The sequence below is a fragment of the Micrasema longulum genome, unplaced genomic scaffold (assembly GCF_059751315.1).
Source record: "Micrasema longulum isolate JH-2025_06_02 unplaced genomic scaffold, ASM5975131v1 h1tg000772l, whole genome shotgun sequence".
Classification (NCBI taxonomy): domain Eukaryota; kingdom Metazoa; phylum Arthropoda; class Insecta; order Trichoptera; family Brachycentridae; genus Micrasema; species Micrasema longulum.
In genome coordinates this window covers 105,378-249,556 of record NW_028277966.1, presented here as the reverse complement: position 1 = coordinate 249,556, position 144,179 = coordinate 105,378, and the positions used below count along the sequence as shown (strand labels likewise).

Sequence of the window (144,179 nt, the reverse complement as noted above, 5' to 3'; positions counted from 1 at the left end):
TTCTCAAAAATGTTTTCCCTCTCTGTTGAAATAGATTTAAATATATTTACTATATTATTTACATGCTCGTTGTATGTCAGTATATAGTCTAAAACAACTCCCAAATCTCTGATGCACGTAACTACATAAATTTTTGAATTTTCTATTAAGTACTCAAAAGTAATCTGTGGTTTTGTTCTATGAAATGTCATTATTTTGCATTTTTTAATATTTAGTTCTATTTTTCTAACTTTACACCTTTTACACTTAGTTGTGTCGAAAAGTTCAAAGGATGTGTTGACCTTTTTTACTTAGTCCTTTTATTACTGCATTTGAAAGATTTTTAAAGTGTAATAATTCATTACTCTTGGACTGGCGTCACCTGAAACCTTAGTCTGATTTCCTTACCTCAATGTAACAGATGATCAAAATAAGCTGCATTTGGTTAGCAAATAAGTGTACTGTTTTCAATAAATAATATCGGAATTAACATAAATAATGATACAATATTAGTTTGAGCGAGAAGCAACATAATAATTACAATCCTCACTAGCCGTGTTAACATAATTCGATACATTGTAAGATTTTCCGATACGAATTCCTGCGATTCTATACAAATGTAGCGATTCTAGCTTGTGCGATAAACGCAAGATATGTTTCACAACACAACACTGTATTAATTAATTTACCAACGATTTGTGAGATTATGTAAAATAATTACTAGTTTTGTAATATTATAAAAATATATCACCATAAAATTAAATCTATTCATACAATTATTATTTCATTCATACAGAAATGTATTCATTTTTTACAGTTTTCTATAAACTGTTTTTTAATAAACGACCATTTGTACTTCCAAAATCAAAACATCTCCATCTCAGAACAGACTGAGCCATGTTGGATGGTGACTTACTTATCTGCTCTAGTGTCTAGTGTGTTCTTTGGTAATAAATATGCAATAAATTAAAAAATATCAGTAAAGATAAGGAAATCAAATTTATATAAAAGTAATTCAAACGAACATGTGTACAAACCATAGAATTATAAAAGTCCAGAAACCCCGTACGAGCATCAATCTGAAGCCGACCAAACTACTCATAAATAAGTAGTTTTACGTTTCGGCTATTAGTTACTCTGTAGACGTGGCTTAGTACGCAACTGCCAATTTCAATTTAATTATGCCGACACAACTGTGCCGTTTGTAAGTGTCAAAATACTGCTGTGATTAAAAGGGAATATGGTGGAATCACATATCATGTGTAAGTAGCGAATTCACAAATAATATTAATTAAGAAAAGTCTGTCAGATTATTCAATAAAACAAGGTAAGACATTTTGTTAGTATTGCCAGGGTAGTCGGTATTTTTACCCGGCTTTCTATTAATAAACCTGAATATTAAACAGTATTAGTTACAGAATTACCAAATGATTATGTAATGTTTTTTTTTACATTTGCCTAATAAAAGTATATGTTTTTTTTACAGTCCAGTCGGTTAATATTTTTTGCGGTAAACATAAAATAACATTACACCAAATAATGTTATTCGCGCGATATTATTATTATTGTTCGCGGTCTGGTAACATTACGCGGCCACTTCACGCATGCGCACAGGCGGGATTTCAGACTTTTGGACACAGTGTGATGTATGCAAACATGATTCTACGCGCCTTCTGGTATGCGAGTATAATAATTCTATGGTACAAAAAGAACCATCACTTTAAATAAATATCAACTTTAAATAGGATGCAGATTTCCAACCACCAATCCGCTCTGTTACCACGGGACATGTTTAAAGTAATCTAGATTCTATCTATAATCATTTACTTTTTAATAAAAACACTTTTGTTATTTTGGTAAAACCTAAATGGGATCTAGATTGTTAACTCAGTAGCTGCAAGATATGTTTGAATCTGGATTCTATATGTGATTAAAATAAAAATAAATGTATTGGAAACAGGGAACTAAAATCCCAACCGCCAATGCGATCTTTAGCTGCAAGACGAATTGAGATGTTTATTGTACAGCGCCCTTGAGACTTTATTTACAAAAATGGTGCCATACGGAATAAATAAATCTGGAATAAATAAATATCGCCGTTTTTTCGTAGGGATAAGTAGAGAAGAAAACTTTACCCTTTATGCAACAATTATCAAAATACGCTGCAATTGGAGGACCAATTCGGTGCTCTATGCACCACTGGGTGTGAATATAGAAATAGATGATGATTCAAACCCTTAATTTTATTTTATTAGTTGCAAATACACTAATATACATTACACATACATGTAAGTAAAATTACAAATAAAAGGTAGCATTTGAAATAAATTAATAATAAACAGTTATTTACAAACAAAGAAGTCTGAAAATAAAACAGTATAAAATTATATTAACCGTTATAAAAATATTGACTTAATAAAATAATTTGGTAATGGAAATATTTTGAACCTGTAAAAAAACTAATAAAAAATACGTATTCATAAATAAATTTTAAAAAATTTGAATAACACTGAACGATAAAAAATATATATAAATATATACTGATATAAAAAATTGATAAAGCGAGAAAAAAAAACATTAATAAAGAAATTTAAACAATTTTAAAAAAATATTTGTGTTCTTATGATTTACCCAAATGTTTAATTTTGAGGGCAATTTTTAACGAGTTGTAAATAACTCACTGTTAGAAAATGGGAATCGAGTTGCGGTAGACTGGGATTCGAACCACTGACCTTTGAGCCCTGAGTCCGAGACACTTGCCACGGGACCACAACCCAAAATTAAAATTTCGATTTCGAGCAATACTGAATGATATGTATAATCTATATTTTTAATTGTTATCTGGAACTATTAGCTACTAACTAATGGTTTATAATGTGTGTAAATAAATAAACGAACACTCTAGATTCTCAGCTTTCCAGCAATTTTTTCACCTGGGCAGTCGATATATAATTAATTATAATAATATTTATGATCTTGGATTCTCTACGACATAATCAAGATTGCAAATTCCATAGTAATCAATATGCTTATCGTAGTTAATACTCTATCGAAATATAATTTCCCGAACTAGTATTACGAGTACACGACAACTTAATTAGAAATTATCACTACGTAAATGTTATTCCAGACTCTAGTTCCTTGTGCCTGACCATAATAACAATAATTTTAATATCCACAGTGAGTTCATACAATTACGAAATACTCTAAGTACCTGTTTTCACTGTTTTTAAAATATACTTGTACGAGAATACACCATCATCATCATTGGGACTTCAACTAAAGCGTATCTGAATCTTCTTCTTCGGTTTCAGTCCTGGGGATTGGTTGGCAAAGCCCTGCATCTCTTCCTCCACTCTGTCCAGTCTGCATCGACCCTCTTCTGCTCTGAATAGGACGTACAGTCCATATCGTAGCATATTTGCTCTAGATACTATCGGCGAGGACGCCCTCTACCAATCAATTCCTGGATCATTCCCTGCAGTATATATTTCGCAAGAGATTTTTCATGTCACAGCATATGATCTATCCATTCTGCACGTCCTCCCGATATGGTATTTGACAGGTGCTTGGTTTTTTCGATCCTGCAGAGAAACTCAAAATAAGATTTCTCCAGAAAATGTATTATTCTTAGGATTCGTGTATAGGTTCACATCTCAAAGGCATTAAGTATTTTTCTATCTTTTTCGTTTATGCACCATGGTCGCGATTATGAACGGCTATCTTCATCATATATTATCAATAAAGTGACGGCGGACTTCAAAAATATTAATACCATCAAAACTATTGCTCACTAGTTCGACTTCATCTAGAATATGCTTCTCCTATTTGGTCTCCATTCTACAGGACTCATATTGACTATATCGAGTCTGTCCAACACAGTTTTCTAAGAAAAGTGGCATGGTTACTCGGATTACAAAGGGGTAATTATTCCTATTTTGAAATAGAGCAATCTCTCAATCTGTCTTCATTGGAGAGACGTATAACTGAGATGGACTTTATATGCATTTTCAAAATACTTAATGCTTTAAGTGATGTCCCATCTCTATTGTAATCAATTTCTTTTCATGTTCCCAACCGTGTCACCAGAAGTCAAAATCTGCTATTTATAAAATCTTCTAAGAGCAACTTTGGTTTTAATGCCCCAATGTCCAGAATGTGTAGATTAGTCAATTCATCATACGACTCAGAATTCTTTGGGATAGATCTTCCGGCTTTTCGTAGATCTCTTCGCGACTAAACAGTGTGGTATGAAGTTGGATTGGCATGGTTTAGCTCGAAGTCTTAGGTCTTTCGTTTTTATGAATACATTGTATTTCAATGTTCTTTATTCGTTAGATTATTACGTAACACTTTTTAATTATTTGTTCTTTTTTATTAATTTTGCATTTCTGTGTTTATTTAACCTTCATAAATATAAAAAAATATATTATTGAAATAAAAAATCCCAGAAACATAATTTATAGTTATAAAATAAAATAAAACACTTCCTTCCTCAATGAAGGAAACAAAAATGATTATCTGCAAAATTTCATGACAAATTTTACAGGTAAAATTGACTAAGTTTTTCTTTTTTTTTAATATAAAAGAGATAATGTTTTTTATATCCGTTTATACTTCACATTAAAGTTGAAAATACCGTACATGTAACGTAAAATAACTAACATCCTACTTGAAAAATCTGATCTTTGAGAAGCAATTGAACACTAGAAAAACACAAAAAAATCAATAATGTTCAGGGGAGCCATCCCCTGAACATTATTGATTTTGTCACTTGGTCAATTTCTCTTGTATGCCCACGATATGTAAGTCTTGATAAATCTCTAGATAAAATCCGGTATTTTGTCCACAAAAATTTGGACATACTCAAAATATTGTTAATAAAAAATATTGTTTTAGCGTTTTTTTAATAAACATTTCTGGATTTCTTGCACTTAAACGCACAAGAGTCGTGGTATTTATGTGCTGAAGTTGTGAAGGCTGTATTTGAAATGCGTGGGGCGACTACTGTTATCGCCAATGGACTTACATAAGGTCAAAGCTGTTTTACTACATTTATTTATTTCCCTCGATGTATACAGTTAATTTAATGTCATGTTCAGTCGTCCACCGACAGTTAACGTAAACAAATAAACAAGAATCTCAACAACGAAACGAATAAACACCTACGATTAGTACATAAAAGAGTAAAAGGCATTTCAAATCATATCCTCTCTGAAAGGTTAATGAAGGCAACGAGTCTACAATATACTATCATAAAAGCTTCGATGTGGTTCCCTGGTCACCTGTCCCTGTTAAGAGCTCACAGATCGGAGGACCGAGGTTCGAACCCCGTTACATCACAACTCAATTCCAACAATAGGTAATTTGTTAAAATAAAAAGTTTTTTTTGTATCTAATAAAATACTTTTTTTTTAAATTTCCCAATACGCCCAAGGAGCATTTACGAAAATAACGCAGCGACGTACCTACAAACAAAGTTAGTGTATTTTTTTTAAACAATACACTTTTTTTTAATACGTGTTGAAACTAAAAAAGCATGCTGCAATACAAATAAAAAGAAAAAACGAAAATGAGGAAAAAGTAAATAAATGCATATTACACATGTACAAAAAACAAACAAATTATGGTAATTTAAAAAAAATGATAAGGTAAGAAATAAAAAATAAATCTCAAATAAATAAATAAAAAATTACACATGTAAAAAAATAAAAACAAATTAGTAAATACACATAAAAAATACCAAAAAAACATACCAAAGAAAGAAAAAATTCTATAGACTTTCAATTGTTTTAAAAATATGATCGACGGAGTGTATGTCTATAGTAATAATTCATGTTATGTACATATTTAGATACGAAATTCAATCCGCTTATGATTTCATCAATTTATTTTAATGAAAGTTTTTTGTTATTTGTAATGAAATTTAACGCTATTTGTAAAATAATGTAATTTGACAAAACTGTTAATTCATAAAGCCTTGTCTGTTTATTTCAATCTATGAGTGAATTACGAGTTAAGTCTGGTCATGTCAAAAGCAGGCAGAACCGAAGGGCATGTATGCCAAGATGTATGAATGTGGAAGAAGCTAGAAATGTATGCCAGGATAGACGTGTGTGGCGGTCCATTCCCTCTGCCTATCCCTACGGGGAAACGGCGTGATGATAGTAGTAGTTGATTGTGAATAACGGTATCGATGGTCTAAATATATGGAACTCTACGGTTAAAAACTATAGGACTAAACCGATAATATTAAAATGAATTCTTGGCTTTGGTAAGAAGTGCATATTATTTGACTAAAAAAACATAGGTTAACCAAATGTTGCGTGGATGTTCAAACATGGGCAGAATGGTGAATGTTTCACAGTGTATAAAGTGGCCACTTAAACCAGCCAATGACCGGTCATAAGCCCTGTAAATGCCTAGACTTCCATATTCCCTTCTCAAAAATATTTTCCCTCTCTGTTGAAATAGATTAAAATATGAATAACTCCCTAGGGAGGAAATCCAGCCAGTCTGCAAGCATTTGGACATACTCAAACATTGTAGTAAATAAATCACTGAAAGTACTTGGCTTCAGTAACAGAACATCCTCTGATTTTACGCAACGCCTGAAAACAATTTTCCAATTTTTATACTTCTTCTTATACCAGGTCGTTAATTCAACAATGTTTGAGTGTGCCAAATGCTTGCAGACTAGCTGACAGCCACAGTCTGCAAGCATTTGGACATACTCAAACATAGTTAAATACTAAAGTTAGTTTACTTCACCGGATATCAATCCGAGCAACTGAGAATGCCGACAAAATTCTTGACATAGTTTCGCTTCACAATGTAAACGAAATTTCATTGTATTCGGTTTTCCAGCAAACAAAAACAAAGTGATCGGTTAAGAAGCTTTTTTATATAATCGTATAAATTTTCTCCGTTCGAGCAATTTTTTGCTTCATAAATATTTCCTTCCAAGTACCTTTAGGCTTGAGGCTTCACGGAAAACAGAGTAGATGCCTTCAATTTATTTCATAAGTCTTCAATAACTTACCGCTTCCATATATGGGACGATTCCAATTTATTAAATAACGATATTAATTATTACTAAATGATGAATGGAAGTACCAATTACGGCCTTAAAACACGAGTATAGAATTGTCGCTTTAACAGTTTTTAGACAGTATTTATTTTTAATGTTCTCTTCATTTCCTTCATTGTATTTTTAGTTTATTAATAAATTATTGTTAGCCTTGAGGATAACCATTTTATATTGTTTCATTTTACGTGTTGAATACAATTTAAATTCAACAATGTTTGAGAGTGTCAAAATGCTTGCAGACTGGCTGAATTTCCTCCCCATATTTAAATTTATTTCAACAGAGAGGGAAAACACTTTTGAGAAGGCAATATGGAAGTCTAGGCATTTACAGGGCTTATGTCTCTCTGGATTATAGCACTAGAGCAATAGTTTTATTGTACAATATAGATATTTACCATTGGAGTGTCCCTATTGTTTTGTTATTTTGTATTGTTTTTTTTAATAAACCAGTCTTGATTTAATCGATAACTAGTTGTCTTCTTTCAAACGTTTACTGATTCAAATTCAATTATAAACGCTTCCACTCCCCCCAAGTCTATTATATACCATTGTGTTTTTCTACTTTCCTATATAAAATTTTTTTCTATGAATGAATATGTCCTTAAAATGCCCATTGGGCGTGTATATAAATAAATCAATTAATAAATAGAGAACCATCCAAAAACCTATAAAATAACCCAGTTTTATCTGCTGTTTTTGGAAAACCCAAAAAGGAAAAATTATATAGTTAATACATGTATGTAAATACTATTGTAACGGAGCTGCTAAGGTGTAGTTTGTGTAACTTTAATTAATTTAATTCAAATTTATTAAAATTTTAGGTGGAAGTTGTTTGTAATTTATAATGGACAAATGTGTATTTAAAATAAAAATAAAAATAAATATATTTAGTTTTTCTACTGACATTTCTTGGTGGAACTGCATTTTAATTATAATAATAAAAAAAAAGTATATAGTTTTATCCCACTTTTATTTATAAATTTTTACCAGTGACCGGGTTTTGTCGTGACCGACATCGTCAGACTGGTGGGAGACTAACAAATTTATATGTTGTATACAAGTGCAAGTTGAGAAGCAATTTATAAATAAAAGTGGAATAAAACTATTTACGTATTTTTATTATTAAAATAAAAATAAATGGTAAAAAGTTAAGAGTAAAATAATAAATAAATTGAAACATTATTAAAAGTCAGCAGAAAATATATATGATTGGTGTTGAAACTACTTTGCTACTGACATAAATAATGAAAAATTAAAAAAATATTTGAAATGTCACATTTTACTGGTAAATATAAACATTTTCTGAATCTTTATAAGGTTTTTTGTGCTTCTAAAGCTCCCGTGTGTATTTTCCAACAATTTCAGCACTTTTAATGAGACGATTTAAGCTCCCAACGCTGTTAACATTCTTCTTTACTCCGGATGTACACAATAAAATAATTAAAGTTAGCTGCAGCCATATATAAAAATTGCCAAGCTCTGTTACAAGGCGCATTTTAACAAGAATTTTAAAATTCCGTGTTCTAAAAATGCTAAAAGAAGTATAAAATGGCGCACGTTTAATTAATAAACTTTTACGACCATGTTGCTACATATAAAAGGTATTTTAATTATCGATTAGAAGGATGCTGTTAATGTAACTTTCATATCTATAGATGTTTCATTCATGATAGGAATAATAAAACCTTTCTTTCGATCGATCTCCGATTCGGATTTTTTGCTATCACCTTCGTACGTTGTATATATTTTATTTGCTGAATCAAGCGAATGTTTTGAGATCCAATACTTCATTTCAAATATAAAAAGAACAGGATGTTCTTCAATAAATAAATAATTTATTGGAAACGTTTTTTTTTATATGAAAACGGGCAAAGAATTATCTAGCCATGGGAAGCCCATTATCCGCAATATTTGCTGATTTTTACATGGACTACTTAGAACCAAAATTAAGTCAATCAAAATTATTTGAAAATGTACAATTTTATTACAGATTTGTTGATGACGTCATATGTCTTTGGAAAGGAACAAGAAGGCAGTTAGATGCATTTTCAATTAATTAAATTAAACTTGAGTGATTCAATTAAATTTACGATGAAATATGGAGGAAATAAAATTAACTTTTTAGATTTGAGCATACAAATAATTGACAGTAAATTTGACTTTTGTATTTATAGAAAACCTACATTTATCGATAATATTGTACATGGCCATTCACGCCATAAATTATCTCACAAATCGTTAGTTTTTCATTCAATGATACATAGATTAGTTAATATACCAATGTATAATGATAATTAAAAAAATAAAAAAAAAACTACTTTTTATACTATTTAATAACGGTTATGAAAAAAATCTTATTGACAAATTATTACTTAAAAAACAAAAAAGAAATTCAGTCAAAACAATAGGTAATGATTTATTACCAATAGATGATACAAATAAGTTAAGTTATTGGGTAAAATTTAATTATATCGGTAACACAAGTGACAAAATTAAAAATATATACAGTAAAAATAAAATAAATGTGACTATTTGTAATAAAAAAACAATTGGACAATATCTTGTTAATATTAAAGATAAGATCTTAACCTTAGATAAGAATGAAGTATAGTTTAAAGTGCAATGATTGTGAAGGTACATAATATATAGGTCTAAGTGGTAGATCAATTAAAACTAGACTTACAGAATATATTGCCTCCTTTGATTAAAAAATGATAAAACTAATCTTGCAACCCACATAAACTCTCTTAACCATACTTTTGACAGAAAAAACAATATTAAATTACTGCATTTTGAAAACAAAGGGAAAAAATTCGATAAAGTAGAATCATTCATAACAAACAAAATTAAACTAATGCAGTAATAATTAACCAGTAGTTGGAATTATCGAACTCTCCTTTACTTAAACCATTAATTTAATATATAACTACGCTCCGTTTCATTTAATTATTTATTACTGAAATAATATAAATAACATAAAATAACTATCAAAATGAATTACTTCATTCCATAAACAAATGTATCGGTAACACTGCATTGGATTCAGTTACTGAGATGCGGGATTTGGGTGTGATTTTTGATCAGAAATTGTATTTTATCAGTCACATTAATGATATTAGTAGTAGATCTTTAAAGACGCTTGGGTTTATTTTGCGCTTCACTAAGGACTTTAAAAATATAAACACTTTAAAAATTTTATACACCTCCTTGGTGAGAAGCATCTTGGAGTATAATTATACAATATGGAGCCCTTATTATGCCTCTCACCAAATTACCATAGAAAGAGTTCAGAATAAGTTTTTGAGATATGTTAATTTTAAATTGGGAATACGTAATGAATTTCGTAACTATGATTATTTATTAAATTTGATTTAATTAAGGGACAGGAGAACTATTAATGATTTATTAGTTCTATTTAAAATCGTTAATTCAGTATTGGACGGCCCTGAAATTTTGGCCCTCATTGGTTTTAAAGTACCAGTTAGAGTGACTAGGCTAGTTCAATTTTATCAATGCAACAATCATATCTCAATATATTCTAGCAATTCAGTGCTGAATCGTCTACATGCGCTGGGTAATAAACATTCGGATTTAGGTGACATATTTTTATTTAAATTTCCAGCTTATAAACAATTACTTGTAAAACATTTTAGTGTGGAATCAATATTTTAATTATGTTCTTTCTAAGTAAGCATTGAAAAAGTTGTTACTGTATATACTTCACTGTAAATACTTATGTATGTATGTAATGTAAAAGGTGCTCGTACCGTTAATTCTTGAAAAAAATAAGTATTATCTAAAAAATGAAAGTATTGTGCGAACTTAACCTGTTCAAGTGTGTATTTCCCACTCTGTTGTATTTCGCCGTGTGTTTTTTTCCTGCTTTTTAAATAATAAATGCTTAATTTCAAATAATAAATGCAATTTCGGTCCAATAACTCGAAAAAATTAACTGTTTAGCAAACTAGTTGTAAATATTTATGTTTTCTGTTCCCTGTTGAAATACTGATTTGATCTTCTTATCTCCAACATATGTTAGAAATAGTATAAAAGCTGTAAACGTTGTTAACAATTCACCAGTCTTGAAGATGCCTACTTAGGCGAAAGCGCTCGTTGATCAAAATAATAAAAAAGTCAAACTAAACCAAGAAGTTTTATTGATAACTTTATTTATAATTTTATCAAAATCATTGAAGATTGAAGTTTAAATGTGACAGAAGAGCCATAGATTTTTTTATTTTTTTACAATATACATAAGAGGTATAACACAGTATTAAAAAAATAAAAGATAATTACATAGCAATGATATACATATTCATAGTAAATAAAGTAAACAAAAAAATCCCACAGAAGCATGGCCGGTTGGTGAGTATACAAGAAAATATCGACGATTTTTTGCTCCTATAATAAATAGACAGTTATAATATTTTTGTGTAACATAAGAAAGAGAAAATAAAATATTCTTTTTAAATGATTTTTTTTTATAGTCATTAAAATAAGAAATAAAAAATATTTTTTGAAAAACATAAAAATAATCCTTATTATTAAAGGGCAACAAAATATATAATATAAAAGAGTTCATATTTTTAGTTTGAATCCAGTATAGTGCGTGTTTAATAAATACGTGTCTCTTCGTGCTGCCATGTTTTCATTCGTCTTTGTAGATAATTAAATAGTGTAGAAGAGTTTCCAAGAATAGCAATTTGTCATAGCAATCGAGATAACCACTCGATTTTAATTCATAAAGAAAATTATTTTTTAATTTTTGTTATCTTATTACTTATACCTTATACCATACTTAATTCTTTGAAAATGTAAATTTAAATATATTAAGTCAGCGAGCGTTATACGACGATAAGTTACCGCGTCACACGATTCCACATGATAAATAACTCCTTAAACTTTTATAACATTCGTCATCAATATATTCGCATTAGATTGTCCAGAGGTGATGATTTATGTTAAGCTGTATTGGCTAATAATCTTACAACCATACAACAGCCATATTTCACTTGCGTAAATTTGATATTTATCATCATGAGTCGTTTAATAAACGCAGAATTATTACATTCACACTTGGCCTTCACTTAAAACCCCTTGCCCCTTATTAATGATGTAACAAAAGATTCGAGGGAGCATTTTGTTCTTGTTTGATGAAAAGGTAAAATTTGTTGGTCATAATTAAACTTGAATTAGAGACAGAAAGGAATCCACGGTTCAAAATGCCTTCGAAATACCTGAATGAATTTATTTTTTTGGCTTTCCGGAAATCAGGTGTGGATACTCTCTCCTTCTATATTTTTTATTATTAGATAAACAATACACTTTTTTTAAATTGTCTCTAGTATTGTTAACACAATACTTTCAAAATAACACAATAGAATACTTTCACATTTTCAGTCAAGAATTCAGAGGGGTTAATATTATTGCACAAAATAATATCTAATTATATATGTCTATGATATCCTTGCTCAGATTAACCTTAATGTACCTCACCGTAACATGCGTACCAATGCTGTCTTTGCTGTGGGAAATTCTAGAACCAACGTCGGATTATTTTCCCCTCTGCCAATGATTCTCAGAACAGTTAACAAAATCTCACTCAACAGTACTGTCGATATGTTCTTACAGCAAAGACAAGCATTCAAAAAGCAAGCGGCGTTATCACTCCTGACTGGAGATGGCACACTTGCCACGTCTGCCTAGACCATGCCATGACTATACCTATTGTACATTTAAATACATTTTATGATTGTTCATGTTAAGTTAATTCAAAATTATACATCATTAATGACAATCTATTAGCGCTTTCATAAGCCTGTTGATTGGCTTAAAGTAATAAAAAAAGGCATTTATTTTTGTGTAATAGCTGAACAAATACCCAATAAAATAAATTACTTCCACTCCAACCCCAACCCCAAACAGTTTTCTATATTACATTCGCTGTATGGTTCTTAGGAGAGTTACGCAGCAGATCATTATCATGTTTTACTGTCTACACGCGCACAAAAAGCCTTTTAATTGTTAATATGATTACTATTTTAACCTCTTAAAATAGTATATATGTATGTTACTAAAACAGTTTATTCTATATTTTTTCCTCCAAACCTTTGTAATTATGTAACCCATGTACCTAATACATTGTGTACTTTCTTAGACCATATGTTTATTATTGGAATATTCACAAGTGAATTTTTCGTTAATATGCATTGTAAATAAAATACATAGTACAAAAAGTTATCAATAATATTGTGGCATATGTAATTTAACACACCGCAATATTTTATTAAATAAGTGCTTTCTTGTGGGCTTTTTTGCAACTACGTTACTAATGCTAATTATATCCCTTGTGCCAATCCGAAATATTAGAATAGGCATTGCGAGTATTGATAATATTACGTCGTTATCTAAAAGAACATCACTATTTTATTGATATTAGTTTAGTTTCTATTAGTTTAAACAGTTGCTAATAATTTATTTTTTTCATTATTGCTTTATCAAGTTAGTTTATGAAATTTTGAGAACTAATACAAACCTTTAATAACATTTTTTTCAAATAGATTGTACATAGTGTTTAAACTGACTGAATACTTTGTTAATTATCTCTGTAGTCTTTTTTGTATATTCTCAAATGTAAATTTTTATTTGTTCAATATATTATTGTTAAGTGTCCTCGGCACGGGTAATCCCAGTGAGGTCACATTATTTTTATTGTAATCATTGTTTATTATGTGAAAAATATTCAGGTAACTCCTCGTACATTTAAACCCTTGTCCAATGAGTTTTGAGATCCTGTTTTTCTCGTCATTGGTTAATTTCTCTTTTTTATCTATAGTTTCATATGTGTGACATTGTTGGTTAAATTTTATTAAGTATTTTGATTTAGTTACTTAAGTATTGTACAAATGAAAATTGCAACATTATGTAGTACAATGTTCGAGTATGTCCAAATGCTTGCAAACTGGCTAGATTTCCTCCCTAGGGAGTTATTCATATTTAAATTTATTTCAACAAAGAGGGAAAATATTTTGAGAAGGGAATATGAAAGTCTAGACATTTACAGGGCTTATGACCTGCCATTGGCTGGTTTAAGTGGCCACTTTACACACTGTGTAACATTCACCATTCTGCCCGTGTTTCAACATCCACATTTCCTCAACTCTTCCATCTGTTGACCCTTGTAAAGTCAAAAAGCTAAATGGTGAATGTTAAATAGTGTGTAAATTGGCAACTTAAACCAGCCAATGACAGGTCATAAGCCCTGTAAATGCCTAGACTTCCATATTCCTTTCTCAAAAATGTTTTCCCTCTCCGTTGAAATAAATTTAAACATATTATTGTATTTGTTGTTTTACTTTTTATCTATTTATTTTCATTTTACTACACATTTTTTTATACATAAGTCCCAACTCCACGGGACCTAAAGTCCTGTGTTGAGTTAGGACGATTTTACTGTGAGAAAGCCAATTAGAATATTTTACAGACGATGCTAAAATGTACACTTAATCTGAAAACAATGGGTGATGTAATTCTGTGGTAATAAATCTGTTAACATTGTAGATAAGAAAATGTTGAAATGTACCTTAATACTTGATAAAATATAATAGCGTCAGTCGGCTACAAAATATTACTAATTTACAAATACAAATAATTTATTCTCTGGCAGAACATTATGTATCTACTCATTAGTACCTACTCATATATATACATACTTAACGCATTGCCATTATTGGTTACAGTACTTACGTAACATGAGTCGCCTATAACCCTAATGACCCATACGTGTTTCGAAATAACATTGGTAAAACTATTGTAGTTAATATTTCATCTTTTGTACTTAATTTTGCATTCCATTGTATTGAATAATTGAATTGATAGTGGAACTGCCGTAATCAACCGAAGCACTTCGTATTTTTGGTGTCCAACTGTATGCTTTAACTCACCTGTTTTGGTTGCCTGTTTTATCGGGGATATAAAAATTATGATGTGTTCTTTTGCGATCTATTTCTAGGTTGTTGTGCCGTATATTGTTTCTAGCGATGAAACGTATAGTGATTTGGCCGGACATTTGGCACATTGTTTTTTTTTTCACGCAAATATATACATTGATAGATATTTAAATTTCATAAAACATACTCAATATGTCACAAAAAAAAATCATTTATTGGAAGATTGTAAGAGAAGGAATGTAATAGATTTAAAAAGTAGTATTCTTAAATATAAAACAATAATATGTCCACGCATAAATTACTATTTTTCCATTATTTTTTACATAATGAAGGAGAAATTAAAAATATACAAATTCATCAAAATAAGGCAATGAGGATTATACTAAAAAAAATATATATATTCTAATGTAGAAATAATGCACGAAGAAATTGGCTTGCTTACAGTAAAGCAATAAATTAAATATAATGTAGCAATTTTTATACATAAAATAATTAAGGGGATGAATAAAATAAAAACAATAATAAAATTTAACTAACAATGTCATACATATGAAACAAGGGGTAAAAAAAAAGATAATATTACCAAGAAGGAGAAAAAAATAATCTCAAATCTCATTGTTCAAGGGATTGAAGCTGTACAATGAGTTACCTGAAGAAATAAAGGAAATATTTCAAATTAATTTGATAAAATATGTTATTGAGAAATTTTGATAAAAAAATTGCAATATTATTAAAAGTTTATATTAGTTCTTAAGATGTTATGAACTAACTTAATAAAGCATAAATAATTTTTTTTTATAAAAGCATTTTTTATTTGCAGGTTGAACTATTTTTCTTGGGTGTATACTTAACACTAATGAACGTTTTTATTTTTTTAAAAAATAGGTTTTTCAAACAATGAGGGTTACTATCTTTTTCCCAAACAGTGCGTTGGTTTCACGAATTATTTGCAGTTAAATGAATATTGGTATCCGCCAGATTTTAGCTACTATCCGGTATCCGGCCGGATAGTAAAATTTGGCAGAATAGGCCGGATACAGGATAGTTACCGGATATTCGTTTCATCTCCAATTGTTTCCCATCTTTGCCAACGTTTTAAGCAGCGTTACAGTGTCCATAATCAGAGATTGCATATGAATTTTACTTAGCTCGGTCCTTCAGGCCTACAAATACATAATTTATTAAAAAAAAAAATTTAATTAAAAAAAATAAATTATAAAAGTATATCTACATACATGTAATAATATACCCCCCCCCATCTACCTCATGCTAACTAAAATTAAAAAACATCAGTCATCATCATTATTCCTTTTCCACACCTAATGGTGCATAGGGCACAGCATTGGTACACCAATCGTAGCGAATCTTGATCATTTTTGTTACATGAATGTGAGATGATCAGTCTTACGCTTCAAGTGCCAGTCCAGGGGATGATGAAATATTTTTGTGTAAAAACACCTTTTTAAATAAATATCTCATGTCAACCGTGTCGGGAATTGAGCCCCAGACATCTTGCATGGTAGGCAAACGCGCTGACCATTACACCACAAAGCCGGCTGACTTATGTAAGAAACACATTTTTTTTTTTGTCTTAATTTGTTTTCGTACAGAAACCCATATCATTTATAATGGACACCCAGATATATTAAATTATTAATATTTAAAGCATTAACTTTGTGGTCAAACATTTTACTTATTAAACCTATTAAGCTCACCCCCTCCCTCCATCCCCTCTACCTTTTTTTCAACTATTTCTCAAATAAATTTTTCATAATTTAATCAGTGCATGTGCTTATTAAAATGCACGTCTTGTTGGTTTTTAATTTTTCTGCAACTATGGTGAAGGTGTATAGTAGGTTTCGAAAGTTGGTTTGCATGTTGGTTTAATGTGTGTCCTGACGAAGAGACGGGTACGTCTCGAAACCGGCAGACATAGAAATGTCGGTAAGCGATTATATACAAATATTCAATAACATTTAGTATTATAATGTAGATTAGACACATCTCGTGTTTAAAATGGTTTCATTCGGTTTTAAAATTCGTAAATAATTACGATATCTCTTCAAACAAACATTATTACTACTTTTCTGTCTGTTTTTTGGTTGGCTGGAAGATTGCTTTTAGCAATAAGTCCACCAAAGAACTTATTCTTTGTAATTGAAGTTTCAAATAAAAATATTAATAATTATTATTTTCTCGCGGTTCCCAGTTAAAAAAATATTTTCTCATGAAATTACTCGACATTTTCCTATTCTCCTTACAAGTACTAGCTGCTATCTATATTGTATAAGTTCTTTTTTTGTTGTTATTTTGACGTAGATTTATTACAACCATGTAAAGTAATTTACTTCTACAAATATACCCTTTTCTCACTATCCACTTGTAGTTGAGCGCCAACTTCACTACTCAGGTCCAGAGATAGAAGGAAATGAGCCATATAAACATCGCTTGATGCATTTGTAATTAGCATCGCACCAATTAGCTCACTATAACGATGTTGCAACTGCCATACATATAGCACAAAGAAGCAGTAACTCGTACGCAGCGTTTTTTAGTTATTATGATAAAGGAATTTTATTAGTAACAACAAGCATTTTAATACCAAACGTATATATTTATGACAAGTCCTTTTATAAACTAAAACCTGGTGTGTCATGCTCGCGGTGATGAAAGCGGGTGATAGAAAGGAATGAAGAGGTTTGGAAGAGGCCTTTGTCCAGCAGTGGAGAGAATAAGGCTAAACAAGAAGAAGAAGAACATATTATACTTACATAGGACGGAAGCTTTTCAATAATTTACCACAAAATCTACGTCAAGAAATAAATTACGGAAAATTTAAGGATAAATTAAAGAAAAGCTTCTTGACATAATTAACATTAACTATATTTTGAAAATAAAGATGTACGTTAAATATGTGTCTATGTTTATACATTTATAAAATTTTTGTTTATATTAAAAAAAAATTACTGTTTTATTTTCTCAATTTTTAAAATTGTTTAATTTTTTATTATTTTGTTTTGCATTTTTTGTTTCTTTTTTATGTTATTTTGTAAACTTGCCAAACACAAGAGCCAGACTCTTTTTTGGCGAGTCCATTTGCAAAGCATTGTTTATTTATTTTTTTAAATAAAAAAAATGTTGACGTGTATCTTAAAATCATAAATTCATTGTTTTTGCATTCCTTAAAATAAGACATTCCGTATTCAGCTAAGTTACATACTTCGTCAAATAGGAACTTTTTTCATAACGTATCAGACGGTTGATATAAATCAATAACTTGTGATGTAGTAGCCAGCGAGTTTGCCTACCATACACGTGGTCTCAGGTTCGATTACCGAATTGTTTGACGTAAATTATTTATATTAAAATGGTTTTACACACTAAAATATTACATAGTCCCTGGACAGGCACCTGAAGCGTAAGACTAATCATCTTACCTTCATATAGCAAAAAATGATCAAGATACGCTGCGAATGCAGTGCCTTATGCACTATAGGGTGTGGAAGTGGAATGATGATGATGAGCTGTAGGCATTAAATGACTGAATTTTAATTGAACAAATTTAATGTTGTATTCATCATGAATCATGATATGAATTTTATTTAAAAAGATAAATAAAATTATCAATTGAGTTATATTATAAGGCCCAAAATTATTTTAAAGATTGCATTCCTATACAGAACAATTTTATAGATAAAGTTTTTAAAAAAAATATTTACGATGAATAAGTCACTCAGATACCAAAATAATATTAAAACCCCTATATTTCACACAAGTCATGGTCAAAATAGCTTCGGCATCAAAGGGAAAAAAAATTACAATAACCTCCCTAATGAACTAAAAACCATTAAAACTAATATATCAATAAATCAATTCAAAGTAAATTTAAAGAAAAATTTTTAACCCGTGTAAAAGCTGCATTATATTTTAATTAGTATTAATGTATTAAATTTTTTTTATATCTACTTTATACTTTATTTTATTTTATTTGGGAAATCGACAGTTCTACATACATATTTAAAGTAAACAAACAGATATAGTGAATAAACTCAGAACTAATAACAGATTTCCACAAAGTATACAAAGTTAGTAAAGAAAATATATTACATATTAAATAAATACCTGTAATTTTATACATATAAAAATGTTATTTTCATGTACTCGTAAATATTTTACAATAATCAAAGATTTTTTAAATATTTTTTTAAAAACTTTAAGTTATTGTAAATTGGGCGGGGTCAGGACAAGAATGCTTGAAGAGAGGATAAGGAGGGGAAGGGAGATGTACATATTTATTATTATAATGTCTACTAAGTTACATAATGCATTTTTAGTGTAAATTTTAAATCTGACAGAGTTACTTTTGTGTAATCTATATCTTTATATTTTGTACTGTACACTGAAAAAGTCCTACGAAAAAAAGCATTTTTAACATACGATGTTTTACTTATTGGTACATGGAACGGGTGATACCGTCTATAAATCCTGGCTGGCGCATGTATTGTTATTTAACTAAGTAGTTCTGTAAAGTCAACTATTCCTGTCATAATTTTGTAAAGCAGTAGTTGGTCCGCACACACTCTGCGGTATTGTAGATAAGTGATTCCATGGAAAATGGAGGCAGTGAGAGTTGATACATAAGAAATACCGGTTTTGTATTTTAGGTACTTTATAAATTTGTTTTGAATATACTTACTCGTATATTCAAAATTATATACATTTTAATAAATAAATAACTATAACAGTGTACGTCACTCTTCAAGCACAATAGCTAGTCTTTGAGCGTTACAGTTATAACATTTACTAGATGTATAAAACTAGATTTGTATTAGAATAAAAAAAACATGTACCATTTATAAAAATATATTGATTAATCAAATAAAAAAATGTAAAAAAAAAACATGCAGAATGAATTTATTCATGAAATTCAAACTATATTTTTGCTGCCGCAAATCTAAGGGTTGTTTGCGGTGCTGCTTTGCATTTAGTTAATTATTTGTTTTACAAAAGATTGATTTTCTGAAATAATATTTAATATATTAAAAATATAAATCAGGCATAGTTTCGTGAAGAATTGACGAGTCTAGGTAATCTATTTAGAAATAAAAATTCACTTACCTAATTACTCACGTAATTATAAGTTACATTAAGAGCAATTTTAAGCAATAAAACTAGCATTTCTTAAATTTTTCACATTCGTAAGTTACGAGGTGTGGTTTTTGTACAAGTGGAAAATAGCTTGAGATGGTCTGTACTCTCTACTCGTTTTCTCGTGTAATGTATGATAGTAATTACACAATATTGGCTCCATTCATCATGGCTTTTGCAAATATGCTTAGTGCAGTCGGAGACGGTGCAGCTTTGTGCTGGTTATAAGTTATGGTCGTCATAAATTACAGTGCGGTGATACTCCGCGAAGGTTTGGCGTTCTTTGGATTGAGGGCGATAATGGTCCATTTAAAATATATAGTTTAAATAATGTATTTGTTGCACAAAAATCAATAATTGAAATAATACTCAGAGTCCCGATACAGACATCTACTGAAGAAATATTCCACAAATCACAATGTATGACACCAAAGCAATTATACGCTAAAACAATACTCACAGGTTAAAAAGCTACTCTTACTCAAATGAAAGACATAATCTCTACAATACATCACATACAAATAATATAATCACTAGATCCTCAACACAAAGACAACTTATACAATTACAAACTAATACCACTTTCGGACAAAGGGATTTTGAGTATTATTAAATTAAAATCTATAACCCACTTCCACTATCTATTAAAACAGTTAGTAACCAGAAAATGTTCAAAAAGACTATAAAAAAGTGGAAAGTGGAGCTAGGTAGAAGTAAAATGGATTGTCCCATTCGCCCAAACCAATATTGAATCAACTGCTCCACAAGTGTATACCTTATGTTATGATTTTGTTTTTTCTTCGTGCGTTTTGTAATACAAATAATATAGATGTACATAAATTAATTATTAACAAAAATATCTAGAGTTGAAAAGTGTCTGAACATTTTTTTAAATTATCTCTGTTTATTAAGTTAGTCTTTTTTGTTTATTCTCAAATGTAAAAATATTTTTACAAAAAGTATACTATTAAGTGTCCTCGGCACGGGTAGCCGGTTACATTATTTTTGTTATTAAATATAAGTTATAATGAAAAAAATATGAATAAAAGAACCGAAAGATTACCGAAAGCTCATTTGAATAGCTTTTTGAGGTGGGATTATCTCCACTCTATTTCCTCTTTAGGATTTTAACTAAGAGTAGCTATCGAGTCGAAAACACTCCTCCAGGGTTCTGGTTCTATTTCACACAAATAACTGTATTCATCCAACAGCAAATGTTTGACTTATTAAGGTTAATTTAAGAAAAGCTATGGATTTTTGTTCATTCGTATAAGCAGCACATTTCTGAATGAAACTATAAATATTTTTAATATTTAAAGCATTTACTTTATAGTCAAACATTTTACTAAATATTATAAAATTGTGTTTAACCACTTGCCGACTTTTTTATGTCTACGGGTTACATAAAATATTTTCATAACCTAATCAGTTCATGTAAGGGTTGCTTACTTAAATGCATGGCATCTTGGTTTTATGCTATTTTTTTTTTTTTTCATTATAAACAAAGATTAATAATGAAAATCATGTGACCTCACTGGGGTAACCCGTGCCGAGGACACTTAACAATATACTTTTTTCAAATATTTTTACATGTGAGAATAAACAAATAAAACTTAATATATAGAGATAATTAACAAAATGTTCAGACAGTTTTAAGCTCTACGTATTTAAGTTTGTATTTAATTTATGTATTTATGTACACCTGTGTTATTTATATTTAAAAACGCACAATAAAAGAACAAAAACACAACATAAACTATTCATTTGTGTAGCAGTTGATTCAATGTTGGTTCTGGCAAATGAGATTATCTATTTTCTTCTACCCAACTCCACTATACATTTTTTTATAGCCTTTTCGAACATTTTCTCATTTTTAATTGTTTTAATAGACAGTGGAAGTAGGTTATAGATTGTATTTGCATAATACTCAAAATCCTATTGTCCGAAAGTGGGATTAGTTTAAATTTGTTTTTGTGTTGTGGATCTACTGATTATATTATTTGTCATATTGTAGAAGTTATGTCTTTCGTTTAAGTTAGAATAGTTAATAGTCTTATTTCTGTGTAGTTTCCTAGGACCATGTTCAGTAAAGAAAAAGGTAAAAAGCACTATTCATTATTTTTTTGCATTTTTGAACACTTTCTCATTTCTAATAGTTTTCATAGACAGTAGAAGTAGGTTATAGACATTTATTTAATATTTACCAATACTTTAAAAAGGTTATTTACTATTTGATAATTCTAATGCCCGTCATTGACAGAAATGCTTCACTTATGTTCTTTAGTATTTTACAAGTCCCCGTAATCGCTGGTTCATCCCAAAACCAATGATCATAATAACCCTTGTCCCAAAGTGTCCCAGTGACTAGATTGGAATAAAGAGAGCATAAAAATCACAAATACGAATATTATTTAACAATATTTTCAAATCCATTCGACCAGATGGTAGAAAGGCCCCCAAAACACATCACATCACAAGAATACACTCCCAGTTGCAATGCAGTTTCAATCCAGCATTGATACTCCTACCAGCATAATTCTAAAAAAAGTTTATAATTAAAATTTAAAGGGCAAAATCCGACATTTACTCGTAATCGACAACAAACTATTTATCAATAGCAGTATCTGTATATGTAACGTAATCGATCATAATTATATGGCAAAACTTTCCAAATTATTTCACTTGTTTATTCCATACCATTATTTTAATTATAACAATTTTCTTTTATCTCTGCGATTCCATAAATCTACGAACATTAAAAGCTTTTAGAAACAAATCACTGAAATTTAATAAAATGATGCAATAACAAAGTCAACTTTCCTTAACAGAATAATGTAGGGGCAATCAGTATCAGCGTTGCACGCATTATGGTATAAAGATTGACGAATCAGTTGATGAATAGTGGATTCCATATCAATTTGATTTGAATAAATTTCAAGCCATATAAGAAAACGTTGATAACGATGATTATTGGTTACAATATAGTAAACCATGTTTATAACGGGACATAAAAAGCTATGAAAATTCAATCATTATTAACATACGAGCGTTTCTTAAACTAGACATTAGGGAATATTCACGTTTTTTTATTATTTTCATTTTACGTCGAATAATTTTTTGCTTCTTTCTTTTTCTTTATTATTTTAATTTTATAGTATATAAGGTGACTGGAACTGAACCCGCAAAAAATCACAAACAGAGAAGGTCATTTGCTAATTATTGCACCTTACTTTCCTTCACTAAAGTTTTATAGTTTGGGAGATGTGTCAATTTTTATACTTTATTGCGATTTTCCAAAATTCGACCTTCAAGCATTCAAAACATAATATTTTTTCATTATTTCAGTATTTTTAAAATTATTTGTTGACAGTCATAAACATTTGTGATTAAAATACATCGGAACTTCCCTCAAACTAGGGTTAAAAAAAAGATATTACGCTTTTTAAAAAACAGTAACGAACTATAGAACTAACTTAAAATATAATAAATTTTTGAAACACTAGTTTTTTTTAAATTTCAGGTTTAATTTGATGGTAGAGTTTTTTTTTTAGCAGTTTTTTAAAGCCTAATGTCTACTTTTTTAACCCTAGTTTGAGGGAAGTTCCAACGTATTTTAACCATCAATGTTTATGACTACTATCAATTCATTTAAAAAAAAAAAAAAATAATGAAAAAACTTATAGATCTAAATGCTTGAAGGTCAAATTTTGTAAAAATCTCAATAAAGTATAAAAATTGACATATGTTCCAAACTATTAAACTTTAGTTAGAGAAAGTCATATCCAATAATAAGCAAATGTCCTCAATGTGCGAATTAGCAATGGCGGGTTCAGTTCCAGTCACCCTGTATATTATACATTACCAGGGCGCGATTATGAATGGCTATCATCATTGATATATACTGAGACGGAATAAACTAATATCAATATTTATGTACGAAAGTGTGTATATTTGTATAAAATTTCAGAATTTCAGAGTCGGTAAAAGGTCATGGAACACGTTTAGAAAAAAAAAAAACATATTCTATTTTCATCGAGAAAACTTTATTTTACTTTGTAGATAAAATTGAAGATAAACTTTAACTTCTAATCAGAATACGTACCCAGGGCTATTATGACTCATTATGGCTATTATGACTCATCTCGCAGGGGTAGAGAAAAAATAAATTTGGGGATTTTTTTGCTTTCGATTGTACTTTGCTTCATATATGGCCACACTGGTGAATAAACGTCAAAATAACGTCAATTATAATACTGTTAAAAATCGGAAAAAAAGTAATACGGTTTGGTCAATTCAACCTAGTTCAGTGATTTGATTAATGCTTAAGGTCACAGTAATGTTCTTAATTAAAATCATCATGTTTGGCTTTACGTGCTCGCATTTTTAGACGTTTAATTATAGTGTGGCCCTTTATACAGCAAAGTGTTGTCACTTGCCAAAAATAAAAATCAAAAAAAAAGTTATAATTTTACCCCTGGTAAAATACGCATATTTTGAATGACCTGATTACAAGATATCTTGCGCCCTTGAAAAAAACTGCACGTATTAAGTTACCGCGCCATACTAGTACGCAATGTTTTTTAGAAGCGCGCTCAGCGGGCATGACGTGTGACGTCAAAGTGGCGTGACGCCGTTTTGTATGTACTCGTTTTTAAACCCAAAAAGTATGAATGAAAACTTGTTTTCTATACAATACGTAATTCATAGTCACATAATTAGAAGTATAAAAATCCAACGGGTAAATTCAAAGGTATTTTCAACGTTATATGGCACAAATAATATACATTTATTTATAACATTTTTTGGTTCGTGTACCTGCACACAAATCTGGATTTTCTCTCAAGACGGGAGTAGGTATATATTTTTTTTATTTATATCCCTACAGAGATGAGGTAGAATTTTTTCAAATTCTCTACCTCATCTCTGTAGGGGTATAAATACAAAAATATATACCTACTCCCGTCTTGGGAGAAAATTCAGATTTGTGTGCAGGTACACGAACCAAAAAATGTTATAAAAAATCGGGTAAAAATATAAGTAAAAATAAATTGCAGAGTCATCTGCAGGCGTTTACTAGTACTTAATTTAACTCGGCTGATGAGTCTTAACTACATAAAATAAAGTAATCAGCTAATTAAATACTTAACTTCAATATCAATGCATAGATGGCGCTTCCAACTCGCTTGTGGATGGGTTCTTGATTCGTAGCATAAATACAAAAACCAAAAATGTTACCTGGTGTGGATATTCGCTAAATAAGCGTAATGGGGAATGTTGTAGTACCTACATAAAGTGGCCCCTTAACCCAGCCAATGACAGGGCATAAGCCCTGTAAACGCTTGAATATCCATAATCCTGAACCTTGAATTTGAAAAAATTCTACCTCATCTCTGTAGTGATATAAATAAAAAAAAATACATTTATTTATTTAGGATTTCTGAAAAGATTTATATACCTATAACAAATCCAGAAAATCCTGATCACTTTTAATATGATGACAAGCTGATCGATCTTTTGCTGCAAAGGCCACTCCAAAAAAACTTCATCTTATGAATCGCTGATGTAAAAGAACACCTTTAAATATATTAATATTTCATGTCGCTTTGCAGTCCTTTGTCCACCGAGCAAAAAGAAGTTTCAAACCTTTTCGATTTAACAGAAAAAATAGACCTTAAAGCTTTAAATACTTGTGATTATTACTAATGACTACCGACACCATCTACATTTAATCCACGTATTTAATTATTGTTATCGAAATATTATTACTTTTTTTTAAATTATCGTACCCATACATAAATAGTGTAGCTAGAGATTTATTAAGGAAAAATACGTTCTACTAATAAATGCATGATTATCCACGAAAAAACTGTTTGACTTTATACGCATAAATTTACTTATATTTTTTTATGAATATATAAAAATGTAAGTATGTAGGTATATATTTTTTTAAATATATTTTATATTTTTATATACTCACACATATTTTTGATCTGGTCATTGATAGGTATGTCTACAAAATTATATAGTCGTGAAAAACTTTAATTAGACTCACAAATTATATTATAATATGAATTGTTTATAATTTTCATGTTGTTTTTCCAAATAAATAAAAATATATAATTGCTACACATATAAATATTATTTTTATATTATAGATTTCAGTTTTTTTATATTTCTAAATAATATCAAATACTTTTACAAGTAGTGTACGATTAGTTATTTTACATTATGTATTATATTTATGTGACGATTGTTTATGTTACCGATATTAAGATGAAGCCTCTAATTGGACTTTTTAAATTTTATTTCTAAACGAAAATATGAAACTAATTATTCATAGATGGCGCTTTTAATTTTTTATTGAAAAATTCAATTTTTATAATTATGTTAGCTATTTTAAATGGAGTCTAACCCAATCAGAGGATACTCTATTTTCATGTAAAATGCTCTAAAGGTATCAGGTTTAACATAAGTTGTGTCCGTTTTTTTCCAAATATAAAAATAAGCACCAAATGTTTAAAAAAGGATAAAAGTTATACATCATAAAAATAATAAAATTCTGGTCTACAAGATATTTTGTTTATTTTTGCGTTGAATTCATTTTTTTATCTGATTACAAGCGTTCAGAATGGAATGTCAACTAGATGAAAGTGAGCATTTTTGACACCTCATTGTGTTTGCGTTCAATCGAGGAATACAGCTGCCAACGTTGATCGCGATATTTGCGCAGTGTACGGTGAAAATGCTTTGAATTATTGACTTATCTGTTGTAATATTTTTGTTTTTGTGTTCTCTTGTTTTCTTCATTTGGAAAAAAAATCAGACGCAACTTTGCTAGCACCAATACGACGATGTCGACGATGTCGCGAGAGCAATGAAACCTGTTAGTCTATCAAACTAAATGGATAATTCATTAAAAAAATTATTGCATAAATTACAATGAACTTTGACCGACAAATTCGACTAGTTTAAATGTTTTCAAAAAACGATTAGGGACAACGCTAAACATCTTATAGATTTCCTTGCATAACAATGACCTAACAAGGCTAGTAAGACGGTTTGAGGAGATCACTATTTCTCTCAAACTGCCTCGAGGTATACAATTGAATATCCATATTAGAAACGTCTTCAAGCGGCCAAATCTTCAATCAAAGCTCCTGAAGAGCCCCTTATTTGGAAATATTCAATAACAAATTAAATTACATTCAATAATTCATGGTCGTCCATACAAAGTCTGTGATTATTTTCATCTATTACACGCTCTTTACCAAACGTATTATTAGCATTTTGGTGCTATTAGTAAGCTGTTTGGAATTAAACAAGACTACAACACATATCTACCTATAAGTCAGTATACTTGCATAGTTGTTTTTTTCAACAAAAACAGTTTATTACGTCGCGTCTGTATATTGATAAAACTATCTGAAAACAAGTTGAGAATGCAGTTATATATCATTTTTAGAGCTTTATAAACTGTTAAAATACTTTAATGAGCTACTTCTTGATATAAAAAATGCCCTTTCTCTAGCCATTTTCAAGAAACTTCTGAAACATTAATATATATCGTCAAAATTCTGAACTCCCTGTATTTTACTAATTTTTTAAATATATTTTTCTATAGCTATTATTTACCTCAGTTTTCCTGAAGTCACAGTTACCTGTGACGGATTCCGTAGATTAATTTTCGACCTTCAAGCCTGGGGCATGAAGAGCCGGGCTCTGATTGTATTGCTAAATCTCCTCCTCCAAGTCTTTAAAGTATCGGGCTATTACTTCGGGGGCAAATACTCTCGGGTCCTCTTGTTCCTAAGGGTCCACCGAAGATGCGGTGTATTTTGTGGGACACTGGGTAACTGGGTTCATATTATCGATGGTCTAGAAAAAAATGTGAATGTTACAGAGTGGGTAAAGTAGCCACTTAAACAAACCAATGACAGATCATAAGCACTGAAAATGTCTAGACTTCCATGTTCCCTTCTCAAAAATGTGTTCCCCCCTGTTGAAACAAATTTATATCTAATTAACTCCCTAGGGAGGAAATCCAGCATATCTGCAAATATTTATACATACTCAAAACGGTGTTTAGTTGGTTTGGACATTTTTACTTTAAATATATCAAAATGAGTATTTTGCATCATTTGGACTCACTAGAATACTCAATTTTCATCTCTCCCTAAATCGTAGTACCATCAACAAAATTTTGAGTTTGTCCAAATTTTTGTTGACAAGGACTGAATTCAACTCCCTGGGGAGCTGTTCATATTAACATATTACAACAGAGATGAAGAACATTTAAGAGAGTCCACCTGGTCCATGAAGAAGAATAGAAATTGAATAAATAAGATTTTCAGGCGTTGCCTAGTATGTAGGTGAAATAATTCAATTAGATGAATCTCACCCGCATAAATAATGGTTTCAGCTCTTTTACTTCACAAACATCAACGGATGAAAGAATTGAAGGAATATAGATGTTCAAATATGGGCAGAATGGTGAATGTTGCACAGTGTGTAAAGTTAGCACTTAAACCAGCTATTGACATGTCATAAGCCCTGTGGATGCCTAGACTTCTATATTACCTTCTCTTAAATGTTCTTCATCTCTGTTGTAATATGCTAATCGTAGTACCATATTTATAATAAGTGACATGAAAATAAAGGCAAAAAACAACTTGTCAAACTGTTCTCCTGAAAAATGTTCAATTCTGTAATAATAACGTTTGTCTTCTAGCCCATCTTTATATTCATTTATTATTAAATGTTCTTAATAAAAATATAAATTATTTTTAAAAAATTAATAATAATAAGGTTTCAAATAATGTAAAACATAAATATTCATAAATTTCAGACGTTTCTTGGTAAGTAGTACCCATATATTATTCTTGGAAGTTTTCACTTTTTTTTATCGACTTTATTTATTCGGATAACCAACAGCTTCATTTATGATATAAATAAAAAACTAAATAAACAAGCCAATTGCAAGTTTTCAAAAGTAGCACCATCGTAAGTTAAGACATATTCTCAAACATAAAATAAACAGTAAAATAAATCCGAATGAAAAAAAAACTAATAATCATTTGGAAAGCAAACACCGCACGTTATTATGACTTTTCGCAAATAAATTTATGTTTCATGTTTTTGTTATTACATCACAATTATTGAAAGACCGCCATTGCATTGCATCCTGTATAATTTTTTTTCTTTTAAATATGTATTATAACTTAATATATGAATCTACTTTGTGTAATTCTATAATTGAAGATATATATGCATGTAAAATTGTTTCGACGAATGCTTTCAAATTGTATGTTTCTAGTATGTATCTTTGTTGAATTACCTAATAAAATAAAATAAATATAAACTCTTCCTATAATTAGATGAAACAAGAAGAGTATGACTTAGAATTGTTAATTTTCTTCTCACTCGTGTTGATTCTTATTTTATTTTGAACAGCATCATCTTACAACGACACGTCAAGAAGGTTTAAGCATCCGACATTAGCATAATCACCAGTTTAACGTTCATACCGAGTTCTCCCTTGATCGGCGATAGGTGTGATATGTGATTGACCAAATCTTCTGGTAAAGTAACAATGACACAATGGTAGGCTCCTCACCTCTCCCTATCACCGGAAACAGCGGACAGGAGGGCAGGCAGGAGTCAGGAGACAGCGGACAGTAGACGGAGCGGCCTTACACATTATACACAACGTACTAAGGTTTGGTGCGCACGCGCTCTACGGAAGCCATGAATCATGTTGACAAGATGGCGGCGCGGCTGGGCTGAGACCTGTCACGCAGTCACGACGCCCCTGACAAGATTTATGTGATTGGTAATATGCAAACATATCGATACAACGATTCTACTACAATGGTGTATATTGATACACCTGTCTCTCAATACGATGATGTTCTTCATTTATTTTATTGTTTCTGCACAAAATAGATACATACCTACGTACATACGAGTAGGTAGGGTTAGGTTTATCAATATCGTTCCCTTTCCACTACACCACGAGAGCGAGAAGGTTAGGTTACTATAAAACCTATTTATAGTAACCTAACCTAACCTATTTTTATACCTATCTATCGTTTTATCCTTTCCCGCCAGTGGTGTAGTCCTAAATAAAAAAGTACTGGAGCGCACCGCCGCCCCTTTGGTGAAGTGGGAGGAGGAAGGGGGTACTCATGTTTAGACTTTTGCCAATTATTGGCAATAAATACGTTTGTTGTTATTTCTAATTATTTGAAGATACTTAAGTAGATATATTTTTGAAACGTAATATTTGTTCCTGACCAGAGCCGGAGCGCCACTCTGCTCAGATAAAAAGTGCCGGAGCGCCACTCCGGTGCGCTCCGGCCCGACTACACTACTGTTTCTCGCGTCCGGGGTGAATAAAAAATCATAATAATACTGTAGTTATGTGTATAAAATTGTATTTATGTATTTTATTTTGTTTTATTTTTTCATTTATTTATTTTTCAAAATTGTTTTTTTAAATAATTATTATTTATTTATTTACTTATAAGTAGTTTATTACACATTTTGTGAGACATAAGTCCCAACTCCATGGGACCAAAAGTCCTGTGTTGAATTAGGACTTGTAATTAGTTGACACAGACATACAAGTAACAAGAAACTTTTTTTTAAAAATAATATATGGCACATCAATGTGGTTAACAGTATTCGGAAAATAATCAAGGAGTTTCTCACTCAAATCCCTCCCTTTAAGGAAAATCCGGTCCTTAACTCCTCTCTGGAAAATAGTTTTTGTCCTTAAGAGCTTAATACGCTCTTCCGAAATATTAAATATTCTCGGTGCGATAAAGGAGAGATGTTTCTGAGCAAAGTTCCATGGAAAGACAGATGCTTGGTGTTTGTCTAAAAGACATAATAAGAAGTAGTAGATATCATGGATCGTGTAGCAAAATTAAAATGGCAGTGGGCAGGGCATTTGGCGACACGAATGATGGATTTTGTCACATGAAGGTAAAATGATCAGTCTTACGCTTCAGGTACGAGTTCAGTGAGTCTAGGGACTATGAAATATTTAGGTGTAAAAACACATTTTAAAATAAATAATTCATGACCACTACACAAAAATTTTAGTGTGTTTTTTTTTTAAATATCTTATATTTTATTTGCTTCTATTTTAATTATTTTGAGAATCCCGTTAATTTTTATGATTATTGTTGATATTGAAAAATGATTATTTTAATAATTATTTCATTTATATTGTCAATTGAATTATTATTGATATTTAGACATGTTTTATTATTTTTTATTCCATTCGTAAATTTGTTTTATCTATTAATTGTAAAAATTCACTTAAAAAACGTTTTTTTTCTGTGTATTTGTAAATATCTACTTAAGAATATTTTTATAATGATAACAAAATCGTAAATTGGAAAATATTATGAATTAATTTATTTTCATAATTCTACTTTATGAAGTAAATCTCTGTTCAATACGTGTTTTACCTAAAGAACTGAATGCACTCAAACCAATGATTTTTTCTTATTATTATTTTAAAATAAATTGTTCACTTATATTATTTACAAAAAGGGAAATCGATATTTAGTAACTAGGAATATAAGAAAAGTTTTTGGCGAAAAACCAGAAGCTTTTTTGCGCTTTTGTTGATTTGCAAAAAGCATTTGATCGAGTTGATAGGAAAAAATTATGGATGGTTCTATCGAAGTATGGAGTGAGTGACAACCTTGTCCGCGCTATTGCTTCCTTGTACAAAGATAGTGTAGCGTGTGTAAGGGTAAATGGGTCATTAACTTCCTGGTTTGACATCCCTAAAGGAGTCAAACAGGGATGTGTAATGTCACCGTGGTTATTCAACATATACATGGATAAATGTATGAGAGAATTGAAAAGTATGGATGTGGGAGCGAAAATGAGTAATCTTACTGTCAGTTGCCTTCTGTACGCCGATGACGCAGTCCTCCTAGCTGACAGCGAAGAGGAACTGCAATCCTTGGTTACAAAGGTTTACGAAGTGTGCAAGGAGAGTGATTTGCTAATGAATGTGCAAAAGTCGAACGTCATGGTCTTTGAAAGAAATGTAACTATGACTGAATGTAAGATTGTAGTAAATGGAGATAGTTTGAAACAGGTCGAAGAATTTGTATATCTGGGTAGTATGTTTACTAGAGATGGAAATATGGACAAGGATATTGAAAGGAGGGTTAGTGCCGGTAACAGAGTTAATGGTGCCTTAAAGTCTGTCGTAGCAAATAAGTGTCTATCGCAAGAGGCTAAATTAGCAGTTCATAATGGAGTTCTGGTACCAACCCTAATGTATGGAAGCGAAGCATGGAGTTGGAAAAAAAGGGACGAAAGTAGACTGAATGCTGTTGAAATGCGATCCCTCAGGCGAATGTGCGGAAAAACAATGTATGATAGGTGCCCTAATGTCGAAATTAGAGCAGAATGCAAGGCTGAGTTAAGCATTATCGACAAAATTAAGAAAGGTCTTTTGCGATGGTTCGGTCATGTGGAGCGAATGAATGATGAAAGAACGGCTAAAAAGATTTATGATGCGAATGTGTCTGGTTGTAGAAGTCGAGGAAGGCCGAGAAAGACATGGCATGATCAAGTACAACAAATTCTTGAAAGTGGTCATGTGAAAAGTCGGAATAATCGACGTGCGTGCATGAGAAGATGTATGAATGTGAAGGAAGCAAAGGAAGTGTGCCAGGACAGAGTGGTGTGGCGTTCTATCCTCTCTGCCTACCCCTCTGGGGAAATGGCGTGATGGTTAGTTAGTTAGTTAGTTAGTTAGTTAGGAATATGGGCAAAAGTTTTTTAAAAAGTCAACAAAAAAATATTCATATGTATTGTAATTTCATGGAACAATTATTAACAGAAAGCTGATCTTCAAAAACATGTGTAACAAGCGCAACCAAAATAAATGTGTGTACCTTCGCGTATTGAAATCAAATACTTATACCTAATATCCTAGTTTCAACAACATTTTCTCAGCAATCTTCAGAAGAGGCCGAAGGTCATTCAACAATATCTACCGCCATAATCAATTCTTTGCATTTCCAGGATATTGAATTCCGCCACATGACAGATACAAGATGCATGTTACATGCAACGCATTGGAAATTCTCAGCCGAGTTGCAAGTTGCAGGTTGCAGGTGGGTGTGACGTCACGGACACAGCCAGAGACAGTGGCTGTGATTGAACTGCCAAAGCTCTGTTATGTATTTTATTTATTTATTTTATTTTATTTTATTTGAACCAATCAAAGGGTTTTTAAATAAACCATTATGGATTGGCATATAAACAAGTACATAAACAGTTCATCAAAAGTATGATCAAAACAACGTAAGTTACATATTATAAGTAACATACTATAAGAAAAATATTCGAATTGGTTACGCCACTTTTACTCCATGTGTACACACATTATCCATAAGGACAATTAGTAAGTTCTCACAATATAAAATTGCTATTAAGAAATGGATAGTGGAGGTAGGTTGCACACGGATCGATGAGTGGATCAAGCCAAATAGGTAAAATGTGTGCACTGTTTATGAAATTTGTTCTATTGGTCTATGTTTTTTTATGATTATTTTAGTTTTTTATTGTTTATTATGTTAATGATAATTATGTTAATTGGATTAATTACGTTTTTTTGTTGTTGTTATTATTATGTTAACTTTGTTAAATAGCTAATTTAAGGCATGTTTCACATTGTAAAATGTTTCCCTCGGCACGGGACACCCCACCCCAGTGAGGGAACACTATTCTGTATAAAAAAAAAAAAACAAACAATTTAAAAGTATAAATAAATAAATATATATAAATATACATATCGCATTTACTAGGATAAAACGATCAAATTAATTTGCTACCTACTGGGCCCTAGTTTAGATGTTGCAACGCCTACTGTGGGTACCGATATTATCCCGGCCCCATAATAATAACTGAACTGTTTGCGTGTTCATGTGTTTATGATATTCTCATTGCGATCGCGAATAAGTTTTTTTTTTGCGATAAATAACCCATTAAATCCACTGTGTCGTGTAATCATCAAGTGCCCCTCCTTCCTGACCACAAGATGTGATGTGATTTGATGTGATCCTGACTGCCGCGACAGAAGTTCCAGACAATAAAGGTGCCAGAACCCAATACAGGGTAGGTAATTGCATTCATTGTATTAGGGTTCCGTGGCAAAGTAAATAAGAATAACGCATCCCGCGAACCAGACCATTTCGAGCGTTCATCTGCCAACAGGCAAGTGGCGTGATCACAAAGAAGTGGTTATTATCTATTATAGTAGAGAGATAAGAGACAAGACATTATTGACCTGTCGGTAAGTTTCATCTTTAGAAAAGTGATCTTATTATTTCTCTTTTTTATAACTCTCTTTGCTGTAGGAATACATCAACCGAGCTGTCTTTGGTCACTTCATTGTTAAGCCTAAGCATTATTGGCATTGTTGCTGAAAAGTTGGTTCTGCAATTTCTCACAGCAAATAGTGTTAGTACGAGTGGCGCGATTTGGAGCATTGACATTAATTTGAGATAAAATATCTTGAAGCAGATAACATTTTATGTAAAACTAATAACGAAGCTAAAGTTCTCCTGAATTCCACGCTAAAAATATGAAAATATTCCAGTCTGTCTAAGTAATTATCTAAAGTATTTATTAAATTGTTTCGATGGGTTATTCTGAAGTGCCTACCTATTTCAGGTGTAACAATAGACTAATTGAACTAAAGATAACGGTTTTGGCATACGTTCATTATTTTTGAGATGATGTATATAAAAAACGATAAGTTTACTCAAAGCGAAAATATTTTAAAGTATTATAATACCAACACAGTTTGAGTATGTCCAAATGCTTGCAGACTGGCTGGATTTCCTCCCTGGGGAGTTATTCATATTTAAATTTATTTCAACAGAGAGGGAAAACATTTTTGAGAAGGGAATATGGAAGTCTAGCCATTTACAGGGGTTATGACCTGAGGCGGACTATATTTAGGATTAAAATAAAGAGTACACGTGTACCCTTTGTTAATCCTTCATCATTGAATTTGATACATAAATTATGCAATTGTCCAAAATTGTCCACAATTGTACAATTTAGTGTCGTTGTAAAACAGTGACTTCAGAACAAATAGACTTTCTCTGTTTTGATTTGTGGCTTTGACCATGCAGTCCGCAAATAAATTAATGGTGCCGAGATACGGAGAAAACTAGCACTTAGTTATTGTCATAACACTTGGAAACATGATCACCATAACCTCAAGTGTGAAATCGCATGACCGTAGGAAATTGATAGGACCCAAATTATTTCATAACTAAGGTTTTCATTACCTACTCACAAATAAAGTTTTCTAGTTGGCGGTCCATTCTGGTTACTATTCTGTTTTTTTCATATTTTTAGCGTAACTTTTAAAAACAACAACTTTTTCCGATTCTTGGGCGTATATAAGTACTCGTATACATTTCATTAATTATATATTTTATGTTTTATTTTTATAGTTTATTTAATTTTATTACCATCATTTGATATTTTTATAAAGATCGTATAGATCGTAAAAAAGATAGTATAGACCAAACCGATAGATTTATCTTTAAATCATGTTTTGAGTTTGTCCAAATGTTTGTTGATAAACCAGCCAATGACAGGTCATAAGCTCTGTGGATGCCTAGAGTTCTATATTCCTTTCTGTAAAATGTTCTTCGTGACTGTTGTAACATGTTAAATATTAACAGCTACCTAGGGGGTTGAATCCCGTCCTTGTCTAGAAAAATTGTGAAATAGTATGTACGTGAAATAATTCAATAAACAAATTTATATCTAATTAACTCCCTAGGGAGGAAATCCAGCATATCTGCAAATATTTATACATACTCAAAACGCTGTTAAGTTAGTTTGGACATTTTTACTTTAAATATATCAAAATGAGTATTTCGCACCATTTAGACTCACTAGGCCACAGAAAAGATGGGTCGACGACATTGCCTCTATTGCCGGTAAAACGTGAATGATGAAAGCGGGTGATAGGAAGGAATGGAGACGTTTGGAAGAGGCCTTTATCCAGCAGTGGAGAGAATAAGGCTGCAGAAGAAGAAGAAGAAGGACTCACTAAAACACTCATTTTTCATCTCTCCCTAAATCGTAGTACCATCAACAGTATTTTGGGTTTGAACAAATTTTTGCAGACAAGGACTGAATTCAACTCCCTGGGGAGCTGTTTATATTAACATATTACAACAGAGATGTAGAACATTTAAGAGAGTTAACCTGGTCCATGAAGAAGTATAGAAATTGAAAAAATAAGATTTAGAGGCGTTGCCTAGTATGAAGGTGAAATAATTCAATTAGATGAAACCCGCAACAATAAAGGTTTCCGCTCTTTAACTTCACAAACATTAATAGATAGAAGAGTCGAAAGAATGTAGATGTTCATTTGAACATATATTTATAGGCAGAATGGTGAATGTTACACAGTGTGTAAAGTGACCACGTAAACCAGCCAATGACAGGTTGTAAGCCCTGTGGATGCCTAGACTTCTGTATTCCATTCTGTAAAATATTATTCGTGTCTTTTGTAATATGTTTATCTTAAAATTTCGCTTCTTTACAAAATATGAGCTTTGGTTTTAACACTTTGAGCACCGGCCGAATACACACAGAATTTACCCTGAGCCCGGCCCATTTTTGTGAAATTTCATGCTTTGTGAAGGGTTTCTTAAAAGTGTCATAATTATGAAAATACAGGGTTAAACCAATTCAAACTTCCCATATTTATTTGAAACAATTAAATAAGTCATTTTTGTATGATAGTTTTGCCAACATTGGCCTTTATGGAGAGCCACATTGCGCATTGCAATGTTCACACATTTACTGGGCCTCACACCTTGTTTGAGCTTTCTATCCCGGAGCTGTGTAAAAACGTGATTATAATAACCATGCATTGTGTCCCGGTCCCGTGTTTTCACGTGGTTACCAGCAGCGAAAAAGTACTAATAAAAAACACTAGATTTCAATAAAATGAACTTTTTAGACAGCTGGTAACCACGTGAAAACTCGGGACTGGGACACAATGCATGGTTATATAATCACGTGTTTACACGGCTTCGGGATACAAAGTTAAAAGCTATAAAAAAAGGCTTTATACATGAAAGCATCCTCGCGGATGCCGACGTTGAGGTCGACTGTTTAAAAAATTCGTATTAACCACTTCAATATAAAATTGTCAAAGTGTCATGGCACAAAGTGAATAACGTTTTTGATATGAAAAAAAATACATATTTTGATTTGAGTCCGAGAGGAATCTTCTTTAAAATCTGATCTTTTTTCAGAAACGACAATGCCGTCCAATGTATTATTATATTAGCATTGCAACATACATCACCAGTTTCCGTTGCCAAGAAGTTTGACAAAACACGGCATAACAACCCAGAAGAACAGGTAGTATCATACATGGAGGTAGTAAATAATAAATCAACTCCTATATTTTAAAAAAATGTAAAAAAAACCCAGAAGAACACGATTACTACACATGTTGAAAAAAATGAATTATTTATTTAGTGTAAAACATTTCCACCGTTACCTTTTTAAATTTAAAGATTGAGATCAGAAAATTGTCCGTAAAATGTCTCTGCCAAGACACCTAGTCGACCATTATAAAATCGGTCCATTAGAGCAAAAAATTAAACGCTTATTAAACTTTCCACGTAAAGTTCAATTGCTATCTTTTTTGTATATCCAAGCTAGGGTCAGTTATTACAGCGTATTTATAAACTTTTTTAATGTTGCGAACCAAACGATGCTTTTTATTTTTGAATTTGACATAATTTAAAAAAAAACCCTGTTCAAATTCACAAAAATACAAAAATATAACTAATAGTATGAAAACTGACTATATAAATAAATTATTTTCGATTCTAGTGTTCAATTAGAAAAGGGAAACAAAGGGAAAGGAAATTAGAAGAGATTAAGGAAGAGAAAGGAAGAGAAAGGAAGAAGGAGAAGAGAAAGGTAGAAACATCCTTGATAGCGGATGGAAGATTATCCCAAAGTCGAGCCGCATGGACAGTATAATATGAGCTTGAAAAGCAAATATGAATTGGATTTAGAGAATGTGAACGAAGGTGTAAGCCATGAATTGATAAGCGGAAAAAAAAACTTGTCTAAGAAGTATGTCCAAAAACAGAAGTAAGAGGGTGTGATAATTTTTGCGCTAAGCTGTCTAATTTTGAGCCATTTTAGTTGTCATAATATCTACTGACCATCGAGATTTTCCATAATAAATATTAAAGCATTTTTTTTAACAAATCTAAACATAAATGAAACATCGGCATTTATTTAAAGGGTGAATTTTTTTTTATTAAAAGCTTAAGAATCGGGTTGTGGTCCCGTTGCCTAGTGTTGAAGACTCGTGGATCAGGGGTCCAAGGTTCGAACCCACCCCACGAAATTTAAATATTTGGGTAAATTATAATTGCTAAAAATAAAAAATACATGGCTTTAAGAAAATGTGTTTATTTCATTTTTCGGCTCTCCTGGAAATTCTGCTTTTTTTAGTTATGTCTCTATTTCATCAGATGTGCAAAATAATCTGCGTTTAGTGACTTTTTGTCGGCCTCGTGGTGTGGTCAGCGTGTTTGTCTACCCGCGTCTCGGGTTCGATTCCCGACATGTTTGACATGAAATATTTATTTAAAACGGTATTTTACACCAAAATATTTCATAGTCCCTTGACTGGCACCTGAAGCGTTAGACTGGTCATCTTACATTCATGTAACAAAAATGTTCAAGATACGCTGCGATTGGTGTACTAATTCAGTGCCCTATGAACCATTAGTTGCAGAAATTGAATAACGATGATTTGTGAGTTTTTTTTTTAGTTTTCATTTCTTAGGCGTGATTTTAAAATCGTGGCCGCTATCGTTAAATGTCAAAAGTTTGTCATCTTGTATGAGATGCTCGCCATGATAGATTTTGAAATCGGTTAACGTCAATCATATTATCAGATGGGACGTGTTCCACAAGTTAACATGATGAACGAGACCAAATAATCATATTTAATAAGGATTTAATCCAGATTGGGCCCAATTAGGAATAAATGATTGACAGATATGCTAAAGAACTGTTTTTATATTTAATGTAACTTTCTGTGTACATACATACTTTTACATCACTGATATTATATGTAGTATGTAAATATGTGCTTATCTAAATTTAATATAATCAATGAATGCAAGTTCTTGCATAAAAATAGGTGTTTTAATTGGATGGGGTTTATGCAAAAATGTGTCGAGCCACAAAATCGAAAAAAAAAGTTAGCGTTAGAATAATTTATTTTTTAATACACGCGGCACGTAGTGTCTTTTACCACCAAAAAATACATAGGGCCTTAAACTTAGTATAAAGTTACGTTTATGGAAATATCATCCTTATTCTACTACTATAATAAGGATGATATTTATTTATTTATTTAACTTTTTGTACATAATGTTATTTGTACATTGGCGGGCTTATTGCCAAATGGCAATTTCTTCCAACCAACCAATAAAATAAAAGTTTAATTTTTATAATTCAAGTTACAGAACATATTAAATAGAAAAAAAAAAGATTAAAAAGTTAAAAATATATAAAAATAGAAATAAACGTATTTGTTTATAAATTACCTTAAATCAAAACTATTACTCAATGGGAAAAGGGAAAAAAGAGGAAAGAGGAAAAAGGAAAGGAGTAGAGATTAGGGAAGAGAAAGGAGATGTTTCTTCAGACGTGATTTAAACAGAGATAATGTAGTAACATCTTTGATGGTGGATGGGAGATGATTCTACAGTTGAGTCGCATGGACGCTATATGAGTTAGAGAAGAAAGAGGAATTGTGTATGGGTATTAAGAGAGTGCCTTGAGAATGAGAACGAAGAGGTAAACCATGAACTGATAAGTGTTGAAATTTTTCACACAGGTATATAGGAGCGTTAGGACTATGAAGTACATTGAACAGAAGTGAGAGGGAGTGATAGTCTCTCCGCTGTCTAATTTTGAGCCATTTCAGTTGCCTACGATAATCAGAAATGTGGTCATATTTCCTAAGACCAAAAATGTACCTTATGCATGTATTCTGAAGTCGTTCAAGTTAATCGAGTTGCTCACAGCTTAAATCAGTTATGGAAACATCAGAGTAATCTAGAATGGGTAGTAGTAATGCTTGTACAAGAGTGCATTCTAAGTGAGTGTACACTGAAAAATATTTTGCGGCTTAATTCATTAGTATGAGCTCGCCAGCAGAGATGTTCATCCATTAGTACTCCTAGATATTCCCATGTGTATTCTACCACTATGCGTAGGCGTAACTTTACATAAGGCCCAATGTGTGTAGAAATAAAAACTTCAAATAATATACAGTAGATAAACGAAAAAAAAGTATAAAAAGTTCATATGTACATATTATTCATAATAGTGGTTCAATATTATTAATATGCTTACATTGAAAAAAATAGTTTGATGAGTTAAAACTTTCGAATTCTCTGTAATACCTCGATGTGTTAACAAATAATCATGCAACTGGACTTAAAACAATTTAACACTGCTTTAAGACCCTTAAAGTATTGTTGCAAATTAAGATCAATATGTGGCTAACATGATAACAATTCTACAAAAATGTTTAACCTCGCAAAAAACGCTTTCCTTGCCAAAATTGCTGTAATTTTTTTAACATTAACTCATGTGTGGCTGTGATGTCACACTAGTCGACATAGGACACAAGACTTGATATATCTCTCTTATTTATTTACTTATTTTCTTTAAATGATGAATTCGTATTTTTTGTAATCTTCAAATGGACATTTTCACACCGGATTTGGAAAGTGAATTTTGTATAACTATGCTGGATGTTAATACAAAAAAATATTTATCCTCGCTACGCGAAAAAAGAGTGTCTAGCGGAATTCAGCAACACATATGTATAAGAAAGAGCACGAAGATAGAACTCATCACAGGGAAGACAAAAACGCTGTTCTATGGCAGGTGTTAGTGTGAAAGAGACAAAAAGAAAAGTAAGTAAAGTGTAAAATAGATTCAGATTTCAGCCGGTTGATAACAGTGATGGGAAACGCACGCGCGTAATCTGAGCGGCGTATTTATGATTATTAATTTATTTTACTATAACAAGGCTAAATTATATGTTTATTTGCATAAATAATGGAAAAGGGATTATTAAACAGTATGTATCCATGTTTTTTTTTTTTTCAATTTTTGAACTTTAAATTATTCCATCTTTTACTAGTGGTAACACGATGTTACATCACCGCGCGCAAAGGGATTATTTACCACAGTCTTTTAAGAGTTAAAAACGGCAACTAACTTTTTGTAATTTGGGGATTCATATTGCATGTAAATCACTAGGCATTTACAACATCTGGATTGAAACTTAAAGCTTTTATTTATTATTTACTCAAAAATTTCCATCGCAATAAAATACAGGTACTATTAATAATTTTACATTAAGAAAATATAGATTTATGTTTTTTCTTTTTTTAGGAAGTTACATTGTTTGGAACATTTTTGAGTTGTTGTTGTTACAAATGTTCTTAAAGTAAAAATTTGTGAATTCCACTTTTTCGTTAAATTTTTATATTAAAAAATAATAAATATAACAATCTCACTGCCATCTTTTGTTCTGTCTTACACACCGTTAACCACGTGGGCGCGCCCCTCTCGCTTCTCCCCTGCAGAAGTAAGCAACCATTTGTTCTTTTTAATATTTTATTTTTACAAATTTTCTTCGTTCTAATTTTTTTTTTAATATGTCTTCTTGCCTATACTGATCATTGTGGTTTCGGATGTGACAGAATTTAAAGAACATCCTGTACAACAAAAAAAAACATTAGAAAATTCATTTCTGGGAAGATTACGAAATGTATTAGTTATAAAGAGTAGTGTTCTTATCTATAAAACAATCATATGTCCACACATAAATTACTGTTCTTCCATTACTTTTTTATGTAATGAAGGGGAAATTAAAAATATACAAATTCTTCAAAATAAGACGATGAGAATTATGCTCAAAGGAAATATCTGTTCTAATGTAAAAAAAATTCACAAAGAAATTGGCTTACTCACAGTAGAGCAGCAAATAAAATATAATGTATCAATACATAAAATAAATAAGGAGATGAATAATTTATTTTTTTTAATTAACCAACATAGTCCTACATATGAAACAAGATAAAAAAAAATAAGATTACCAATGAGGAGAAAAAAGGAATCTCAAAACTCATTGTACAAGGAATTGAAGCTGTACAATGAGTTACCTCAAAAGATAAAAGAAATAGAAGGAATATAATTATTTAAATTTAATTTTTAAAATATGTTCTTGAGAAATTTGAGAATAAAATAGTAATGTTAAGAAAAGTTTATTCATATTAGTTCTTAAGATGTTATGAACTAACTTAATAAAGCGTAAATAAATAAATAAGGTCACTGTGTTTTAATTATTGTTTTTTTTGTGTTAATGTTCACTTATGACTCACAAAATTTTAGTGCTCCAATAAAAAAATATTTTTGGCAAAAAATTTCCACTCTTCTGCTATTTCATTTTAAGTTTTGTGTCCCGTACAAAAATATATTATAATAAAGAAGTTCAGTGCTACGGGAAATTGAAAACGTCACAAATTCAGGCGAACAATAACCAATCAATCAAAGCGTTGTTATGTGTTGTGGTAGATTTCCGGTCTCCGGGTAGCCATATTTTTTAACGTCTAATGTGTTTTGATGGGCACGGGTTTCTCCTTTTAAATGTCAGGAAAACTCACCGGGCGGTCTAATTTCAAAATAACTACACTTTAAAAAATCATAGCGATGATAATACGATACTTTAAAAAAAGGAATGGCTTAGTTTGATAGTCTAAACAAATATTTTAAAAAGCACTAAGCTTTCTTATTCATAGTATGGGATACGAGAACGAAATGTGGTTTTAACACAGCGATATGCTTCCTGATTCCTCACCAGACCCCCCCCCCCACCCCGGCACCCGGCCGTGGTCCGGTGTGGTAACAATGAATGCTCTCTTCTCTCCTGTCTCCGAGATGATTTACATAGCGCAGCCTCCCATGTGGTGCACACACATACACTCACACTCACACACCCGCCGACCCGGAGGCCAAACTCTAGAAAATGACCGATACCCACTACCCATTGCAGGACCGAATTTGTTTTAAAAGAAAAAAAACATTGATTGATGTTTTAAGAGAGCTAGAAACCTCTTTGAAATTTTTATGTTGTGTCCTACGTTTACTTTCGAGAACATTAAATAGATTCAATTTTCAAATTTCTCCCTGTAATATTGATCACTTATCCGTGATAATGAGGAAATTCAATTGTTTATTTCATTTTTTTATTTGAAAGCGAATAAACATCCTATGGGTCATTCTCAGTGTCATGTAAGGTTTTGTCACGACCAATATTTGTGTACTTTCGAGGGTCTTGTGTGCAAAAACTATATAAATTACAAAATATCTAAAATTGTGACTAGATAGCCCATTTTGTCGACTATTGGAAATGGTGTGTTGTAAGCGGAAAAGGGGTTGCGAGGTGACGTCACAGCGCTGCGCGTGGTGTCAAAATTCGTTTTTTTTTGTTTGTGTAGGCACGGCGCGCGCTCAGTTCAGTTGTGTCTCCGAAACGAGTTGGTCGATTTCGATGAATAAAACGCTCTTGTGTGGCTGTGATGTCACACCAGACTTCATATATCTCTTTTATTTTTAAAAATGATGAACTCGTAATTTTCGTAATCTTCACAGGACATTTTCACACCGGATTCGGAAAGTAAAACTTGTATAACTATGCTGGATGTTAATACAAAAAATATTTATCCTTGCTACACGAAGAATGAATCTCCGCTAATTCAACAACACATCTGCATAAGAGCGAGCACAAAGTTAGAACTCATAACAAGGAAGACAGAGACGCTTTTCAGAAGCGGGTGTTGGGTAAAACAGATTCAGTCTTTAGTCGGTTTATGACATTGATGGGGGACGCACGCGCGTAATATCGGGTAATAATCGGGTTGTGGTCCGGTGGCTAGTGTCTCGGACTCACGGATCGATGGTCCGTGGTTCGAATCCCACTCTACCCCAACTTGATTCCCATTTTCTAATAGTGAGTTATTTACAACTCGTTGAAAATGGCCCTCAAAATTAAATATTTGCGTAAATTATAAAAATGCAAATATTTCTTTTAAAAAAAAAAAAAATTTAAGCGGCGATTTTTTATTTATTTTGCTACAACAGGGCTAAATTATATGTTTATTTGCATAAATTATGGAAATGGAGTTATTAAACAGTATGTCTCCATGTTTTTGTATGTATTACAGTATGTCTCAATGTCTGAACTTTAGAATATTCCATATTTTATTAGTGGTAACACGATGTTACATCACCGCACGCAAAGATATTATTTACCACAGTATTTTAAGAGTTAACGTTATTTTCTTTCTTTCGTTTCAACTATCTTACTGACAAACAAAACGAATGAATCTCCCGATAACGTGAGTAACGTATGTAATTTCGCGTTCGCGAAATAAAGCTCCGACGGGAATATCAAAAATACTCCCTGTTTATTTTTTTATTTGTTAATTGAGTATCAAACTAAGACAATTTTTTTTATGTATCGTATTATCCGCGCTATGATTTTTTTGAGTTTTCTGATTTTAGAATTACTCCGCCTGTGAGGTCTCAAGTTCTCTACGGTGAGATATTCTGGATTGGTGGGTTGGCTTCCCGGTAATCGAAAATGTATCATAACACTCCATCATTAGTCGGTTTTGGATAACTAGTGACGTTATTCAAAGTACGTAGTTCGTTTTTATCAAAATATTTTTTTAACTTTTCCATACATTTTCGGAAAACTTCGTCGTACCTACAACTAAATGCTCTAATTTTTTTTTTTTAATTTTCATTATCAAATTTCCCGTTGCACTGAACTTCCTCATTTGACATACCTATTACTATTATTATTGGTATGTGCCGTCATTACTTAATGAAATTGCCCTTAAGTAATACGAAACATTTTATAGACAGAAAGTTCGCCCTCCAGTGATACAATTTTGGCTCCCATTTAACGTATCATCTTCATAATTTCCCTAGCCGTACCTAGTGATGCATAGGGCACTACATGGGAACTCCAATTGCAGAGTATCTAGATCATTTTTGTTACATGGTAGGCAAAGTTATCAGTCTTACTCTTCAGGATCCACGCTAGGAATATTAAAATATTGCAGTGTAGAACCACCTACAGAAACAAAACCAATAGTTCACGTTCATCCAGCCAGGAATCGAACCCAGGACCTCAAAAATAGAAAATAAAAACAGTTATCTTAAAATGTAAAAGCATTTACAGGCCTTATAACCGGTCACTGGCTGGTTTAAGTATCCACTTTCCACAATGTGTAACATCCACCATTCTGCCTATGCTTGAACGTAGGCATTTCTTTAACTTTACCATCTGTTGACATTGAAGGTGAGGTTCATTTGATAACTTTTAAAAAACAATTATCTATATTTATACTTATTTTTCTACCAGGTAGTTTAATCAAAAAATTTTGAGTTCTCCATCTCTGTTGTAAAATGTTCATCATCATTCCCTTTCCGCACCTAATGGTGCATAGGCTACTGCATTAGTACACCAATCGCAGCGGATCTTGATCATTTTGTTACAAGAATGTAAGGTGATCAGTCTTACGCTTCAGGTACCAGTCTAGGTACTATGAAAAGTTCTAGTGTAAAAACACAATTTTAAACAATATTTCATATCAACCACGTCGGGAATCGAACCTGAGACCTCTTGCATGGTAGGTATATGCGCAGACCATTACACCACGAGGTCGACCAAATATGTTAGTGAGAGATTAATTTTTCATTCGCTTCTCACTGCAGCCCTGCGTTTTCCCGCGCGCGGCAAGTATTGTTTGCCGTCCGAATGTTGCCGCACTGATAAAGTTGCGATCTTATCTCCTCCTCTGGTGTGCCGCCCGTGTAAACGTACCCTTACGATTTACAATGGCAGTACCTACCTGTAGATGGTATTCGGCCGTTGCGCATCTCCGCCCTATACTTAAATAATGTAACGGAGGTGGAAGAGGAGCTAAATGTCACCCCTCCCCTCGCATAAACGATCATTATTCGCGCTTCAAAAGCGATCTTTAATTAATTTATTGGTTGTATGCTATATTGTGCAAGCGCATTTAAGAACCTAATTTAAATTAAAACATTAAATAATCACTCCCTCTCTCTGCCGTACCTGGGCTAGTATTCTAAACGAAATTATAGCGCGGTATAGCGCGTTTTTACGTACTAAATACGCATTATAGCGCGCTGTAAACGCGTTCGGAATACCAGCCCTGGTATTTTCCGATTTACTTTGAAATCGAATACCTACAGTGCTCCATTAGCTAGGTACCTACGTCGTTTGTTTACTCTCAAGCTGTCAAATGTAATCTTTACAACATATAGCACTTAAAAAAGTGCAAAGTGACATTATGCTATTTACTTTTGTTTTTTATTTATTCGAAATAACATAATTTTATATGATATTCCTAAGGAGTTGTGGGAAAAACCAATTAATTTAGGGACAGTAAAACAATATTTATTTATAGCCGTGTTTGTACTTTTACTTCTAACAATTTTGTTCAAAAGCAGAATAAAAATAATGATGTTATATTATAAATTAACAACTCAATCCCTGATATAAGCCCGAATATAACGCGGCCTCAAATGTAACGTGACTACGTGACCTACATATTTAACGCAGGAATAAAAGGAAAGATTCACTCTCCTTTAACACTGAATATATCGGAAATATATACAAGTAGGTATATTCTTTCAATATTTTGAGTAAAAAACATTGTGTTATAGTCGAGCTAATACCGTTTATCAGCCGAAAACAATTTACACATATTTACATACATACGAGTATTATTACAATGATAATATTATAAACAACAAAACCAGAAAGGATAATTATTAAAGTATGTAAATAAACGCAAAAAACCATGCAAATATACAAAAATACCACAAAATAATAGTTGTAACAGTAAATACATAACCAAACCGAGAAAAAAATTAACAAGGAAATGAAATTCTTGTAGCAAAATATAATATAAATAGGAAAATATTTAAAAGATCACAAAATAATATAACATATAAAGATAATCTTATAATAATTATAAATTTTGGGAACAATCGTTATAATCAATTATATTGTCTTGTATAAAACAAGAAAAAATAATTTAATAAAATATAGAAATAATCAAATCATATTATTTCAATGAAACAAATATAACAAATCATAATAAATTCAAACCTAAAATGTATCACAAATAACATAATATACCATAAAAACCACTTCAAATTAGGTAGGCACTTATTTAAAAAATATATTTAAAAAATCGTCCGTCTTGTTCTTGTACTGTAGGCTGTATTTCAAGAATCAGGTACCAAACTTCGTTGACTTTAAAGGTCATATTTGAATATTGTTTTGTAATCACCAACAAACTGTTTTAATTAAATTAAATAAAAATTGAAAAGTTTGCGAATTTTATTAATCCAAAAACATATATGTTCAAAGCGAAATAATAAAAAATACATAAAAATAATTAATGACAAAAAGCTTCTTAATTAAATGAAAAAAAAATAACTATTTTAATTTCATATGAATACACTATTTTTATTTATTAAATACATATTAGACTGGTAATAATTCTTCTTTTTACAATAATATAAAACTTCTTTTTAGAAAAACATGAATCATATTCATGTTCATGTTAATACATAAATAATTGTATTTTTTGTCTTGCTTGTTTTGTTTTGTCTCAAATTTGCATCTTACTTATCCAAAATATTTTTACGTAATATTGCAATAACAGTACCTACCTTAATAAAATTAGTATTAATTCTACAGCCTTTAAAAACATTCGTTCGTTTAATTATTCAAAAATTTGAGATACCTCATTGGTCGCCAATAAGATCTTGATTTACATAAAGTGGCTTCTGATTGGATGCGTCCCGTGATCTGATTTGTCTAATTTACAAAATGTAGCTCATATTAGTTTTAGGTTTCCCGCGGGCTCAATTATTATTTAAGATTAATTTTATTACGTGTTAGATTTTAGTTCCTATGATGATTAAAAATGTTAATTTTATTTTCAATTTTATATATAAGTGCAGTTTTATCCCTAAATGTAAGTATTTGTTTAAGTACATAAGTTTGAAAAGCCATTACGAAATGGATTAAATGTTTGCGTAAAAAAAAATAGTATTGTTACATCTACCAATTCCTAAAACTTTTTTTTGGTTTAAATAATCAAATAAATTAAAAACCTAATTAATTACTATTTTTGGTAAAGTGATCTTCCAAAAGTATTCGAAATGCAAAAAGCAATGACAGTTTCAATTAAGTATGGCATTTCGCTCCGTGGGTAATTGCCTTCCTTCTTCCTTGTCTCCATTCTCACGGACTTTCGTCATGATTAGTCGTAACCATAGAATTAAGAATAGTCCGGAAACCGCATACCGCGTTTTGTGTCCTTTTAAAGTGCAGAAATACATGCTAGGATTTTAAAGAAACGAAATGGGATCATATTTCATGTGTAATCAGCAAATAAACGTGAAAGTAGCAAATACATTACTTAAAAATTGAATTATTTTTCCATCTGTCAGATTGTTGAAAAAATCAAAATTTCGTTAGTGTTGCCAGGGTTTTAATTTGTTTTACCCTACTTTGTTCATCTATTGAGAAAACTAATGAAAATCGGACCTCGGATTAAACAACTCTGTGTTGGACATTTGATCGACATTATCTTTAAAACATAAAATATTATTTAACATGTTATAAAAATATCCGGTTTATGTCAAATAAAATTTGTTTTATATTTTAAGTTCAAAGTTCATTAATTCAATTACTCTTATTAATTGACCCTTTACTTATCTGTTGTGTCAATCAATATTTTAAAATTTTAGAGAAATTAACAGATTGCTTTTTTTTACCTTACATTTGCAACATTACGCGGCGACATCACGAATGCGCGCGGTGAAAGTGGTTCATAGTGGGGGGATTTTTGTACACAGTCTGATGTGGTCTAGCGGCCTCCGTGGTGTAGTGGTCAAGACGCTTGACTCACACACGAAAGGTTCCGGGTTCGATTCCCGGTGAGAACACAAACATTAAAATGTGATTTTTCTCAAGCCTGGGTGTTCTGTGATGTAATTCATCACTGTAATTGGGCCTCCTGGCCTGTTGTGGTGCAAAAATAAATAAAAATAAATAAATAAATGTGTTCAAATATGATTTTACGCTCCTTCTGGACTACTGGACTACTCTTAATTCTATGGTTGGTACATAAAAAATAATGACAGCTTAAGTTACAGAAAAAAATTGATCTAAGGAAATATGCAGGTATATATTTTTCTCGTATTAATGTTTGCTTTGCATGTGTATCGCGATTTGAATCTCTTTGTTTGTCGAATATTGTTGAGGGCAACGTAAGATTCACTAAAAATGAGATGCAGTTCGTAAGGCAACAATGTGTCTTTTTGTTAGGTATACGAGTATGTCAGTGGATATTGATGTATAATTCATTATAACAACAATGACGTAAAAGTACGTCAGTTAACGTATAACAATTTTTTTTACGGATACTCTGTAGATAATATCTTTTTCTCAGAGGCATCTCTCATTTATCGCACCGAGTGTGTTCAATATTTTGTAAGAGCATATTAACCTCTCAAGGATAAAAACTATTTTCAAGAAAGTAGTTAAGGACTGGATTTTTCTTAGTGGGAGGAATTTGAGTAGGAAACTCCTTGATGATTTTTCCAATGTTTGAGTTTACTGTTTACCATATTGATGTGCATATATATGTATTTAAAAAAAAAAAATATGTTTCTGATCCTATATTTGTGGTGATATACTCATGTGTCTGTGTCAACTAATTGCTCGTCCCATCTCAACACAGGACTTCTAGTCGCATAGAGTTGGGACTTATGTCTCAAATAATGTACAATAAACTTATGTATGTAAATAAATAAATGAATATAATATAATATAACTTCTGTAATTTTTTTTGTCAGAATTGTAGAACTATAAATTAATATTTTATACTATATAAAGTTAAGTACAGTAAAACTATAGCTCTGCATTATCTCTAAGTAGAACTCCATTTATCTGAACTTCAGTCATCCGGATTGCCAAATATTCGGATCGTTATCAGGAAATAAAAAATAAAAGATATGTTAAAACAACAAATAAATGCTCGTCTATGTATTATATGTCGATGGATCTTTTTCCAAAACTCTGTGTTTTTTGGAGTTAATAATTTCATACACAAATATCGTGGTATTGTAAAATATGATTTATCTACGTGTTAGTATTTTTAATTCATTTAACATCGACTTTACCCTCGAGTATCTGCTTTTTTACAAATACAGTCAAATTGTCTTGGATGGATAAAAATAATATGCTGCTACAGTAGTTAGTTAATGTGCGGTTCAAAAATTGTATTGTAAATATTTTTTCATGAATCCATGTCGACGAATCTACCAATTCTTCCAAATTTGTATTTTTATTGAAAACTTTTTGCTATGCAAGAATTGTAAGAACAACATTCATTTATTTTTCATAATATTATTTATCTCCTAATTATAATAAATTACCTATAACTTCCACTGATGTATTCAATGATAACTTAAAATAACTTTTTTTTAAAGAAATTTGGGAGAAAAAAAAAGCGCTTTATTTGTGGAATGAAACTAGAATTTTTAGATTTATGAATATTATATTATTGTTATCAAAGTCACATTATTTTGCCAGCTTGACTCAATGTTCTAGAATTGTTCAATAATATTACTTACAGGTAAATGGAATAAATAAATGTCTCTAGTGATATCAGTAATAGAAACATAAATCATGTTATGATATTCATTATTTATTGTTATTGTTTTTTTTTTTTTTAAGATTCCAGAGCCGAATATTGCCAATGACTCGTCAGCATCAGATTCCGATAGCAGCAGCAGCGATAGCAGTGCTTCTGTGGAATTTGCCGTTCAACCTGCACCAGAAAATTTGAGGAGACGATTTCCTCGAATAGAAAATGGCCCCTACTCCTCATCTACTGAGAGCGTTCAAGAATCAGATGATAGTGATTCTTCTTCAATCACATCAACCAGCAGTCAGAGCTCAGGATCGTATGTCAACTTTTCGTCATTCTCCGTTGATGAAGTTTCTAATTCGCCTCCTTCGGATAGACCTGTCGAGAATGTGGAGGAATGGTCGTCTGACTCATTAGAACATCTTTTAAATATATCCGATCTATCTTCTTTGGAGACAAATATTTCAGGAAATGCAAATGATCCCAGTAGTCATTCTCCTAACAGAAATGATGAACCAGGGTCACCAAATCCTAATCAGAGCTATCCTACATTTAACTTCGAAGTACAATATGAACAAAATATCGTATCGAAGAACGTTGGATACAAAAATATTTCTTCTGTTTTCAGTGAGACTAATATTCCACATAATACAGAAGAAACATTTGAAAAACCTAAGTCGGCACCTACCAAAATGAATAGTGAAAGTTTTCCCAAAAATAATATTTTACATACCCAATCAAAAAATTATTCAAATGGGAATAAACTAACCCCACAAACGCCTGAGCTATCAAAATGGCAAAAAATTAGAAATGAGAAGATAAAATGGTCTGCCAAAGATGTTAAACGTATGATTAGAGAGACCAAAGCAATTTTAAAACACTTGGAAAAACCTGACAGAATCAGAAGAAATAGTGATGTTCAACAGCCAAAAGATTCAGATGATATAAAATCAGTGGTAGAAAAAAATTATACACCTGAATCAGTAAAAACAAAAATTAATTTTGAACCAAGCCAAGTGAAACAATATTATGAAAATTATTTTCATGATGTCAATGATGTTAATCATTATTATAACAACAAAGATTCGAGTGATGTGAATGCTAATCAAGATGTAAATTATTTGAAAAAACAATGTCCTTCTATGGAAGAAACAATCAATCGATTAGATCGGTTCAATATAGATTCAGACCAACATTTATGGCATCCGTACACCTTCAACACAGGTGTGTATAACAGAGAAAAGTTGAGAGTAGTAGAAGTGGTTGCAGAGAAGTCATTTGTACTGGACCGTCAGATCATAGAATGGGTGACCTTCGGATATCACGCTGTGGGAAGGGGGAACCATGGACTAACGTTGGTCACTTCAGATACTGATGGAATTCATATTGAGAACTTAGGTAAACATCTTCTATTTTGCTCCTCATTGAAATTGCCTCTCCTAAACTACAATGAGCAAGTTCAGTGTCTTTTTTGAATTAATAGAATATTAAACTAAGCCAAAAAAAATATTTTTATTTTTATAAATCGTATTACCAGCGCTATGATTTTTTTAAATTTTGTTTTTCTGAAATAACTTCGCGTGTGACGTCAGAGGTTCTTCTCTGTCAGTTCTTTTGATTGGTTCGTTTACGGTAAGCAAACCGGATATCCTTCACAACTCTCATACCATTGGTTGGTTCATATGAACCAGGGACGTCGTCGTTCAAAGTAGGGCGTTTTTATTTTTCCTTTTAATATAATAATAATAATAATAAATGTAATACATACAATTTAATGATCTAATTTTAACCGCGCACAAGAAAACATTTTTTGTATCCAATAGCCCGTAGGGCTAAAGTTCTTCACTATGCATATTTGACACCCTTTTTTTTATTTTCAATCTTGAAATAAGGCACACATAAACATATTCTTATGTGTGCTAGAGCACATTAATTAGAAATAAAAATATTGCATATATATTATATTTCATTTGTAAAAAGTTCAACGCATTGTGTTTGAATTTTGTTTTTTTTTTCTACATATTTTTTTTTTCTCATATCATAATATTATTTTACTGCCTTATATAAAATTAAATTTAATAACTGCCTTTTTTTCCAAATGGGAGACTGATTTTTACCTTTTTTATGAAATTAAGATCATGTTCAAGTTTGCTTTTATAATTTTTTCGCACAGATAACAGTGGCATCAGAAGGTTATTAGTGAGTACCTGCCTTCAATTTTAACCATAGATGTTAATTTCGTATCGTTAAGCTAGAAATTTTAGAAATATACCTTTGAAGCACTCCAATGCGTTTTAAAAAAAATAGTGAATCTCCTTCAAAATATGTTGGAGACTGAATTTGATATATTTCAGCGAATATGGGACTAGCGTCCAGGTGCAGTTTTTATTTAAATAATTTTTTTTATTGTTTCAGAGTTTGATGAATACATTTCAACAATGAGTATGTTTGAGTGGTGGAATCCAGAAGAACGTAATATGAACACCGCTCTGATTACTGCTCAAGATTCTAGTGTGCGGTGGTACAGTGTACAAGGTATGTTTTGAGGATGACTGCATATTTTTCTAACCTTGGTAACTCTTTAATAATATGCAGATAAGTACCACTTTAATCCGAAAAAATATCTGTTTTTACTTTTTTTTGCTCCACTCAGATCTTACATCCAAGTATATTTCAACTTATCAAAACCCACTATTATAAATCCATCATCATCAACACAAACCCTAATTCGCAGCCGATGAAGCATAGGGCACTGCATTTTTAAATCAAATGCAGCGTATTTCGATAATCTGTTACAGGAAGGTAAGGTGATCAGTCCTACGCTTCAGTGCTTATTCTGTAACTGCATTATTTATCCGCCGAGACACAAACTTAAAATCTACTGTCTTTCAATTCTTTGCATTCAAATTAATTTAAGCTTTAAGAAGCCACTGATTTAGGTGGATTTTATGAAAAAAATATTGTTACGCTAATAGTTTAACCGCAATGACATAAACTAGATTATTATTTTATTTTATTACAATAATTAAATTGAATGTTGAATAATATGACGTGCTTTAATATAGCAATTTTATAATGTTAAATTCTGAAGTAATTTAGCCAAATTAAAATATTAATAAGTTTTATTGTTTTAACAATGTTTTGAGTATGTCCAAATGCTTGCAGACTTGCTGGATTTCCTCCCTAGGGAATCATTCAAATTTGATATCATTTTAAGTTGCTAAAATTATCTCTCGTCCTTGCGCTTTGTAGCTGCACAACGATTGGCTAGCTTCCATATGTAAATGTTGTCAATTATAAAATACATGAACGAAGACGTGATATTATCTTACTCCGTTTTATAAATATTATTTACTTTTTAAAAATTTCATTACGACACTAAATTTCTTTGTTAATTTTTAAAATGTGTAAATGGGGGCAAGATTTCTTACAGTCCATGCACTCTGTAGCTGCAAGACGTGCTGTAACCAAGCTCCCATCTGTTATAATTTACATTGATCTTAATTTGAAACTAGGAACTAGAATCCCAACCGTCCATGCGCTCTGTAGCTGCAAGACATGCTGGGATATTTATTTATTGTACAGCGCTCTTGAGGTGATATTCACAAAAATGGGACATAATAAATTATCCAACTATAATAATAACAATAATTCAGATCTAAATTTGCTGCAACAGAGGGAAAACATTTTTGAGAAGGGAATTGGAAGTCGAGGCATTTACAGGGCTTATGACCTGTTGTTGGCTGGTTTAAGTGGCCACTTTACAGACTGTGTAACATTCACCATTCTGAGTATGTTTAAACATCCACATTGCCTCAACTCTTCCATTTGTTGACTTTTGTGAGATTCATCCGGCTGAACCAATTCACCAACTAGGCAATGCCTGAAACTAATTTTCCAATTTTTATACTTCTTCTTTTACCGGTTTGTTGATTCAACAATGTTTCGAGTATGTCCAAATGCTTGCAGACTGGCTGGATTTCTTTCCTAAGGCATCATTCAGATCTCAATTTATTTATTAAATGATTTTTTATTGTCCTTATGTGTATTTATGTTTTGCAGAAAACAACCAAATAACACAACTCTGGACTTGGGAATTATATAGTCAGATAAAACATATTAGTTTGTTTCAACATAATGGACAGTTTAAAATTGCTGTTACATTTCAAGACGACATTGTCTGTGAGTACTGAAATTTACTTGTTCATTTATAATGATAAAAAACATGCCACTAGAAAACTTGTATTGATAATTTGTTTGGACATTATGATAGCTTATGTAGTAGTCATTGATTTATGCAGCAGCATATAATAATTATAATAGAGGAATGAGATGTTTTGTTCTTCCATCTTATGTTCCATTGTTTGCTGTAGCTAACGCACTACCGGCGCTGTGTTTTGGCTCCGCTGCAGTCACTAAAGCACACGTCTCGGTCCACTGGTCGTAAGGCAGTGGAGGCTAGGTGACCCAATTAACTCGTCAAGGCCGGAAATGTACTCAGAAGGGCCTCTGACTTGAAGTTGGAGTTTCCAATTCGCCGTGGTCAGGAACCCGTAGGGATAAGTCCAAAATCCAAGTCCAGGGTGAAGCGAAGGTGTCACGCGAAGTAAAGTGAAGTCGAGCAGAAAGCCGGGTCGGGGGGTAGAGAGTAGAGATGAGTAAAAGCCAAACGTCAGAAAAGAAGTGATGTTTATTTTTAAATGCACACGTTATATACCATTAGCGCTGCATGCCCCACCATTCACCCAGCCGAGCGGGCCTAGCCGTCGCATGCCGCACAGAAAGAGCGGTAGAGAAGGCCGCCCGCCTGCTCCAACCATCTCCCTCCCTCTGCGTATATAGGCATTACCTCCTCCAATTCTCACGGCTGTCTAGCGGCGGCAGCGCAACGTGAAACAATGATTATTTAAAAATATTTCATAAAATATCTAATTTATAAAACTAAATATCTATTTTAAAGGCCTCAGTATGGAAAAATCCACCCTCGAAAGTAACAAATACTAGTCTTTATTGGAGGGGGCACATTTTCTTACACCTACCGAGGTCCCTAATTCTAGTACATAATCTAGCGCGATGGCGGTCCCTATAAGGACCACTTTCTTGTATTGACGTCCGTAACAGTTTACCTACTGATTAAGTTGGAAAAAAACATTTTAATAAGAAGTGTTTTGGAATACACAGTCAACTAAGATTTATATTTGTTAGTGGTTTTGCAACATTGTGGTTTATTGATTTTATTACTTTGGATGTAATCTTATCTGGGCCCATAGATTTACTCTGTTTTAGGTAGTCAATGGTTTTTATTATTTGTCAGTCGTTGTTTTAGTATGATCTTGTTTGTGTGGTAGTGTAGTAGAAGGTATATTATTGTGGAGTATTTTCATCAGATTTTGTTTCATTAACCCATTTCTTGGTAATGTATCTAATAGGCTACATATGCTCTCATTTTTTCTCATGAACTAAATTACGAGGAAAACAGAATTCAGTTATAACTGCTTTACCATATTTTCATTCTCAACTGCATTATCACAATAATTCATAGTAAACTTTGATTTAACCAAAAAAAAAATGTTTCAGGGATTTTTATCTGAGAGCAGCCATCGAGTTGAAAACACTCGGCCAGGGTTGTGGTTCTATTTCACATATAGAACTGTATTCTTCATCCGCCTGGAAACAGAGCTTCCCATCAAGCCTTTTTTATTAATTTTTCAGGAACACCCCCCATGTGGAAGCTATAAATATACCACCGTTTACTTTAAGTATAGAGTAATTAAGATGTGATCTAGATTTGTTTAGTTCTTCATACATAACACTCTGAGGACACGCAACTGCAACTCCATTCCCAAAACCGCGAATGCATGGCAACCAATGTGTGATCTGTAATGATTTGTATTTTATTCCAGCAATATATGGGTTAGACTTATGGAAAACCTGGTGGTATGATCAGCGGTTCAATGGAAGTAGTAAGCCGCTGGTAATTAATAATGGAGAATTTATAGCTGTCATACAAAGCGATATGTCGACAGTTTCAGTACTCAAATATAACACAAACACAAGGCTGTACGCATATTTTGAGGTAAACTTAAACATTTTTTAACACATTTAAATTTGTTAATAGTTTTATAACTTCCTTTTTTATTTTAGAATTTAACTAGTCCCGGTATTGCAGAAATATCTGCCTTCACTGCTGGTCCTTACAATTTCCTAGCCATTGGAGGAGATAATTCTGCTATTTATCAAATCAACGCAGACGGCTTACAAGAAAAGACGTTGCGAGATTATCGCCTGCAACATGTCGAGTTATGGTTACCTATCAAACTGGGATACTATCGGTAAGATGTGACATAATCCGAATTAACTTATTCAATCATGTTATTATTTGAGAAAAAATAAAAACATGCAAATGATTGTCTTCTGTTCATTATAAGGGAAAAAATGTGTAGGTATTAAATTTTTGCATTTAGTTCGGACATTTATTTCTGAAATAAAATTTTGATATTCTTCATTAAAACTTGCCTCCTGAAAATGAAATGAAATACATACCTATTACCTTTGTGTATTTCAAAACATCAATAAAACATTTATCGTTCGGTCACATGTCAAAAACTGGATGTAATAATTATATTAAAAATAATATAAATCAACATGAAACATAAATATAAAGAGATTATTAAAAATAAGAATATTCAACTAAAAGTCAGTCAAATATTGATCTTTCTTTTTTTTTTAAAGTAATATTTGCTTTCTTTTGATTTACCCAAATATTAAATGTTGATGGCCATTTTCAACAAATTGTAAAAACTCACTATTAGAAAATGGGAATCAAGTTGGGGTAGAGTGGGATTCGAACCACGGGCCTTTGAGCCGTGAATCCGGGACACTAGCCACGGGACCACAATCTGATTATTTGTCATTATTTTTAAATGTCGATTAAACACAATTTTACCTTTCATACTTTTCCTTTTATTTTATTGTTAATTTTACAATGTCTGTTGTGGTACAGTGAAATAAGTGGTTATTATTGCAGAAATGATATACTGCTGTTATTCCAACATCGCCTGGAACATTCTAGTCATTCGAGCACAGTTCTAGAAGCCTTGCAGTGGAATGGAGAAAGCTTCACGTTACTGGAACACTCGCCGTGCATATTCCACGATGTGAAACTATTTGGCTTTTCCTGTATTCTGGATGCAGATGGAGAAATGGGACTGAGAGGAGCTTCAGTATTCCATACTACGCAGGGAGGCGTGAACATACTCACAGCCAGTGAGGAATTTACTCCGATCATGTTTCAAGTAAAAACAGAATTAGTGGAATGCGTGGATCCGGTTCAACAAGAAATAAAAAGCATTTTAGCGTTTAAGAAATCCCTTCAAGATAAATATCTGTCTCAACAGCGAATCTTAGAAAATGCAAAGAAGATGATGCATCGTGATTTCCACAAAAACATTGAAATAGTAGCGGCAGGTTGGTGGGAACTTTTAAATAGTATATTTTAAACAAAAAATGTTTTACTGAACACTACGTCGAGATGATATTTTATATTTTGACGATTCAAAAAAATCAATGGAGATTTATTTACAGATAATTGGAAAATCAAAGAATTGCGAACTCCCTCAGTACGTGTCAAGGGAAAGCTTAAAGATTATCTCCAACAAAGTGATACAATTAATATTGCTGGCCGTAATGTTAAAAATATAGATTTCGATGTAGACATGTCTCAACTATTTGACAAAATCAAAAATAATCACTTGCGAATTCAAGCTTTGGTTCATAAACTTAAGAATGCTGTCACGAAAAATGAAGGCCTTGGTAATACACTTCGGCATGTCAAAATTAAAGGGAGAATCAATGTCAAAGGAAACACGTACATTAAAAATTCTCAAATACATATACTAAACGGTGGGAATGTAAATAATATTTTAAGTAATTCGATTAAGAAGCCGAAAAATAGAAATATCGTGATTAAAGGTAAAAAGCTTCTTAAGAACTTAAAAATAAATAATCTAGACATAGAAACTATCAACGGCTTAAATATAATCGATCCTTCCAAAACTTCACAACCGATTATCGTCAAAGGAGATCTTGAAATATTGAATCACGTCAATGTTTTGAATAATATAAATCTGGGAGAGAAGGGCACCTTCAATGGAATCAATTTAAAAAGTGACATATTCACAGCTAAAACAGTACATTTAGAAGATGAAATAGCACCCATTAATTTTGATAGTATTAAAGTTGATGATAAACTGATAGTTAAGAATAAAATCAATGGTTACGAGTTTACGGCTCGAGGACTCGGAAAAGCAATAGAAGAAATGTTTAACAATAATACTAATGAGAAAATTCAAGGAGATAATGAATTGAATCTGCAAACATTGTTTGTTGGGAAACATCTTAATTTTAACTATATAAATGGGAGACCATGGAAAGATTTTATCGACAGAATAATTTTCAAAAGTAAAAATTCTAATATCAATTTACTTCGAGTGGATGGGGTAAGTATTTTTTTATAGATTTAAAAATTAAATAACCTTACCTACTTTGCTTTTGGAAATACAAATTAAAAATATTTAGATTTTTTTTGTAAATAAACAAAAAATACCTAATTTAATTTAATTACTGAATTTACTAATATGCTTATATTAATTTCCTTGGCAAAACATTTTCCTTCATATTAGTAAAATGTTGTTCTTTCATCGACATTTTTAATGCTATTTTGCAGCCCATATTTTATTCATTCTAAGTTAAATTCCAGTCTCCATCAATGGAATTAGAGATTACATATTTTATTTTTAGAAAATCACTGTGGAAAAATTGATAATGAGTGATCTCAACAGTCTCCAGTTTCCTCAAGACTTTTTCCTCCAGAATGAGGCATCTTCAGCGATTATTTCAGCTCCTAAAACCTTCACTACTCCAGTTCACATCAGCGCTCTTGACTGTGATGGTAAAGTGAGTGGTGTTGTACCACAGAATATAGTTACACTGGAGTTGCCGCAGAATCTCAATAATTTCACATTTTACGATTTGACAGTCACTGAACGATTAGATGTAGGTATTTTAATAAGTGATACTGTTTTAATTATCAAACATCTGTTACTGTAAATACTTTTGAGTAATATCACATTTATTTTGAATATCCATACAATGAGGAAGTTCAGCCCTACAGAAATTGGATACAAAAAATGGTTTCTTATGTGCAGTAAAAATTAAGTGTACTGTTAAGTTTCTTGAAAATGTATGAAAAAAATAATAAAAACGAACTACTTCGAACGACGTCACTAGTTCATATGAATCAACCAATGATAAGAGAGTTGTGAAAGATTTCCAGTTTACGGTAAGCTAACAGACCAATCGGCAGAACTGACCAAGAAGAAGCAAAAAAGAACTTCGAGACATCACACGTAGAGTAATTTCAGAAATACAAAACCTTAAAAAATAAATAATATAAAAGTAACAAATGGGAAGTATTCTGATTATGTACAAACTGTAAATTCTGATTCAATTGTAAAAGGAAACCATATATTCAACGGAACACATTTCCTCAACTCTTTCATTTGTTGACGTTTGTGAAGTAAAAGAGCTGAAACCTTTATCACGTGGGTGAGATTCATCCGGCTGAACCAAATCACCTACTAGGCAACGCCTGAAAACAATTTTCCAATTTTTATACTTCTTCTTTTACCAGGTAGTAATTCAACAATGTTTGAGGTGGATGTTCAAACTTGGGCAGAATGGTGAATGTTACACAGTGTGTAAAGTGGCCACTTAAACCAGCCAATGACAGGTCATAAGCCCTGCAAATGCCTAGACCTCCATATCCTCTTATCAAAAACGTTTTCCCTCTCTGTTGAAATAAATTTAAATATGAACAACTCCCTAGGGAGAAAATCCAGCCAGTCTGCAAGCATTTGGACACACTCAAACATTGATGACAATCTAAATATTTTAAATATTCTAATTATACAGTAAAATTTCTTGGAGGAAATTCACAAATATGGATTTTTACATATTAGTACCAATGTGATAATTTGTTTGTGTATTTTACAGGTAAAAGGTGAAATAACAGGAAAAGAGTTAGATGCCTTCTTATCCAATCCTCCGATAACAGAAACTTCCAATATAAAATCCAATGTCATATTCAAAAATTTAACAATAAAAGGAAATGTTGTTGTACAAAACAAAATAAATGGTTCAAATTGGAAGAATATTTTTGAAGATGTGATAGTGAAATCTAAAAAGGCTTTAGCTATCAACTCGCAAAAAACTTTTGAAGGAAACATGTTTGTAAATAATGGGATCAATGTGCAATCAGGATTTATTAACAATCACAGGATCAAGGACTTCATGACAGTCGATACGGAACAAGACATTAAAATAGGAGAACTTAGCGGGGATATTGCCTTTAAAAACCTACAAGTTGATGGGCTGTTTGACGGTGTAAATATAACCGATCTTATTGACAACACTGTCAAGTTATCCGGCGATCAGACGGTGATGGGAGACTTAATATTTGAAGATGATTTTGATAACCCTGAGAATGTCATCATTGATGATAGAGCCATCAACGTTGAAGTTAAAAGTTTAGAAATTACACATTCCTGCAATGATTGGATGGTGTCTGACGCAATAAATGTAAATAATGATCACATTACTTTGCAAGCTCCTAAATTCAACAATTTGGTCACAGATGAACTGATCATTGACGGCAACCTTCTAACTTCATTTACCATATCAGGAGAAAATTTGGATGATTTTAATAGTGTTAGACTAAGTAAAACAATGCATCGAGAAGTTACCGCCCCGTATGATATAGTCCGAGGAAAAATTAAGAACCTCGATTTCAAAAACTTAAACGGTAAAACCAAATCAGACATAAGCGACTTCGTAAGAACAATAAACAATATAGATAATGAAATTATAACAGGAAATGTGAAAATAAGAAATTTGCATGTGCGTGGCAAGTTGGACATTTCTAAAATAAATAATATTGACATTCATCAACTGGCGGAAGAAGCTGTGTGGTTAAAGAAAGACAATTATATCCCGGGACCAATTACGTTTGTAGACACCGTTAATATGAAAGATATTCAAGTATTTGGAAATGTATGCGAACAAAATTTTGAAAATTTTATTTGGGACATTGTAAGAACAACTGATGACTCGATCATATTCACCGGTAAGAAAACATACGCTAATGGTTTAGATATAACGGGTAAAGTGACGACAAATGCCATAAATAGTATCCCGATGTCAAACTTGATGAACACTAAAACAGAACAGACGCTCGAAGGAACCGCTTACCTGAATGGAAATATCATTATCTACGAAAATATCCAAACAGATGGAATGATAAATGGAGTAAAGAACATTATGCAATTTGTTACATACGCGGCAGATAATGAATACCACCTTCAAGGAGACGTTTCACTTGCAGAAGGCACAATAATTGGGAACATGTTTGTTGATGGCTTGATAAATAATTTACATAATCCTGATGACATTCTTAATTCAATTGTATCTGTATATGAAAACAATTATTTCGAAAACAACCTAATATTTTCCAAACCTGTAACTTTCATGAATAACTTGAATATAATGGATGACTATAATGGAATCATTGCCAAAGACTTTTTACAAAATACTGTGTTTATAAATAAATATGATGTCATAAGATCACCGATTCAGTTCAATGAACCTCTCACAGTACATGGTTTATTAAACATTCAAAATAATTTACGAGTGGACACAATTCAAAAATGTTCTATAGAGGAATGGAAATCAGGTGCAATTTTCCTCGATCAACGGCAGTACATTTCTGGCCACAAGCACTTTCATAAAGCAATTATAATGAATAACATTACTGTTAAATCTGTTAATAATTTATCGGCTGAAGACTTAGTTAAAGCGAATAATTATTACTCTTCTGGAAAATTTGACAATGTATTTGCAGATGAAATTGTGACTAAAGGAAATGTGAATTTTGTAAACTTGGGAGATGAAATTCAAAACCGTTTGATGAAAAATAATGAACAAACTGTAGAATCACCAATATACTTTCATTCAAATGTATTTATCACCAACAATGCTAGTATAAAAGCAATAAATGGGAAATATTTTGATAATATACAAACTGTAAATTCTGATTCAATTCTAAAAGGAAACTATATATTCTACGGAAATACGACTTTTGAACACAATCTAAATATATCTGGTACAGTTAATAATCTTGAACTTGATAATTGGATGAATAATGCTGTGTTTGCTAATGATATGGGTGAAATGCATATCAAAGGGAAATGGAATACCTCGGGTGATGTTTACTTTCAAAAAGATGTCTCGGGTGGAGGTATTATAAACGGACATGAAATTCGGGAAATCGTTGAATATTTATCAAACAGAAATAGTAAAGCGGCAGCGAGTGAAAAACAGTTCTCGGAACAATATACAAAATTGTGTAACTATCTTAACAACGTGGTGAATATTTTAAACGGGCAGGAATATTTATATAAGAGCATCGAAAAGAAACAGTCTTTATCCTTTTCCGGTGAATTTTTAGCCCATAATTTTAAACACAGCACAGAGAGTTTTATGATTATTAGCAAGATTGCTTTTTGTGCCAGCGATTTATGGAAGTGGAGTGAAGATGGTGAGGTTTTTGAGAAACAAGAAGAAATAGAGACAGGCAATGTGATTTTGTGGCTAACAGTCAAGAAAGATATTCACACATATCTCATCAGTTTGTCGGCACAAACGTTTGACTGTGCATATACAGCAATGGAACTTTGGAGTTTTGATGGCATGACTCTTCAGGTATGTACGAATTTCGACAACATAACAAAAATCACAAATTTTCCTAAATGTTCTTATAATTAAATTAAATTGACGACATAACTTGGTACTAATCTCAATGCGGGACCCAGATTTCAACATGTGTAGTTGGGTTCAACCCTCTAGGGAGCTGTTCATATTAACACATTACAACAGAGATGAAGATCATTTTTACTGTTGTCATTGGTGGGTTTAAGTGGCCACTTTATACACTGTGTAACATTCACCATTCTGTTTATATTTTCTTTTCCATCTGTTGATGTTTGTAAAGTTAAATAGCTAAAACCTCTATTGATGCGGGCAAGATTCATCTGATTGAATTATTTCACCTACACCCTATGGCGGACCAGGCGGATTTATCGACAATATTTAGAAATCGTTCAAAAGACAGGTCATAAGCCCTGTATGCCTAGACTTCTATATTCCCTTCACTAAAAATGTTCTTTTGTATCACTATACAGTTGGATATATGTTGTTACTTACTCAATTCCAATTTAACCTAACCAAACCTTTTACAGCATATCAACAGTTTCCCTCTTGCCAAATATGTGAAGGCAGCTATAAACCAAGAAGGATCTTTCTTTTCCCTTCATGAAAATTATCTATGCAAATATGAAATTCTTAATAACAATGGTGAGATTCGACTCCACAAATATGCAGAATGGTCTATCAATAATGGACTAATGGAATTCTTCCCATACGCTTCTAGTAACGTGTTCTTGACAGATAGAAAAAATATAATATACAAATATTTTAACAAAAATGAAACCAACAGTATAGCAAATACGGACATGAAAATTTCAATAGCATTCAAAGAAAAAAGACTATTAGATGTTACTGAGCTCATTGAGTTTACAGTGGGCATAAGACATGAAACTATGTTTGCAGCAGTTTGGTCCAATTTATTGGAGAATGTTGATGATGCAATAACTGTGAGTTATATTTACACAACTTATAAAGTATTGTTAGCTAAGATATTAAAATATTTAAACCTCACTTCGAACTTAAAATGGTTATTCTTAACTTTGAAAACTTATAAACATTGTAATTATATATATTTTTATATTCATGTTTCAGATCTATGAAGATCCATTTGAAGGAAGAATATTTCAAAAAATATTGTCATCCAACCCGTCATCATTGCAAATTATTCAGCTGGATAGCTTCCAGACACTTCTCATGTTTATAGAAAATTTTCAAACTATCAAAATATATTCTTACCGTGGATTCCAAGGTTTTAAATATTTGCATAGTTTAGATTTTAGAGCAAGTAAATTAGAATTATTTAGTCCCAAAAGATTTAAAATAGCCCCTTGCATTATTTTAAATGAAAGTAAACTTTTATCGGTTCATTGTATTAATTATTTGAGTCAATTTGAGAGAATTTGCAATTAGGTAATTTGTTATTTTTGAAAAATCTTTTTATTGTATTCCATTGCAGGTGCAAAAATTCTCTTTTAAGAATTTAAAACATTTACGTTTTATAATATTTATTGTAGATTTTCTTATTTTCCGTGTTATGTAGATTTTACGATTATTTACTTGTATTTCGCATGCATGTGTATTATTAATTTACTATTATGAAATCTTGTATTAAATAATATTGTATATTGTGTATATAATAAAATTATTATTTTAATAAATTAGATAGATATTATGGTATCTAAAACATTGCTGTGCAAAACCGGTTATTGCACAGCAAATTATTGAAGTGTCAAACAAAATACATAATATTAATAATTGAAATATACATAATTTTTTACTGTTTAAAAAAAAATGTTTAAAACTTGTAATTTTTTGTATTATTTGTCCTACAACACCAATCATTCTCCTCATATCCAATCTAATTATGCATAAAGCCCCGCACTAGCACTCTATTTCACAAAATCCTTAATTATATTTCATTACACAATTAACAAACACGAAGGTTATGATTATGCATATTTTTAATTATCGCATTTTAGGTAGGTACCAACCAAAATTACATATTAAAAAAATCCTAATTTATGGTCTCCAGGCCGAAACCTCAGCATCTCTCCTGGCATGAACACGGAATCGCAAGACTGTACCGTCCAGTTCTTTTTAGTATGTAGAGTTTTATGCTGTATCTGTGCCTCCTAGTCTTAATGAATTGTCGGAATCTCAGACAACCGCATCAGAGCCATGCTTTCATCTAAAGACAGCTCTTTTGCTGGGTAAGAGTCAACCATTTGAATATTGAAATAATCAATGTCTTTTTTTATTTTCACCAAGGTGACATTTTCTGCACTGTTCTCCAATATGAAGTTCAGGTATCTGAATATAATTAGGAATCGGTTCCTGCTCATTGACTCCCTTAATATGGGAATATTCAATAGATGACTTGTCTTCCAATAATCTTCTATTCTGCTAAGCTGAATGGTTTCCATGTGTAGAAGTGTTGAAAATATTTTCAGTTCTGCAACAGTAAGTTGTCACACCCTTAGACTGGACTAATTTCTCAGGATATAGATCTCTCCTCTCTGCATAGCATAGTGTGAATTTTTTGTTAGTTTTGGTTTTAAATTTTGTATTAAATTATAAGATTCTGTAAATTATCTAGAATATGTCCATGTACTTGTAATTTTCTCAAACTGAATGGTTTGGGTAGGTAGGAAGAAATTGCCCCAAGGCAATATGCCCACCCTTATATATGTATATGAAGTGTTAAATAAACAAATATAGATAAGTTTTAGTGCAAATAAATGACAGGAAATGTTCATCAACTAAGTGCATGAAGTAATTTATAGGAGTTGGCCCAACTACCCCACAAAACTCTTGAACTCAGGGATATAATTTTTTCCCAACTCACTCTCTAGTTGACCATTCAGAATTATTTTGATATTACCGAAGAAAGCGGAAACCAGAAAATAAAACTTCATCAGATAATTCAACATCAGCGTTAGGAGTCTCGGCTGTCTGTGAATTGATATTGGAAACACCCATGAACAGTAACTGTTGATTATATTCCTGTCCCTCCTCTTCGTCAGTCAGAGTCGCTATCATTCGTCAGGTACTCGTCCTCGCTATGTTCATCATGCAATTAATTTTCAATATCACTTTCCATCAAATTATGAGAACACCTACTTTTCGTCCTAGATGTTCACATACTTTGTCAAATTTCAACACGTCGTAACTTGTAAACTAGATCAGTAAATCATAAACTGCCAATGAATAGCTTATTTTAAAAACATTAAATAACAGCGTCAGCATAAAACCAACTAGTCGCAACGGTTTTTTGACAAACACAGCATTATAAGCTATATTTGGCGGAGTTCCTCGTGACACGTCCACTCCTCCAATTGGCGGAGTCAACAAAGAATCTGTTAAACATGTTCAATTACAGGTTACCGAAGAAGATACTTAAAATTTCCATAGATACACACATTTTCATATAGAAAATTTGATATTACCTTATAGACAATTGAACATATTAATAACTGAAGAGTACACGGAAAAATCGGGCTAATTTTTGAGAATAGAATGAAATATTAAAAACTAACAAAATGTGGCTCCTTGCCTGATAAATTGTAGAAAAAGGGCATGGCGTCACGGCTAGCAAAAGTCACCTAGTTGAGCTAGTGGTATTTTCAAGGAAGGAGTTTTTTTTTTTAATGTAGATGTTTTTACTAGTTTTTTGCTGTGATTGTAGGTAAAAATATATTTTACCTTAATTGGAAACCTATTTTTATTAAATATGAACAGAGTGACCCACCCACAAATAAAGTTTTTATTCTTACTTTTGGTCCTGTAAAATTAATTATTGGTTAATAACCTTTTTTGCCATGTACCCTTCAACTGTGTTAACTTCCCAGTTTAATTGGCGCTACGGGCTGGTATCTGAAGTGTAGGGCTGATCAATTGCCTTCGTGTAAAAAATAATTCGTTTTTTGTTTACAGTTATCATTTCCTTATCAGCACCCAGTGGGTGCACAGAAAACTGCGTTGGTATTCCAATGGCAGCGCGAATCCTTATAATTAAATACATGAAGGCAAGATGATTACAGTCTTACCCCCGATCCAGTCCAGGGACTGCGAAATACTGCAGTGAAAAATTACCCATTAAATAAATATCTTGTACGGATCCTGTCGAGAATTATAATCATCATAATTAACGCTAATTATTCATTTGGGGAGTATAAAAGCTATTTTATTAAGAATTGAAATACTGAAAATTTTATGACTGCTTTTATTGACATTGAAATTGAGTTTATGGCCTGATGATAAATCAGAAATGAACATTTATATATATTTTCCACTAAGCACCTATTCATCAATTGGCATATTTATTAAACATGAAGTGAATGATCATTTCTTGTCTAAAGTACAGTAAGAAACATTGTAAAATATATTGATCATTTTTCTAAAAAAAAATATGTAAATATAAAATTTTAAACATCACATCAACTGAGACAAAGTCGCCATGCACAATTTGGAATTATATAATTTGCTATGAACGATTGAGATGGCTATTAATCCGAATTATAAAATTAGATTGACAAAAGTTTACATCAATTCTTAGATGAGAAATGTTCATAGAACATAATACGGTGGTTATGGTCGGTCGACAGGCGTAGTTCCATTACATTGAACAGTCTTTGGGACGCCATTGTTTAAACTTTGTTAAAGGCAGCAATGTCTACACTTTGAACCTGTGAAATAAATAAATATTTTTTATCAGCACTCGCATACGTATCACAATGATTACAAAATATATATTGTGGACGAAAATTTGAAAAACTGTTAGGTAAGTTCAAGATGTTCAACAGAGAAAAGAAAATTAGAAAAGTGGTGATTTTGTTCATACATTAATAGTTGTAATGAAACAAACACTGCAAATATGGGTTTTTATTTATTAAGATACACAATTTTTTTTTTTTTTTTTCTTTCCCCTCTTAATCAATTCACACTTTTTCCCTTACAGGATTTCAAATTTCTACCAGTGATTATTATCTCGTATATAAAAACAAAACAATCTTGACGTTTATTTTTTGTTGAATTATGTGATACTATGCATTATAAATCGGATAAAAATTAAAAGTCCTCTTGAAAATTGTGTGATAAAAGTTTTCACGTGCAACAAATAATAAATAGTTTAAATAATAATTTCCATAAATTTGTAGTTTACAATGTCCTTCGTAAGACTTTTCCAACATTTTTATTTGTTTTCTTCAGAATTAAAAATAAATTACTTACGTAATCTTCATTCTTTTCAATTTCTTCTTGTAGCCAATCTATTGAAACTTTGTCATCTTCGACAACACAGGAGATCTGTAGTTTTTGGATTCCATAGGCAAGGACAACCAACTTGGAAGCACCCCAGAGTAAACCATCGGTGGTGATTCCACGGACCAATTCTTCCATCTTCTTCATGTCGGTCTCATCATCCCACGGCTTTACATCGAGGATGATGTTGGACTTGGCGATCAACACAGGTTCTAAACAGAAAATTAATCATTTTGTTAAGCATGTGTGAAACGATGAGCTGTAGTGACCGATAAACATTATTTAAATAAATTCAAAGCTTACTCTGCGATTTCTTAGCAGCATAGTTGGCAAGCCTCTCCTCGCGGATCTTGGCGGCAGCTGCATCATCCTCGCCCTCGGAGTCTGAGGCAAATAGGTCGACTCCATCATCGGAATCATCTTTGGGAGCAGCTGCCTTGGGGGCCGCCGCCTTTGTGGGCATAGGACATACGGCAGGGGTGGGGCGTGACTAATGAATACAACACAATCAAAATAAACATCTATTCTACTTGCATAAAATCATACAAGATTTCAGCAGAATTCCACAGCATAAGCACTTCAATTAATAAAAAATACTTTTATTTAGGAAACATAAATTTAAATATAATGTTCCCAGAAGTTTTTGGGGAAAAACTCATTTAGGGAATAACGCTTATTAAAAGATGTATTTACACTTTTACTTTTGACAATTATGTAGAAAAACAGAATAAAAATTATAATATACGAGGGTTGACTGAAATGTTTCCAACCTAACAATGAAACAAGTCATATTCACTCAAATTTGTTTTTTTATTTTTCTACTTAGTCTCCTTTTACTTATCTATACACTTCTCCCAGCGATGCTCCCATCTCTTCACAACCCAGCCGAATAGTAGTTAGCGTCTTTCCCTGTAAAATGGTAGTTTACCAAGGTGATGGCTTCCTCATTAAATGAGAATCTCTGTCCCCCGAGAGCGACTTTTAGCTTAGGGAACAAAATGAAGTCGCTCAGGGCTAGATTTGGGGTAAGGAGGGTGGTCAAGCAGTTCAAACCATAATTCGTGGATTTTCACCATGGCAACCGCTGAGGTGTGAGAAGGTATCTTGGTGAAACAATTTTTTTTCTTTTTCAAATGTGGGCGTATTTCCGTGATATCTGTCTTCAACTTATCAATTAATGATGCGTAGTATGCTCCCGTAATAGTTTTTCCTTGTTTTAGGTAGTTGATGAACATTACTCCATGACTATCCCAGAAAACAGTCGCCATCACTTTCCCAACTAAAGGAACAGTTTTTGCCTTTTTTGGGGCCGATTCCCCCTTTGCAGTCTGCTGTTTGGACTGATTTTTTGTTTCTGGAGTAGCATGGTAAATCCAAGTTTCGTCTACTGTAATTAATCAGCGCCAAAAGTCTGATTTATTGCCCCTTAACTGCGCCAACAGAGCGGTGAAAATGTTAATTCAACAACACGTTTTTTGTCTGGAGTGAGCAAACGCGGCACCTAGCGTGCGGTTAGCTTTCTCGTGCTTAAATCTTGTTTTAATACGCAACAAACACGCCCTTTGGACATGTTGTAGTCCAGCACCAATTGGTGAACTTGAGCGATGTTATTTTCAGTGGTTGCAGATTTTGGCCATCCCAAACGTTCATTGTCATCCAAGCTGGCATGTCCACGTTTAAATTCAGCTGCCCAAAATTTTACTGTGGTATACGATGGAGCAGAGTCCCCGTTCGTTGGCAAGTGCTGCCATCTTTATGTTGAGGCAGGAAACATTTCGGACAACCCTCGTACATATATATAAATAAAAAGGTATGAAAAATGGGGATTTCAATTGAAACGCAAATGTTAAAAGAAACGTCACAGCTACCGTTCGACCTTATGCTATGATTCTGCAAGAAAGGAAGCACCAATCAAAGCAAATGAAATTGGATGCTTTTTAAAAAAAAGTGTGAGAATTAAATTTAGCACAGACAAACTGGTGAGTTAGTATTTATTGTAAAAAAATTCATTATTTATATCAAGAGATTATTATTTATTTTGTAAACGAGATTAAACTGTATTTATTAAATGCATTCATAATTTATTTTGAATATATATAGGATATGAAATGTATTAAATAAACATGTTAGATTGTTCTTAGAATTTTGACACGGAACCTAACCTTATATCTTCTATTATACTTGTGTTTATATTATGCTGATTTTTTTACACCGGTGTCTCTCGGAACAGAACCCCGGCGTAAAACGACATTTACCTGTACTTACAAACATACCACTTTCTAAATTTCAAATACAGATAAATCAACATATTTTTTTCCACAATATTGACTCTGTGAATAAGATTTTTAACACACTTCAAGATTTTTCACGCCACATTCTATTTTACAAATAATTGACACTTTTTCACGAATTGAGACACTTCCTCTTGTTAGTACACAAGTTTAAAATCCAAGGATTAGTTTTCAACTGATCTAACATTACCCACTCGTAATGTTTATTATGCATTGACCATAGGATATTTAAAAAAATGAAAAGTGTTGTGAAAACCCCCGAAATACTGGTGCCATTCATAAACTACCAAAGAAGTAATAAATTGTAATGTGGTGCCGAGCCAGTACTTAGTCCACAAAGCTTGGATTTTTTACAAGCAATTTCAACCATGTGTGCGATATTTGTTTAATGTTGGCGAAAACACCAATTGGTGCTTAGGCACTTACATAGTGTCATAAAAGTCATCCCATCCCGATGCCCATCAGTCCGTTAACATTTTATTACTTGGATTCTTACTTCGAAAGTTATGTTTTTAAACAATTTAAGAGTTTTTGCCCCACTGTTGACAATATTTTTATTCGGTATGTCCGAAAAATAGCTTGTTAAAAAAGTGAATAAATGTATGGAGAAAACCATAAACTAAAATGTCAACTAATGTTTTCTCATTACATTCGAGATCTCGCTATTTCCATGATCGTTATAACCAAGTTTGACTGTATTATATCAAATAGAAGCATAATTTAAGATTATTTAAATGAGCAACATATTATTAATTCTACTTGGTTATTTTTATCTAATTGTTGGCATTTACAATATTAAATTATGGAATAAAAAAAATGAAGAAAAATTTACCGCAGAAGGGATGCTCTTTGCTAAGGACTTCACTTCACTCTGGACACCTAGCACCAGTGTTCGGAGCTCATTGAGGGCTGTCTCCAAGGAATTTATTCTATTGACTACTTCTATGCTGGGAACATTTGCTAATACGGAGTCCATCTATAGAAAAACAATTTGAACATGAACAAATGCACACATATGAAAATAATATTAATCAAGTGTCAACATGCTAAAGTATACAATCATGCATCTGTAAATTTCAGCAATTTTTTTTTTACAAAAATACTTTTTTGAGGTTTTAGATGTAGATTTTTTATTTTTTGATACTTCAAACTAGCATTGAGTGTGCTGTTCTCGAAAATATGAACAAAATCGCAAAATTATAGAATCAAACCGTGCATCTACAATCAAGAGTATGTAACTCCATGGAAACAAACTTTTTTCAATGTGTTTTTATTACTATTTTACACTTGTTATTCAGAAAGATTTTATTTAAAAAGACAAATAATTTTTCATGTTATAAAATTTACAATTCATGTGGAAAAAACTGTCAGGAAAAGAACATTTAAAGCTGAAAAAAAACATTTTTCAGATTTGATACTTAATTTTACATATATGAGACATAATGATCTTAAAATTATTTTATAAATATATTTACATATTAATAGTTAATGTTCACTCTGTTAGGTATTTTAGTTGGAATTTTATCTCATCCCTGTGCAAAAAAAACACCCATAATGATAGTTACATCCGAACGCACCTCCACCTAAACCAATGGATATTATTAAAATATTTTGTATTATATATTTACAAAGTTGAGGTATCCAAAATGACTATCATTAGGTAAGTTAAACCAAATCTGTGAGTATTAATTAAATAAATCAACTCTCACATTTTTTTTACAGATTGTTATTTTTTTACTGTTGTAAAGTAAAAACTAGTTTGTAAATCATGCATGAAAATGAAATTTTAATGATGATAATAATCGGGAGACAAACAAATCACCACGATCTTTTTTTTATAATACAGAAGATACCTTAATCCCTTATCTTACACTAAGTTTGCATATCTCGATGTGAAGAAATTCACTGGTAAATAACTGGTAATTGGGTAAATAATTATGTCTTAAATTAGCTCGATCATTGTGCTGTGTATAAAAATGGAGCGTGTTGTATAATATGGCTGATGGATTCAGATGTCAGGTGTTGCCTGCGACAAAGTTTACTAAAGGATACTTACACATTCTAGGGAATTCTTGATGTGCTGTCTCGCTTTAGCAACTTCGCTGGCTAGTGAGGAACTGCCGAGAGAGACCTGTGATGACCCTCCCTATATAAAACAACACTTCTTAGCTATAATAACAACTACCAATGAATTCGGCATGATTTGATTTTCAGTATAAAATTTCTCTTTTCATTCGATTCTACAAAGGGCGGTCCAAAAATTTGCAGAATGGAAGGATTGCCAAGGGGGTCGGGGGTACTAATATACATGAGTAAAAAGTGTGACTCAGCACCGAGTATTAACATAAATGAGTAATTAGTTTCATGTTACAATTAAATAAGTGAATCAATCCAGAAGAAATACCAAGTATGGATAAAATTGAGAACCGAGCTGTCGTCAAATTTCTCAATAAACATAACATTTCATTTTGGAAGGAGATATCAGCAGTTTACAGACCCTCTTGTCCTGGGAATACCATGATTTATAAATGGGATAGTCTTTATCAAAGATAGCAGAGTCAATTGAAGACGATCCTCCCCCCTGGACAGCTTATTGAGGCCACTTCATAAAATTTTATTGAAAAAGTTGAAAAACTATTGGACAAAGCCCAATTGAAGGAAAGGCAGCTAACAAAAATGTACATCTATATTGACAATCCTATGCCAAGATGCTGAGACTGCTTCAAATGCGACAGTGCATCGAGAGTTTGCAACTTTTTAGACCTCTGCTGAGACAATAAGAATGATGTTTTGGAACAGATTTTTTTCGAAGATGAAATCTGGGTTCATAAATATGAGCCTGAATTTGAAAACAAGATTCGATAGAGTGGCATAAAAAGGGCACACCACTTCTGAAAAAGTTCATGGTATCGCGATCGGCTGGAAAGGTTGATTCACTACAAAAAAAAAATGGTGTCACTATAACTGGAACATACTATGCTAATCTACTTGAGTAGTTCAAAGAAGCTGTGAAGGAGAAAACTAGAGGAAAATTTGATCAAGGTGTCTTGCTTCTTCAGGACAACGCTCCTGTGAACAAGAGCAATGTTGCAACGACAGCTCTCCACTTATGTGGTTTCCAAGTATTAAACCACTTTGCCTATTTATTCCCAAATTTTAAAAAAAAACATCGAGGAAAGAAATTTACAAGTAATAAAGAAGTCAGCAATTTAAGCCTACTTCAAAGACAAAGATAAAACATTTTTTTGAGGGTATAAACAAATTAATTGAAAGATGAAAAGGAAAAATATTACCTATAGTCTTTTTATTAACGCCCCTCCCTTTCATTTTGCGAATTTTTAGAACACCCATAATTACATATGGGTGAGAACATACATAATTAAATGATTTTAAATTCTGTTTTGTTTTAACATATGTTAGATTACTAAGGGAAATTTAGTTTTCATATTTTAATTTATTTAGACCGTCATCTTTACAGTTATTAAAACTTGTTACAGATGTTAATATAATGTCGGAACAAATTAATGCAAAAAAAAAATCTGTATAAACGATTATAAAAATACTATATTCTCATTGTAAATGTATGTTGATTTACCAAAAAACACATTACAAAGGTACATAGTAGAGTCTAAAGTCATTCCAATGCCTACTTAAAAACAAATATTTAATGTAATAAAAATATTTATACACAGACACAATCAATTTTACATTAAACTAACATTTATCTAAGGCTTACAGAGATGAGGTGATATGATTTATTAATTCACACAAAAAAGCGAAATAAAGAAGCATGCATCGTAAACTTATAATAAAGTCCACAACTCTTTAATTTGCAGCATAAAATTCCAAATAATTGTAAAAATAAAGTTACTGGGTAATCAGTTTCTTAAAATCAGTAATACACAAGTTTAAAACATTGAGGCGAGTTTAAAAGAATGATTCAGAGAAAGTAATATGTTTTATTTACAAAGGATTTTTTCCATTTAAGCAGGTCATCTTTTAACATTAAAACAGGTCATTTTATACTGACAGCTTAGTAACTGAAAAAATATACATACAAGACACCTAGATATTTTAATAAATACATGGAATATTTTTTTAAAAAACCTAATTTCATATTCAGAACAAAAAAAAAATTAAGCAAGGAGACCCTATAAGTGGTGAATCACAGCACAGAACACCCAGGCTCAAGAAAAATCACAATTAATTATGATGAGATCACTAAGAACCCAGAATCTTCAATGTGTGATGAAAGCGTCTTAGCTCAAGCTAATTTCATTTGACCATGCGCTTTGTAGTTGCGAGATGTTTCTTAATCTAGCTTTCGTGTGTAAATGTCATTAACTATCGAATTCTTTCATCCTTAAATTTCATAAATAGGGTCTAGAATTCCAAGAGCTCTGTAGCTGCAGGACATATTGTAATCTAACTTTTATTTGTACACAACTGAAAAATAAAAAAGAAACACTAAAAACTCCATTTCTAAATAATTGAAATTGGGGGTAGATTTCATAATGTAGATGGAAGACAAGCTGATCCTATCTGTTCTACCATAATTGAAAAAGAGGAACTAAAATCCTAAGCGCCCATGTACTATGTAGCTATGAGACGTGTTAGGATACTCATTGTACAGCACCCTCGAATGGCATTATGTAAATTATCCATAATAATAAAACACGGGGGAGGGGATAAATTATTTATAATGCAAAATTAAGTGAGTGCTTAAAATAATATGGAATTATATAATAATTAATAAACCTGTTTTAATAAAACATTTTCAGTGCTGTAATAGTTTATAAAATATTGATATATCACAAAAGTGATGTTCTGAATTCGACTTGAAAACAAAAAATCCATTAGAATGCGCTATATTAATGGCTCCTAAATATGACAGCCAAGCATCTAAAGAAGAAATCTCACAACAAGATAATTTTACTAGTGGTATACAAATGGATGAGTTGCGGTCTTGTGATAGTGTCGTGGACTCATGGATCAAAAGTCCGAATTTGAACCACGCTCTACCACAACTTGACTATCATTTTTCAGATATTACTATTTCCAACAAGTTGAAAATGGACTCCAAATTGAATTAAAGCATTTGTGTAAATCATAAGAACGCAATATTAATAATAAAATAATCTCGATTCCTAAGATTTTGTTATCAATACAAAAAATATTCAAGTATAAGCCAAAAATAAGTAATATTGCATACCTATACATAATACTACTGAAATTTCATATTACCAAAAATAAAACATCTCAGTTATTCAACAGATACAAAGAGGTGCTCTGAAAATGTGAGTGAAGATCTAGTTATTAATAAGCTAGAAAAGACAATAAAGGAATCACGTCTCTCAGGATGCAGAGTACCTGGCACTTCTCTTGTTGTCTCTCTTCCACATGTTGCTTCTCTTCCACCTGTGGAACTTTGAGGACTTCTTTCTCTTTCTTGTTCGCTCTCTTTTTCTCGGCTTTACTCATCTTCTCTTTCTTCGGCTTGGCGGGGGCCTGGGCCTCGCACCGAGCGGTGGGCGCGGGAGTGAGGGCTGGAGCGACGACCGGGGTGGGAGCCGGAGTGGCGACAGAAGCGGCAAGCGGAGCTACCGCCGGAGTAGCTACCGGAGTATTTTCTTCCCGAGCGGGGGTCGGTGAGAGTGGAAGCTCCTTGTTACAAATAGAATTCATTGTGAGTTCACGCTGTCGATTGGCCTTCTTACTTCTCTTGGAAGTTTTCTCCTTAAACTCGCAAAGTTCCAGAATAGATGTGTAATCCGTTTCGCGGGCGACTAGTACATATTTAGGAATTTTGTTTTTTTTGGAATTCACGGGAGTTACAGGGGGGGAGAGGGTGGTATCAGGATCGATCTCCTCCGCACGATCCTCGGCGAGTTTGGGCAGCTTGTAAAGGGAAAAATTATTTATAATTCACGATTCAAATACCAAATCCTATAACCATTTTCCTGACCACCGAAAAGCGTGCAATTTTAGTAAATAAATCGAAAGATAGATACGGACACCAAAATTTAAGTTTCCTTAAAATCCGAGAAAAAATCAACGAAATAGATCTACCTTAGCGAGATTTTCGAAATGTTGACGTTCGGCATCGTCGTACTTGCTTTTGTCCAACCAAACCTTTTCGTGAACTAATCCTGACGCCATTTTGAGTTTCTGCAATAACAAAAATCAAACCCTGGTCAAAATGACATATTGTGACCTTGTCATTCACTACATCGGCCAACTTTAAACAAAATTTAATTTAAGCACAGATTGACAAGGTGATGAATAACCCATGTGGTCGAATTTGGCCAACCGGCCAACATACGTAGGTATTACACGTCATTCAAAAAACGTTTCCTTTTCCGCGTTATTTTTCAGAATGATACTAACGTACAAATAATACTTGAACGACCATATTTAACAAACTTTTCATAAAGAAAACGCATATTTACCTGGAATTATCAATCAATATACCAAAAACAGCCACTGTGCACTGTGGATTTTGACGGCCCTAGAGAAAGAACGCGTGTTGCAAGTTTAAATTATCGATTTCAATAAATGTGTTGAAAAATTATATATCAATTTGGGGCATGTTGTTTAAAAAAATATATCAATAAGTAATTGATCATCTTTCAAGTATTCTCTTTTGACCACAACGCACCTTTACAAGCGATCCTTTCATTGTTCAAAACATTATTTTGATTTACTTATCGGGATGTTCTTTAGCCCTTCCAGAGATTTTTGTTTTACCTCCTCCACAGTGGCAAAACGCTTTCCTCTCATGTCCTTTTTGAGTCTGGGAAACAAAGAGAAATCACAGGGGGCTAGATCCGGTGAGTAGAGAGGTGAACAATTGGTGTCATGCCGTTTTTGGTTAAAAACAATTTTACGGAGAGAGCGGTGTGGGCCGGCGCTTTGTCATGATGATGGAAGAACCAGTCGCTTGTGCGCCAAAGATTTGACCTTTTCTTCCGGACTCTCCCTCAATCTTTTCAAAACCTCTGAATTGAACTCCATGATATTCCAGACATCTCACAAAGTTGATAAATGGCTCGGCGACGGTCTCCGCGAACGAGAGCATTGATTTTGTCGATGTTTTCGTCAGTTCTTGGCGTTGAGGAACGTCCTGAACAGGGCTGGTCTTCAATTGACATTTCTTCATTTTTAAATTTAATTTAATATGAAAACCACTCGTAGACTCTGGTTTTACTTAGGACAGCATTCCTATGGGCAGTTTAGGCATTACAATAGTTTCCGCGGCTGATTTCTCCAACAGGAAACAAAATTTCACAGCCGCGCGTTCTTCTCAACAATCAGCCATCACGTTTTCGGTGAAATGGAAAACAATGTTTCACTTAAAATTTTCCCACAAACAAACTGATACATTTACAGCAACAGAACTTCGCACACTAACTCAGAAGACGTGTCCCTAGCGGACACTGGATTGAAAAATGGGTATTCCTACTTTCCCTCTCCACCATAGAGTGATTGTAAACGTTTTCATTTTGTTACCCAAATTATGTATGTTTTTATTTAATAACATAATAATCGAGTACTCAACATTAAATAAAGTATCTACATCAGCAATCTTATCAGCTAACTGCGGCTTTGTAGAGAGTCGTCTTTGTCATTCATACAGTTAAGCTTGGGTTTCCTAGGAAAACGGTGCCGATATCTTAACGGCCGTACGAACGGTGATGCGGTGAACGGCCGCCGAAACGGTGACTAGAGAGTGGTTTCCTAGGGAAACGTTGTCATATCTGGCGGCCACGGCAGCTTATCTGTCAAAAATATGCCCTAGAATGCGATCTGTCATATTTGTCGTTATTTATGAATAGTTTGTCACAGTTTTATTTAATTTTAAACATTTTCGAAGGCATGCGACCTTCTCGTGCACGAAAATTGTATTAAAAAAAGAGTCAACTCTTTTTAAGATTTTTAAGACAGTGAATTCAAGGAGAAATACTGTTTTTCGAAGGAAAATATGAGGCGCATAATTACTCTAGTAAAACTCGATTTGGAAGGACACAAACGAGATGAGAAAATACCAGCAGAACTCCAGGGCCTATTTGCTATTCGATACTGGGGTAGTAATGAGGTATGTAATGAATAATAATTTTGGCAATATGTAAGTATCGTTTATGTCAATTCATTTGACAATTTTAAAAACGTAAATGTTTAATGCCTATAGATATTAACTTTTGATAAATCTTCCAGATTCAAGACGACTCTGCTGATATACACGAATTTAGTCACCAAACTATTTAAACATCAACATCAATTGGCATGAAAAACACCGGATTATATTATAATGAAGCCAGTGTCCAGAACAAATATAGTTATATCCGGCTTATTTAGTATGAGAGGATTTCTTAAAGTTATAGGTGCCATAGATTTTTTTATTTTAAATTTATTAATAACAAATTTAAATACAATATTAAATACAATTTTTTACATTAATCAATTACATATATTTACATTAACGTTTCCCATTACGTAAAAGAAATAAACAATTCTTGTGTACATAATGGGGAGTGACGTCTTATAATAGATTATTTTAGAATAACATAAATAAATTACAAAAAAGATATTAACGATGTTTTCAATCAGTGTTACATAAAGAAGAATTATAGATGTAATTTTTTACTTCTTTCTTAAATATATTGTATTCCTGACTGTACTTTTTATTATCTTTGTTCATTTCATTAAAGAAAAATATTCCTCTGTAAGTATAATGATGTTGTGCAGTAGTTGTTTTTAATTAATTTAATCCATCACAATAGATCTTCACAGGTTGCAGTGACGTCAGGAGTTTGTATACAAGGCCTACTACACAATATCTTTGATATCCGATAATAATGCTATTAACAAAAAAGGCATTTGAATTGTTTCAAACAGATAAAATATTACTCCCTAGTTTACCTCACCCTTTAGATAATAGTAGAACTTTATTTTTCAAATTTGATCCTGTACTTACATTTAATTAAGTGTGTTTGCAATAATTGGATCAATTCAAAATAATCATCATTTAAATGATTTCAGTATAATATTAGACGCTCAATTTCAACATTCGAAATTCATTAATGATCTTGAAAAAAAAACCTTGATCAAATTTGGGCACATGATATCATACAAAGTCCTATATCCAAGCAACATTCTAAAACAAAATGTATCCCTAGAGTTAAAAGTTTTTAATGAGAAAACAATTGGTGGGTTTAAAGTGCGTAGCGCTTAAAAATCCAGAACTGTTTGTAGAACCCGAGAGTACTCTAGATTTTAAAAGTATATTTTGTAGATAGTGGAAGATTGTAAATGGGTAAGGTGTATTTGAATTTCAGAGATTCAACAATCTTCACAAGGAACCCATTAGAGAAGATAGTGTAGATCATAACATTTTTCTAAGAAACATGTCCCTTTGGTTAAAAACTTGGAGACTCTCAATACCTGAGAGTTAGTCTCTAGGTGTACAAAAATTTAAATCCCCCATTACTACATTGGATGCGTTTTCAATGTTGATCCTATGTATATGTTCCATGCATAAAGTAGAATATTTACTCTTGAGTAAATTTCAAAACGATAACTTAGAAGCGAGGTTTGGCTGTTATCGTCAAACGAGTGGAGCTTATTATTGTATTAGTTATTTGCAAGTCTTGGAGAGTGAGAGAAAGCTTTGATTTAAATGTGCTGTAATATTGCTGGAGTGGAGTGAGGTTTTGGTAGGTATGTGAATATGATAGTTAGTGTATATGAGTGTGAGGGTGGGTTTGTGGAAAGGGTGAGTGTGTGTTTGATACAAGTGGATAGAAACATCTTAAATTTATAATGTAAAAACAAATATATGATTTATAGTTTATATAATATATGTTTAGTCTCTCTGATTTGATGTTATATGTTAAACTTTTAAATAGTATTCCTTGAGTATGTTGGATTTATAAATAAATATTTGCAATTTGTAAAATATCATAATTACTTATAATCACATCTGTATAATAACCAATTTTAGTTTATTTAATCCTGTAATTATTGTTATTAATATCATACTAAATGGGATATGATAAGGTTTGCTGACGATATTGCTATGGTTGCTGAGAGTGAAGAAGAACTGCAAGAGCCCTTACAACTATGGAAAGCATTCTTCAAAATAACTACAGTATGAAGATAAATAAAGACAAAACAAAGCTACTGACTGTAGGCCGAATGCAACACCAGATGAGAGTAGTGATGTCGGGAATACCACTAAAGAACACCAAGGAGTTTCTCTACCTCGGGAGCAAAATAACGTGGGACGGTTGGTCTAAGAGCGAGGTCGACAGCCGTATACATCAAGCTAGACTTGCATTTAATAAAAGGTCCAAAATAAAAGAATCAAATAATATAGACCTAAAACTAAGAATACTCCTAATCAAGACCTATTTATGGAGTATCTTGATGTATGGCTGCGAGACATGATGCCTATCCGAAAGAGATAAACGGAGACTAGAGGCTTTTGAGATGTGGTCCTATAGAAGACTACTAGGAATTTCCTGGAGAGACCACATTACAAATGAGGAGGTTCTCCAAAGAATCGAAGGTGGAAGGCACCTGCTCAGGACCTTGTCCGAAAGGCGAGCGAGATGGATCGGTCATGTAATACGTCAAGAAGGCCTGCATGTGCAATGGAGGGGATGACCGAGGGAACAAATTCTAGGGGATGCCCACGCCGAGAGTACCTGGAGGACCTATTAGAGGACGTGCGCAGCTCATCATATGTTGACTTTAAATGAGCCGCACAAGACAGGGAGGAATGGAGGAGAAGAATGAAAGGAATTGCTGCCAGCCAATCCCAGGATTGAGACCAGAGAAGAAGAAGATCATACTCAAATAATTTTAAAAAATACATTACATAATAATTTATGAAATAAAAGGTGTATATTTTTGATTAAATAAAAATTATATATGCAATAACTACATTTTTATTTGTAACTGATCTTGGTGCGTTCTATTCCTTCACAGGGCCAATTTCTAGTGTTTTGGTGAACAAATCATGATATCCTGTAAACAGAAATAAGAGAAAGAAATATTTTTTTCTTTTATTTAGGAAACATTAAGTACTATTACATAGTTTTATAGTATGCAAAATTTTATGTAAATTATGTTTTTAATACCTCTTATGAATATACACATTATTGTTATTCCATTTTGTATTATAATGTTATATGTATTCTTCTCCTTTTTGTAAATCATGAGAAATGGAGTTTATACTCACATAATATATTCTCTATTTCATAATATTTATGTAAATTTAAGATCATAATGAAAAATTCTCAAACGATAACGATACTAAAACGATTTCTTGTTTAGCATTAGGTCTTATACCCATATATATGTAACTCATATAATATTTGTACTTTTATACAAATATGAACCAAACTTTTATTCTTTAAATATCTCTTTGTAAAACAAAAGAACCAGAATTCACTTTACTTTATGTTTTCTTTAATATTCATTTATGAACTTGTAAATATTATAGTAACAATTTATACTGGAACATCAGAACTTAATATTGCTTACTATATATAAACTGTACAGATTTCTTCTGAAAAATTACAATTATTATACACTTACTTCTTACAGACACCATAATATATACTTATAACTTTCATATGTAATAATATACATTACTAATTATTCTTTTCTCACATAAAATTCTTATCTATTTTTTATTTTTTTGTCACATTTAATGTTTATGTCTTTTTAATTTATGAAAACTTAATTGGTCTTTTTATGTTAAAAATTTTTGGTTTTTAATACATATTATTTATTTAAAAAAAAAAAAGAAATATTTGCCTTCTTATGATTAACCCAAATATTTAATTTTGAGGGCCATTTTCAACAAGTTTTAAATAACTCACTATTAGAAAATGGAATCGAGTTGGGGTAGAGTGGGATTCGAACCACGGACCTTTGGTCCGTGAGTCCAAGACACTAGCCACAGGACCACAACCCGATTTTTTGTATGACTGTATGTTTTCTGAATAAAATAAAATAAAATAAATAAATAAACTACAAACTGTAAGTTCGAAACCAAAATGTCTTCAGCGTTTAACTAATAATTTATGTACCTCACAACACAGTATTGTATAACTTTTAATTATTTAGGAATATCATCTGCTCCATATCATACAAGTATATGTCCAACCTCTTTGAATCATAATTAAATTCATTTTATTAGTCTGTCAAAATATAATATAGTACTTTACATACATAAAGAACAACTTTACAACAAACATAAAGAATACACTTGTCATTACAAAGCAGACATTGTAATCAATTCATTATTACTCTATTATAGCTATGTAAGTACTCACCTAGAATTTGCATCCATAATTTGGAATCCACAATACACTACTTATATTGACAGGCTGGAGAAAGTACAAAATATTTTTTAAAACATTTGAATTTCTGATGCTTTCTTACATTTCGTGAGATTACTTAGCATTAGGTCTTATACGCATGTATTATATGTAACTCATATAATATTTGTACTTTTATACAAATATGAACCAAACTTTTCTTCTTTAAATATCTCTTTGTAAAACAAAAGAACCAGAATTCACTTTACTTTATGTTTTCTTTAATATACATATATAAACTTGTAATAATTGTAGTAACAATTTATACTGGAACATCAGAACTTAATATTGCTTACTATATATAAACTGTACAGATTTCTTCTGAAAAAATACAATTATTATACACTTACTTCTTACAGACACCATAATACATACTTATAACTTTCATATGTAATAATATACATTACTAATTATTCTTTTCTCACATAAAATTCTTATCTATTTTTTATTTTTTTGTCACATTTAATGTTTATGTCTTTTTAATTTATGAAAACTTAATTGGTCTTTTTATGTTAAAAATTTTTGGTTTTTAATACATATTATTTATTTAAAAAAAAAAAAGAAATATTTGCCTTCTTATGATTAACCCAAATATTTAATTTTGAGGGCCATTTTCAACAAGTTTTAAATAACTCACTATTAGAAAATGGAATCGAGTTGGGGTAGAGTGGGATTCGAACCACGGACCTTTGGTCCGTGAGTCCAAGACACTAGCCACAGGACCACAACCCGATTTTTTGTATGACTGTATGTTTTCTGAATAAAATAAAATAAAATAAATAAATAAACTACAAACTGTAAGTTCGAAACCAAAATGTCTTCAGCGTTTAACTAATAATTTATGTACCTCACGACACAGTATTGTATAACTTTTAATTATTTAGGAATATCATCTGCTCCATATCATACAAGTATATGTCCAACCTCTTTGAATCATAATTAAATTCATTTTATTAGTCTGTCAAAATATAATATAGTACTTTACATACATAAAGAACAACTTTACAACAAACATAAAGAATACACTTGTCATTACAAAGCAGACATTGTAATCAATTCATTATTACTCTATTATAGCTATGTAAGTACTCACCTAGAATTTGCATCCATAATTTGGAATCCACAATACACTACTTATATTGACAGGCTGGAGAAAGTACAAAATATTTTTTAAAACATTTGAATTTCTGATGCTTTCTTACATTTCGTGAGATTACTTAGCATTAGGTCTTATACGCATGTATTATATGTAACTCATATAATATTTGTACTTTTATACAAATATGAACCAAACTTTTCTTCTTTAAATATCTCTTTGTAAAACAAAAGAACCAGAATTCACTTTACTTTATGTTTTCTTTAATATACATATATAAACTTGTAATAATTGTAGTAACAATTTATACTGGAACATCAGAACTTAATATTGCTTACTATATATAAACTGTACAGATTTCTTCTGAAAAATTACAATTATTATACACTTACTTCTTACAGACACCATAATACATACTTATAACTTTCATATGTAATAATATACATAACTACAAACTGTAAGTTCGAAACCAAAATGTCTTCAGCGTTTAACTAATAATTTATGTACCCCACAACACAGTATTGTATAACTTTTAATTATTTAGGAATATCATCTGCTCCATATCATACAAGTATATGTCCAACCTCTTTGAATCATAATTAAATTCATTTTATTAGTCTGTCAAAATATAATATAGTATTTTACATAGTAACAACAAACATAAAGAATACATTTGTCATTACAAAGCAGACATTGTAATCAATTCATTATTACTCTATTATAGCTATGTAAGTACTCACCTAGAATTTGCATCCATAATTTGGAATCCACAATACATTACTTATATTGACAGGCTGGAGAAAGTACATTTTTTTTTTAATACGTTTGAATTTCTGATGCTCTTTTACATTTCACTTGAAAGACTTTTATTCTTTCTTTTTTCACTGCTGGTTTTATATTTTTAAACTTATTTGAATTACTTTTAGAATAGCATTTAAAAATAATATATTGCTTTTTTTACCATAATATGTTATTATTTTTTTAAGATGTTTTTTTAAATTAACTTAAATTTACTGTCTTTTTTTCTTTAAATATCTCTTTTTACAAAGAGATATTTAAAGAAGAAAAGTTTGGTTCATATTTGTATAAAGAACAAATATTATATGAGTTATATGTATATATATGAGTATAAGACCTAATGCTAAACAAGAAATCATTTTAGTATAGCATACTTGAGGATTTTTCATTATTATCCTAAATTTACATAAATATTATGTAATAGAAAATATATTATGTGAGTATAAACTACATTTCTCATGATTTACAAAAAGGAGAAGAATACATATAAAATTATAATACAAAATGGAATTACAATAATGTGTATATTCATAAGAGGTATTAAAAACATAATTTGCACCCAGGTAAAAATAGTTTGCTCATATTTATTAGTACATTTTTGTTTTTATGATCAGTATTATTCTGGGAAGTGTTCATTTCAGGGGAGTGTCTGCCTTCCTGGAGGTGGATCTGGTGAGTCCGAAGTAAGTACTGCTGTGGGTATGGTGTCATTGGATTTTTCCATCACAATAGTGAAGGTAGATTTCAGAAAGTCTCCCGTCTGTTCTACATTGTATGGCGTTCTGGAATGGTCTTCTGTGGCAGTCAGTACATATAAATACGTGGCTCGTGTTGAGAAGTTCTTTGTGGATAAAGGTTTTCTTTGGACTGTGGTGGATGCCTGGTGTTTGTCTGATGTCTGCGAGTCTGAGTCGTAGGTTGTTGACGAATGTCCCCTTGTCCTTGCATGTTGAGGCAGTAAAGAAATCGCTCGGGAGCCTAGTAATTTCTGCTGGCAAACATTTGAGTTCGACTCGCACAGCAAATCTAGTAGTACTATCGGGAGAGTATCTACCCTCTCACTACTCGTATCTTGATCTGCACTTGGGTGAAAATAATTTTGTAGTATGTACTTATTCTGAAAATAAAATTCACAATGAATATAGAGGAAAGTTATTGCAACCTACCTTATGTATCTAAATAAGAACTTATTACTGGTGTTTATGGAGTTGCTATAAAACTAGTTTGAACTTGTCTCAAATATAAATGGGAGCACATTTACATACCATATTATTTAATTGAATTCGGCGATAAGAATCCTGGAACAAATGTATTAATAAGTCCCAAGTATGTCTACATTTAATTGTTTTTCTGTGCCATAAGTTTACTCATTAAAAACAATGTTTTGAGTATGTCCAAATATTTGCAGACAGGCTGGATTTCCTCCCTAGGGAGTTATCTAGTTCTAAATTTGTTGCAACAGAAAGGGAAAACATTTTCAAGAAGGGAATATGGAAGTCTAGGCACTTACAGGGCTTATGCTCTGTCATAGGCTGGTTTAAGTAGGCATTTTACACACTGTAACATTCACCATTCTGCCTATGTTTTAACATCACATTTCCTCAACTCTTCCATCTGTTTTCTTTTGTGAAGTAAAAGAGCTGAAACTTTTATCATTTGGGTGAGATTTATTCGCCTGAACCAATTCACCTACGACGCAAATTCAATATTCGCTTCTCAAAAATGTTTTCCCTCTCAGTTGTAACATAAAATTGTTTATATTGGTGACTACTCTTTGGTGTTTGTAGCTTTCTAGAATAAATATATGTAATAATTAATGCAGAAAAAATAATATAGTAATGTTTATACAAGAATTACATTAATATACTTATTTGTATCCATCGACAAATTTGTTGTATTCATTTCATGTTCAAAGGGCATATTTTATTTAAAATTCATCAAACTTACTATGTTAAGATTATGTTCCAGGCATTTTTCTTGGCTCTTTAATATTCATGGAGAATTCCTTATATTAAATCACACCCATGTGATTTTTAATCTGAAATTATGTGTGTTATTTCATAAAATGTCAACTTCAAAATAGGTTAGAATTTGGTAAGGTAACCTAATAAAAAGTTTGATAATGTCCTTACAAGACAAAATGCGTCACATTTTACACCCTTGTAAATAAAAAAATAAAAGGATAATTGAATCCACTAAAAGCATTTTACTTTGGATACCTTACGAAATTTTAATATAGAATTTAACCAATTATCTGCAGACACAATAAATAGGTTAGGATTCCTTGGAATCTATTACGTATAAACAATGTTATAATAAATGTTTTGAATTAGAAAAATAATATTATGATAGATGCTTAGCTTTTTTCTTGTAGCTTATAAACATTTGCTCTGTTATTTTTATATGATTCTATTGTTATTTACATTTTAGTACATACCTGATATTTCAAGCGTTGTCCCGATATTTCTTCACGAACTTTGTTTTAACTCGACTTTTTAATAGTTTTTGCCCTTCCATTACATAAATCGTCATGATTTTTACAAAATTAATCAATATTTCGTCATTTTCAACATTCCGCACCACGTTTGCACTCATTTTGACAGCTAAACGGTCACCGTTTCGCGACAAAAACCGTTCGAAAACAGTTCGCACCGCTGTGACGGCCGTCCTGCAAATGGCGGCACCGTTGCTTCGACGTTACGTTCACGGTCAACGCTCTCTAGGAAACCAGCGCCATTGATTTACATAGTCAACGTTTTAATGACGTCATCCGCCGTCCCGTGACGGCCGCTCTGTGACGGTACCGCTGTCTTAGGAAACCATAGCTTAATAGAAAGGACGCTCTACAAAGTCAGCAGTCTCTTTCATAAGCCCGATTTACTTTATTGACTGGCAGGTAATGTAGGGGAGACCGAGGATGGTTGAAACAGTTTTTACATTACGAAGTATATCTCAGCCAAAAATAGCTTTGCCTCTTTGAATTTTAACCTCAACATAGACAAATCAATGCATTATGTAATCTTAACAAAAAATAATCAGGGTCAGTGAGAAAATCGGCTAAAACTAAAACTAAAACAACTCCTTGCGTTACTCCCAACTTTCCTAGTGCCGAGGAAATTTGAAACAGAGGTCAAGGTGAGTTGTAATAGTTTGGCATTTGCGGATTATAAATAAAAAAATAAAAATAAAAACTATACTATTGTTGAATAAAATATTTTTTAAAAGAAAAATACACGTTAAATAAATTTTACTGCTTTAATAAATCGTTGTTATATTATGTTTATCTTTAAAAAATAAATTGGTTAAGTTTTATCTTGTAGTAATAATAAATCACTTTCCATCTAAAATCTTGCTATGCCAAATGTATTGGAACTCTCCTCCAGTGCATTCTTTTTGTGACCTTCATTTGCATCTATGCATTAAACCCACTTCTCAGTTGCTTTGCTGTGTGCAAAAGACTCGAGGCAACACAGGCAAAAATAACGGTTTTGTGCGTCATCGTCAATTTATTTTTTCGTCTTGGTTCCTTTCCTTTAGCCTTCATAAATATTTTTTTTCCAAGTTGAAATCACAGTATTTTACTTTATTCATATTTTTACTGGCTTCTATATCAGCATTTTCATCCTTAATAGGTGCGTCAGTTAGCACTGCAGATTTATCGGTTCTATCGGTTTCACTTTTCTTGGTGGAACCTTTGGAAATGGTATAAGTGCTTCTGAAGAGAATACATTGGAGGTTGTCGCGAGTAGACTACATATTTTTGATCAGGAAATAGACTACATATTTGGATCCGGTTCCAAGTAATATTCGGGTTCTTCATTGGGCTCATTGACAACATTGCTTAAAATAAGTGAACTAGTGGCAGGTGTGGTCATCTGCTCTTCAATTGCGGCAACGATTCCTATATAAGATATATCAACACATATATTTGGAGTAGCAGCTCTTGTTTCTTTCCTAAGCTTTTGTAACATTTAAAGATAATTTTAGCACTGGATTGCAGATTGATTTACCACAATTTAATTTCAGTAAATTACAATAATTTACATTTTCCATTTTATTCGAATGTGTATTTTATTAGTGTTTACGTGTAATTGATAAAAAAAACATTTTCAAAAAAATATTTCAGTAGTTTGAATATTGGTTTTCGTTTTTAGTAAAGTGTTTTTTTTTTTTTTTTTAATAAATATTAAATCAACACAGGTGCTGCCTTTTGAATAAACGCCTATTAAATTCCCACGGGAGAGAAAATATTGATTTGACAAACGAAAGCGCATCTTGTTATGTATGTAGTATCGAAAAAATATTGATGTATTTATTAATCCTCCATCTCTAAAGCGGGGGTTCCTTCATCTACCCGGCGCCCACGGGTGAGAGGCCCTAGCTTTAGATACTTTTAAGAAATAATTGCCAATAAGTGACAGGTCCTGTTTGTTTATTAATAATAATTGTTTTAAAGCGGAAGGGATATCATATCCGAGATCTTTATTCTTTCAGTTTTAACATTTTAAGTTTAATCATAAATTACCTACTGTATGTTTTGCACATTTAGTACAAAGCTTACAGGGTAACAATCGTTACAGTTTTGATATGAACGAATAATTTTATCATGACCAGTCCTAGTAGATCCGTGTCAAGTGTATGATTATTGAAATCATAATGAAGCATATTTAAGGAATTATTAAATAAGCGTGCAAGTTATAAGTGAAATTATAAAATAGATGTGAAGTATAAATTATCGTAAAATCTTATTACCCTAACTTGTAAAACTCGTAAGCCCAAAAATGATATTTTGGATTTTTCTTTTATGACTTCAAATAATTTATATGCGTGTAAAACTTGTATACCTATTTGTTAAGCGTTTGTTATTTTTTCAACATTGAAAAAAAAAACATTCGCTATTGAAAAATAAACTGTTTTAACTCTCCCCTAAACACATGTTTGGGACTTACGAGTTTCACAAGTTAGGCCTACATGATGCGATGTTATGCAAATTCGAAATAATAGAATAATAATTACGTGTCCATATAACGGACTTACTCGACTATAATAATCGATTATTTTTATGTCCATCACTACTTACGTCACTGTCACTGCACGTTTTTTAACGTAAAATATATCGTTTTCGGAAATTATCAAACTAAATAATAAATGACTCATAACAAGTGTATTTAATAAGGCTATTTTTTCTTAATAAATATTTCGGTTAATTTTAATAATATAATTTTATTTAATAATTTAAGTGAAATTTTTAGCAAAAATGTGCTCCTTGGGCGATGATGAGCATGATGAAATTGGTTTGATGAAATTTCAACCACTCCAAGAAACGTTTGTTATTTTTCTCACATTATTATACAGTAAAAAGCAAGCATTATGAACGTTGTTCTTATTAATCAATTATGTTTGTCTGTTTTAGAAGTAACCTAGACTGTAAGAAGTGCTGTTCACGAAAAGCAATCGTTGTACTGAGAAAGAAGGACCCTTACTGCGGTGAATGCTTTTTGGCTACTGTCATCCATAAGTTCAGAGCTACTCTTGGCAAATCTAAATTAATAAGACATGGCGACAAAGTTTTGATCGGTTATTCCGGTGATGCGGCTTGTTGCGCACTATTGAATCTAGTTAAAACTGGACTCAGCGAATCCACTCATAAACGACTTCGATTTGAACCGATTGCTCTTTTTATTGATGGTAAGATATTAAAAATCTTTTATTCTCCTGAAAAATACCTGACCAAAATATACGGTCTGCAATGAAAGGATATTGAAATAAGCTTTAGATATTCCTGTTAAAAAATTTAAACACGTGTTTTCCATGTAACAAGTATTTTCCTAGTTTGTTAAAAAATTTGGTAGAATCTCAGTTGGTTAACTGTCTTTTCTTTATTGGATTTCCTGTTGTTCAGCATATTAAACGCTATACCTTTGGGTTATTATTAAAAAAGTAGGTTAAAAATCATCAAGTTTTTTTTCATAAGATTTCTCAATAAAAATAGTGCTTTACAATGTACCAGACATTTTGAAACAATAGACTAATTTATGTCACTTTTTTATATCCTTTGCAAGTGAGAGGTTCTCAACATAAGATGTCGCCGGATAATTTTTTGTCATAATATTCTATTGAATATTTTTCAAACATATTTTGTATTGAATGTAATGTAAATGAGGTAGCCAGCAATTGTTGGTGTTCATTTTGAACACCAACACCTTTCCTTGGGCTATTTTTCCATTACACTTTCAAGGTGAACTTCTAAATATGAAGAGGCTTGCAAATTATTATATTTTACCGATTCCTTCCTCATACAAACAAAACATGAACACATCTGCTAACTTCGATTGACCTCGAAATACGAAACTCGCCGTATAACATATTCGTATGCGTAGGGCGAGTACGTATCACTTTGACGTATCACAAACGTTTCTGTGGTTGCGGGTATACTTTTTTTGTACCTGGACATTTGGGATATGGCTTGTTGCGTTCGGGCGATAATGTCGCGGACTTATCATGTAGGTTCGTATGGGTAGGGCGTTAATAAGAATACATCTAAACACAGCAAAAAAATTTCAAAAACGAAAGTGTTCAAGAAGACAAAACAATAATGTCTTGTCCCTGCTTTGGACCTATTGTCCTAATGAATTTGGACGACAGGACAATGAACCAAGTCACTGTCCTAGAGATAGACGGGCAGGTTATCTCCGCAGAACAATGGCTTACCCCCACCACCGCACGCGTCGTGTACCATTTTTGCAGTGTTCCACGTTTAAACTACTGTCTAATTGTTGTATTGTCCCACCATCTTGTCTTGCGCAGTTAAAGCTGTTAATGGGGCTGAGACGGGACAGTATTATCCTGTCCTCGTGTGAACTCTGCTTTGATATTATAATTTTAGATCATGTGTACTTGCTGGGAAATGTGCACTTACTACATCAATAAAGGTTTCATTTGATTCATGCTGTTCTGAATCTTCTCTCGGGGGTTTGTCTCTGCATATGGGTATCATAGCCTGATACCCATATGCAGAGACAAACCTTAAGGTGAGGAAAGTACATTCTATTGTCTTCATCTTCGGGTTATTCTCTGCATTTGAAATTAGAATGTACTTTCCTCACCTTAAGTTTTGTCTCTGCATAACGGGTATGAGCGTGCGTATACACTATTTTATCAGTTTTACATTACAGCACATACACAATAAAAATACACAGTATAAATATTTTAATATAAAAAACAAAAAATAAACCTAAAAGAACACACGAAAAATCAATGTTTTCCGAAAAAAAGTATCTTTAAAAAATCCTTGTAATTTTGTTTATGAAGACTTTACTTCTAGAGACAGTGGACGATGTATAGTGAGGGTTGTATGTGTTTTTTTGTTTTAGTAAATGGCTACGCTGGCTATGTTAGCTACGCTATATATTGCTACACTGCTGATTACACATCAAATAAATACGAACTTGTGAAACCAAACATGATGATTATCAGTTAGAACATTTAATTAGGTTGAATTGACCCAATAATGTTGGTTTTGTCAAACTACAAAATAATGTGAATTGTAAAACTGTTTATTTTTCAGTATTTGACATTTAATCGTCAATGTGGCCATATATGAAGCAAAGTGTAGTCGCATGCGAAAGATAAAATCCACAAATTAACCACTCTCTACCCCCCCCCCCCTTCCTACTGAGAAAATTCAGAATAGCACCCCAGGGCCCCGATTACAATGGAAAGTTAACATTTTTCTGAATAAACAAAATTAAATTAACAATGTTTGATTATGTCCAAATGCTTGCAGACTGGCTGGATTTCATCCCTAGGGAGTTGTTCATATTTAAATTTATTTCAACAGAGAGGGAAAAAGTTTTCGAGAAGGGAATATGGAAGTCTAGGCATTTACAGGGCTTATGACCTGTCATTGGCTGGTTACACAGTGTGTAAAGTGGCCACTTAAACCAGCCAATGACAGGTCATAAGCCCTGTAAATGCCTAGACTTCCATATTCCCTTCTCGAAAAATTTTTCCCTCTCTGTTGAAATAAATTTAAAATTAAATTAAATTAAATGTTATCTTCAATTTTATCTACAAATTAAAATTAAGTTTTCTGTACGAAAAGCAGAATATGCATACAATTTTTACTTCTAAACATGTTCAATTATAGGTTGTTCATGCAAATATACTCATTTTCGTACACAACTATTGGTTTTTCTTTATAGACAGTCGAAGATAACTCTGGTAACTTCGAGCATCTAACTAACAACCGAGGCCCAGGTCTTTTACTTCGCAAAAATCAACAAATGGAAAGAACATAAATGTAGACAGGTCGACGTCTACACTTTCATATTCCCTTAGAGAGATTCTCCATCTCTGTTGAAATATATATCAACACTCAAGATTTACAAAATATTTAGAACTTTGTAATGTTTTTTTTAGACTCACTCATTACTTTGAAAACAAATGAAGAATGGTTGACACGAATTAAAAATGTCCAAGGATTGGTTGAAAATGAACAAATACCTATCTTTATGGCATCAATAAGTGATGTTTTAAAACCTAAACCAAGTTTTAAACCTATCGGAGAAGAATTTCTTGTCCAAGATGTGATGAACGCAAAAATAAAAGATTTATTCGCATCTGTATCCAGTTTGACAGCAAAACAAGATTTATTGAAGAAGTTCAGACAAAAAATCTTGCTAGACTGCGCCAAGGAAATGAAATGCACATTTATTTTAGTGGCCGATACGGCGACAAAGCTGGCAGCCAATCTTTTATCCAGTGTTTCAATTGGCGGAGGATCTCATCTGTCTTCTGATGTTGTAAGTTTCTGTTTTTATATAGTGTACAGTAGTTTGAGAGTCATATCGAAATATTGAGAAAAGCAAGAGTTGAATGTGCTGACTATTTTGTTTTTACTGTGCTGTACGTTCTGTTTGCCTTTTAATAAATTTAATATAGTATTTTTTTATCTCCATGTCACGGCGGATGAAGAATACACTTGTATGTGAAATAGAACCAGAACCCTGGACGGGTCTGTTCGGCTCGGGTAAAAATCCTGAAAAGGAAATCAAGCGGAGATAAGTTCTAGTAGTATTAGAGTAGTTAACCCACCATGTGTAAGGTCTCAGAACATAGATTGTATGCCACGATAACAGTACGGATCTCATTCATTTTGAATATATATTAAGGACAAAGGCTTCAAACCACAATTGAAGACTATTTCCACAAAGTGAAACATCTTTTATCATTTAACACTGCAGGAATGGCGAGGAAGGAGTGACCTGATAGAGACATACAAGATACTCAATAGTCACTATAACGGCCCAAATTTGGGTCCCATGTTCAAGCTTAAACATGATACTCATCTTCGAGGCCAGTCTCAGGCTGGAGAAAACGAGATTCAATCTAAGTCCACGGAAGCATTTCTTGAGCAATAGGGTTGTTGGTGGTTCGGATAAGGTCCCACAAGAGCTGATCTTAATGTGTAGTCTCAATGGGTTTAAAAATGGACTAGATTTTTTTCGGAAAAGTTAAAGTGCGCCAACTGCTAACTTTCATTAAAGTAGATTTAAGCACGTCAGCTTAAAGCTGCTCGCTTAAAATTAATATATTAATAATAATCTAAAAAAAAAACCAACATGTGTTTTTTGACAGAAATTGATTCTTCTATGTGAGATCCATCGATTGGTCAAATAAAATTTTAGCAAAATCATATATGTACAAAGTTGCAGTGATTTTAATTGGATCAAATTATCATTTAATTGAGAGTATTATTTGCTTACTTTTTCCAATACAAGTATATTGGAACAAGCGGTGTTTGCAAATAATACCCTTAATTGTGTAATAATATAAAAATATTTTAAAAATAACATATGATAGGTATATAAAATATTAAAAAATATATATATATTAATGATTTCACGCAAAAGTAAACTTATATGTCTGTTATATTCCTAACACAAGTCAACTTTATACATTCGTATCACAAAATATCATGTAAATATCATTTTTGGAGAAATTTAAAAAGGTTGGATTTTTGTTATGAACAGTTCCACTTATTCTATATTATTGATTTCCCGTATAGTTAGGATACACAGTTAGGATGTAGAATTTCTATAAAACAGTATTTTTAATTTTGTTAAAATCCTAGTCGGTGGTTATTTTTTTATCATGAAAAAAACCTCTTGAAAATGTTACTTTTCGTAAATATTTCGCTTTGTGAAAACGGTCCTCATGTAATAGCTTTTTTTACTTGTGTAAATGCTAAAATTTCAATTTTTTTCTTCAAGGGTTTTTGCGATGCACGAGATAATATAAAAGTTCTCAGACCAATGAGAGATTTCACATCAGACGATTTAAATAATTTTATAAAAATTAATTGCATATCACATTTACCTCATATATCGTTAGCCACTGATGACAACCCATATGCTTGTATACAATCTTTAACAAAGAAGTTTGTCAACGATCTACAAGAAAATTTTCCAGCTACAATTTCTACTGTTCTTCGAACCGGGGAAAAAATGGAGAATATTTCCATCAATAACACTTCTGAAGAAGATATGTGCGCTTTGTGTTTGGTGAGTTATTAAAATATCACTGTTTTTTTTTGTTTAAAAAATTTGTTCGGTCTCATTTCTTTATTCTTAAGTTATCGAAGTTTTAGTAATTAAAAAAGAATACCAGTCTCGAAGATGTCGCAAAAGTGATGAAACCAGTCACTGGTTATTCCAAATTTGTGGATTTAAACATAGCTAATAAATAAATAATCAGCTTTATCGCCCAGAGAGTGTATGAAAGAGATGTCCCTATAAGTTCTATACTTATGTTTGTCAGATTCAAGATTGGATTGACAGGTATTATTTTAAAAATAGGATATGCTCCTGTGAATTTCGACTGCGAATCTGAGAAGGATAAGTTTTGGACAAGTGTGATGAATGTAATGAATGGAAAAAAAGATAGTGAGAGAGTAATACTTGCGGGAGATTTGAATGGGTGGGTGGGAACTCGAAGAGACGGGATGCAGTCAGCCCTAGGCATGTTCGGGGATAGAAAACAGAATGATAATGGAAGAAGACTGCTAGAGGTATGTCTGGAATGAAATCTTTTTGTGTCAAATACATTTTTCGATCATTAGAAAATCCACCAGTATACGCGGGAGAGAGGCAATGAAAGATCTATTGTCGACTTTGTAGTCATTGACTCTAGATTGAAGTCTGTGACAGTGGATACGCGGGTGTACAGAGGAGACGAAATGGAAACAGATCACTTCTTGGTGGTATCAAGAGTAATCTTGTTTCAAGGATGACGGTTCAAGACCCGCAATATGCAGTCGCCTTCTAGAGTCAAAGTTGAAAAACTCCAAAATGATTGCATAAAAGATAAATTTGAAAGGGCCGTAAATCTTAGACTGATTGATGAATGTGTGGAAAATACGAGTATTGATGCAATGTGGGAATGTTTGAAAAATGGTATGTGTGAATCTGCGATGGAAGTATGCGGTATAACGAAACAAGGAAGAAAGAAAGGTGATGCTTGGTGGGACGATGGAATAAAAAAAATAGTGCAAGAAAAGAAGGAAGCATGGTTAAATCTGCTGACAGTGAATAAAGCGATTGGTAGTAGGTATGCAGAATTAAAAAGCATATATAATGAATGTAAGAAGAGAGTGAAACAAGGTGTGTGTGAACAAAAGAAATTGTTGAAAGAAAAAGAGGAAATCAAAATGACCGAGAACTTCCAAGAAAATATAAAGATATTCTGGAAAGCGGTGAAAAATTCCCGAAACAGTAATAAAAGTGGATGTATGACAGCTATAAAAGGAAAAGATGGGAAAATGGTGACGAATGATAGTGGAATAAAAACAAGATGGAAGGAATACTTTGAGGAGGTGTATGAAACACATACAGGAAATATAAGCACTGCAGCACCTCCTCAGGTAAGTTTAAATGCATATGATGGTACGACAGAGATAAGAATGGAAGAAATAAGAATTGCTGCCAAATATATGAAGAATGGAAAAGCGCAAGGTTTTGATAATGTTGCTACAGAATTTATAAAGGCGGGCGGTGAAATAATTTTTGTATGGCTGCACAAACTTTTCAACCGATGTTTAGAGGAAAAATACACTCCTCCAGACTGGAGAAGGGCTGTTGTTATGCCTCTATACAAGGGAAAAGGTTCAAGAGTAGAATGCGGAAATTATAGAGCAATCAGCCTTTTGAGCGCTGTTGGCAAAATGTATGGAAGAATACTGATTGAGAGAGTAAGAAAAGTTACAAAGGATAGAGTGTGGGTTGGGATATTCAGAGCGGTTTTATGAATGGAAGAGGATGTATGGATCAAATAGTTCAATGTGTATATCGATAACTGCATGAAAGAACTGAAAGGCTTAAGAATGGGAGCAAAAATGGGTGATTTAAAAGTCAATTGTCTTTTGTATGCTGACGATGCTGTACTCCTTGCTAACAACAATTCTTGGTAACAAAGGTCTTGGTAACAAAGGTCTACAAGCAATTCTTGGTAACAAAGGTACGATGTATTCAAGAGAAGCGATTTGCTGATGAATGTCGATAAATCGAATGTGATGGTTTTTGAAAGAAATGAATGTATGACTAAATGTGAAATCACTGTGAATGGAGTTATACTAAAACAAGTAAAGGAATTTGTGTATCTGGGAAGTATGTTCACTAGAGATGGAATGACTGAGAAATATATTGAAAGGAGGGTGAGTGCCGGGAACAGAGTGAACGGTGCACTTAAATCAACCTTGGCAAATAAATGCTTGTCACAAGAGGCAAAATTGGCAATTCACAACGTAGTCCTGGTCCCGTCCCTGATGTATGGGAGCCAAGTATTGACTTGGAAAAACAGGGATGAAAGTAGGCTGAATGCTGTCGAAATGCGATCTCTCAGGCGAATGTGTGGTAAAACTATGTACGATATATGCACAGATGTTGAGATCCGTACATTATGTAAGGCTGAGACAAGCATTATCGACAAAATCAAGCAAGGAGCTCTGCGCTGGTTTGGACATGTAGAACGAATGGACAGAGAGAGAACGGCTAAGAATATTTACAATGCGAATGTTGATGGATGCAGAAATAGAGGAAGACCAAGAAAGACATGGCATGACCAAATCCAACAAATACTTAAAGATGGACATGTCAAAAGTCGGAATAATCGGCGTGCGTGCATGAGAAGATGTATGAATGTAGAGGAAGCGAGATCTGTATGCAAAGATTTATTTATTTTATTAGGTAAACAAACAGTATGTACACAAAGATAGAGTGTTGTGGCGTTCTATCCTCTCTGCCTACCCTTACGGGGAAACGGCTTCATGGTTTGTTGTTGTTGAATCAGTCATTTTTGACAAATTAAAAAAAAAAAACAGTATTCAAAAATCACTTTACATTTTATATTTAAAAACCCTTCTCAGACACAATGTCAAGTAGGTATGCAAGAAATAATTTAATGTTAAACGTCAATATTTAAATGTTTTTATTTCAAAGCTAAAACAGGATCTTCAACTTAGTGGGAACAATCTCAAACGGGTCAACACACTTCCTGAACAAAGGGGATCACAGATGTTGGAACAAACTGCCACAAGAAAACAGCTATAATCATAAATTAAAAATATTCATAACATAAAAATATGTAGATTTACAAATCACTGTCGATCACAATATTCAGCCTACCTTTCTCACGATGCTTGCTTAGGAATAGGATTTTTTTAAATGATGAAATATATTATTTATTTTATAACATTGATTTATGCGTCTTCACTAGGATAACCTATTTTCTAGTGTTTTTTTTTCTTTGTTCACATGCCACCAAACTCATACTCTCAGGCAGCCGGATGCAAATCCAACCGTCAAATGTTCAACACAAGCCTAAAGAATCTACTTTCTCGAAGTCGTTTCTAATAATTTATAATATTAATTTGTATTTTTAGTATCTTAATATATTGGTTCTTTCATTGTAAGACTTGCATGTCTTCCAAATCAATGGGCATGATCATAAACTGGATATGAAAATAAAAATGTCATTTCATCAAATTCAAGATTTGCATCCGTCTGCCTCGGAGGTACAGATATCAACAGAGAAGGAAATATGGAAGTCAAGTTTACATGGCTTATGATCCATCATTGGCTGGTTTCAGTGACCACTTTATACACCGTGTACAATTCACCATTTTTCCTAATGTTTGAACATCCATATTTCTTAACTCCCTAGGGGTGAGATCCAAACTTTTGTCAACAAACATTTGGACAAACTAAAGATATTGTAACCATACTAATATTATAAACACGAAAGTGTGTTTGTTTACGTTTCTTTCATGTCGCAGCGGAGCTACCGATCAATGTGTTTTTTTTATATAGGGATAGCCAGAGATCTGATAAATATTGCTACTTTTCATCCTGAAAAAACATCTCGCTCCCTCGCATTATTTTGAGTGACAGATTCTTCTTTATTACATTTATATTGCGCCAAAACAACTAAAATACATTATGAGGCCTAAAGGGGCGATAATTCTAGGACTGAGAACCTAATCAACCGAGGCCTGAATTTTCTAGCATGTAACAGTCGGCGACAGCTGCTGTTTTTTGCTAGTATATAATTTTTTTAAAAATTCTTTATCTGTAATTTAATATTGACAGTAAAAGAGCTAAGTGATTTATGTGTCACTGTAACCAAAATTTAGTTATTTTATACTTTTCTCAGCATTTTAAACTGCGTCATTTGAGCGGATACCCATGCATATAAGATGTAAATTTTTGTGTTAATATAATTTTAAAAAAAACCCTCTCGTACGACGTTCATAAATCAATGAATTTACCTCACAATTTACAAATTATCATTTAGGTTAATATTAAAATCTGTTTTTATTTGCTAGTTTTTCATAATACCTGTCTTTACCTTAATTGTTTGATAAAAAAAGAAGTTATGCAAATTTTTAATTTTAATAATCTTTCATCAACTCTCCCGTAAAATTATTTTTGACGCATCAGTCATTTAGCATTTTTACCTACGATATTTTGTAATAATTATCAAATTAATTTACGTCTGTTTATCTAACCTCAGTAACATAATCCTGTTTTTTTTTTATTTTAATTTTTTATTGACAATTGTTGATGGAATCTTGATAGTCCAGAGTATTTTTAATTAATAACTTGTATGTACATATAAGTTAATACATCATAATCCTGATTCTTGTTTTGCCTAAAGATAGTGCGTTTCTTCAGCTATGTTAACTCGTATATCGCATATTTTTCTCATTTTTTATTGAAATATTTTCATAAATCCCAATATTTCATATTTTTTTTTAGCATGAGTACATTTTTGTGTATTTTATCTTTACAGTCTCAATTAGACACACAAAATGTGGCCTGCTCCGCTCTTCAAGCGACAGATTATTCCAGATTGATGTCCAATCCGCTCAAACCAGACTGTCGATCAGGAAAAGATGAAGAACCACCAAAATGTGGTGACTGCACTTGTAAACCATCCCAGGACCTGAAGAGATCAGAAATAGAAAACTTTCTATGCTACAGCTGTAGGCTTATCATAATGGATGTGAAAGACGTCACCTTGTTACCACAGAAATTATTTTCATCGATAGAAGTAAAAAAGTCTCTAAAGAATACAAGAAGCCAGATTCAAGACTTTTTGCTGTAATATTTGATAATTATAAATATTTTTATATTTCGTTTTATTATTTACAAAACATACAAACTATTGAACATTCATTTAGAAAACTTTTCTCAAAATGATGGTTAAATTTAAATCAAATTCAAAATACTTTGGATTATTCTATTGTAAAATATGGTATTTGGTGAAATTATTTAAACAGTAATGTTTTCGCAAAGTTCATTTGTAAAAGTCTCGAGAAATAGCTTAATAATATCAGACACAAAATTACATTAGTCTGATAATTTGTCAACCATGTTCAAAGAATACAATAAATAACCATATTACCGATACCCGAGGCATATGGCTAATTATCTTATGTATTTTTATACTTAGTTTTCCAAGAAATTGTTATGCCAAATATTGAGTTTGGATAGTAATGAAGATACTTGTGTCGTAATGGTGCATAGAATAACTGCATCCAAACTTTTGCTCATAACAATTGTGTGCAAAGCTAAAATTACACACTAAACACTAGAGAAAAAAAGTAAAATTTTATTACATAATGTACAACTACCAAAATATTATACCGTTCATTGCATACATATAACAGAAGTTTAAGAAGTGAAAAACATTTGGTAAGATAGGAATCTCAAGCTTTCTAATCAATGTCAAAGAAAATAGGAATAGAAACTTTTATTTTATTTGTATCGGCAAGATGAACAAAACTTAAGTATGTAATCATGGTCAAAAATTGAGCCCACCAGTAAGAGATAAAAGTAAAAACATACTGTCCCGCAAATCTCGAATCCAAGACTGCTCCAGTTGGGATAGGATTCTGTTTCGCTTATAAGTTTTTTTCCGGTAGACTTATCTCCCGATGAGCCATAAAAACAGGACCGACTCCTACTATAGCTTGATACTAAAATTGGGCAAGGCAGTCGTAGGAAAAATGAGAGATAAATATGAGAATCCTGTTCCATCAGTAATGTTTCAGTGTGCAAATAAATTATATTAGGAAGCTATAGAAAAGTTGAAGCAGACTAAAAAAAAGTTTAAAAAAAAGTTAAAAAAAATAGGGTAACCAAAATATTCTCTTAACTATCCTGATAATAGGCCAGGGGGTGAACATGTCAATCGATATTGTTTAGTAAATGCTAGGAATAGGATGAACAGTAAATAAAGTACATTGGACTTAAGAGACTGTCGACTTTGTAGCGTCATCTCTGTCACAAGAGTCCGGTATCTGTATGAATGACAAACACGACGCTTTACAAAGCGGGCAGTCTCTTTTTAATGTCTGGTGTCCTCTATTTGAAGCTTGCTACTGTGCATATGAGCCCATTGCAGGTTAAGTGAATTAACTGACATTCCAATGGTGAAGTAAACCCATTGCTTGCATAATATACATATATTGCATTTCTGTATCGGTATACTAATCCAAAAGCCCCTTTTTCTAATCTAAATATCCGTGCTAATTGAAAATATCAAGACAGTTTAGTAAAAAAGATTAAGCAAAAAGCTCAAAGTTAAAACTTTAAATACAATAGTTTGACCGTTTTGTCAGTTGGTTATTTTCACCTAGGGTTCTATTCTGAATCTTCTCGCAGGGGTAGATAGTGGTTGATTTGTGGATTTTGATTTTTTGCATACGATTACGCTTCGCTTCATACATGGTAAATAAAGATGATATATTTTGCTACTTACATAATATTTGCACAGATGGTTCTATGTATAGTATGTCCACCATGGGGATTCACCTAATGGAATGAAGAGAACATTGGGAAACCAGAAGGCTACTTTATTAAGATCTACTATAGTAAAACATAGTGGGGTATTTTGTAAACATTATTCAAAATTGACTACAAATTGTGTACATGAAAAACTGTTTATTTTACTTTAGATCGGTTCTTATGTTTGTTACAAGCTTTGTTTCAGATTTCAATTAAAATTAAATGTCTCCAAGAGGAAAGCTGCTTCATAACAATAATAATGTGAGGGTTATATAAGTTTAGCACAATTCTCCATTTGGTTACGTCGTACACACAAATATAGTCACAAGTGCGTCGCAACTTTTCCTCTACCAGTCGGTACACGAGGGAGTAACTTAGGAATACCAGTAAAGAAACAATATACATCATACTATATGTACAAGCCACTTCCCGCCTGCGCCTCTCGGCTGCCGGGAATATAACAAGCTTCCCGAGTGTTCCGCTATAGACTGGGGGACTACTCCCGAGAGGCCGACAGACAGAAAGTATTTTGCAGTAAGAACTGTAATCCATTTTATCTTAAATAGACGTTTAACATTTGTAACGATTAGAAAACAAAAACTATCTAAATTAATCACACGGTAATGTACAATTGATGTGTAGCACTGTTATTTCATTTATTAATTGAATTAATTTTTAAAAACTTCTGATCACTTCAAAAATATATCCTTCTCATCAATTGTGAACATTACCCGAGTCCTCTACTTGGTGTCAGTTTGGGGAAGATTCCTTCCATGGATGTCCAACACATGGGAACAATCTTTTTAACGTGGTCAATTCATTGTATTACAGTAAAAGTCCATTTATAGGAACTACGATAATTCGTAATTCTAAAATTTTCGCCGTTTATAGGTCCCGAAATTAACTTTTTATAAAATTCTATTGCTCATTCGAAGAGTGTAACTCGTAGTTTTCCCGACTCAAGGTAATCATGAATTCTATCTGATATTATTTTGCTGGCAACACCCAAAAACCTGATCAATTAATCATTTTTAAACAATTCAAACAAAAAAGGGAATTATTTATCTACATTATTGTTACTTTAATAGAACTGTTGTTCTCCATTATTTGGAATACTAATGGTTTCTGTACAAAGGTAACCATATATAAGTTTTTTTAAAGTGTTATTTAAATTAATGTTTTTCATATACGGTCCATGACGAAAATGTCACTAGTTAATTGTACCACTGAAATATTCTCAATATTGTTGAAATATTTTGTCCTGAAATTACTTTTAGAATTAATGACCATTTGTTCCAGCTATCGTACATTGATGCGTAAATTCATTTTTTTGCGATTGTATACTTAATTCATATATCGAATTATTTTCTTGCAAAATTTGGTCCCCTGAATTTCAAATAAATGGACTTTTGCTGTATATAGTATTATATGTCTTCGCTATGTTGCGAAAGGCTTACAAAAATAGTTTTGAAAGAAATGAAGTGTGAATATACTTCCACCGCAAGCGGGAGTCACTAGATCCGAGCTCCGAGTAAAACAGTCAGTACAGAAGACAATGTGCCCAGCACCATTGTAACAATATGTATCTGACAGACAATAGTCAGCGACCGGTGATGCTAAAATTTTGTATTTATGCACTTACTCTATCTTCACCCCTATCTACAGTTTCTACTAGATAAATACAAAATTTTAACGGGTTATATATTTATAACGTAACAGCTCGCAGGCATACGTTCAAACGGTTGTTATATTACAAATAATTACAATATCAACACTAAAGATATAAATGCAAAACATTAAAGTGCACAAATCGGATGGAAGAAAGTACACAGACTGCATTAAGGAAGTGGACAAACTCCGTCTCGGTACTTTCTCGCTAAAATATGTTCAAACCTAAAATGTTACCGCATAAAGTAAGTTACCAATCAATCGTTAACAGAAACCGTATATTTATTTAACCCGAAATGATTTCTTTTTAAATATTTCATTTTAGCCAGAAACACTTTTTAAGATTCTATATAATAAACATATGTTATTTGAAAATCAATCATTCTAATTTATATTGTCTCTTCCTAGCGCGACTCTATATCCGTACACGAGCCCACTATGGCTCAACGCGAGCTCTCTTCTCACTCGGCTGCGGGGATCGGGCCTTGCATAGCACTGGGCGTGGGCGAGTTGGTACTGGCCATGCGACCTAACTCCTTCACCACGGGGTCTGCAACAAGGGAGTGGGTTAGTGTTACTCTACTTTGGTGCAGGGCGGGGAGGGGTGGGGTGGCACACTCACAGAAGTAGGGGTGCTCCATGGCCTCCTGAGCCGTGAAGCGCTCGTAGTGGTCGTAGCGCAGCAGCCGGTCCAGGAAGTCTAGTGACTCGGGGGTCACCAGGTGCTGGTTCTCACTGTGCACGAAGCGCTCCCACCGCTTGCGAGAATGTCTGCAATCGAGTTTTATTTCAATATAATCATTTATCTATGAAAATAGGGTATCAAAAAAAAAACATTTGTATCCCGTATGTCTGAAGACAGCAGATAAAACTAGGCATTTTTAAGGGTTTTTGTATGGTCCTAGCTTCTATAAAAGGCAATTTATCAACAACAAAAAAAACAATAGAAACATGCCAATGGTGGATATTTAGTGTGTAAAAAATTATCGCTTTAGTGCCATGATCCAGGGAGAAAATATGGGAATACATTCATGTGAAGAAACGTCAGACAGCACATCCTCTTAACATATAAAGTAGTTGATATTCGGCGAACCCCTAAACTGGATACTAAATTTCTCTCCTAGTTAAAAAATTAACTTTTAATGGGAATAAAATGGTTAAAATATTTTATGATATTTTTTATGACCACTTATCGAACAGTCATCAATAGGTTGCATATCAATATAGTTTATCAATTAAATAATTATAATGGTTTTGGGCAGTTCCACCCCTTGTGATTTATTCATTTCTCGCAAATGTATTCTTAATTTAAAAAAAAAAAATTGCATTTAAACTTTCCTGTGTTGAGTTTATACTAGAAAAAGAATTTGACCCGGAAATCGAAAATGTTTATCAAAAATTTTCTGTGTTGAGTTTTTATGCAAAAAAAAAAGACAATTTTTCAAATAATGAGGGTAACATCCTTTTTCCAAACACAGTCGATATCGATAAGTCATTTTAGTGGGGTTGATTTCATGAATTTTTTGCAGTTTGATGAATAATAGGTAGTTGCCAGATATTGAGCTACTATCCGGAATACTGCCAGATAATAAAATTAAACCAGAAAGGGGTGACCGAAGATAGACATATTTAAAATAGTAAAATATTGTTTTTAAAACAAGATAAAGAACCATTTTATTATGTTGCTTTCAAGAAAAAGAAAAACAGTAAATATGGTCGGGTTTCTGGAACAAGTTGGTAAATTATCGAAAAATTAAATCAAATAATGTTTGTTTATAAAGTAAATAAAAAGATTATTTTATTTGAATTGATGATTTGGGATGAGTTTTATTTAAACTTTAAAAGTGCAATATGCTCTCGGCCTCAGAATTTGGGAAACGTTATTATTTTTTTGTAATATGTATATTTGTACGAATAAATGAAGTGAAACACGGAACTGACAGAGGAAAGATGAAAGCCGAGTGAACGCGGTTGAAATGCGATCTCTTAGACTAATGTGTGGGAAATCAATGTATGACAGGGTTACGAATGATGAAATCAGGCAAGAGTGTAAATCTGAGTCAAGTATAATTGATAAGATTAAGAAAGGGTCTCTGAGATGGTTTGGTCACATAGAACGAATGGACAACGAAAGAATGGTAAAACAAGTATACATGGCGAAAATAGACGGCCTCCGTGGTGTAGTGGTCAAGAGGCTTGATTCACTCACAGAAGGTTCCGGGATCGATTCCTGGTGAGAACACAAAAATTCAATGTGATTTTTCTCAAGCCTGGGAGTTTTGTGATGTAATTCACCACAGTAATTGGGCTTCCTGGCCTGTGGCGCGAAAAAAATAAATTAAATAAATAAAATGAACGGTAACGTGAGACGAGGACGACCGAGGAAGACGTGGCATGATCAGATAAACCAAAATCTTAAGTCTGGTCATGTCAAAAGCAGACAGAACCGAAGGGCATGTATGACAAGATGTATGAATGTGGAAGAAGCCAGGAATGTATGCCAGGATAGACGTGTGTGGCGGTCCATTCTCTCTGCCTACCCCTAGAGGAAATAGCGTGATGGTAGTAGTATTAGTGAAATGTTAGTTACCAACTTGTCAGAAACCCGACGACATGTTCTGTGTAATTATTATTTGAATGAATGTGACTCGTGGGGCAGTGGGAAATGCCACTATTCTACCTTTGAGCATTTGAAGATGAATTTAAGCCAAACTACTCGATATTAATGAGAATTTGTTTTTGCATTTTAAAGCATGCAATATTGATCACTTATGTCATGATAAAATAGAAGTCTATAAACAGTTTCAGAAAAAAATAACAAAAAACAAATTGTGACTGGTGGGACAGGCCTTTGTTATACCTAATAAAAATATTTACTTTACTCTGTGTGAAGACAAAAAGGTCATTATTATTTTGAAAATATTTTTGTATATAGATTTATAAAATATATATAATATAGCGTAATAGCTATCAGGAGTGAATAGTCCATATAAGCAATTGTGAGCAGCTAACCATTATATTTTACTATCAATAATAATGTTTTACAGTAACTTTATTTACAGAAAAACAAACAAATAATTATTATTTCTTATAAATCATTGCCACTGTTTGTATAAATTTAAATAAAATATTGATAAAACACGCCCAATGCCAGTAGTGAGCCAAGAAACTAGCCGATTATTCCAGCTTATTTCTTCATACAAATAAGTGTACTATATTTTTAACATCTTAAACCAAGTCGTGGTTTTTTTTCCTAGAGTGAAATTGCAGATTAGGTACACAAATTATTTCAAAATTCTCAATTTGGAAAACAGCATTTCAAACATTATTTCTTAAGGGCTATTTTTCTTTGAGATGATATAGTTGACGTATGACCACCATTACTTTCATGCAGTCATATCTCAGGACATGTGGTGCTCGACGCGGCTGTTTAAGGCATTATTCATTTTTTTTCTAGAACAAATCGGGCAGTTGACATTTTAATGGCATACCTAATATCTACTGAATTCATTATGCTATTTTTTATAAACTTTTATAAAAGTTATGTATTAAAGTATATAGCTACATAATATAATATATCACGAAGTTAATAATAATAGTAGTTTGAGTTGATTTCATAAATGAGAGATGTTGTTGTATCACAAGAACCACAGAAAAAAATTGCAATTTATAGTATATATTACTTATATTATATTATGTACTATGTAGGTACAAATTTATATTTTTTTTATAGCTTACCTGTAAATAAAATCACCGTTCCCCACTGATAGCTATTTGTTATTATTAAATTAGAGATGATATATGGAAATTCAAAATTGTAATTTTCCTACTTTACGTGGAATTCCCCAAAGTTAATTGATTACGGTTAAGTTAAAGAAAAACAAAAAAAAAACTATTTATATGCAAACAAATCAATATAAAAGTTAGTATTTATTTTTACTGTTCTCGTTACTGAAAAGGTTGTTTCCAGCTTACCTTCCCAGTATATCATTAAACCTGGGATCTAGTTCTATGTGGTACTTGTCCAGGTACTCAAACAGTTCCTCGGTGCCGAGGACTTTGGCGATGCGCACAAGCTGGTCGTAGTTGTCGTGTCCGTGGAAGAAAGGCTCCTTGCGGAATATCATACTGGCCAGCATACAACCCAACGACCACATGTCCAGGGAGTAGTCATACATCTGGTAATCTACCAGAAGCTCGGGACCCTGCCGATGAACACAAACTTATTAAGATTGATACATATTCCAAATAAAGATAGAAAACTTTTTTGAGAATATCGGATTCAGAAGAAATTGGCATCATTTAAGGAACTTCTGCTCAGGATTTTTTATTTTATTGGGAAAACCAACAGCTCTACATACATATTTTTAGTTAAGATCAGACATATTGCAAAGACTCAAAATCAAGGATAGGTTTCCACAAACTGTACTAAGTTAGTAAAGAAAAAAAATATATATTGAAGAAGTTATTTCAGAAACTTCTTTATCGGAAGAAATGGCAATGGTTCCCAGATCATGGACTACTGAACCTTCTATCCCGGTAGTTTGAATGGATTTGCATCAGGGCTAAGTCCAAAAACAAATTTAAAAAGATTCATCGGAACTGGACTATTTTTGCATTTTTAAAGTCCAACTTTAATGGGCAAATTAGTACATTTTACTAATTTATTTCATGGATTTTTAAAGAGAAAAAAATTAAAATATAAATTATGTTTGTATTGTCCTCGAGTAAAAGTAAGACACAGACACTGGTTAAGTACATGAAAAAATGTGCAATGTGAATTAGAAAAATTCATACAGTCGAACTTGGTTATAACGATCACAGAAATAGGGAGATCTCGTATGTAACGAGGAAACATTCATTGACATTTTAGTTTACAGTTTTCTCCATACATTTATTCACTTTAATAACGAGCTACTTCTCGGACATACCGATTAAAAATATTGTCAACAGTTGAGTAAAAATTCTTTAATCGTTTATAAAAAAATTTAAAAGAAGAACCTGTGTAATAAAATCTAAACGGGCGGCTAACTTAAGACCTATGCGGCTGGGCATCAGGATCGGAAGACGTTTATGTCACTATATAAGTGTCTAAGTACCTAATTGGTGTTTACGCCGACAAAATTGAAAAATATCACATAAATGGCTGAAATTGCGTGTAAAAAATCCGGGCTTTGTGAACCCTGTAAGTACAGGCTTGGCACCACAATTACAATTTACAACTTCTTTTGTAGTTTATAAATGACATCCTTATTTTGAGGGCTTTTACAACGCTTTCTAGTTTTTTTTAATGTTTTATGGTCAGTGCATAATAAACAGTACGAGTGGGTGATGTCAGATCAGTTAAAAACTAACCCTTGAATTTTAAACATGTCTACTAACAAGAGGAAATGTCTCTCAATTCTTGAAAAAGTAGCAATTATTCGTTAAATATAATGTGGCGCAAAAATCTTTAGGTGTGTAAAAAATCTTCTTATCCACGTGCAAATATTGTGGAAAATAAGAATGTTTATTATTAATCTGCATTTTAAATTTAGAAAATAGTATGTTTGTAAGCATTTATTATAACTTTCCTTAATAGTTTTATTTTTTCAATTATCAGTGTGAACTATATTTATTTTTATTTGTTTACTTAGTGACTATATGCAATGGCGATTGGATTAAAAAAACAACCTTTCTCTGGTATAATGGGTAACGCTTATAACGAGCAAATTCAGTTGGTCCCATCTTCCTCGTAATAACCAAGTTCGACTGTATAATGTATGACCTTGAGCTTAAAAAAATGACACTCAGTGACTCATTAAAGTATTAGTATAAAGTAATTATAAATAATTTTCACGTTATATTATGGCGAGGAAAGATGCAAGGAAAGCATGGGCAAACTTTCTCTAGTCTGCACCAGATTACCAATTTTCCTCCGAGTTGCAGTGTATATACATGTATAGATTACAATAGTCAGGGAAACACCATATAAAAATTTGAAAAATCCAGCGCACTGTTAATAACTGAATACCCACCCAACCAATACTGTTTTTATCCCCTTGTTTTTTATTCCTACAACTAAAAATCGCATGTAAAAAAACACTTGTGTGTAATGGCCCCTAGCTTAAAAGATCTTGTTACTATTGAATATGACTGAAAATATTTGTCTAGGACAGGCATGGGCAACATTTTTCTAGTCAAAAACACACATCCGGGGTTCTATTTCAGACACAATTGTATTCTTTGTCTACCTGGACACATACAATTAGTTCCAAAGAAGCTCCTGACACCACTGCGACCTGTGTAGATCTATTTTAGCATGGACAATCGCTTGTAGCATTAAGTATTAAGTATAAGGTAATGAAGACAAATTAAGAGATTGCTCTATTCCAAACTAGGAATAATTGTATTAGGGACTTTACTAATATTCCAAAACTGACACCTGCAGTGTAGTTCTGAACACTCTCTAGGGAGTAGAGAAAGTGTTAGTAGCATGTAAATAAGGTGCTATCACCTAGAGAGCATTCATAATCGCACTGCTGGTTTGGGTATAGTATGACAGACTGACCTTGAAATATCTAGAAGCAACTCGGACATTGTACTCCTGTCCGGGATGGTAGAATTCTGCAAGTCCCCAGTCGATAAGACGTAGCTTCCTGTTCTTATGGTCGATCATGACATTGTGTGGCTTCACGTCTCGATGCATGATTCCCATACTGTGGCAATAGTCCAAAGCCTTGAGGAGCTCATATAAATAGTATCTGAAAATATATTCACTGTATTGTTAATCAAAGAAAGATTTCCGCACAAATAAAACAATTTAATTTCTACCAATTCCCACATTACTAGAGGAGTATTACATAAAATCAGGGTTCGAAAATATGATATTTACGCTATCGAAAGACAACCGAGACAATATTAATAGTGAATAAGAAACATGAAGCTAAAAAAAACAGAAGTGATTGATAACAGACTGCTGAGCGCGGCGCAGGTGAAATGCCTTCCGCCTCCTCTGCGAGAGCCCCCCCCCCCACATCCGTCCAGATTGCCGCAATCACCGGATAAGCGGGGGTCCAGATTAGCGAGGCCCTACCATATGTATCAGACAGTGATATTTATTTTGTATGAATGTTACTTAAGGGAAATTGACATTAAAACTACATTTTTTTTAATATCAAAAACATTTTTCACTTTGTGGTATGACATTTTACAATTATTCATTTATAAATTTATATAAATCACTTGAAGTTTTAAGACGTCGACCATTTTCGAGATTACTTCCTCATCGTTAGGACTAATTTAGAATTACTCACGATGCTGTTTAAATTATAAAATATTGTAAGAAAGAAACAGAAGAATGAAAGCAGAGAGAAAAAATGTAATGAGTCATAACGGGAATATTTTTAAAAGAGGACTCGAAGTTAAATTTAATTGATTATTTATTATGGGGACTTTTTGGTTAGTGGCTATACTAACTTCTAATCTTTCTAGATTGTCTAAACAAAGACCATTTTCATTGATATGTCAAATTTCTACACAGTTCTTTGATTAAAATGATGGTTTTCGGATATAAGATGATTTGCAAATTCTGAGAAGTTATATTGTTGAGACCTCTTATATATATTCTTTGATTCTAATGATTTAATATATAAATTCCCGAATGATTAAATTTATCATCCTTATCTTTATAATTTGATAAGATTTTACATTTGTATTACTAGTATAAAATGCTGGCCTAAGGTTGTCAGGTAAAATATGAGAGATATTATTACTAAATAAGTTAATATATAGATTCTACGCCAATTATCATTGTTATTAGAAAAATTTTGAGAAAAATATAAATATAGTTTATTTTGAGTTATTATCAATTAAATCTGATTCATAGCCATTATTGAAAGCTTTTTTTTTTATAGTGTGTAATTCTAAGCGAAAAATATTTTTATTTAGTTGTATTGAAATAAGATGATGTAACATAGAGTGAAAAGCAGAATGTTTATGTGATAATGGACGATTAGAAGATTTGTGGATGACCTTAATCTGAAAGATCAATATCCCGTACTAAATAATCAATTAAATTTAGTAAAAATAAAATCTAAATAATCTGAGTATTTTTCAAAATAACCTTAATCGAACTTTGCGAACACAACATGTTGATCAGGATGTGGTCACGTTGGTAGTAATTAGGCGTTCAAACCCTGCTCTACCACAACTTGATTCTCATTTTTCTAACAGTTATTTATGTTAATAAGAAAATGGCCTCGAAATTGATTTAGTTAAACAGCTGATAAGAATGTCTCTTCATCTCTTTTATTATTAAAATCATTAAATTTACAGAAAAGAAATATGATTTAAAAAATATAACACAACTTATATTGGATAATACATATTATATTCATTTATACGAGGTTTGTAAGTAAGGCTTAGTTAGTTTACATCTTTAGAAATATAATTTGGATGTGTATCGAGAAATACACATTACCCAATAAGTATGTATATATTATATGAAACCATATATTTTTATCAATGTTGTGATTAAAATATGATAAAAATTCAAGTAATTCTTGCACAATAAGTGAAGAATCCTAATTAAGATGAGGAAATTAAAGAATATATTATAAATATGAAAGTGTTACAAGTACATTATTCGATACGGGCCACATTGTAAATTGGCCAATAATATTTGCAAAAATTTCAAGAGAAATCATTAAAAAATGTACATCAAATATTCGGTTATTGTGACAGCAAATTTATTCAAAGTGATGATATTGTAGCAGTTAGCACATTACTCCCAAAAGCAGGGGTTAAATTAATCCAAACATGGTATTCATTTATATTATTCTTGTATAATTTTATAATCGAAGCAAAGCTTTCAAATAAAATTGCTTTACACGGTCAAAGTGAACAAAAGAAGAAGAATAGGAAATATTGATACTATCAATGATGTGAGTGAAGAATTCAAATAGGAGAAGAATATTTAGTCAGCTGATATTTTTAAAACTATCTTATTAATTTGTCCATTTAATTTAAAGAACGTCAAATATTTATATAATTAAACATATAAACATGTGTGGTATTCGCGGGCACACTCGCAGGTTTGCCTCACACCAACCCAAGTGAACAAAAGAAGACGTATGGTAAATATTTATATTATCAGATAATAAAGTGACTTAAGTATTCAAATAGGAGTAGAATATGAGGGGCTGTCCATGATCACTGTTTTTGGGGAAACCAACAAAACCAGTAGCGAATAGACTATTTATTTTAACTCTCCCTTCCCGGTGATGTGTAGCTAGTACACATTGCATCTAATAACTTTAATATATCTACAAATATAATAAATACTGGGTTAAGATTTTCAGTATTCCTCAGTTATACATTCACGTATCAATTGAATAAATAATTATTGGGCACAGAAAGGGAATTTTGTAACAAATCGGAGATGAATCACTGATACATTCGAAAGTTTACCAATGTGACGCATGTGGTATGTAAGAGTACCGAATATACGGTCGTCTCAAACACTATTTATGTCTCACTCTATATAGGTATATTCGCGAGCGAGAGACAAATTCGCCTGTCACGCAGGCCAGTAGCAAAGTAAACTGTATCACTGCCACAGTATATGCCAGTTTTGCGTGGTTGCTTTCGGGCCTTTGTTAAGATGGTCTCTCTGTTCTCGCTACGAATGTCAGCCAACAGTTTTTTCATATTTTTAGCAATGAATTTTTTGACTTGAACTATAAATTATTTAAGCAATTGCCCATGAATATTCTAAATTAGCGATTTAAAATCTCATTTTTCTTGCATGTGTATTGAATATGAACACGGGACCGCAGTGTGTCGATGTTTTTACACAGTAAGGAAAGGGCTTAGTAGTTCAATGTGCACCTGGAGCGTGGTATAACCTATGGCGAAAAGACTATTAATTTTAAGTTCTATGAGCACGTTGAACTTAAAATGAATAATAAAAAAGGCTTTTCGCGACTGGTTTTGTTGGTCTTCCCAAAAACAGTGATCTGGACAGTGGCATTTTTGCTTTAAACCCATCATATGTAGTCATAGCTAATATTTTTTAAACTATTTTATTATTGTATTCATCTAATTTGAAGGACGTCAAATATTTATATGATAAAACATATAAACATGTGGTCTATTCATGGCCATACTCAGAGGTGAGCTAACTGATAGTGGGAGTGTTAAGTTGTCCATAAATTAATTGTTTTTTATAAAATAATCTAAGCATTACAATTAAGCGAGTAATCCGTCTCATAGTGTAGTGGTTAGTGTATTTGGCTACCACGTATGAGGTCCCGGGTTGAATTTCAAACAAGGACGACATAAAAAATATTTCTGAAATACATTTTGCCTAAGACTTATATCCCGCCTCCGTGCAACAAATGATCATGATTTACACCTATTGGAGAATCATGAAGTGCCCTATGTACCATGCAAAGGGGTAAAAAAAACATATTTTATAATGTATTCACTTCTACAAGAGTGCCTCCATATAACTTTTATCATATACATAATTTTTTGTATATTTTAATTAAAATAAATATTATTTGCGTCATTATGATTTGCTATTGGCCATTTTCAATGAGTTGTAAATAACTCACTGTTAGGAAATGGTACTCGAATTGTGGTAGTGCGGGGTGCGAACCTATTATACACCCAATAAGATTTCAGCAATGCACACAAATAAACGAGTTTGCTACAAATAAAAGACACTGCTTTATAATGCTACACAAAGCACAAATAATGTAAGTTAATCTTATGGTATTATATAGTTATTATAATAATGTAGATTAATAATAAATTTAAATTGCACTACTTTCACTCAAAAGCAAACACTTAAAAAGGGTCACTCGGGGCAAACCAATAACGCAGGAATGGTCCATGGAAATCTTGACATGATTTTATTTAACGGTTAAAAGAAGGTGAAGATATGACCGTATGTCTTAGTAAAATACAATATGTGACTACCAAAAGGGGGTTCGGCATTTAATTCCTAATGAAATCATAATAATAAAAATGTGTTTCTCAAAGCTGGTATCTATATAAATAATGGCCAATTGATAGTGCTGTATTTGCGAAGACATTGTATGTGCTGTAAATAACTACTGCATTGGGCCTCTTGATGCTGCTGTAGAGCAAAAAAAATATACCCACCTAATATCAAAATCTGATAAGGTCACATAGAGCTGCTTGAAGTCAGTATTGTTTACATGTTCAAATATAAGGGCTGGTGTCCGTGATACGGGGTCCTTGACCACGGCTTGAAGAGTGATTATATTAGTCCCGCCTCGTAAATTTTCTAAGATCTTAATTTCTCTTTTAATTTTCTTCTTTTTCACGGGCTGTAACAGAGAATACACCATTTTTACTTTTATCGAGAAAGGCCGAACAAAATCAATAGCCACCATAAATAAATAATGCACTCATAAAATAATTAGGAGCATTCTACAACAACAAACCGTTCACACGGGTGCAGAATGCTTTATTATGTTTTCTAGGACATGTATTCACTTTTTATTGATCCAGTTCTAAAATAATTGGATTACAGAGGTGATCAGCTGACAGGAAAAACAATAATATTTACATGTTTTAAATCACATTGTGCATTCCTATATGGCTGAATATATTATTCACATACAAGTTGCTAGAAAGTAGCAAATATAGTAGACATTATATCCAAGTATCAAGATATCAATTTGCCAATAACAACATATATTACATAAATAAAAAGACAATAATATTTACATGTTTCAAATCACATTGTGCATTCCTATATGGCTGAACATATTATTCATATACAAGGGTGCTAGAAAGTAGCAAATATAGTAGATGCAGAGACTCTTTGTGGCACATTATATCCAAGTATCAAGATCTAAATTTGCCAATGACAACACATATTACATAAATAAAAAAAAACTCATTAAATTAAATACATTAAGTGATAAAAATTTAATCCAACATATTAAATAAATAAAACAGGATGTAAAATTTTTGCACAAATATGCATACGTAATATCATATGCAATAGCAATTTCTCTATATTATGATTTACCCTCTTCCAAGATCGATTCTGTCCCGTGCTAAAAATATTTAATTCTATGCTAGTTATTAACTCCATTTTTTTTTAATGAAAATTTTAATATTTACTTCATTGGTAATATACGGTGTGCACTTCATCGTAATTGTAGAACAACGACGGATGTGTGAAAAATGCAACATTGACTTTTATTTATATTTTATTTTGAAAAGGTATTATAAAAGCTTTATATTTCAGGTTTGAAAAAATAAAATATACATAACTAACCCAAATATCAAAGCATATACTTTTATACTTATCGAGTTATTTATTTATTCGACAATTAAGAACAGTTTTTAAGGACATTTGCTTGAAAAGAAATATTTCAGGAGAGGGTTTTTTGTGATTCGCATCATATCGTGAGGACAATCTTTGTTTTTAAAAAATTACACCTTACAACTAAGCCTGAAGGTAATCTAATTTTATATCATTAGCACCCAATATTAATTATTGAAATTAGGGGTAAGTATAAACAATAAAATATCATGTTTTGAAAAAATGATAAAAGACTTAGATTTTTTTTAAAGCTGGTTTTTAGCGTGTTTTGGTGAGTTGTTTTCAGGTAATGTATGCGTCTCGATACTGGCTTTAAAATTATATTTTAAAAAAACAAATCGCCATGTGGGGCGAATATCGAGTTTTGAAAAAACGATCCTCAATCGTAGTCTGAATTACTTCCTTCTTCTTCTTCACATTTCCACACCTAATGGTGCATAGGGCACTGCATTGATACACCAATCGTAGCGTATCTTGATCATTTTTGTAACATGAAGGTAAGATGATCTTACGCTTCAAGTGCCAGTCTAGGAGCTGTGAAATATTCTAGTGTAAAAACACCATTTTAAATAAATATTACGTGTCAACCATGTCGGGAATCGAACCAGTTACTTTACGGGTTGTTTATTATTAACATATTACAACAGAGATGAAGAACATTTTATTAAGGTATTCTATATTACCTTCTCTAAAATGTTCTTCATCTCTGTTGTAATATGCTAATATTGACAGCTCCCCAGGGAGTTGAATCCAGTACTTGTCTACAAAAATTTGGACAAACTCAAAATATTGTTGTTTATTGTTGTTTTTCCTGTCAGCTGATCACCTCTATTATGACATAAAGTGTCAGAAAATTTAAACCGCTCTCATGTAAAGTTGAAGAAAATCACATGTGTCATTGTTCTACGATCATATGTCATAACAAAAACATCATTTTTGCATAGAGATCTCGAATTGTCTACGTCAACATCATCAATCTGTTTTGTAATCGAGGGATGGTTGAATTGAACCTCGGAGTAATAATTCACAACCTGATTATAAAGACACCCTTTCGCTCTATTCTATTGCATAGAACAAAAGCGTTGGTTAAACAACAAACGAGTAACGGGCGGTTTCAGTTTGCGCCTGCAATTCTCGACCCGAGACCTACGGCCCGTTGTATTGCTGTTAACTGTAGCTAACTTGGTGATTGATAATCATAGAACGGTTTTTGGTTGTGGAGTATTATTACTCTAAAAATTAAACAGTAGCATATTAAATATCATAAGATATCCAACAAATGTTCAGGTAAATTTGTTTTATATTATTCACATTAAAGAATCAATTTTGTATATTAAAGTTGATATTAAATGTTGAGTAATGAATTCATTCGTAGATTTATTTATATAATTTTAATTAGCCCGGGATAATGGTATTCTTTCCACTTATGCGAGTGTGGCGTACATAACAATTTTCAGCTTAATCTGACACCTGTCTGATATTATGCATGCAGATAGAAGATGCCAGGAATTTACATAATATTAAGGAAACATGAAAATACAATAGTAATCTTCTTAAATTATTTTGGCGACAAATAGTTTACCTAGGAACGAGGGCACATAGGCCTTGATTATATGGAATTTAAAGGATAGTTTAGACCTTCACATCGACTGCAGGTATCAGTATTGACTATCTTTGGTAGATTTATTGATTTTATTTTTTTTGTTAGATTTTATACTGGAAAAACCCAACCTGCATGGACACGTCCATTTTATGAATAAAAAAATACTTATGTAATTGATAATTTAATGTGCAAGATATGATTACACTACAGTTTTCTATTGGACATGTTTTATACAATTATTTATTATATTTTATAAAACATGTTACGGATGAAATAATCAATTAAAAAATACACATTTTTAGGAAACAATAAACAAAGGTTACTTTGAGACTTCATTTGTAAATTGATGTAATATTTTGTACTGATAACCATGAGAATCTTTATTCATATCAAAAGATTTTAATTGGATTGGTTTTTAAATTTTTCCATATTGGTAGTTTTAATTTTTTAAACGAATACAAAAACAATGTGCTAAGTACAAATAGTGTCTCGTGGAAGGAAATAAATTAACGGGTATGCAATACTAGTAACGTGGATGATAATGGCATAGAATGAATGGCCATGGCACTCAGTATGAGACAATGCACATATGTGCGGTGGATTGTCATCGCACAGCGGAGAATGGGCACTAGGAAGCAACTTAATTACATAATGACTATAATAGTAAAAGGAACGGCCACAGAGGCCAGAGTGCAGAGGGACACTACTAGTATTAGGAACAATGTTGTACTTACTTTTAATATTTTAACTACACATTTTTCATCATTCTTGATAGTAACAGCTTCAAACACTTCGCTGTACTTCCCCCGCCCGAGCTTGCGGACCAACTGATAATCGTCCTGGTTTCCCCAGTCCACCACATAACTCTCGTAGTCCCAATAGTCTCTTGTTTTGTGCGAATTAACGTCTGCGTAGACTCGTGCTCTACTCGGCAATGCCATTGCCATTCCCTGGAGACAGATGTGTCTCACACAACCTCGACTGGCACCGAAGCTCTTTGTAACAGCTGCATAAGTGTTAGTTAATGCACCTGGAACCAATATTAATCAGATTTAAATCAGCCCTAACCAATAAGTGATCACTTTTCACAACACAATCATCCGGAGCCACATGTCTTCGAGTTTGTCACGGCCTTCGCGACAAAACGCTATTTACGATGAATCGTTACATTTAAAGAGAGCCGGCGAAAGAAAACGGCGATAACCAAATGACAATTTACGAACTTACAGACAGCCGCGAGGCGAAATGGTAATGGGTGGTTAATTTGAAAGGGCGTTAAGTCTGGAGTCGATTCAATCCACACTGGAAATTTTAAAGAGCGACGAGGTCTTCGGAGCTATAATCGATAACTAGCACGTTAAGGAAGAATTTGCATGGAAAAATATGCACACAGTCGATCATTTCAAATAAAATTTTAAACGTCGTAAGAGAAACCACACGCCATTACTCGCCAAATTGTCGGAGTGGCCGCAGTCAAAGTGGTAATAATTTTAACATACCTAGCACATTTCGGCATATAATCCTGTAATACTTTATTTGGATAACAAGCTACCTAAAAACGATAATACAAAAAAGGTATCTAGACACAGCCCTTAGTAAAAATTATTTTTAAAATATACAAGTCAACCGGCTTCTAAGCGTATAAAATACAAGATGGACGCTCACATCCCGCCACGGAAAACTAGATGCGAACTTTTTGTACACGGCACATTTTAGCCCACTCGTTGATAAATAGTTCCAGCGTTGGCCGCAAGATGAATAAACTAGCACACCCTCTGAACAAAAATAACAAATTTGAAATGTCATAAATTGGTAATAAATATTTTAGTTTACTGGATATTAAATTAGATTTAATCAATTAAATTGAATTGTAAAACAGTATATAAAAACAGTAATTTCATTTTGATGACAAAAATCGTTCTTGTATTGTAGTGCAGTACCTACCTAAGAACTTTGCCTAATAATAATTTATTATTCTGTTTCTGTTATGTTATAAATTATTATAAGTAAAATATTTATATTAGATTACTTTAGGTATTTATTCTCAAAACAGTAGGCATATAAAAGCACGTAATATAACTTCCCCAAAATAATACGTAAAAAAACTTGAATTTTTATTTGACACGCAGAATTTTTTATGATCATCATCATCATTCCCTTTCCCCATCAAATGGTGCATAGGGCACTGCATTGGTACACCAATCACAGTGTATCTTGATGATTTTTTGTTCCATGAAAGTGAGACGATTAGTCTTACGCCTTGCCGTCCACGGACTGTGAAATATTATAGTGTAAAAATACGTTTTTAAATCAATATTTCATGTCAACCATGCCTGGAATTGACCCCAAGACCTCTTGCATGGTAGGCACACGCGCTAACCACTACACCACGTCTGATATAAACCTGTCTCAGATTTGCAGTCTCGCCTGATTTCGTTATTTGTAACACAGTCACACTTATTGATTTCACTGCGTAATCATAATTTCTTTTTTGATAATAGGTAGGAAAACATATACTAAAAATATAATGTTAGGACAACAAATCTTTTTTTATTCATTAAACGCAAGTTGAATAATAAATGTTTATTGAATCACAAATAAATTGGGTATAATATTGATTTATATTGGTTCATATAAAGGATTCAATTTTTAATTTACTTAATTATTTTGTAAATACATAATATTTCATATGAATTATTTTTCAATATTATGAATATTTTATAAGAAAGCATTATCGATTTTCGTCAACTGATAGTATTATAATAAGGTTTCTATCTTTTCAGTATCATTGTGTTTTTATTATTGTGTGTTTCTTACGTGTTAGGTAGGTACTACATGACTTTCTTTGTACCTACTATAGGCAGCCATGGTTCCATTCCATGTTATTTCTTATCTTTGAATAAAATAATATATCGTTGAATATAATGAAATACGTATCTTTGATAGCACCTGTTTTCGAATTCTAAAAACATATTTTAATATCCGAAAACCTTTTAATAGGGAAATATCACAATCTACAAATACCGATTAAAATACATGAAATAGATTAAGAATAATTAATTATATTTTCAAAATCCATATGGATTTTGTGGAGAAATGTTTTCATACATAAATGTTTTTTAAAAAATTAATAAAAATACGTTGCTAGAAAAATGCGACGTGTTTGACCTTGTTTGATGTGACGTCAAGCTTCGTGTTATTGCTCTGAACAGATGTCGATGGCCAGGAACAAATAAACATGAATCGTGACGTATAAGGGGCGTGGCCAATGGAATAGTCGTTTTTGCCGGAATTCAAAATTACAAATTTAAAAGTATTTTTTGTGCTACTCAAAATAAGCAAAATAACTTTTTTACTCGACAGTATTTCATAGACTTTTATTACTTTAAAATTGAAAAAAAAGTGAAATTTCCCTATTATTCACTGAAAATATCCACATATTTTTAAATGGCCATATCATTTTAATTCAGTAGTGTAAGGGTTAACCTTTATTGTCTATTGATCTTGTATAGTAGTTCATGTGTCTATGATATTTATTTACGTTTTTACCGCGCTTTATTCAATAATAGAGTCAATGGACGACCCGACGCGACGTCTTGTTTATAGGCTCAAAATATTATTATTACAAAATACAATACGCATTATGTAAAAATATAGTTTGAAGACATACGATATATCATTATGTTATGTTTTAAATTTAGTTTAAGATATTATTGGAATATTGTATATAATTATGTATAATATGTTTTCAATTTAATAAAAATAAAAAATAAATCTTCTTATCTCTTTTAAACTACAATAAATATCCAAGAAATACAACAGCTTCAAACAAAACAACCTAGGATTAACAGAAAAAGAAACAGTTTTATGTATACAGCAATAAAGTTCTATAATTCACTTTCTAATAACTTAAAAAATATGCAAAACTTATGGTAGGTACCTAAAAAACACATGAAAAAAACAGTTCGTACAGCTCGTGTGACGAGACCGACGAGTGATATGTGATGTTATTTTATCGGCTTTTTATTAAAACTACTGTGTCATACATAATATATTAAATCCCCTCATATCAGCACTTTTGCAGATTGGGATTATTTCTTATTATTATTATTATTATTTATTCTTATTATTTTTGGGAATATATAAATGTAATTAATATTTATTATATACTTAACTTATATTTACAGTTCTCATGAGTTCGATAGCATTTGTAATACGAACGACAAAGACTGGCAAAAATTCAAATAAAGAAACAGACAAAGTGCAGGTATTTTAAAATATTTTTTTCCATAAATATTTATTTTTTTATTTCCATAAATATTTATTTCATTATATTTTTTCTTTTCTATATGAACACCTCATTGGGCATAATCCGTGTCGAGGCATTCATTTACATTATTTTTATATTATGTTCTAGTACATAATAAATAAATACAATATAATAGATAACACTGTATTTTGCCATGCAAATACGAACGTTTCTTTTACATAATGTCTATATTTTTTAAATATTTCTAAAGTTATAATTTGGCAATTTATAGTTCATCGTATCCGTTTATTTGTAATGGCCAGCGCGTTTGTCTACCATACAATATGGGTTTCGGGTTCGATTCCCGATATAGTTGACATGAAATATTTATTTGAAAAGGTATTTTTACAAAATAATATTTCATAGCCCCTGGACTGGCACCTGAAGCGTGAGACTGATCATCTTACCTTTATGTAACAAAACAATCGAGATACGCTGCGATTGGTGTAGCAATGCATTGCCCTATGCACCTTTCGGCGCACCGCACTTCATTCCCTTCACGCATGAAGGGAATGAAGATGATAGTTCATCGTAGTGTAGAGTTGTTTTAGATTTTTTAAAGACAATCAACAGGCTTATGGAAGCCCTAACAGATTGGCATTGATAACACTTAATTTGAACAATCTTAAAATCTATTAAAATTTACAAAAGGTATTTATTATTTATGGCATAATTTTAGGCTTGGTTCCCGATCTTCTTGGCAGTCTCTATCCTGGCGGTTGGTATGCAGCAAAGTCCTGCAACTCGTCATCCACTGCTCAGCCCTCTTCAGCTTAACATATGAGGCGCAATTTAAATCCTCGCACACTTGAGGGTATATGGAAAAAACTTAGAAATCTCCACCAAAAATGGAAAATTAGTTATTGGTGCCAAAATAAACTACACATAAAAACCTACCTACCTAAATAAACGCGTAATTGTAAACCGTCTCTAAATATTGCAAAAATATTTTTCAATTATACTACTTGACACCGCAAACTTAGCATTCTCCATTGAGTTGGTAAAGCATAATAAGAAATCTCACGTCGGGGGCGCCTTGTGTAATCTGGCCCCTAAGCCATTCCCTCTATTATGTCATGCAGGAGACCCTCATGGTGCATACTATGGCCGATCCATTGGGCTCGCCTCTCTGAAATGGTTATGATTAGGTACCTCCCTTTTTCGATTCTACTGAGAACCTCGTCATTATTGATGTGATCTCTCCTGGAAATTTCTAATATTCTTCTGAAACACCACATCTCAAAGTCCTCTACTCTTTTTTTTTCCTCTTTCGGTAAGGCACCATGTCTCACAACCGTACATCAATATGCTCCATACATACCAACATACTGTGATAAAACATACCAACTTCTGCAACGGGTAGATTCCATAAAATACCTTGGTGTTATCATTGATAGGAATTTGCGATGGGAGGCTCAGGTCCAGTCACTAGACTCTAGGTTGAGAAAGCTGTGCCATCTATTCTGCTCTCTTAGAGGCATTCTGGATATTGGCACTCTCAGAAGTGTGTATTTCGCTCTATTTCAATCCACTGCAACCTATGGAATAGCTGGCTGGGAGGGTTGTGCGGCATCCATTTTAAGCGTCTCATAATTTCGCATAAATTATTATTGGGAATAATATCCCAGCCCCCTCCAACATACCCGTCAGAACAGTTGTTCCAATACACGAAGGTGCTGGATTTCCCTTAGTGGGAGGGATTTGAGTAGGAAACTTCTTGACGATTTTCCGAATGTTTCCGAGTTTACTGTTTACCATATTGATGTGCCACATATATATATGCATTTAAAAAAATGTGTTTCTGATCCTATGTATGTGGTGATATATTCATGTGTCTGTGTCAACTAATTGTTCGTCACATTTCAACACAAGACTTTTAGCCCCATGGAGTTGGGACTTATGTCTCAAATAATGTACAATAAACTTATGTATGTAATTAAATAAAAAAATATATTTATACGTCTGGGCAAGTTGATTTCAAAGTTTTAGGTTTACGTTGTTTGACTAGAAAATCTTCGATTTTTGTTGAGTGTAAGCCTTGCTTGGTGTAGGTATGCGGTAGTCGACTTCTCTTTTTGTTCTACCATCCCAGGAGCTCAATCACAGATGGCTATCGACATGCTAAAAAACGTGCTAAGTATTTGAGCGATCACCACGAACAATCATGAACACGCTGAAGTTAAAGCGGTCGCGTTGCAAAACGCCATAGATAAGTTCCTGTGCGAGATTCAACCAATCCTCTTGAACTGACCGAAGTTGAATTTCGTTTTGCAACGCGACCGCTTTAACTTCAGCGTGTTCATGATTGTTCGTGGTGATCGCTCAAATACTTAGCACGTTTTTTAGCATGTCGATAGCCATCTGTGATTGAGCTCCTGGTGATCCTGCTTCCAAAGTACACAAACTCTTTCGCGTTTTTTAAAGTTGTTCCTAACATTACTACACGTATTTGCTGCTCTCTACGGCCACAGTCATCACATTAGTTTTGCTTCCGTTTATTTTCATATTAAGTTCCCGATAGATTCTATAAAATGTAAATATTCTGTTTTTTTTTGTGTATTTATAAATATTGTGTAAATTAATTACAAAGTATAGCTTTTATTATGTATCGAGTAATCCTTTTTTTCACGTGCTTATACACACGATTTAAAGTATATTATTATGCGTGAATTTATTAACAGATTTATTATAATTATTCATTTTGATTGTAGCGACGCATCTCGCTGTCTCGCGTTAGTCAATAGACTTATTCAAAATGATCTTTCGTAATGGTTTGACATAATTTACATTATTATCGTAATTGTTAATATTTTATTTTTTTGATTATATTTTTATTATTGATAATATTTTTTCATATTTTCATCTCTCCTGTACTAAATATAGAAGATTCTTTATGGGCGAAGATATTACGCCTGTTTTTGATATGACTATTTTATTAAAAATGTATGTTTATTATTATGTTTTTTACCTTGTTCAATATTTTTATGACTTGTTTTTTTCTTATTTTTTAAATATATTTATAAATTTACTTATTTATTTACATTTATTTACTTTATTATAGATGTTTATTTTATTTGCAATTTCTGAATAACTAAAAATTTTTTTTTTTAAATAAATTCTATTTTATTACTGGGTTATTATAATGTACTTTATTCAATTAATAACTTACGTAAATGTGGAAAATGAATATTGACTGTTTTTTACAATTTAAGTTTCAATGGACTCTTATCTTCTATATGAATTATATGTAAAAACTGTTTTTTATTTCCCGAATTAAAAAATAAAAAATAGAGTCGTGTCGTGTGTAGGACTTTTACTTAGGTCATGGAGTCCGCGGATGACAATTCACGTCTCACGTCTGAACTATAGGACGCGAACAGGACTTAGGATGACTCATCTAAGGGCCGAACTCTTTCAAGTTTATAAAACATGGCTCTTTCCGTGGCTCTTAATGTCACTCACAGTTTCTCGGCGCTTTATTTCGTTTACAGTGTGACCGTTCAGAGATAAGAGTCAGAAATTAAGAGGCGAGAAGAAGACCAAAGGTCACTTCATCGCATAGCAACGCTAAAATGGTTATGGGCAGACCACGTAGCCAGAAGCTCGCACAAGAAATGGGCAAAAAGCCTGTTGACTAAGAAACCTCGAACCAGAAAAAGGAGTGCAGGTTGGCCACAACTAAAGTGGAGACTTAGGCCGGCGTGTCGGAATGACCTGGATTCAGTCTGCACAGGACAGGGCGACGTGGAGGCGAATGGAGGAATGGACGGAAATAGCCTGAGGAAGAAGAAGAAGAGGAAGTGGACTTGGATTAATTTAAGTACGTAGATATAGCAAAATTTAATCGTTTCATTTCATAAAACAGGTAACTTAAAAATTATATTTAATAAAACAAACTTTTCTTCTGATTATAAAAAAATACAAAGGACCTTACGTATAAACCTCGTATAAAGTTATGACAGAAATTTGTCCAGGTTGGGTTACAGATGGTAGGTATGTATGAACATAAGTTAGGCCCATAAGTACAAAAATTATTCACAGAATAATTTTTAAAAAAACATCTGTATTTGCGATTAACACTAGGCATTGAGATAATTACAAAAAATACGTCCACGAAGTCCCTTCATAATTCAGCAAAAAAAAACAGAGAAAATGATATTTAATGAAATTCTATACACATAGGAATAAGCATAGGAACGCATATAAACTATGTATTACTATGCAATTAGTATGCTCAATTTTTTGCTGTAAAATATTGTAAGTTTGCGCATCTAATCAAAATATTATGCCTTATAATATCAGATTATGTACCTTTCTTGATCATCCCGCCAGTCTTTTCGTCTTCTCTTTTCATCCTAATTATAGTTTTATACTGCTCTGTAATAAATTAGTTTTAAATTAAACATACCTATTTGTTATTTCCAATAAGTACCTACTGATCATTTAGTTACCATTTTTTAAATATCCACGACCACGATTAATACAAACGATAAAAGAGCGAGGCTTTTATGTTTAAAAAAACATAAACAGACATCTCGACAAACCTTTATCTTTCAGGCGTGTCAGTGTCCAAGGTTTCCTAATATTTTTCTACTTCCGAGGCGGAAATATCATGTAGGAATGAACGAAAGTATTATTTACCAAAAAAATAAATAAGAAGGTAACGGATAAATAAATACACCGTTGATAAGATTTAAAAAAAAATAGATAGCGTTAAATTTATTGAGTACCTACCTACTTTCATTTACATCCGCAGACTGATTTGTAAGCGCGCACATCAAATCACAAAGGAATGACAATGTATTTAAATTAGTATGTAATGATATTTGAAGATTTCTTGACTTTGCACGCATGTCGTTATTAATGTGATCTCAAGGTGTACGTCAATTCATAGCTTCTTGAAGCAGGAAGGATCATCAGCGTCAAGTGTACGACACACTATATAATTTGAATTTAGGCATGGCGTAATTACATCATTACACTCACCGGTGGTTGTGACACTTTTATCGGATTGGTTGCGGCCGTGATGGTTTTCAAGGGCTACCATCACAGCTATAGTCGCACTCAACAAAAGCCCGGTTAATACGATTACCGAAACCATTATATTTCCCGCGCGATTCTGCGTGTCGATACTTGAGATAAAGTTTTTAGACGACGCAGCTTTGCAAACGATCGCCCCTCGAACGAAAACATCGGAAAATTGTGGCGGGAAAGCGCCTTGCCGCCAAAGTTTTTAACGTCATTGAAAAGTTTGGTACCGATGCACTCAGGGGTGGAGCGATTTTTTCGCACATTATTTTTTAAATATATAGGTATAAGAAAATAACATAATAAATTTTTACCTACCAGCCCATAGAATTTTTTAAATAAGAAAACTGTGAGTCTTTTGACTTGCTCATTGTGTAGGAAAACTTATATTATTATAAACTGTATTTTTATATTTACTCCAATATGTACGTTCCTTCTAACTGCTCTAACTATTTGTTTGTTTTTATTTGTTTAGATGTAAATTTACAGATTATCTTAAATTTACTTACTGGCATAACAAAACGATTAATCAATAATTCAATTAAATACACCTAAATTAAATATATCCAAATACTACATAATACACACATTTATTATGTATCTCTCTCTGGAGATGCTTCCAACTTCCCTGAGACTTTTCGGAAACTCATTAAACATTTTTAAACCTTTATAGTAAAGATTTTTTTGTGTTCCAGTCAATCTCATATTAGGAGGCCTGATATCACCTCCACCTCTCGTCCACTGTGGAAATCTTTATTGTATTGAATACTTTTTATGGTGTACACAGGAAGCAGTCTGTTTTTGAACTTATAAATAAAAGTCAGAGTACAGAAATTTAATCCTTATAAATGGACCACAGCTTAATACCACTCTCATTGCCCTGTTTTGTGAAATATATATTTTTTTCAAATCCGTATCGCTTCCAAGAAACAGGACAGTAGAGCGATAGTTCAAGTGTGGAATTACAATGGAATGGAATACGAATTTACTTGAATCTAAATGGAGTTTTCTCAAATTCTTCCTAAGAATTATACTTTTTTCGCATTTTTTTGTTATGTTTTCAATTTCAGACCCAAACTATTGTGTAAGGATCTAACAGAATAGTCGCCTGTAGTCTTATTTAAGAACTTTTACACATTTGCGCTTGTGACGAAGAAACCAAAGAGAAAAAAGATGACAGATGATATGAACATTCTGTTTCACCGAAGAATATTCACAATTTTTCGGAGTTCATCTATATTATAATTTATAACTTTGATTATGTCGTGTAAGTTTCTTTGTGAAATTCTATTTGCGTACTTACTTGGTATTGTAGATTGTAGGTAGTAAGTGTTGACATGTGCGTACATAACTTTTCATACAACTATTGTCATTTACAATAAACTTAGTATTCTGAGCACAAAATGTACGTATAACAGCTAATTGCGTAATTGGATTACCGGAAGACTTTTGTAATGCTTACAAAAAGTAGTAAAAGCATGCGTTACTTAATACCCTTTGAAAAAAGCTAAAAAAGGTAGCTAAAAAGAGAAACAGTACTTGTATTTCTTGTATTAGATTTTTTTATTTTAATTTTTTGTAGCGCTACGCTGTAGGAATAAAAATAATAGGATAGTTAACATCATTTTTGTTTAAACGTTTCCTAACCTGCTTGGTTATCATCATCAACAAACCCTAATCCCCACCCGATGGCGCATGGGGCAATGTATTGAAATAGTATATGCGGTGTATCTTGTAGGAATCTGTAGGAATCGAACCCAGCACCTCAAGCGTGGTGGGTTAACATGCCAACCACTACACTTTTTTTTTCCCTTGATTTCCTTTTTCCAGATTTTTACACACCTGGGTGGTATTCTGAATCTTCTCTACCCCCTAGACCTGGAGAGTGGTAATTTTAGGGATTTTTATTTTTTCAATGCGACGACACTTTGCTTCATGTAATGGCCACACTGATGATTAAACGTCAAAGATTTATGAAACTGTTAAAGAAAGAGGAAAAAATCAATACGGTTTGGTCAATTCAACCTAATTATATGTTTTAGGTAACGCTTTGGGTCGTAATAATGTTCTGAATAAAAATCATCACGTTTGATTTCACGTGTTTATATTTATTTGACGTTTAATTATCAGTGTAGCCAGGTATGAAGGAAAGTGTAAACTCATGCAAAAAATAAAAATCCCCAGATTAATCACTCTCTAGGGGGTAGAGAAGATTCAGAATACCACGCCTGAGAGTACCTATCGAATCGAAAATGCTTATCCAGGATCCTGGTTCCATTTCACACATATAACTTTATTCTTTATCCGCCCGGACACAGACAGTTTAGTAATTATTTTAAAAATGAGAATTAATTGTAAACTGAATTTGAAATACAAAACAATAGGCACTTAATAAAGGAACCAATGTATTTATTTAGAAATAAATAAAAAATGCGAGTAAATAAATATAATTCACGCAATCTATAGGTAGAGTGGGTGAAGTTTATGTAGAAACTATTTTTAACAAATTAAATGAAAACTTTAACAGCCTATCAAAATGGCTTCAAATTAAAAAAATCTAATGTAGGAAAAACTGAATACATAGAAACAGGAACAAGAAAACCAAGCATAATAATAAATGTATATATAGATGGCGAAACAATAGGGTATTTTCATAAACTGGGGATATGATTTTTAATGTATTCAGTATTTAAAGAATATTTTTACGATTCGAACCATATTACTATCAAAATCTGAAACGAATGTTTTCATTTGTAATTTCCTATTTAAAGTTTGATAGAAATAAAACGGCCCGTAACTGGCCAAAAGGGTTGATGACGTCACGCGTGACTTATATATCCTACGTTCACTCAAATCCTATACTGAAATACTCCGACGCGGGCGGCTTGTGGCTTTTTATTTGTTTTTTCTAGTTAAATTTCGTCTTTTCTTTTGTTTTTTTTTTGTTTTCATTTATAAACATCCATAGCATTATGACTAAAATTGGTTTTTTACAAGGAAAGTCCGATAACTTGCCCAAAATAGATATAATCATGATGGGTATTTTTTTCTCATCCGATACAAACTTTTTTAGTTCGAGTATAGAAATGTAAAGGCCGTAAGGTAAGCAAATATATAATGTTTGCTTCCAGAATGTATTCATTCAAATAGTTGTATTATTTGCATGTACTACAAATATATTGTTTAGCGTACATTTAATGCAAAAGGGAAGTAACGTGACTTTGACACAACATAATCCATAAAATACCATTGCTTGTAAACATCTCTGTTGCTCGAGTGCGTGTTAATGACTTTTTTTATTAAATGTGATTTTCTTATAAATATATCAGCTAGGGTAAATTACGGAGACAGTGCCATAGATTACATTCAAGTAAAACGGACGGGTGATATTTGAATGGTAAAAGGTCGAGTCACCCCAGCAGAACTTAAAGTTAGAACCAAATCGTACTCGGTGACGTTGATTTGCGATGAAGTCTTAGAAATAATAGATTCCTGCAAGTGTGAAGACTGTCCAGCATCTCAACGTCAGTTGCCATTTTCCAAATTTGCCAAATTTCACAAATAAATAAGGTAGGTTTTCATACAGGATTTTTTTTGTAATTTTATTTTTTATTCATATAGAAAACCAACAGTTCTACAAATTAAACTAAGTAACATAAGTACAGAAATATAATACAAATATAAACAATAACGTTCAAAAAATAAACTATTTTAGTATTGTAGTACCTGTCAAGCTTTATAAGTGCTAATTTCAGTACCTACTATTAGTAAATGTTTATAGTCTACAGTCTACACCATAAAATATAGTATTTTGTACTGAACAAGACCTACGGAAAAAAGAATAGTGGTTTGTTTTTTTTAACATCTCGTTTCATAACGTTCAAATGCGTTAAACCATTTTTTCTGCATTTTTTCATTAGGTACTAGGAATGGCGAAAAAAGCTTTATTTTGCGTCTTCACCGTAGTGTTTGTGCACATCGGAATTAAACAGTACTTGTATCTTATAACTAAAGACATTTTATGCGCGTTAATTAGTTAAAACAACCAATTACAACAAAAACAACACGTAGGCTATACAAATTCGTATGAATTTGTTTGAACGGTCAGTCAAATTCGTAACGCGTGACGTCACAAGCCCATACGGCATCCGAATGTTCGTTTTGGCGCCAATTCAAAGTATACGTTTTTAAACCGCTCTGAAAAATTAACGCGTGGACATAAAAAAATAAAAACTGTACAGTTACCATCGTAATTTTTTTTTCTATTTTTTTGCCAAATAAAAAAAAACGTGAAAAAACCCTATTGAGAAAACACTTGACACCCCGAAATAAAGTATTTAGGTATAATATTAAATTATAAATAAGCTTTGAATGCAAACTTTGATCGTGTTTAAAAAAGTAAATAAAAATATTCTTTGGCGATAGGTTAAGGAATCAATTGGATATTAACACTGCTGAACTCATATTTAAAACAATAATTATTCCTCATAATATAATATGTTACTGCCATACAGTTTAATTTTTAGCCAATGACGGAAATTTAAATAAACAAGTTCTTAGAGCCATGAGAATAGTGCTAAAGAAAGGTTCTTCTGTCAATAACCTTTTTGAAATGCCATAACTTCAAGGGCGAATGGAAAAAATGAGTCAATCCAAAAAAATGTCGTGGATTTAGAATCAATATTGGCAAACCATAGTGTAAAAGGGAACAGATTGAGACCGAGAATAAAATAGAAAGAATGCCAGAAGAACTAAATTGGATAAGAGTAAAAAAGATCAACATTTAATACGCTTGTTTTTATATTTGTTATATTTTTAACAGTTAAATGTCTAAATACTTCATCAATAACATAATGTTGAATAAAAATTTCCAAGAGCATTTGACTAGAAATACGAATAAAATAAGCAGCAACCGACCAAAAGAAATGGAAGGATATGGAAAAGAGACCCATATCCAGCAGTGGAGGACAGAAGGTTACAGAAGAAGAAGAAGGCTGCCACTAAAAAAAAACAGAATTCCAGAATTCCATTATTTTTAAAAGGTTTAAAAATATATGACGAGATGCCTGAAAGTATGAAGAATGAAAAGAGTTTTATGAATTTAAAAATAAATGTTTTGTTTACTGTAAGAGGATAAAAATAGATATGTAATTGAAATAAAAGTAAATATGAGTTAATATAAAAATTGTAATATAGGCTAACTTAAGAAACATTTTAAAAAAATACAATATGTAAATAAATTTAACAACATGAAAAATTTCGACTTTTAACTTAACTTAAATCAGCAGTTTGAAGAATTAAAGAAATATGGATGTTAAAGCATAGGCTAAATGGTGAATATGACAGTGTGTAAAGTGGCTTCTTAAACCAGCCAATCACAGGTAAATGCACAGACCTGTGAATGCCTAGACTTCCATATTCCCTTCTCCAAGATGTCCTCCATCCCTGTTGAAAATTGTTGATCTTAATGACTCCCTAAAGGATGAAATTCAGTATTTTGTCTACAAATATTTGGACAAACTCAAAATATTGTAATAAAGCCAACTGCTCAAAATAGATTTTTTTTAGTCGTTGCCCAGTATGTGAAATAATTCAATCAGATGAATCTCTTACACTAATAAAGGTTTCAGCTCTTTAACATCACTAAAATCAACAGTTGTAAGAATTGGAGAAATATTGGTGTTTAAACATAGGCAAAATGGCGAATGTTACACAGTAAGTAATGTGGCCACTTAAACCAGCCAATGATAAAGTCATAAGCCCTGTAAATGTCTACACTTCCATATTCCCTTCTCTTAAATGTTCTCCCTCCCTGTTGTAATTTGTTAATTTAAATAAATATTGTTTTTTTTAAACCATCATTATTAGAATGATTTATATCTGGAATACGCACCAGTAGAAATTCTCTGTTCTGAGATAAGTATAGCTAACAGTAGGTACATTCGAATGTTTATGTCACTATTGAATTATATCATGCGATTAAGTTAGCTTACGAAGAATAGGGTGATAGGAAGGAATGGAGACGTTTGGAAGAGGCCTATATCCAGCAGTGGAGAGAACAATGCTGAAGACGAAGAAGACGAAGGAAAAATCTTAGGTAGATACTTACGCATGAAGTAAATGAACACGATCAGGTATGATGTATGATAAACATATCAGATTCCTCTACCTGAACCTGAGTAAGATATTGATATAAAACTTTTGACTGTATTTAATTAATTTGGTTTGTAAATCACCTTTATTCATATCAAGTTGGTTAAGCTTGTAATTACTTTGTATAAAACTTCAGGTAATTTAATATATAATGCTGTGACTCAATTGAAGGCACTTTATATCATTTTATTTTTCTGGCAGTATGACGGTTAAATTACCGTGAAGTATTATTTTAAATGGTGGCTAGTAAAAATATTCAAATTTTAACAAGAAATAACTGAAAATAACCTTTTGATTAATGCCCCCTTACGTATTCAGACGTAAGTACTAGTTTAAATACTGTCTGTTTTTTATTGTTATTATTTTATTCAATGAATATGGCTCCACCCTTGGTACACACACCCACATATAGATAATATATTGTATTCAGAGATTACCATTCAACGTAACAAACTAGGCATTGCCAAAATGACTGACCTGATATAATTCTAGGTTATAAAATCTATTGACATTTTCACATGTTAAACACAATACACATACATTAGTTGATTTTAGTTTACATTTTTAATTTTATCAAACAAAGAAAATATTTGTAACAAATTAGAAAATACAAACATGGATGAGAATAATTATTTCATTTGAAAAAATCACTAATGAAATATACACATATATTTATTTTAAAGTTTTAATGCCTACATTAAATACTGTAGCACGAAGCACGAAACAGATTTTTTAAAAATATTCTTGGGCCCCGATTGCAGCGGGAAGTTAACAGAATTATCTTCAATTGTCTTTAAAGTAAAATCAAATTTTCTTGTACACAAATTTCAAGTACATTCATCGGTAATCCGTAACTGAACATGTTTTGAAAAAAAAACATTTTACTTTAAAGGAATTTGAAGATAATTGTTCTTTTGACTTCCCATTATAATCGTGGCTCAGGGCCGCGATTACAAACAAAATCTTCATCGATACATATCGAGACGGTATAAAGTAAAATTGATATTTATATACGAAAATGTGTTAGTTTGTATAAAAATTCAAATTATCTTCGTCGGTAACCTGCAAATGAACATGTTTTGAACAGTAATACATTACATACAGTGTGCTCCGAAACGTCGGCAATACAAAGCCCACAAACACGGCATAATAACCCAGAAAAACACTATCAGTAATACATTCTTTATAAATTAGTTATGAAAAAGAAAGTGTTTTTACTTTAATTTATTTATTACATAAATATACACATTACAAAAACAATAATATCGTATCCCCAACTCTATGAGGCCAAGAGCCCTGTGTTGAGTTGGAATACAACATAATTTTAAGTGGAAGCATGCATATTATTAAAGAATATTAAAAATAAATTTATATTAAATAAATAACTCACTAATCTACTCAACTATACTGGTATTTTATATTATAATGTGCAACTGTGTGACCAATATTCAAAAGTACATATATTTTGAAAAATATGTATAACATTTACAATTCTAGTAATATTATAAGTTTTATATGATTAGTTATTTTATGTTATGTATAATTTTTATGTGACAATATTTACAAAAACAGTAATATGTGGAAGCCTCTAATTGGACTTTATGATATGTATTTATGGTATAATTGTATCTTATAAATGTCAGTTGGCTTTCCAATGAAATAAAATAAAATAAAATAATATAAAAATAAAATAAATATTTGCAATACCTCGCAGCAGTCTTCTGCAATAGTCTCTTCCCTGCAATAGTCTCTCCCCGTAGACAAAATCTAAACTTGTACATTTCTCCTGAAAATGGCCTTCGTTTTGGAGAATTCAATATATTCATCCAGGACATTGAACACTCTTGGGGCCACAAAAGAGAAATTTATCTGAGCGAATCATAATGAATAACTACAAAGTTAGTGCTAATTTGAAAAATATTACCATTTCGTTTTTTTTAATCGTTGGCCAAATTTTCCTGAAAATACTCATCGACATGTCGGTAGAACCGCCTTGGTAATACAAAGGTAGACAAAGATAGTAATAGTAGAAAAGTTAAGTATACCGTCTCGATATACCTATGAAAATAGCGTGTTCGAGTTCATAGTTCGAGAAATCTTAAACACCGTTATACAAACAATCCATTTTAAAAGAACGCGTACTTTACACTATGCTTCCATAAGAAAGTTTTTTATGTGTAATAATTCATTTATATATTGCAACCGCGACTTCGCTAGCGTGGTATTAGGGAAAAATAAGTTAGTTTTAACGTTTGTCGATAAGAATTTTCCCGATGGAACAATGTTTTTTTTAAATAGAAGCCGGTCCTCCAACTATCACTGTGAAAAAAAAAATGACGATCCGTTGTCTATAACGATGTAGCATCGTTATTCTGGTCAAAAATCCAAAATCCTGCTACAAAACCAAAACGAAAATTGTCAATTGTTGAAATTTAAAGATCCTTTTTGACATCCCACCTTACCTCCTACTCATTTTCTAATAATGTTGGCACTGTTGATTTATATATATATTTTTTTAAATTGTTTTTTTTTTTCATGCGGTCTGAAAAATAAGTATCCTTAAAATATGTCCATCGGTCGCTCCGTTAAGATGTGAAGAAAACGCAAACAATTACACTTTTGCATTTATTTTTATTTATTGATTATACGGCACAAGTGCATTTTACAGTATGTTTGATATCGAATATAATTAGTTCAGTTATACAAAAATAAGAAACAAATATTAAAACATGGATATATAAAAAGAAAAAGAAAAATATCAAGAAAAATATATATACTCGTACGTATGTATATGTATGTCAGCATACGAAAGATATAAAAAACTCAGTATATTATGAACATATAATGAGTTAACAGCAAATCATTATTAGCATATATAAGTAGCTTTTGCAAATAATTCGTTAATCGTTTCTATAAAACATCATAAAATATTTATAAAGAGATGATTTGAATTCAGAGACTCGAGTTAAAAATGTCGATGTGAGAGGTACATTCATTTCTTAGTCTGTGTATACGCGGTATAGGTGAGTGACAAAGATAGTTAGTTGGAGAAGGTTGGTTTTTTATTTTATTACATTAGTATGAATTGTAAGTGTGTAAAATGCAGTAGTAAATAGTGACTGTTTAGTTGCTAATAGCGGGCCATTGTTGGTCAGTAGTAAAGGTCACGTAACGTCTGAAAATAAACTATTCGGCTTCTATCACTAGACATGCACTTCTGTATTCCCGTCCATTGCACAATATATCGAATGTAGAGTACGAAATTACGAACTCATACAGAGCCGCATGGGACTATAGACAAATACCATTTGTAATTTAAGTGCATATAATGCAATAATTTATGTGTTCGTTTTCATATTCGAATGAAAACCCAAACGATTCTCACTCTGTTTTCATCAAAATTGTATTCAAGGATACCATGTCGTATTATCGTTTTGTGAAGGCCAAAAGGTTTCTCATTTCGAACCTATCAAATTTGTTTTCCAACAAAATTGTGTAAAACTATGGAAAATATCAATAGAGTGCATAGCATGTCGTGCCATCATTTCGCTGTCATAAAGTTTCTTATTCAGATTCTATCAAAATTATATTTGCATTCATTTCGACTACATACGAGGTGTGTTCAGAAAGTAACGGGATTTTTTAAATTTCACGGGTTTGAAGAGTCCAATTATATATATTTTTAAAAATTATGTTGGTATAAATGCTCCTGAAGTATGCTAAAAATTTCAGCTGTATTCATTGTTTATTTTGTCTGTGGCAGCCGCTAAGGTTAGACGTGTTTGGCGTGCTCGGCGATTTTCGTCATGGCGATCCAGAATGCCTTCACTGGGACGATTGAGCCTAAGTTTCGACATCGTATCCGTACACCCATGTTTCATCACCTGTTATAACACGCTTCAGTAATTCTGCATCGTCGTTGGCTTCATTTAGTGACACCAGCGACAGCGGTCTGATTCTGAGTCCGTGCTATCGCAAGTTAACGCTGAAATTAACACGGCCGCGCTTTACTTCGAACGTAAATTCAAATCCGTATTTTGGGCTGGTATTCCAAACAGTCTCTTGGCCGTATTATCTCGTGTATTTACATACAAAATATACGAGAAAAACTGTTTTCTCATGCCACGAGAGTGGTTCAGAATAGCACCCCTGTTAAAATGAGCTCGTGTTAAATTATAGCGAACTTGCGAATCAGGCCCCTGAGCAACTTCCATTCGCCGCTGTTTTTGTTCGAAATTCAAAAATTTTGGAACAAATTTTGCTGCCACGCGTTTAATACCCAAAACATTCGAAAAAATCCTAGTATGAGCTAATCGATATGCCAACATTATCAGCAACTTCTCTGATTGTGATTTGGCGATCGTTCATAACCATTTCATTCCATTTTTCCACGTTTTTATCGGTTGGTGATGTGCTGGGGCGTCCGGGCCGTTCGTCATCGTTATTTATGTATATTTGTTCCTTAAATTCAATGTATTCCAAGTCTTCAGCAGTTATAAATCTTTGTTTTTTTTTGTTGTTGAAGAATTTCTCGTCTCTTTAGAGTTCAAATAAATTTTATGAAGAAATTTACTGAAATGATTTGAACAAAAATGAACTACTTTAAATGACGTCACAAGTACTGTTTAAATCAATCAATTATAGAGTGTTGTAGAAGATTTCCGGTTTCCGGGAAGTCAAACCCATAAATCAACTCATCGAAGAGAACTAGAGACGTCATGCACGGAGTAATTAAAAAATACAAAACTTTATAAAATCGTGGAACGATAATGTGGTACATAAAAATAAAGAAAAATAGGCTTAGTTTGCAAATAAAAAATGTTTGCAACATATTAACAAATAAAATAAATGAAAATAACCGAACTTCCTCATTGAATAACATTATTTTAAACGGGCATATTTTTATAAATGTCTTGGTTTTGACTGTGAATATATTTTACATCATTTCAGTGGTACCTATGTGGTTTTCCCGTAAGCGGATTATTATTTTATTTCTTGCCAAATAAAATAATGTATCTGGCGAAATAGGTTTATTGTCATAAAGAATGATTAGATCCGTTTATTAATTTGCTTACTAACGATATCGACCTCTCTATAAATATAAAAATCGATCATCTCGACCTTGCGAGGCAGTAGGAACGCATGTTTAAAGTTTAGTCACTAACCACGAATTACCGTAAGTATGACACGATAGGAAAATTTTGCAGACGTCTTCGTTTAAAAGTTTTCATAAAAATACGGCTTAATTTAACCTTCGCCTCGCGTTGTAGTGGAAAGCGCATTTAGCTGCCATGCATAAGGTACTGGCTTCAATTATACATATAAATCTTCGCTGCATTTTGAGAAGATACCAAATGCAGATAAGATTAATTATTTTTTACTATTATTTTATTAGAAGATTTGAAACATTTACAGACTGCAAAATTGCATTCATCGAGGTTATCGATTTCTAAAAGCTTAAAACGGTGAATTCATAAAACCACCATGTCCGGTGAAGATATATGTCAGTTCGTAGCCAACTTCCTGCGTTTTCGTGAAATCATGGACATAAAAATTGGTGAAAAAAATATTTTTGTTACCTGTCCAGTAGTTTCACTTAAATATCGGTCGTTCCAGAGCTTAAAGTTCCTGCTTCTTGTTTTCTTTTTGGCAAAACTTAAAGGAAATTTGTCAAAACAAAGAGTTTTTTGAGCTTTTTTAGCTTCTCGAGCCTTTTCAATTGCGTTTCCATTGCCTTGGATTCCGCAGTGGCTTCTTAATCCGATATACATATTCCGATATACATATTCTGTGATCTCATAAGACAGAAATCTAAACCGACTATATAGAACTTCATCAAGTCAAATGTTACCTATGAACAACATTTGGAATAATGTTATAGCACACCTACTTTGATTAGATATATGCATACAACTTCTGAAATCACAAACGTTTGGCAGGATGATGAATGTCACACAGTGTGTATAGTGATAACTTATACCAGCTAAAGACGTGTCATAAACCCTGTTAATTCCTAGATTTCCACATTCCTTAATAATTTGTTCACCTCGGTTTAGATATCCACCAAGTAACTTCCTTCGTCTCTGTTGAGATGTAGGTCTCATTACAAAGTATTCCTACACTTTTTATTAATTTGATTAATTTGCTAGCTTAGCGTGTGAAATGATATCGTTATGCTTAATTTATAACAAGGTAACCTTATTATATTTAATTGTATTGCAAAATTATAAGAACCTCCAACCTTTCAGAATTTTCCATAATATTTATTATTTTTCAATTACTTCCCTTGCAACGATTATAATATTATGTATAGTGCAATCGGGTTGTGTTCCTGTGGCTAGTGTCACGGACTCACGGATCAAGAGGCTTCCGAGCTTCCAACTCCGCTCTACCACAACTTGATTCCCATTTTTCAGTAGTGAGTTATTTATAAACTAGTAAAAAATAATCCAAAAATTTAAATATCTGAGTAACTGAGTTATTCCCACGTATCGAATACATTTAATGTAGTTAATTGTTATTTTAGAACAAACCTTTTGAACATGAATGGTAAAATATTAATTGAACAACGAACTTTGTGATTTTATAATTGTATTATACCTTTAAAATGCTTTATTATTTAGCTTTTTATAATTATTTTTAAACTCCTGCTGATCGTCGTTTAAATGTTTGTTTCGTATTGATAAAATAAACTAAACCAAATACGTTAGTATAATAAATTATGTAAAAGGCAATTGTGCTGTATTATATGTTAATCAAATAAAATAAATTAAATCATTAGAATAATATAATATAATAATAATCATGGTTTATTAACAAAAAAATATAATTTCTGTATTTACTACATACATACTTAGATAATAGATTTCTCTGGATTGTGTCTAGTCTGCCTAACTAACCTGTTTAAGGCAGACATTTTTATGCAGAAATAAACAATAACATGACCACCTAATAGTTAATTTATTATAGAGTTATACAATATTGAAATGTATCATGTATTATTTTAGAATGTTTTTAAGTAAGTTTTTCGATTTTTACAAATTTATTTCATTAAATTCAAGCCATGGTTTTGTAATGTACGGGTAACATATTGAATGTAAATCATATCAAATAATAAAAAAAAAATCTATTTCAATTTTCAGGACATTTCAGATCTTATAATTTCTTTGTTTTTCGTGATTTTTTTTCAGATTTCTTCTTTACATTTTGTTCCAACCTTTTAAATATATTTTTTCACAAACGGTAGGTAACGCCCTCCCTATAAAGACCTATCCACGTTTTCTAACCCAAAAGCACGATTCATGCGCGTATTATCAAGAGTTTTTCTAAAAACAACTTTATAAGATATTTTACTTCATGGAGGCATTACTTTGTTTTCGTGATATGTTCTCATTTCTCAATGTTCTTGTTTTAACACGGAAATAAATCATCCATATTTTTATGAATTCGTGTTGATTTTTTCTTCATATTTATGATTGTAGTAAAATTAAATAGGCATGCAATCATAAAATCTTATAGAAGAAAATAGTCATACTCACGGTACCTAGAGAAAATATTATATGGGAGTGGAGGGTAATACCGTACAGCAGCCAATTTCGTACATCATTTTTAAGTTAGAAGAATGCAACTCTGTCACAATCGTTTGTTTAGTGCAGTCTCGCACCCTTGTAAGTTATTACATCAGTCTGCAGAGCGCTATCGGTGCGTACGGTCAAAAGCCCTGTAAACGCCCAGCCTTCTGTATTACCTTCTATAATATGTTCTTCATCTCTTTTGCAATATTTTAATATTAATAACGCCCGAAAGGGTTGAATCCAGTTCTTGTACACAAAAATTTCAATAAAATAAAAAAAATGTTCAATAGTTTATCCTTCAGCTTGACTTTTCAAATAAGGAATTATAGAAAAATGTGTGAGAATTGTTATTATAATAATAAGTGATTTTCTAAAGCCACTTAGATGATAAACTGTACCCGGGTCTGGGGGACCCTAGAGTATTAAAATGATTTGCTTTCAGTTTCAAAAACTTATTTCAGAATAACCGGTAAAATTGGTTTGAAGGCGCGTTATTTTACAAAAACAATTTTGCAGAACTAAGAATAAGGTGACATTGAAATCTCATTTTGAAATATTTTGTCATTTACAGTTTTTAAATATTCCACCGACATATTATAATTTTTATTATTACAAATACATATATTTGATCATGTAAATTGTGTTCCAAATGCAAAAAAAGCAGTTCCGAATCAACATAAATTAGCATTGAATACTTATTTATTGACGAGGAAGTAATTCGATCTTTTTGTCAAATCTCGTAAAAAAGACATAAATCGATTTTAAAATGAACTCTCAGAAGTTGTCGGACATAATTTACGTATTTATTATATAAATAAAAGATGAGTGATACTTTAATCCACAAATTTGGAATATCCAGTGACCGGTTCCAACGCTTTTGTGACATCTTCGAGACTGGTATCTTTATTAAGGAGTTCAATGTATTTTTACAAAACAGAGGTAAAGATAAATAATTCAAAATCATATAAAAGCATATTAAATAAAGTTTTTTTTATCTTAAGGATCATTATCAAAATATTTTCGGGTTAACTAAAGAGTTGATATAATGCTATTTTAATGAGTTTAAGTATTTTATTTTTAGTGTCCCATACTTAGTGAGTGTGATTTTTGTCAATTATGATTTCTGAAAAACAAAGGGTAAAAAGTCATTGGTAAAAATATATTACAATGGGTAAAGTAATGGAGAATTCACGTGTGTTATCTGTTCATTATGTAATTCTACGTCAGGCTTATTTTTTAATCTATTAATTTCGAGAATTAATTTACATATGTTTATTAATTCGGCTTAAATGGATACACAGGGGCAAATTTTATTTTATTATGAGTCATCATCATTTCCTGGGTACATTTCGCACCTAGTGGTGCATAGGGCACTGCATTGGTACACCAATTGCAGTATATCTCCATCATTTTTGTTACACGAAGGATGGGAATCAGTCTGACGGTTCAGGTCCATGAAAAATTCTAGTGTAAAATTCCTTTTTGCATAAATATTGCATATGTTAATCATGTCGGGAATTGAACCCGAGACCTCTTTACCTCTTTATTGCTAGTAACTACTGTCAAACATAAATACAATATTTTTTTAACGTCTTTTACTAGGGGTGATATTATTAGTGTAGATTTAATTTACTTTGGATTAGTATCGTGTCGCAGTCCTTGCTATATGCATCTTTTTATTTTAAATTTACGCTTTATGTAATATCTTTATTGCAATGTACCAGGATAATTTTAATCGCATCCCATCATCTCTGTTTATATTGATGGAATGCTTGTAAAACTCGATTGCTTCATTTCCAAAATATTTAATGTACTTGCTTACCGTGTCCCCTCCAGACCAACCAGACTGTCTAATATTTTCTATATTCGTAACATTGAAACTAATCATCGGGAACATTCTACCATTCCTCGTATATGTGAAACATTTAACAAGAATTTTAATAATCTTGATATATATGGCGGCCTCCGTGGTGTAGTGGTCAAGACGCTTGACTCACAGACGGAAGCTTCCGGGTTCGATTCCCGGTGAACACAAAAATTAAATGTGATTTTTCTCAAGCCTGGGTGTTCTGTGATGTAATTCACCGCTGTAATTGGGCCTCCTGGCCTGTTGTGGTGCAAAAAAAAAAAAAAATATATTTAAAACACTATATAATAGGTACAGAAGAGAACTAATAGGCTTGAGAATAACAGAGAATAAACGTTTTGTCTATTTTTTGCTCTTTATAATTAATCAAATGCAATATTTTCACTCCAACTTTCCATACATTAAAAAAAAAAAAATATTTTTAGCTCTTTTACCTGTACATCTGTTTGTATTCGAAATAAATAAAATGAAATAAAAATTACCAATCGAGATTGGTAAATCTTCGGTCTCCTTTATGCGATCCGAAATGTTGGAAAAAGATTGCTAAT

The 144,179-nt window shown here is 32.1% G+C and overlaps 4 protein-coding genes and 1 long non-coding RNA gene across 11 annotated transcripts; 2 read left to right on the top strand and 3 right to left on the bottom strand.

Moving 5' to 3' along the window:
- Positions 1 to 17,624: 17,624 nt before the first annotated feature.
- On the bottom strand, positions 17,625 to 29,861 carry LOC148279074 (uncharacterized). The gene is made up of 3 exons (XR_015822993.1): positions 29,691 to 29,861; positions 27,799 to 28,041; positions 17,625 to 17,755 (listed from the first exon to the last, which is right to left on the bottom strand). It is a non-coding gene; the product is annotated as an uncharacterized LOC148279074 (long non-coding RNA).
- Positions 29,862 to 48,208: 18,347 nt separating this feature from the next.
- On the top strand, positions 48,209 to 65,502 carry LOC148279073 (uncharacterized). 3 transcript variants are annotated; one of them, XM_088230489.1, is made up of 12 exons: positions 49,214 to 49,343; positions 51,167 to 52,478; positions 53,496 to 53,615; positions 55,143 to 55,262; positions 56,984 to 57,156; positions 57,225 to 57,412; positions 58,108 to 58,547; positions 58,665 to 59,578; positions 59,880 to 60,134; positions 61,134 to 63,896; positions 64,433 to 64,846; positions 64,992 to 65,502. In XM_088230489.1, exons 2-12 carry the CDS (start codon positions 51,773 to 51,775, stop codon positions 65,307 to 65,309), a joined length of 6,411 nt encoding a protein of 2,136 aa, XP_088086615.1. In that variant the 5' UTR covers positions 49,214 to 49,343; positions 51,167 to 51,772; the 3' UTR covers positions 65,310 to 65,502. The 3 variants fall into 3 exon arrangements, with proteins under 3 accessions (XP_088086616.1, XP_088086615.1, XP_088086614.1); XM_088230488.1 differs by lacking the exon at positions 49,214 to 49,343 and adding an exon at positions 50,469 to 50,575; XM_088230490.1 differs by lacking the exons at positions 49,214 to 49,343; positions 59,880 to 60,134; positions 61,134 to 63,896; positions 64,433 to 64,846; positions 64,992 to 65,502 and adding an exon at positions 48,209 to 48,395 and having other exon boundaries at positions 58,108 to 58,803.
- Positions 65,503 to 68,107: 2,605 nt separating this feature from the next.
- Positions 68,108 to 77,972, bottom strand: eEF1delta (elongation factor 1-delta). 4 transcript variants are annotated; one of them, XM_088230491.1, is made up of 8 exons: positions 77,899 to 77,972; positions 77,519 to 77,617; positions 76,820 to 77,113; positions 73,506 to 73,595; positions 72,282 to 72,425; positions 69,462 to 69,648; positions 69,129 to 69,370; positions 68,108 to 68,584 (listed from the first exon to the last, which is right to left on the bottom strand). In XM_088230491.1, the coding sequence occupies exons 2-8, from the start codon at positions 77,606 to 77,608 to the stop codon at positions 68,546 to 68,548; spliced, it is 1,086 nt and encodes a 361-aa protein (XP_088086617.1). In that variant the 5' UTR covers positions 77,609 to 77,617; positions 77,899 to 77,972; the 3' UTR covers positions 68,108 to 68,545. The 4 variants fall into 4 exon arrangements, with proteins under 4 accessions (XP_088086617.1, XP_088086618.1, XP_088086619.1 ...); XM_088230492.1 differs by lacking the exon at positions 73,506 to 73,595; XM_088230493.1 differs by lacking the exon at positions 76,820 to 77,113.
- Positions 77,973 to 90,794: 12,822 nt separating this feature from the next.
- On the top strand, positions 90,795 to 101,420 carry Ctu2 (Cytosolic thiouridylase subunit 2). The gene is made up of 5 exons (XM_088230481.1): positions 90,795 to 91,057; positions 91,146 to 91,420; positions 94,154 to 94,536; positions 96,007 to 96,297; positions 101,081 to 101,420. Exons 1-5 carry the CDS (start codon positions 90,990 to 90,992, stop codon positions 101,393 to 101,395), a joined length of 1,332 nt encoding a protein of 443 aa, XP_088086607.1. The 5' UTR covers positions 90,795 to 90,989; the 3' UTR covers positions 101,396 to 101,420.
- Positions 101,421 to 103,221: 1,801 nt separating this feature from the next.
- Positions 103,222 to 120,383, bottom strand: CkIIalpha (casein kinase II subunit alpha). Of its 2 annotated transcripts, none has more exons than XM_088230482.1 (7): positions 120,200 to 120,383; positions 119,435 to 119,730; positions 115,900 to 116,087; positions 111,299 to 111,491; positions 108,724 to 108,953; positions 105,371 to 105,519; positions 103,222 to 105,298 (listed from the first exon to the last, which is right to left on the bottom strand). In XM_088230482.1, exons 2-7 carry the CDS (start codon positions 119,645 to 119,647, stop codon positions 105,210 to 105,212), a joined length of 1,062 nt encoding a protein of 353 aa, XP_088086608.1. In that variant the 5' UTR covers positions 119,648 to 119,730; positions 120,200 to 120,383; the 3' UTR covers positions 103,222 to 105,209. The 2 variants fall into 2 exon arrangements, with proteins under 2 accessions (XP_088086608.1, XP_088086609.1); XM_088230483.1 differs by lacking the exon at positions 120,200 to 120,383 and adding an exon at positions 119,928 to 120,166.
- Positions 120,384 to 144,179: the final 23,796 nt, after the last annotated feature.

Bases quoted from the DNA above. Each gene is read 5' to 3' on its own strand.
- LOC148279073 (XM_088230488.1), top strand. The intron at 59,579-59,879 runs GTAAGTATTTTT...TTTTATTTTTAG, and splicing joins ATTTACTTCGAGTGGATGGG to AAAATCACTGTGGAAAAATT. The intron at 64,847-64,991 runs GTGAGTTATATT...TTCATGTTTCAG, and splicing joins ATGTTGATGATGCAATAACT to ATCTATGAAGATCCATTTGA.
- eEF1delta (XM_088230491.1), bottom strand. From the start codon at position 77,608: ATGGCGTCAGGATTAGTTCACGAAAAGGTTTGGTTGGACAAAAGCAAG. The intron at 73,596-76,819 runs GTACTCTGCATC...TGTTTTATATAG, and splicing joins GACAACAAGAGAAGTGCCAG to GGAGGGTCATCACAGGTCTC. The intron at 68,585-69,128 runs GTAAGTAATTTA...TTTATTTCACAG, and splicing joins TTGAAAAGAATGAAGATTAC to GTTCAAAGTGTAGACATTGC.
- Ctu2 (XM_088230481.1), top strand. From the start codon at position 90,990: ATGTGCTCCTTGGGCGATGATGAGCATGATGAAATTGGTTTGATGAAA. The intron at 91,058-91,145 runs GTTTGTTATTTT...TGTCTGTTTTAG, and splicing joins TTTCAACCACTCCAAGAAAC to AAGTAACCTAGACTGTAAGA. The intron at 96,298-101,080 runs GTGAGTTATTAA...TTATCTTTACAG, and splicing joins ATATGTGCGCTTTGTGTTTG to TCTCAATTAGACACACAAAA.
- CkIIalpha (XM_088230482.1), bottom strand. From the start codon at position 119,647: ATGGCAATGGCATTGCCGAGTAGAGCACGAGTCTACGCAGACGTTAAT. The intron at 116,088-119,434 runs GTAAGTACAACA...TCTCTGTTACAG, and splicing joins GTGTAGTTAAAATATTAAAA to CCCGTGAAAAAGAAGAAAAT. The intron at 111,492-115,899 runs GTGGGTATATTT...ATATATTTTCAG, and splicing joins TTATCAGATTTTGATATTAG to ATACTATTTATATGAGCTCC.